Raw genomic sequence first — 144,179 nt, forward strand, 5'->3', positions numbered from 1 at the left:
ACAATCTTTAAAGCCTCAGGAAGCACTTAATTAATTCTTGGGGAAATTATTTAGCAAAGTAGCATAAACTGTCATTTTTCCAGCTCTAACACAGCACAAACAATTGGGAATATGTTCAGGGAGTTTAGCGTGGAGTATGACACAGCTTCACGGAGGTGTGAATCTCCTGCGACAGTGCCGGAGGAGCTGCTGTTCATTGTTTTGATATCAGAGCCGTTCTCCTCGGCGAGCTGGCGTTTTAAAACGGTGACGTCTGGTGGCAGAGCGCCTCGCTGGGAAAGGCTTTGCAAACATCCACGTCAATGCTTTTAGGTGTTTTTAGCGTATAGTACGTCCAAACAGCGACATGTTGACAATGCTAACTTCCCTAGCATCCTCGCTGACTGTGGAATGGATTTCCTGACTCCTTACTCCGCGTCTCATTGAGACCCGCCGCCGTTCAGGAAATCCATTCCACATTTTGCAGAGCAGTGGCAGGGAAACACTGGAGTCCTTTCAGCAGACAGTGAAGCACATGGATCTGAAATCACCGCAGGTTGGATTGGAAAAAACGTCAAAACATTAAAAAAAAAAAAAAAAAAAACCATCGGCTTCTGTTAAGCTGAAGGCAATTGACTAACATCCAAATGTTGATGACCTGCAAACAGTCATTTAAAGTAGAAAGTTTACTGCTGTCTTTGGGTTTAAAAGAATAATATAATTGAATGTCATCTGCAGTGGTGGCTGGTGATAGATTTCTTAGGTGGGGACGTGAGAGGCCTTTATTAAAACTTTTATTAACATGCTTGTAAAAAAATACTAGCAGATGATTCATTACTGTAAGTCCCTTTTTGAAAATGAATGTGTTTTGGGGCTGGTTTACTTGAAATGATAGTTAGTCTGAGTTTAGGGAAAACAAAAGTCTATCAGGTATTTTTTCAAACAACACAACAATTTATATGTCAAAGCATTTTAGAATGCTTTGAAAGAAACCACAAAAAATAACTATACTGGAGGAATTTGAACCTGACCTGCCGCTTTTCAGCCAAATTTCTTCTTTCAAACCACTAAATTAGAAGAGAAGTGACAGAGTTAATAATCAGAAACTCTCCGCTTGTTGTCTTCATCTCAACATCTTGTAGAAACACGCAAGTACAAACCAGAACTGACTTGAAGCCAATCACTGAGCCAGGGTTGATTTAAAATGTTGCCCCAAATCTCAGACATGAAATGATGCCGATTAGTTTAATTTCATGTCAATCACTCTGGTGTTAATCAGTAATTGGTCAGATGCGACTAAGCCCCACCTCCTCATCGCACCTGGCTGCTCACATGCACACAGACTACTAAAGAGTGAAATCAAGAAATCCTTTCTTTTATTGAACAGTCTTATTAAGTGCTCTCTCTCCACTAGCTATTTAAACGAACTATAATGTTTCTCACTGGGGGCCTCTCTCTCAAGTTAAAAACGGCTCGATTGTTGTAATGTGGTTAATAAGCGTACTTACTTAAATTAAATTAATATTGGCTGGAATCAACTCATAATGAAGAGCCCCACCTAACAAATGTATGCTGCCACTGTTAAAACCCCACTTGATGCCAAGCAGGGGATATTTGTGTTTCGCTCGTTGGAGCACACGTTTGCTCAAAAGTGGATCAAGCAAGTGAGGGAGATGACAGACTTTCTTCACTTCACCTCTGCAGCTAATACTCTACTGGCAGCAGACCTGCCACTGGATATAATCTGAACTAAATCTGTACATAAGGCAATTTTTCTCTTCTTTTTACTGTGCCACTCTTGCCCACCTAATTGCCGCTTCAGGATGAATAACAAGTTGTTTTTTTTAACTGATTCTGAGAGAAAACAAACAGGGTTAAACTAATATCTCCAAACTAACTGAGCAACATGATTATACTACCTTTGTCAAACAAGTTACTGTGGTTTACTGCTTTGTAGTTGTTTTCTTAAATCATAACTGACAGAAGTAGATTCACAAGTGAATAGTTCAGAAAACGTGAAGATTCCAAGAACATGCTGAGTCATGTCAATCTCAATGATCAAATTCCAGAGAAATCCATTGGAAATGAATGTTTTTTTTACTTTCTTTTTTTCCCCCTACTAAAACCGTGTTCCTCAGAAACACAAATTAACTCAGCCATAGAAACCCATAAAGCCAAGTAGACAAACAAAGTGATACACATGTATCCACTGATGATGAGTCCAAACATGTCAACAGTGATAATTACAACTGTTAAAAGGGCTGAAACCTTTTTGTTTATTTTAGCATAGTTATGAATTCTGTCATGCGGAAGGTTTTCCAGTCTTTGATCTACAAACCTGGACCACAGTGAGGTGTGAATTTAAATATTAATGTCTGATCTGATGGGAAAAAAACTCCACAAAAGGCATGACTCATAGAGTGTCTATAATGAAACATGCATAAGCACACAAATACAGTGTGCTTTTGGTTTGGGCAGCCACACATTGGGTCACTCCGGGGGTTAAAGCTCCTGCTTTAGGAGCAAGTTGCAGTTTAGTGTCTTGCTCAAGGACACTTGGGTATGTGAAATTGAACCTGCAACCTTCCAATGAAGGAACAACTGCTCTCTCAACTGAGCCACAGCCACCCCAAACATGGTACATGGTCATGATCTATTGGAAACTGTATCGCTACTGGCTTCACAGAAGAGATTCTGAAAGATTATTATCAACTGTCTATTGCAGGGTCGTGGGTTCAAATACTGTCCGGGCCTTTCTATATACATGGGTTTCCTTCAGGTTCTCCAGTTTCCCTCCTTCAGTCCAAAAACATGCATTAACCGGTGACACTATATCAGCCCTCAGTGTGAGTGTGAGTGGTTGTCTATCTCTGAGTTTGTCCTGTGATGGATTGGTGAGCTATCCAGGGTGTATCCCACTCCCGACCAGAGCCAACTGCCTTCTCAATCAACAGATATGACATTGACGACTGACAACTGACCCCCGAGATGTACTGCATTCCTCAATGTTTTAAACTGTGGGAAATGAGTCTTGGCATGGATGCAGATGCCTCAGAGAGACAACAATGCAGCTATTCTTCTGTGGATAAAATCAACTTCACCTGGTTCACCAAATAGCAAGTCATCATGTTTGCGGTTTAACGTGCTTTTGTGGACGCATGAATGCTGACAGCCTTCATAATAATGCCTGTTCTTGTTTGCAGGTGAGGAGTTTAAAACGAGGGTAGGCAAGGTAAGCAAATTGAATGTCAGTTGTATTTTGAAGCTGTTCAAGACACCGTTCGCTGTCAACTTCATTCCGCTTCCTCGCTGCTCCGCCAGTAATAGAATTTAGCCTGAGGGGACAGGTAATAGCAAAAGCAACAGTTTCAAAATGTATAAAGGAACCAAAAGCAAACTGCGGAAATAACTGGAAATGCACATCAGGTTTAACTCTCTCTGGGCTTGATCCTCCATAAGACATGGTGATTTGCACACTGATGCCAGTAGATGGTGATTTTGGGGTGATCATTAAGAATGTGACCATGTGTGACTTTTACGTAGTGTGCATTCTGCTGAGAACAATCTACTGGAAACAGTGTTGTTTCCATGTTTGCGTTTGCACCATAGGGCGATCCAATGTGCTGCGCTCTCAGGATTGAGTAGGACCCACAATGGGGCAATTCACATTCCCAGAGAAAAAGATGCAAAAGTTAACAAAATTTCATATGGATTGATCCATGTACAGATTTACATCAAACTGTATAATTAACAGAGTGGAGCACATGTGTCAAACTTAAGGCCCGTAGGCCAAACTTGGCTCTCGTGAAGAGCTTAAAAGTTTGATTATCTTAAGATAAACACAATATTGTTCCCAATAGATGCGCAGGGTGTGAGTGCAAATTTACAAAGTTTTGCTTTTTCACTTGAAAATGTTGTGTAATTCGGGTCTTATTTTCTAAATGGATTGCTAGGAAAAGTATAATCTTTATGGAGAAGCAAACCAAAAAGCAACTTCAATTCTGCACAACATAAATTAGTGATTATGGCTTGTCTGGTGATAGTGATTTGAATTTTAATCACATTTCATGGTGATCTATTCTCCACAAAATAAGTCCTTCACCTTTAATGGAAGAATTTCTTGTTGAAATATGAGATTCTATACAAATCTTGTGTTTTTATTGAGCTCATAAGTTTGACACTTGATTGCTAAATGTGACTGGGTTAATAATATGACAAGTTTATATATTTTTTTATCTCCATGAAATTCTACCAAAACTAATTCTGAAAATGTTTGTTACTTTCTTGATTAGTTTATGTATTTTTTCATTAAAAAAAAAAGTTTTTTGTTACTGTACTAAACACACTTGTAAGATATTACTCCACAGTCCATGCAATTTAGGCTGAAAATGTTTGTTCAAAGCCGTGTTGAGGGGTGAGTTTGTAAAATCATGCATGATCCGCTATAGACGTTTTATGTTCATTTCACGGTATTTTGGACCAAACGGTTTCATTAAAATTTACTTCATGTTGAGATTGTACAATTTTATCTGCTGCATGTTGCACAAGGTTTATTTTATTTTATTTTGATTTTTGATCAAAGAATAAAAGTGAAGCATTTGAATTGCCCACATTAAGTACAGACATTTTAATTGTATTTATTATTTCTCACTGATCTTTTGCATGTAGCTTACAGACTATACAATGCCCAGGTCTGCACCTCATGCTAATTCAAATTTAGTGTGAAATAAAAAGCTCACTGTCACCAGTAAAAAAAGTACAAGGCACTGAATATCCCTGCTTATGTTTTTCTGATTAGGCATGACATTGGACATAAATATTATTGTTTTATTTGCCTTAATGCTCAAACAAGCTCAAGCTTTTGGCCATTACCCAAAAGACTTTCTGCTGTTTGGCACTTAGTGTACATTGTTAGACAGTCTTTCATGCATAAATTACATCGCTTAAAATTTGATGGCCATCATCTGGAATGGTTTGTATGTATGGTTTCCATGCAGCTGACTTTATTTATTTTTTTCACTCTGCAGCTGGTTTGCATGAGGAACAGGCAGAATGACTGATTGATTCACATTACCTGCTGTTGTAAAACTGCCAAATGTGTCGTTGGCCATGTCCAGCTTATTGAAAAGAAGCAATAATTGCAGGAAACCTGTGAAATACCACCATCCTGAATGTTTTAATCTGGACCCAAAGTTTGAGAGTAGTGTGGTTTAAGACAGTGCCTATTTAACTGTTTATCTGTTGCACAAATTAGATCTGAAGGAGAAACTAAACCACTACAGAACAATGGGTTGGCAGCAATTATACACAGAATGTGTAATTTACTAATTTACAGCAAATTCTCTACTCTGTTGAGAAGGCGATCAGCTACAACCGTCCAGTTCTCCAAGAGCTGAACATCTCCAGGACATGGAGCATGCAGCCTGGATTCCCTCAGCCCTGATGGACCAGCCTGGTCCTGGTCCTTCAGAACCAAGACCTTAAGCTACCAGAACAGTTTGTTCTTCACTGCAGTCTGTCTGATGAACAGTGGCCCAACTCCCTCAAGCTGACACCGCCACCACCCATCAACTCATAACTCAGTGTGATTGTCCATCCAATCAGGAACACAGGGGACAAAAGGACAATGACACATTTGGGGGAATTTTTCTTTCCACTTTGCAGACACTGTGAGAACAGGCCAGTCGTCATCCTGTACCATTAATGCTGCTATTGAGCGAAATATAGATTTTTTTCCCCCCAGAATCTGGTTCTTGCATACAGTCTGAACTGTAACAGAAAACAAACATGCCAGATAAACAATGTGGTCATTTCTAGAGTTTGCCCTCGGTGCTAGTAGATCAAGGTTGTATGCAAGTACATGTCTGTGGTACAATGCTTCTCCGTTTTCAATTTGACGGTTTGCAAACAGCAAGAGGGAAGCCAACGATCCAACAGCAAGAGAAAGCAGCGATCTTCTTAGAGATTTGGTTCTTGATAGCCCGGCCTGGCAGCTGGCTCTCAACATTAAAACCATTGTTGAAACGTAAAGACAAATTTGAATTATATATGACACATCACAAATGTGCCCGGGGGCCATTCTAACCACACAATACCCGCTATTCTTGGATTTCCAATTTTGTGAAGGAAAAACTCCCCAAAAACCCTTTTAATGTTGAAAAAAGCAACAAAAAAAAACTCTAGGAAGAGAATGGATGGAAAGATTTCCTCCAAGGAGAGGCATGTATCAGATGATTTATTTGAGGGGTTTTACAGTGAAAGGGGGTCCTTTTCATGTGTGAGTTTGAGGGACTAACAAGCAGACCTTAGAACCAGGATAACAAAAAAAAAAAGAACCAGGATAACGAGCTTCCAAGCTGCAGAACATTTTGTTTCTTGAGGCCTCTGTTTCAGCATTTGTTGTACTGAGCTTATAAAAAATATTTTTCGTTTGAGTTTATTCTTAGACATTTAAAAGGCTACATGGGATTCCAACATTAAGTCAGCTGTGATCTAGAAGTTAGAGAAATTGAGACCAGGAGTTTGCAGGTTTGAATCCCACAGCTGACATGTCACCACCGTGTGTCGCTAAGCAAGACCCTTGACCCCCATAAGCTCCCTGGAGCGCCGTAATGTGGCCGTGCTTAAGCATCCTAAAGAAAAAGGAAGGAATTTCCCCAATGGGATTAATAAAGCATGGTTAGTTTTAGTGCAGTCAGCGTTGTTTCAGTTACAAATCAGGTTTTGTGTGTCCAAGTATGCGCGGTACTTTAATTGTTGTGTGACGAAGTGAAGATGGCCTTATCAGGGATGTTAGTTGAGATAAGACTGGATTTGGTGCCCAGTGACAGTATTTCAATTGTCTGTGAGTTCATGTTCAGCCCGCATGATGCATCAACAAACTTTTGTGCAAAATTTAGGAACGGCTTAAAAAAAACGAACACCCACTTCATTTGCCATTGTAATCAAATTCTTGAATTATTGACCAACAAAGCGGCAGTTCTTGCAAGCTGCTTTATCTAATCACCCCTGGCTCCAGAGTGCTGAGATGCCTATAATATCTTCGAATTACCTGCCAGTACCCTCTGGATCACATGTCTGGTTGTCCGGCAGACTGACGGCAGGACATCAGATATGGATCCAGTTCCAGGAAATCTTCTCCTGAGGGAATCATTTTTGCGTTGGAATCCTTGACAGTTCAACAGGCATTTGAAACAGAAAGGAAATGACTTGCAAATTAAATTTGTACTATTGTGTAAATCTTATTATTATTATTCTGTTGCAAATCAAATTTTGACGTCGTCATATGTGTTTGTTTATTTATTTATTTATGTATTCATTCATTCATTTGTTGCCTAGTCCAGTCACCCATGACTGTACTGCTTCCCATAACTCTAATCAGGTCATCAAGTATGTGGATGACACAACAGTTGTGAGACTCATCAGCGACGAGGATGTGGCTCCATACAGGATGGAGGTGGAGCGGCTGACATCTTGGTGCAGGTCTCACAACCTCGTCCTTAATGTCAGTAAGACAAGGGAGACGGTGATGGACTTCAGGAAACACAGCAGGCCAGATCACAGCCCCTTAGTTATCAACGGGGATGTGGTAGAGAGGGTGAGTTCCTCAGCATTCATCTGGCAGAGGATCTGTCCTACACCACCAGCACTTCTGCCGTCACCAAGAAAGCCCAGCAGAGACGACATGTGCTCAGGAGACTGAGGAAGGCTGGTCTCCCTACTGTCCACCTGACCACCTTCTCCAGGGGCACCGTGGAGAGCATCCTGACCTACAACCTCCTCTCCTGGTTTGGCAGCTGCATAGATTATGAGAAGCGGCAGATGAACAGGGTGGTGAAAACAGCCAGTAAGAGAATGTAGGTGCCACACTCCCAACGCTGCTGGACACTTACAAGAGATGCTGCATCAGCAATCATCAGGGACACTCACCACCCTTCTCGTGGACGGTTTTCCCTGCTTTCCTCCGGGAGAAGATACCGGAGCATCTGGTGCCGGACCACCAGTTTCCCACACAGTTTCTTCCCCCAGGCAGTGAGAGCGCTGAATGAACAATGAAAAATGACTGATAAGAACACCGTGACTGCACTTTGCTCTTTATCATGTGCCATAACTGTCAAATTTATGTCTGGCTGCCTGCACTAGTTTTCTGTCATTTATGTCCTGATTTTATACTGGTCTTAACTGATGAGTACATGTTTTACTTCTAATTTATTCTTATCTGACTGTACTCTTTCATATATTTATTCCCTGTGTAAATAAATGTGTTTTTAACCAAGGAGTACACTATTTCGTTTTCTTGTACTCAGTACAACTTAAATGACATGTATGTATGTATGTATGTATGTATGTACATATGTGTGATTTATTGATTGATTGATTGATTTATTTAAAATGACCTTTAACTGACTTCCAGTGACATCATGACCAAAGAAACAGCTTGAATCCTTAGCTCCGGGGAAACAAGCGGGTTGTTCAGTTATTATCAATCTGTGATTCATGCTGCCAGATACAGCCTCTCATCAAACATTCTTATTTAGTCCGGAAAAAAAACAATAAAACCAATGAGTAAACGGGACGGTGGGGAGAGAGAGAGAGAGAGAAAGAGAGAGAGAGAGAGAGAGAGTTTTGGAAAAGATGGGCACATTTTGTTGAATAGAAATTGAAAGCTTTATTTGTGGTTAATTGTGGTTTTGATTCTTCAAAAAAAAAATCAGTGTTCGGCACCTGATTGGTTACTGAGTTTTGATTTAGTTCAAAACTTGTTAAGTGCAATTTGTATCTGCTGTGTATAAAATGTGTCAACACACTGAGCAGACGACACATTCTATTCTTTCGTGTCTTTACTTTTTATGTTTGCTGGTGAAGTAACTAAAAGTACAGAAATAAAATAGAAAGCAGACTGAAACCTGCATTGATCAACATAAATAAGAGAACAATACATTAAAGTGCTGAAAAAATAAAGTAAAAACCACACAGAGAATGGTGAACTACTAGAGTAAGTTGCTGATTACATTTTTGACAAGTAACTAGTAATTGTAATAGATTACAGTTTTCAAGTAACCTTCCCAACCCTGTTCAATGGAAGAACAAATGAAAAGAAGTGTACAATATGGAGCAAATAACAGCAAGACTGCACATTAAAACTGATGTATTCATGGGTAAATGGTCTTTAATTCAAAGATACATTCCGGATTGTTAATTTGCTTAGGTCACTTCACTTAAAAAAAAAACAAAAATGGAAGATACATGTATATGTCTATATATAAACTGTTCTTTTCATTGTAATGCTGGCTGTCTAGTTCATGGACACAAGGAGTAATGTAAAATTGACCTATGTTCTACTTGATAGATATTACTGGATTTTTCTTTTTTGTTGTATTTGACCTGTATTGAAGATTTCTAATAAAAATAAGTACCAAAAAAAAAAAAAAAAAAGACTTTTCGCTTTCATTTCCTGCAGCCAAAGAGAAAGGTCAATCATCAAACAAATGACACTTTCTTTTGGCGTTATTAGAAAATAACAGATCAACCACTTTGAAAAGGAGGTGCAAATGCTCCAGTTATCACACCTTAAAACCAGATCATCAAACCAGATTCAACGCAGATGTTTAAGTCACTGGAGGGACAGATACTGTAGATTTGGTCTTATCGACACCTTTAACATGTAGGCTTAGCTGTTCTTTTTGTTTGATAGGCATGTGCTGAGTCAGGCCCTCCAAAGAGAGGTTGGTGACTTTTTAACGTTCTCAGTGATTTCCAAATGACGTGAATAGAAGTGTCTCTGTTATAAATCACTTGTCTTCAACTGGTGAAAGACTGACTCGTGGCAGAAACCTAAACTCTGCAGTGTCTGGTGCAAAACATCTTTTATTATCTGAAGCTGCCTCCTATAAATGTTAAAGCCAGTCCACTGAACCCATGATCAGAGAGCAGTTATACAAATGTGTCCAGCATGATGGGAATACCAGAGAGAAAGGATTATTCTCTGCTCAAATATTGACAGTGAAAATGAAAGCAAGCCTCAGGAGTTTGGGGATAATGTGCATTGAATAGACGAGTCAGAGAAATGCCAGGCTGCAGCAGCAACAGCCAACTGATGTGGAGCATAGCAAAGGTGAAGCTTCCTTTTAATTTTGTGAACAGATCAGTTTTGGCCCACGGGCTTTATGTTTGACAACCCTGGTGCTGACGTCCTACAATGTTATGTTTCAGGGCTGTTTTGTCAGGGATTGCGAAGTTCAAAAATTCAGGAAATCAAAAGCTTGAGGATAATATGAGCACATCTGTCCAGAAGATTAAGTCAATTAATAGGAGAGCTTTAAACAACTTAATAGTTCCTCAAAACTACAAGAAAACCTCCCAAGACTGGCTCAAATAGAAGAAACAGGGGTTATAAAATGACCCGTTGCAGTTGAAACTGCTCAGATTTGCAGTGTTGTGCAGAGGAATTGAAACAAGCATTTGGTGCATAAAAAATATTATGCGCCTGAAGAAATCTTCCATGTTGGAAAGTTGGACACATCTACAAGAACGTAACGCTTGTTCTCAACATTTTGGTAAAGGTATAAAGTGTTCTATAGCTTCTAGCAGAAACATGATGGAATTGTAGCTGAACTTCATCCAATTTCTGGATGCAGTATGCTGGAGAACATCTCAGTTGCCAATATGCAAAGGTACCATGACAGGTTACATCAGAGATAAATGCACATGGCCAATTATTTGCCGGCAGTTGTAAACACACTATATATTTTACATATAAATATGGTTTTTGACACGACAAGCAGGACTTCTTGGAAGATATTTCTTTCCATTTCTTCATGAATTCTAAATGTAGATCAATTGTCAGAGTCGGTCACCATACAATCACAAATCTGGTGATCCAATGCGAATCTCGTCCTGTCCTGAAGGCCCCGTAGGGGCAGCAAGGCTCTCTTGGTTTCCAATCAGAAGGCTGCAGGTTGGGTCTCCATCTCCACCTGTTCACATGCCAAAGTGTCCGTGAGTAAGACACTGAACTCCAATTTTCTCCCACTGTATTGACAGGGCCTTGCATGGCAGCAGCCTTCTTTGTTGTGTGAATGGGCTTTGGGACTGATGAAAAGCACTGTATATAAGTGAAATCCATTTACTGTTTACACAGCAGTTCTTCTGTACATGTGCAAGTAGATGTACAAGGACAACGTTTCCCCCAGGGTGTCATGACTCCCAGTACATGTTGATCTGCAATGTAGTTTTATAGTCGAGAGTCACTGGAATGATAATCCAACTTGGTTGTCTGTCCTTATGTGTGTCCGTATCCAATGTACAGTAGTTGCCATTGTTAATGTTTGCAGTGTATTGTTATCTGCGTACATGTATGTGTGTGGTTTCATCACAAAAAAAACCAACACCAACGCATGACATGAGGCCTATTACTACATAACGAGATTTTCTCTTATGGAGGTAACGTCAGAGATGAACCCTTGTTTTTCCAAATTGAAAAGCTGTTTCACTTATTAGCTGGTAAATCCCCCCAATAACTTACTCTCAATGTCTGACGTGCTCCAGGGCTTGGATTAGATCACAGTGAGTATAAAAGCTCAGCCTCCCGACTAAATCATATCTCTTGTAAAAGGACCTGTCCATTCTTTGATTATCCTGATTGTTGCACAGATTTTCAGTGGAATGATTAGAAGAGACAGTTTTTAGAGCAATCTTTTTGACATAACAAAATAAAGCCTGGTCACTCAGGCTTTGAAGGATGTTTTTGTTTTGTCATTGACTTGTTCACAGATCTGTTTCGCTCTCCGAGGGTTCTTCCTGAAATAATGAAGTTAATATTGGTCATGCCCAATATCTGCAAAAACATGTATTTATGGAATGCACCACTGCATGTGCTGTGACGGTGAGGAATAGATGTTTCAAAACAAAATACACACAGGGATTCTGAGCCTCAAAACAACTTGATGGAAAATTTGAATGAAAAGAAGAGCAGCGATAAAGTGCTGCCTAACATATTTGTGCCTTAATAAAGTAAAATTGAGTGATCAACAGTGACCTGCAGTCCGTTTATATTGTTCGATGAAGTAATATCGTATAACCTCACCAGTTTTCTGGCTTTGGCAACAGGGTTACTTTTAGCTCTGTGGATGTTTATTAATTCTTCATATTTTAAGAAAGTAACTGCTACTCTGTGGTAAAGTAAGCTGCTCCGCCCGGTTTCTCCGTGTGTGCGATTGGTCAGATGCGGCAAAATGGTAGTATTGGCCTCTGGCATGCGAACCATAGTATTCTCAGTGTTTCTGCTATTGCTGTGTAAATGGACATTGTTTTCAGAATATTGCAAAATGTCTCTGAAATTTAAACGTTATTGATAGTACAAAACCATTGAATATGGTATATAAGTCAATTGTACATGAGGTTAGAAGATACTTAACAGTAGGCGTTCTCTTTTCATTGGCTTAATTGGTTTACTGCGGTGGCAGAAAATGGTAACAGAAGATTTAAAATGTACTATTAAAGAGCTTACACTACGGATTATTATAGAGTGCTAGGGTTATACTAAAGTATACAAAGAATTAACCTACTTGAAAACCCCAAACAAGGCAAAGTTTAGGAATGGTAATGACTTACTGAATTCTCATTAGCATTCCTAAACTCTGCAGTCCTTTTCCTTTGCCAGGGCAAGCAGAGAAAAGCATTGCTAACTTCTGATGGAAGCTGGACACTGCTATTGGGTTAAAATGTTGAGTGACGGTATCATCAGCCAATCAAATTAGTTATTGACAGAACGCCTTAGGGCCAGCGGAGTTTCTTGCGCTGGTCTTGGCGTCGTCATTGAAATGAGCTTGACTGATTGGCCCATGGGCAGGTGGTGATGACGCTCTGTTATCACCTGCTACTCTGGAGTGATGGCAGCTAATTTAACAGCAAGATCGGATGACACAATAGCGGACCTGCTTCGTTTGCAGAAGAAATGGAAATTGTGAGTAGAGGAAGACAGACACCAAAAATGGATGAGCTAACTCAGACCAACAAAGGCTTTGTGCAGCATTTTACAGCAGGATGGGTTTAAGTGTTGATGAGTGCTCGCTTTTTATTAACTTTCTTTGGATTTGTTTGGCGCTGCTGTTTGCATTTGGTGCTGTTTTTGTTTGTAAAGTTGTGTTTACAGTCTACAGACTGCCAATCTTTGTGTGAAATTGCTCATTCTGACCAGAAAACAAACACTACCAATGAGTTTCACGCCATTTCCACCAATCTTTCTCTGCCCTTAGCAGTGAGCTATGTTGCAGCACGTATACCCACATGGAAAGAACCTATATAAACATTTAAGTTTTAATATAGGTTTTGATATAGGTTTTTAATATATGTGACATATATAAAATTAGCCGTTTTATGAAGGTAGATCGTTACATCTAATACCGGGAGTGGATGAGATTCGCCCAGAGTTCCTTAAGTCTCTGGATGTGCAGGGACTGTCGTGGTTGACTCGTCTCTGCAACATCGCGTGGCGGGCGGGGACAGTACCTCTGGACTGGCAGACCGGGGTGGTGGTCCCTCTCTTTAAGAAGGGGGATCGGAGGGTGTGTTCCAACTACAGAGGGATCACACTCCTCAGCCTCCCCGGGAAAGTCTATTCCAGGGTACTGGAGAGGAGGGTCCGGCCGTTAGTCGAACCTCGGATCCAAGAGGAACAATGCGGTTTTCGTCCTGGTCGTGGAACACTGGACCAGCTCTATACCCTCCACTAGGTGCTTGAGGGTTCGTGGGAGTTCGCCCAACCAGTCCACATGTGTTTTGTGGATCTGGAGAAGGCGTTCGACCGCGTCCCCCGAGATGTCCTGTGGGGGGTGCTCCGGGAGTACGGAGTCCGGGGTCCCTTGTTGAGGGCTGTTCGGTCCTTGTATTCCCGGAGCAGGAGTCTGGTTCGCATTGCCGGCAGTAAGTCGGACCTGTTCCCTGTGCACGTTGGCCTCCGGCAGGGGTGTCCTTTATCACCGGTTCTGTTCATCATATATATGGACAGAATTTCTAGGCACAGCCGGGGGCCGGAGGGGGTCCGGTTTGGGGACCACAGAATCTCATCTCTGCTATTTGCGGATGATGTGGTTCTGTTGGCCCCATCAAGCCTGGACCTTCAGCGTGCACTGACACGGTTCGCAGCCGAGTGTGAAGCAGCTGGGATGAAGATCAGCACCTCTAAATCCGAGGCCATGGTTCTCGACCGGAAAAAGGTGGCTTGCCCCCTCCAGGTCGGTGGAGTGCCCTTGTCCCAAGTGGAGGAGTTTAAGTATCTTGGGGTCTTGTTCACGAGTGGGGGAAAGATGGAGCGTGAGATCGACAGGCGGATCGGTGCAGCGTCTGCAGTTATGCGGACGTTGTACCGGTCCGTCGTGGTGAAGAAGGAGCTGAGCCAAAAAGCGAAGCTCTCGATTTACCGGTCGATCTTCGTTCCTACCCTCACCTATGGTCATGAACTATGGGTCATGACCGAAAGAACGAGATCCCGGATACAAGCGGCTGAAATGAGCTTCCTCCGTAGGGTGGCTGGGCGCACCCTTAGAGATAGGGTGAGGAGCTCAGTCACCAGGGAGGAGCTCGGAGTAGAGCCGCTGCTCCTCCACATCGAGAGGAGCCAGCTGAGGTGGCTCGGGCATCTATTTCGGATGCCCCCCGGACGCCTCCCTAGGGAGGTGTTCCGGGCATGTCCCTCCGGTAGGAGGCCTCGGGGCAGACCCAGGACACGCTGGAGAGACTATGTCTCTCGGCTGGCCTGGGAACGCCTTGGGGTGCCACCGGAGGAGCTGGAGGAAGTGTCTGGGGCGAGGGAAGTCTGGGCAACTCTGCTTGGACTGCTGCCTCCGCGACCCGGCCCCGGATAAAGCGGTAGCCAATGGATGGATGGATGGACATCAATCAATATTTCGTTTTTGACAGTGTTTTGGTATCCTTTTGGAATAAGACTGAGTATGGTGGAAGATTGAATGGTAAATGACTCAGATGGTCATCTATTGAACGACAATCCAAAATAAATAATGGTGACAAGAAGAAGCACCAGGTAGTGCAGGTTTAGGAGTTGTCATCCCAACACTCCAGCTCAGGGGTCTCCAGCCTCGGTCCTCGAAGGCCCCTGTCCTGCAGGGTTTAGCTCCCTCCCAGTTGCAACACAGCTGATTGCAATGAGGGGCTCGTTATTGGGCTTTTTCACAACCTTGGTGATGACATCATCATTAGATTCAGGTATGCTGAAGCAGGGAGAGAACTTAAACATCCAGGACAGGGGCTCTTAAGGACCATGGTTGGAGACTTCTGCTCTAGCTGGTTGATGTAGTACCGGTTAAATCAGTCAACTCACTCGCAGATGTAAACATTTCATGGGAAAAGTGAGGTCCTGAGATGTAATCTGGTTATGAGGGATTGATCCAAACTTACAAACTCACATTTGGTACACAACTTATCCATATGTGTTCCACATGTATTTACTGTATAATACTATTATGTGTATTCATTGTAGAGAAGGAAAGGCCAAGATGGCTTTTGCAATATCTGATCCACATTTTTTGCATTTTTTGTTGAATCTCTGGCCTGCAGCATTAACCCATTTAGAACTGGAGCTACGTTCCAAAGATCTTCAGGGTCTGAAACTGTTTTTCCTTGTCACTTTGCTGTTACAGGATAGTCAACTTGAGAATGTGTTGGTCATTAATCTCTTCCATTCTGTCGACAGCTCAGACCTTCTGTGGTGGTGTTGTGTCCTTTGCAGCTCCTCAAGGAGAAGCCTGCAAATGTTGCCTTGGGTCTTGATGAGTTCTTGGAGTTTAAGCAAAGTTCAGCTGCACAGTATGTTTTTGTCAAAGTATCAATGGTGAATCAAATGAAAAAGTAATGTGATAACTCACTGAGAGTCATTACATGTGTATAGGTCCTATGTTCTCCACATAATTAAATTATAATTTAATGCCACAGTGCTTGTGAATGGTACTGATGACTAATAAGGGCATTTGAAACAAATTGTTTGAGTTGGCCTCCAGCACAGGGATCATCAACCCACAGGTGTGCAGCAGCATATAGAGCTCAAACCCATCTTCAGAAGTTCAGAATCAGTCTGAAATACTTTACTAATCCCTGGGGGAAGAAAGGGGCCAAATCTTGACCCCTGACATCACCTACTTCAGGTTAGGCTGCCTGCATTCAAGACGACCTGCAGTCGCCTGTAGCAAGACACAGAGCCTGATCGACTGAAGGGCTGCATGTACACAAACAGGTATGAACTTAACATTGTGCTCAGACACACATGGAAACTCATGGAGACTCACTGAGGTTCAGGTCTGGCAGAAATAACGCAATCGATTAGCGCGACTACCTTCATGAACATGGAATATAAAGCGTGTGTCTCGGGTTGTGTGAAATAAACTGTGAGGAATTTATAATTAACATTGATGTCTAACAGGCAATATGATTTACTACATTTTAAAATGAGGAAAGCATCAATACAAAGCCCAGGGGTATTGGGTCCAATACCGCATGGAGTACTCATCGCTGATACAACCCGCTGAGTACGACGTGACATCGTGCATCATCATGGCGTGCCGAGGTGAGAGTCATGAAACCTTAGTTCACAACTTATAATAATAGAAAATATGTCTAAATAGAATGAACTCTCACAAGATGTATTAAAAAAAAAGCTTTTTACAATCCCGTTGTCTCATCTTAGTCACATTGTAAAAGTGCCTGGCAAAAAAGCATGATTTTATCAGAAAAGTGAAGGATTGTAATTCGTGGTTAGTTTAGAAGAAATATGAAATGGCTGGAAGGGACTGTTATCAATCCCATAAAGGACTAAATAAACCACTCATCAAATCAAAGACCATTACCATGTGCAAAACACAAAACTGGTATTAAGTTACGTTTGGCCATCACGGTTTGGTTTCATGGTTTGGTTTCATGGCATGCTTCCTGTCCTTCCCCTGTGTCTGTCCGCACATGTGCGTCCATCATTTGTGGCTCGATACTAATGAAAACAGTGTTTTGAGGAGTGACGCACAGTTAGGAGATATATTTTGTGCAATGACCTTTTACTGCATCCGTACATCCAGGGGAGATTCATATTCCCTTTTTTCTCCACACCAAATATATCAATGAGTCAGTGAATGAATCAGTATTGTCTGCAAGTCCACTTCCACCTCAATGCCAATATTTTGGCAAAACTAAACAGCCATCACAGAAAATTACTGCAATCTAGAAAAAAAAGCAAATTTTAATGAAAGCATCTGGGGCAAAATATAGCGAAGTGTCCAAAAAGTTGTTACTTTATAGGAGTTTTCATAAAACAGCATGGCTTTGAGGCTAAAGCAGTGCTTCTCAAATGGTGGGGCGCGCCCCCCTGGGGGGGCGTGGTGGGGTGTCAGGGGGGGCGCGAGGCGGGCGCGACTTTCAGTATTAGTGTCTTTATTCATGCTTGAAGGATTAAAAAAGGCCCTCCAGCCACTAGGTGGCAGCAGTGCTCAAACTAATCAACTGGCTGCCTGTTCAACCAGTAGAGGAGAAGAAGTACAACACCAACACCGGTGTACAGAGCTGGCGGAGGAGGAGGAGAGGTGGAGAAGTTTCTGACAGGAGTGAAAAGAAAAAAGGATGAGGCGTCAGACGAAAAGAAAACAGGTGAGAGTAAACATAAAGCTAGTAAGAGCAGGAGATATGACGATGCTACGTCGCCCTTAGGTTTACCGTGAACACGTCGGAAACCAGGAAACACCCGTTTGTGTTTTATGCCTAAAAACTCTGGCAGCGGAGCATGAAACCAAATAAATGAAGACGGCACCTGGAGACCATACACCATACACCTGGAGACCATACACCATACACCTGGAGACCATACACCATACACCTGTAGACCATACACCTGGAGACCATACACCCGTTATGTCAGTAAGCCACTGGAGTTGTTTCATGGTAAACTCCATGAGTATCGCCAACAAGCCGGTCATTTTGTCAGCGCGGCATCAGTAAACAAAAAAGCCGTTAGCCTCTTACAAAGTTGCCCACCACATCGCAAGGTGCATAAAACCTCACACCATAGAGATTTATTTTGATAATCAGGCGATTGTATGCAGAATGCTGGTGCCAGCAACTCATACAGTGGTTTATACAGATAAATAAATAAATATTATCAAGTTCTCAATGGTAGTACAATTCGGGGGGGGCGGGGGGGGGGGATTCTGTCCTCTAGGGGGGGCGTGACAGAAAACAATTGAGAACCACTGGGCTAAAGTGAAATTCCGATCTTTCATGGCAGCATCACTGATATCTCAGCTTGGGTTGCATTGTGTTTGTTGAGTTTTATTTGGAAAATAAATTCTTTGAAATTTTACAATTTGCTTGGTGGTTTAGGGGGGTTGGCACCTCTTGCAGGCCGATTTTGGCTCCTTATGTTTGACTACCCTGGTTTACAGAGTCATCTTCATCACTTGAACAGGAATCTGCAGCTTTCAGGGAATGTCCAATGAACATTTGTCATCAATCAAAATGAAATTAAGTTACATTAAAAAATAGAAATGAATGAGAATATTTTAAAAAGTACATATGGTTACACGCATTGTTGCTAATTCTTGTAGATTTCTAGATATTATTTGTCTAAAGTTCATGAATGCAACACCCAGTGGTCCATTCTGGAGTGGCCTCATCCTGACGCCCAGCATGCTGTCAAGATAGCGGCTAAGGGGAAGGTTAATGGGGTTAATGTAAATGCTGGGATTAGGCTTCCAATGGTAGCGGTAAAGTTGAGATTTAAGCAGTGCTGCCAAGAGACCCTCACAAGTGTTGTAATGAGAGGATGGGCTAGTGTTCATACATGTGTAGGCTGGTGTATAACACAACCTGGACGTAAAGTCTGGCAAAAACTTGCTTTTAAGTCAATGATGGGCTGGTGTTTTGTCTTCTTCTCTCACGTACCGTAATTCGAGGACCCCTCAAATCTCTTCCTTTGTCAAGATTAGAATCTACAGTACATCCGACAATAAAGATTAGCCCTGCAGACAGTTGTGGAAATTGAGATTTTCCTGATCAGGAAACCAAAGGGACCCTTTGATCACCTGCAGATGCCACAGGTTTAATCCCCTGTGGTATTCACTATCTGTCTACAAATTCTGCCTGTGAATTCACAGGCACTCTCTGGAAGGAGCAGCTAAGGAAACAATGTAACTCATCCAAAACCACAATGCTTAGGGTTAAATCCCACATGACAGGTTCTCAAGGTTGAAAACTAACATATTGTTGTTGTTTTTTTCAGTTGGAGCTGTGATTGGCACTGCTCCCATACAATCGACGGGTTTCTAGCAGACTCCCTTCCTATTTGCAATGGAAACCGGAAGACTTGTTGCATTTTGGGAGTCAGTTTATAAGGCAACGGGGCTTGGATCCAGCAAAAATACAACTTTTTGAAAATGGCTCCCAAGGTGGAACTCTTTGAAAATCCTTTGACTATGTGTCCGTGCGAACAGTGGAAAACACGATTTTTTGAATACGCTCCTATTTCATCTCCATTTCCATGACAGTGGAAACGTTGCTGCTGCACATGTGCACCACAGCCCGAGTAAATAGTTCTTCTGCACATGCATAAATAAATGATCAATAACAACCGTTTCTCCTCCAGTGTCATGACTCCCAGTCCGTATTTTCCTGCAACTTGGTAGTTTTATAGTTGACAGTCACCCCGAATAACAATTCAACTTGGCCGTCTGTCCATACGTGCGTCTTGTGTACTCACTATTGTTTATAGTGTCTTGTTCTCTGTGCGAATGTGTGTGTGGTTTCATTACAAAAACAAACGACAGAACCCACCAGTGGCCTAACATGAAAATGTTCATTGTTTTCAGTTTTACAGCTGTTTCTGTGGAACTGTTCAAAATGTTGCTGTGTAAACACAAAAGCGTTCTCAGTGAAGAGAAATTAAATCACGCTCCCTAATCACTTTATTGATACATACTTCACTAATTCATCTACACTTTAAATGAGTTGTAGCTTTTTTCTTATTCTTGAAAGATTTCAATCAACCTTCAGTCATACGTACAACACAATGTCACTTTTCCCAACAACAGCTTTTTGTATCGATTCGATATTTCTTATCATTTCAATGTGCACAGTGACGCTGGCCAATGTTGCGTTTTTTCATTATGTTCTAATGGAAAAGCAAAGATGCCAACATAATAATGCTCACATTGCAGGTTTCTAAAATATGTTCCATATCTGCTTTAATAGTCCCTGCTCTAAGAGCTGGACTACCTTGCCTCGCTTTGTCACCATCCTACTACATTTCTCAAGCCCGAATGACATCCCAATGTCATTGCTGTAGATCCTGGTGGTGTGGATCAGGGAGTCTATGTCCCGTTCGCTCTTGGCGTACAGCTTGATGTCATCCATGTAGAGGAGGTGACTGATCGTGGCCCCGTTCCTGAGGCGGTATCCGTAGCCTGTCTTGTTGATTATTTGGCTTAGGGGGTTCAGACCTATGCAGAACAGCAGTGGGGACAGAGCATCACCTTGGTATATGCCACATTTGATGGACACTTGTGCTAGTGGCTTACCATTGGCCTCGAGGGTGGTTTTCTACAACCTCATCGAGTTTGCAACGAACGCTCTTAGAGTCCTGTTGATGTTGTACGGCTCCAAGCATTCAGTGATCCATGTGTGTGGCATTGAGTCGTAGGATTTCTTGTAATCAATCCAGGCAGTGCACAGGTTGGTATTACGGGACCTGCAGTCTTGGGCGACTGTTCTGTCAACTAGGAGCTGGTGTTTGGCTCCTCTGGTATCTCTACCAATACCAATATATATATATATATATAATTTAATTATATGTTTTAATTAATTTTGGACAGAAAAGTAAATTTTTTTTGAGGGGGAATTATATTTGTGCAGGCAAGTAATTGGGCCATCACCAGTCTTTTTGGGCCAATATCCATAGTGCGTAAATTGACTACACATATAAATAAGGAAAAACTAGGTCAAGGCATCAAAGGAGGGTTTATTAGCTACAGTCGAGGAAACATCTTCTTTCATGTGGTTGTTTGGATTAAAAATAAATAAATGTGAGCACACTTTAAACTTTCTCTCCAAGGAAGATTGGAACAATCTCAATTGAAATTATTTTTTTCACTGATCCAGAACCAGAACTGCTTCGCTTAGCTTTCTGTCCAAAAGTCCATATTAGTGATGGCAGCCGAATGTTCAGTAATGATGTAACTTTATCAACAGCCGTGGTGATGCCATAAGTGGGCCACACACACGCACACACACACACACACCCACACACACACACACACACACACACACACACACACACACACTGAACACCATATGTGAAGTCCATGTGGTTTGGAGAAAAGCCAAAGTTGGACAACGAGGGCGTCACTGGGTCAAGGAACAGGCCAGTTTACACAGATAGAAAAAAAAATGAAGATGGCTGTCTCTCCTTGCAACTCCATTGGCACAAATCTAACAGGATTAGCAAATGCTAATCAGGATTAAGTAGTATCGACAGATGTGAGCATTCATTAAGTGAAGAGGCACCTTCAGCCACAATGTTCTGAACGTGAGGTATTAGAGAGAGGCTGTCAGGGCTTTACCTGCCCCGGGGTTTATCATGCTGTGGAAACGTGACTTCACTCTGAATCTCTGAGCTGAAAGTTGGTCTGGATGGAGAGATAGAAGTTTTCCAAATGCCTCATGTAGCCTTTTAAGAATCTTGCAGCTACATCTGGTGCTGAAACAAATATTCTCTTTTATAAAAGAGTTTAAAAGTCACAAAGGTGACTTAATTTATTCTGGACCCAAAAGTTGCTCATGACGCAGACATTGAAAACATTGAGGCTTGAAGACGCTTCACAACTTTAATGCATGATAAGAAATTATTCTCCTAATGCAACTGAGACCAACAGATCAGGGATTAAAGCGAAAGATGGTGCATGTTGGTTTCTTCTCGGTTAAGCTACTTTGTACAGCTTTGCTCAAAGGTACAAAACACTGAAGTAATCCAAAGAGGCTGGACGCTGTTATTTATTAGTTTTTATTGGTCCACAGTCCTCCTAGACAGTTCCCAAGTTGGTCACTGTCCCCCAAAAAAGTGAAAGAAATGGGACGAAAACGTGTGTTGTAAGAAATTTTGTCTCAATGTATTGAGGTAAATAAAAGTTGGATTTGGCACTACGGTACTATTTTCTATTAAATTAAAAAGTTATCTGCCATTCATGGTTTTGTGCAGTGCAACTGAACTTGGTGTCCTAATGACATACGTATGGAACTAATCTGCATTGGCAGACATGGACTGCAGCTTGGATTACACTCACTGGCGGAGATTTGCCTGGGAAAAGTGTGAGTTTCCGTGAGGTGGGGTCACAGCGACAGGTCAGGGTAGACCACTAAAACCCAGTGCCAGTTCTAATCATTTCATTACCTTATTGTGCCTAAAAAAAATTTTTTTTAAAAACCTCCTGCATTCGCTGGCTCTGTGGGGGAAAACCCACTTTGAGAGGTCTTGGCACCCAGCAGGCTCATTTAATACAACGATGGCAGCGACATGAAGCACACAAGCTCCCATAAAACTCAACGCACTTTACTTCGAGGGTAAGAATTTGTTGCTGTTAAATGGCGCTTGAAACCTGTTTGGATTAGTTTCCTCATAAAAAAAAAAACAGAAAACCACCACTTTAACTTCACTTTCTGCAATATGAAGAAGACCACAATGTACCATGAGTTGAGACGTTTTACGACGTCTGAAGCTCCACAACTCGGGGAAATACGAATGTCAGGTGGATTCATTTGAGCACATTTCTTTTTCTCTCTATTTCTATCTCGACGGTGTCAGGTCATTGACTTAACAGCATAACAACCATGTAAATTGATATTTTTTGGAAAACTTTGGAGTACTTTATAATAATAAAATAAAAATACATTCAGTTGAATTCAGTTAAATGTACAAAGTGAAATGAGATGATTTGAACATTATGTCGTGCCTTCTTATTCAAATTCCACAAAATCAAATCCTCTATTATCAGCATTTTGAAGCCTTCCTGCATGTTCTTGGATATTAACCCTCACAGTGGCTTTGATGCTGATGGTAGTCAACATCAGTCAAAGTCAAAGTCAAAGTCAGCTTTATTGTCAAGTGTGCTAACATGCATGACATACAGCACAGATGAAATTTCAGTCCTCTCGGACCCACAACGCAAAAAGGCATGTAACAATAATATTAAAAATAACAATTTAAAGATTTAAAAATATACACACCATATAATCCTATATACAGTAAAGTGACATGTACACAATGTCTCTCAACATGTGCAATAAGTTCGCTTTCTCTGTGCCACTTGTCTCTCAGCTCAGGTCTCTGTTGTGGTATGTCTATTTCAAATCATCCATTAGTCGTAGCACACCTATGACAGACCACCTGGTCATTGCTCCTTGTAGTTCAACAATTGCGATTTCAAATGATTAAAACAACTTTAGACGCAAACAAACTAAATCTTATTATTTAAAAAAAAGATTTCGCTGAAATATTATGAAAAATAACATACTAATAAATATTATGTTCCAGTGATAAACATCTGACTTGAATAGAATCAAAGTAAATGGATCATACATCAATAAACCTGATGAAGAAATAACAATGTCGAAAACATTTGATTTGTATGTTTTGTAACAATTTTGGCAGTTTTTCAAGGGGGGGTTGTGTTTTTTTTTTTTTTTTTTGTTTAGCATTTTGTTGCAAAACATACAAAAAACAAAATATAGTCCCTTATTTCAAAATAAGCAAAATACTGAAATCTAAAACTTTAAAATGTGGTCTTATGAGGAAATGGACATATAATCTTTGGGTCGATCTTCGGACAGGCACAGTGACAGCAGACAGTCATTAATTGAAATGTGTCCCTTGTGACCTACAAACATACCAACAATGTAATCATGCATTGTTGGTTCATGATTACTTTGGATCTCTGTCCTCCGACAAAAACATATTGTGCTGCTGAACTTTGTTTAATCCCTCAGGAAAGTATTTGTTGGTTCAAACCACCAACAATGTCTCAAGAAATTGATGTCAGGTCAAGCGAGAGCGGCTCAGTATTCTACGATTCAGTCCAAGAGAGCACGCCACACAAATAATACAGGTTTATTTAACTCTCACATCTACAAAGGGCAAATTACATCCACATCCAAAACCTGATGCATTAATTGAAATGTATGGGGCGGTTGGATTACACTGACTCACTCATTTTCAATTAATAGTCACATTGATCAAAGCTTTGTTTTTATGCAGCTTGCAGCTTTAATTATGTTTGGTATTGGTGCATCCCCAATAGTTTAATGCAATTTGTTTTGGGTAAAATGCAATGTTGATTTGACGTGACACGGTACCATCATGGAAGCGCCGCTGTTCCAAAGCAAATTGAGTGAAGTTCAGCTTATTACTATACTCTGCACTTTTAATGAACTTTGATTGGCATTTGCCTCTGATTTACATACATTTTCCGTTTGAAGAATGGATTCAGCCTCATTCTTAATGGTTGTAATCAAATTATTGAAACAGTTTTAATAATTGAAAAATAATGAAAGCATCAATTGAAACCAGCCACAATGGTCAAACAGCTAAAAAAGAAAATTAGCCAAACAATAACAGCTGATGTGACTAAAATATTTTTTTTTTAAAAAACAACGACACATTGTTAAACAAAGAAAATGTCTAAATATAAATGAATTGTATTTGTTGGAGAGTTGGCAGAAACGTCTCTTCGTGATGCCCATTAAACTCTTTTAACAATGTTACCCAGAATGTCATTCAGCCTCGAGTGTGAAAGGCCTATCCTGAAACATGTGGGGTCAAGATTGAGCAATAAGTACTAACAATTACAGCTTTTTTTTTTCTTTCTTTCTGAGAAGCAATAAGAGCTTAGACAAAGCCACAGATGTTGATGGTGAGAAAATGAGACCAGGGATGTCAGACATAAAGCTGGTGGTCCAAAACCGCCCTGAAAGAGGCAATCCAACCCGCCAAGCCCGCAAAGCAAATTAAGTCAAGACCATTATTTGTCACAAGCATAATTTGACAGAGAATAACATGCAGTGAAATGTGTTCAGCACCTGTTTCAGGCAGCAGCAACGCCGTCCCGATGGCAGCAGAGAGAACAGTCTGTGGCTGTGCTTGCTTGGCTCAGTTTGTAAAAGCATGCAACAGCCATTAGAGAAGTTATTTTTTTTGTTTTGTTTTTTTGATGGGGGGTGACTTTTCACTGTTTTTTGCACCAGATTGTTTTATTAATTTAGGTGTTTATGACATTATAGTCGTTTTTGGTCATAATTGTTTGGTTTTGCAAGGATATACACATTTTCATCACATTTTGAAAGTTGAAATTCTACTTTTTGTGGCCCCTGAATTAAAATGTGTTTGATGACCTCGAGAAAGGGTATGTGCACTATTGCACCCCAATATCATGGCGAGATCTCAAATTATTCACTCATAGACTCCATGCTCGTTCAACAAGTTTCAGTCGTATGAAATAATCTTGATCAATCAAATTAAAAAACAGTTTTGACTTTGAATCTGTCCATCTTCCACACTTTCATGATGTTTTAAAGTTGATAGAGATGCAATGTGCAGTCATTGATGGACTATATAATAAGTTTGGAAGTCACACAGTCACACTTGGCCAGGAAACACTTGTAAAATAGATTGTTCATCTCAATGTGGTTCTCCTGACTAAATAAAGGCTAATGACTGAAATGAATGAAAGTCACCAAAATCAGTTATTTTAGAACTTACAGTTAAATATGCAACGTGTTCTTCACTGGATTTTTCTTCAATAGTAATAAACACTCAAGCCCAACTATTAGCAACGTGAAAGGGGGGGGGGGGCATTTGTGTGATCATGACACTCAACTTGTCATAATTTTCGTAAAAATGTAAAAACCCTGCCCAAACTATCAAACAGCCATTTAATCATCTTTTCAGTGATTGTTTTTATTTTATTGAATTTACTTTGGAACAAATGTGAAGTACAGAAGAAGCTCCAAATATGGCCACTTGCACTGTGAAGCGTTAAATGAGCTTGACGCTGAGAGAGAGGCATTTCTGTGTCTGGGCTATATTTAAGTCTTTTCCTTGCACGGATGAGTTTTAAATGGCGAGTGCACAGCTGAGGTATTTTGATGCACAGCAAGTTTTCAAAAGTGTTCCTGAGCTCCTGCGGGGATTTTCATTACAGGATCATGTCTGTTTCTAATGCAGTGCAACCTTTAGGGCCTGAAGATCACAGTCATCCAATTTTGCACTTTGGAGATTTTCTCTGGACTTGCCAAAACTCTTGAGTGCTACAATTCCCATTTCATGATGAATATTTCCATTCTTAGCAGTTTTATTGAAGATAAATGCTGCCATGTTAATGATGTTAATGCTGCAACAATCTATTTTCTTCTATTTTGAAATAGCACACAATATAGATATGGTATTTGTGTTGATATGGATGTTTTTCAGGAGAATTACTCCCTCAATGTTTTTTATTCCTTGCAGTGAAAACAGACACTGATTGGTACACTTCTGTAGTTCTGTTTTTTGAAATGTTTCCAACTCAAGCATGAATGTCACTGTGTGTCGTAGCGTTTTTGATAATTGCGTAGTTGACAATACTTAATGAATCCTTGTAGGTAAATCGATCCCATACTGTGCAATCGCTGATCTTGTTAGCTTTGTGCCAATGCAGGTCCAAGGCCAGACAACTTTCGTAATTTTTTTATCTGCGCAAAGTGGCTTTCTTCTTGACCCGGCGTTGGCCTTGGTGGCAAACTTGGCTCCTGTCCCAGACACATGGCTTCCACATACGGTGCTCAGTGTGTGTGTGTGTGTGTGTGTGTGTGTGTGTGTGTGTGTGTGTGTGTGTGTGTGTGTGTGAGTGTGAGTGTGTGTATGTGTATGTAAGAGACCCAGCTTCACCTGCTCTATATGTTACACTAATGAACAGCGACTACTATTAAGTTCCACAAGTTGGTTGGTAGAAAACTCAGTCACATTTACTATGTACAATGTCAATTAATCTCCTCGAAAACATTTTTAAAATTTTTTTTTATAATTTCCTCCACAGTTTACTCAAAGATGAGTGATGATTTCGAAATATTCAAGATATGATTTCTTCTGTATAAATAGAAAATTTAGTTACATCTTCCTTTAACCAGAGAAATAAATTCAAATCGGGCTCTCAGAGGTTAGCCAACATCCTTTATGGTGCCTAAAATAATTATTTCAATGAAAGAAAAGTAAATTAAGAATCTCTCGAATGAAATTACATAAGTTGTTTTTAACTGTGATAAACATGCGGTTCGTCACTCAAGTAAACACTTGTTGCACTTTAAATATTCACAAAGCATTTTTAATTTGCACACAGTTTTACACACATATTAGCGTACGAGAAAATGCCACTTTGCACAAAAGAAGTTGCACACAGTTGTCAGTTTAAAGTAATTTATTGAAGCTTCTGTTGCTACCTGCAGGTCCGGTAGGGGTCGCTGAAGGCTCCGGCCGGTCTGTGCAGGCAACATTACAATTAACAAAAGAGCATCGTAGAAAGCAAGTATTATTTGAGAGTTGCCATTTGTTGGGGTTTTATAGGTGTTGGTGTGCATGCTGTGAATGTTTCAAGGTGCGGGTGAGAGTGTAGTGTGGTGTGGGAGTGGAACGTTTGAACGTTCATGACTGAGTCTGGCCCAAAGACACATCTAAATACAGTTCCGCGCCAAGCCACACAATACATAGGGTTTAGCAGGGTTTATCATTTAGTTTATTATTTATGTGTTTTTTTTAATGATTTATTCTTTAGTATGGGTTTCCCTTTCTTTAGCTTAGGATGATGGTTTTGTATTGGACACCTATGGCGTTTTTATGATTTTATCCAATTCACCAGAATGTATTGAAGGCACCACTGAAGATCATTATGAGTTCTGCTAATGGAGAAGCCACACTCTTGTTTTTATCCTCCGGTGCAACTTGAGAGACTTTGCACTTGCATTTCTATGCATTTCTTGACACTTTACAAACAAAATACTGAAAGAAGTGGCCCACCCAAGAAAAGCTGCATCTGTCTTCTTGTTTTGATGCTCACTATTCCAACCACCTGGTTTGTGAAAAACTGTGGCCACAGATTAAGGGTAATGGATTTCCTACTCCTGCTCTGAAATTGTCAGTAGGTGTGAGTTTATGTCTGAGACTGAGATTTCCTCAGTGATGGATTGGTAACCCAACAGTGTGTAACCTGCTGCTTGTCCAATATCAGTGGAGATCACCCCCCCCCCCCACACACACACACACACACACACAAGCATAAATCACAAACACCAAGCAACAATCACAAGTATTTAGTACGATCGGAATTTATTCAGCGATAACCCTTCAGTATCACAGTTTAGTAAGTTTTCATAAGTAGTGTGCAAAAAAGGAGTAAATTCAAACACATTGTCTTGAAAAAGGGAAAAGGCTCTTCTGTACAGCAACAGGAGACAGAGAGACACAAAACAACCAGGAAGTGTGAAAGTGATGTTGATTTCTTGATGAGGTAGTAATGATCCTACGGGTTACATTCCGAACAAAACGTAATACAATGATGAGTATGGACTGTGTTTGATTCTCGGCTGCCCGGGTGGGCGGATCGTTCACTGAACGCAGGAACCTCAGTTCAGGTTTAAAGCATGTTTGGACATTGCTGCTTCTCTTTGCTCGCTCAGGCACCATGACCTCAAGAACTATGGTGAATTAACTTCCACATGCTTAAATTAAAACAATTTGATTTCATGTGAAATAAAACAAACAAAGAAAAAAAACATTCATCCCCAAGGATGCAATGTAGGAAAAAGGTAAGAAACACCTTTACATGTACAGTTGAAGTGGTGCGTTGTGATACAAGCTCTGAGCACAGCAGCTCGACCCCGGATCAAACAAAGATACCTGCTAATATGACCCATGGTTAGAAACAGGACTCACTTGTTTCTGGTTCAGTAATCGACGAGTTTAGATTCCGTGAGAAGACATTCAGTGAGAAGACACATGAGATTTCTTGACTCAAAACATTCGATTCGCTTCATTGTTGAGAATAATAACTTCAAAATGTCACAGTTTGCAGCATATTCTACCTAGACTAGTTCATTAGTTCCTGCCGCTCTCAGCAAGAAAATAAATACTTCAAACTCTTCTTTTATTCACGACTTGTTCAATACAACCAGGTGTTTTCATTCACAAATATATATTTGCACGATTTGAATACAGAAAATAATTATTTTCAAGGACTTGGATTCTCTGGTTTTTACACTTGACTCCATCAGATGTATATCATTTCACTCCACAGCACTTGTCTTATCACAGGTCAAGTGAAGGTTTCAAGTGTATTTTTGTATCACTGCCTTTGTTGGTTATCTTGTTGGGTAATGGAATGAAGCCAGAGCAGACACACCCATGCTCGTAGTGATAATTTGTAATTTGGCCGGCGACATTTTCAGGGCCACCCAGGATCAATCCGAATCAGATGAAATCATAGACAAACTGATCGATTCCTTAGTCGATTGTAATAATAAATAGTCACTAGGGAATCCATGGATCAAGAAAATGAAGAGGCTTAAATTAAAGAGTGGCAAATTTCAGCATTATAACTCACTTCATTTAGATCATAAAAACCATTACATTTAAGAGTTGGAGCAACACTGATATTCTTTTATAACTCTACAAACCATTTGATAAAAGTGATCAACGGTTTTCAGAGTAAGAGCGCAAAAAGGAAGCCAAACGATGAGAATTGTTCCGGACCATGTTTGTTGAATGAACGTTATAAGGGAAAAGAGTCAAATGACAAAAATGTTCTTGAAAACTTCCCCTGGAAGTGCTGACTTGATGAACCATTGGAGGAAATTTTCAAAAGATGACAGATGGAAACTTGGCGTTAAGATGTTAAGAATATTGACATTAGTACAATAAACTATGGCAAATGGAGGAATTTTTTTTTCTAAAAACCTGCTGATTTGACACAAACTGACCCTTTAAACTCTTGGAGGGGGGGGACGGGGGGGGAAGCAACTCTATCATAGATCTATCAGCCCACAGTGATAAATAACATTAAACAAACAATATAAAAACATTAAGTTGCATCTACTTGTGTGAAAACTGGGTTGTGGGTGTGGATAGAGAGACGCTGATTGAACATATGTGCAGCACCAACTACTGTCTGGCGTCCCGGGGCCAGCATCAATACATCTGGAATGTACCACTTCATTACATGGGTGTCTCTTCCTGGGTGGTCCTATAAGATGGGAGGAAGGGTAGGTACTGGAAACATCTAAATCGTTTCAAAATGCCACTGCAGAAGGGAATGTCGTAGCACGACAGGTCACACATGTTTTTGCTTTCCACCTGCACCTTGTCCCGCCAGCTCTTGATGCCTCGCTCCTTTTCAGTACCTGGAGGAGGAAAGACGAGTTCAGCGAATGTTGATAACGACTTGGTGAATTTATTGTTGCTGATATGTATGTTGGCATACCCGGAATGGTGTTATCCAGGATGAACCCAAAGAAGCCACCAATGAACATGTGAGTGGTGAAGAGGACCACGATCACCTGGTCCAGTTCTTTAACACCTGCATTCAGAGAAACGACAATAAACAAAGCCACCTTGTTAGTCCTTAATAGTTTGTGAAAGTGCGGCAGCAATAAATCGGGCGCGGAGACTTCTCTCTGCTCTTGCCTTCTCCAGATGGAGGCCAGAGGTCATGTTCAAGGCACACATGGCTGGAATCCCCCCCCCCCCCCCCCCCCCACACACACACAAAAAAAATACAAGCACCCACGCAAACCGAACCCAGCAGACCTGATAGTAAATCTTGCAGGACAGGATGACAACCAATCCACACACAGTCCGGCTCCAATGCGTCTGTTGGATGGAGCTCATACCTGCAAATTTGTTTCCGAATGACGAACAACTGTGTGCGCCTGAAGCCGTCAACCCCTCATAGTCCAAATCTTAACGCCCTTCATATGTCCAGAAAAATAACATTAAAACAAAAATAACAATAAAAGGTATATTTTATGTTAAAATTAGGTGACCTACTGAACAAAAGCTCTTCTCAAAACCATGAATCACATTCGTCCATCCACATATCGCATACATTCTGACACAATTTGACGTTTCTGTACGAAGCCATCGAATATCAAAACAAAGCCCCCCCCAAAAAAAACATAATCATACATCTGATTTTCAACTCTTCATCATTTGGAAATGCCACAATTAGAAGATATGATCATCTCAAAAAAAAAAAAAAAAAAGAATGGATGGATGGATAAATTATAACTTTTATATATTTTGAGCCATAAACAAAGACGTAAAATACTGAAAAAAAAAAGAAAAAACCCTAACCATCAATTCTCAACCCTTTCAATTTCATGTTTTAAAACACTCATATCTTACATACATTACCAAATATCATGAACTGATAAATTTTTCTAGTCTGACTAAATCTTATTATTGTAAAATGTATTTATATTACTTTTTTAAATGCTCTAAATGCCACATATAAATCATGTTGCTTCAAAAGTTTTACATTAAAAAAAAATCAATTTAAAAAAACGTTAAACAAATATTAGTCTGCATTGAAGCATATCATTTCATCACAGTCACAGCTCGGAAACGAAGCACTGACATGAGAAAATGCAAAATTTTGCCTTTTAATGGGGGTCAATATAAATTTTTCACTCTCAGAAAAGTCTATGAATTAAACAATAATTCTGATTGATGAAGCTGGAGACTTTTGAAAATATCTGGTAATTCTAATTGTCAATGTGAGCAAATTAAAGGTTAGAATCAGAAAGAAAACTTCTTTATTTATACTCAGGGGGCCAAAAGGTGGGCAAAGAGCGGCACAATAAAAAAGAGTGGTAGAGGGGTGAAAGCAGCAGATTGTGTACAGTGGCAGGCCTGCTGCAGTGACAGTATGAGTAGTGTGCTGCAGAGGTTGTCAATGCAGTATTGTTCATAAAAACAGCATATTAAAAGCAACAATTTCAAAATAGCAGAATGAAGAGCATAATGTGCAGAATGGTAATATTGCACTTTGTAAAGTAAGATTGTGTCTAGCAGTGATATTAGTAAGTAAAATTACACGATATAATGGTATAGTAATAAATACATTTAAAAAACACAACTAAACTAATAAAAGAAGAAGAAGCTGAAGTAATAAATAGACGAACTAAAAAATATAAAAGATTTTTCTTCCACTTTTTAAATCTCTAGTTTTAGGCTTAACCAGTGACACAGGCTTAAAGTAGCCTTAGAAACTTATAAGCATGACATCTGTTATACAGTATATATTCATATTAAATAGGTGTTAAATATACATCCAATAAACATCTTAAGTCCACTGTCACAACTTGTGTTTTTGTTGTACCACACCGGAAACTAAACAGTTACCTTAACTATTAATAACCTTGTACTTGGATTATGTTCATTTTGTTGTTCTGACTACGTACAGTTTGAGTTCTTTATTAAATGACAGATAAATGCAGGGAAAATGTTTTTACTTTGCTGACATGCTTCGTCTGTAAAGACAAAATAGACCCGGAGTATATGAAATATATGAAATCCCATGCAAATCATTTAACAAAACATACATTGGCGAAGCGGGCAGATCCTTTAATATGAGAAAGAAAGAACATCAAATAGAATGTGAAAAAGAAACAGCAGGACGACTCACGGGGTCATTAAAAAGCACAGCAGAACAGGAGAATGCTAAATCAGCATCACGGACCACTGCAGAAGCCAAAACCACATCATGAACTGGAATGAGAGAAGGGTCATCACATCGGAGGAGAACAAGTTCAAACGGTGGATAAAGGAGGCCATGGGGGGGGGGGGGGGGGGGGGGGCTACATCCTGTCACAGACCTGGGATTCCATCCTCCAGAGACCACTGGATGGTGGGGGGCTGATAAAGACCGACACATCATCACACGTCAGATGACGCTCTGAGGAAGGTTGCAGACGCAGCCAAAACATGTCAGCAAGGTAAAAACATTTTCCCTGCATTTATCTGTCGTTTAAAAAAGAACTCAAACTATATTACTAACCTTGACCTAAATGAGGTTGCGAAAACTCACAACTCTACAAACATTGCTCTCGCAACTGTGATTGATTTACTTGGGACGGGCCGCAAACCTCAACGCGAAAAGTTTTTATTGGAACAGAATTTTTTCTTCCTTAAATTTTCAAAAGCGAAGACAAACTGCACCGCAAACTGGATCCGATCAACCTCCATTAGGCAATAATCTCAGACCCTGCCCGGTAGGAATGCCACTGGCTCAAGAGATGAATGCCAGCAATGAAAAGTGAGAGATCCATCTTCTCTCAAGGGAAAGAACCGAACATTTCACTGTAACCCTCATGTAAAATATACAGTATGTTCTGCCTGACTTCAGAAGGCTGCTACATCGGCGGTGAGGCTGGGATGCCAAAGAGAAACATGTGAGCAAAAAGTTTCTGCTTATTCTCACAGAAACACAGTCTGGCAGAGTGAAAAATTCTCCGTGACGGAGGGCAGTGTGCCAACAGAATGTCTCACAAGAGCCAAGGTGAGATTGTTTTGACATTTTTTTTAATTGATTTTTGGATTGCTTTAGAAAATAGAATTTTGTAATGGTTGAAGGATTCTGCCACCCTTCCATTGGGTTCAGTGAAACACTGCTTGGTGCTTAAATAGCATTACTGAATACACCCACTGAGCAAAAAGAGGCGCAAATCACGTCTGTGTCGTATTTACATCTTGTCTGGACATCATACGGACATCAATGAAATTGTTTTGTTTTTTTAAATGCGGACAGGTCATCAGTCTATCACACAATTTAGCATTACCAATTACAATCACATGCGCGTTTTTGAAATGTGGGAGGAAACCTATGCAAGTAAACTGGTAAAAATGGTGCTCTGAGACATTGAGAACGCAACTTTTTGAAAAAGACTTCCAAGGTGGAGCTTTTTTAAAATGATAGAAGATGGTGGAAAAATGCTGCTGCTGCTGCTTATGCGCACAACATCTGTGGTAAATAGTCCTTCTGCACATGCACGAGTAGATGTCCATTTTTCATTACAAAAAATTAAATAAAACAACCAACAGCACCCATTAATGGCCAAACATGAAAATGACATAGATTTTCTGCCATTTCTGTGTAAAGGGACGTCGTATCTAAAATGAAAAAAAAAACAAACATTGCGCCTTCACTTGAAACGTTGTCATGTAAACGGGCTTCGATCTTGTGTGTGTATTATTTAGTCTATGTGAGCTTTGTGAATGAACTGCATCCTTTGCAGCTCTTCACCGGGGATTAGCCGCAGGTCCACTGGAACCATCAACTGATTCAAAAGATTTATAAAGGAGGGACGAGGGTAGATTAATTAATATACTTGTATGGGATGTCCAGGAGCAGTGAGACAATGACACAGTGGTGATTTTTGGAACTGTCCTCATTCATTGGTCTTTGATGTTTTTACAACCTCCATCACCATTGCTCCAACACAGAGCCTCGAGGAAATGGCTCTACTAAAAAAAGTAATTCAAAATCACTGTCCAATGGAAAACTTAAAAAAAAGCAAGAACAGTGAAGAAGATTTGCACCATGTGCACAGCGGTGTTTTTACAACCTCAGTTGTGAAAGTCAAGTCAACTTTCTTAGAAAGTCAAGAACAACCATCCAGGTTTTGTAAAGTAAGTGGAGGAGAAGGGGTTTGCTTTCTAGAATTTGAGCTGGCAGGCCAAGTAGAGACGGCCCACTGAACGTATGGATCCCTGCCAAAAGGCCCCGCAGCCGTGAAAGTGCCTCATGAAGTTGCATCAAATCGAATCAAAATCTGCCAATATCACTGGTTTGACTCTGAACAATGCTCTTTTTCAATAACCCATACTATCTTGCATACGCACACGCACGCGCGCACACACACACACACACACCCTGCCAAAAGAAGCATCAGTCAAAAGTTCAGAGCACCCACTGAGTTGATTTTAAGTCCTCGCAGTCTGTACGTGTCAGGATGTCTAGATGAGCGGCAGTTTGTTTACAAAGAGCGCTGACAGACCTTCTCTTGTCTGGCGCCCTCGGCTGAGTGTTGAGGCTGAGGAACGAGTCGGGGGCAAGAGTGCTTTATCTGAGCTGGGCAGATTACAGCCAGTGACATGAGGGCTAGCCAAGAGGATTGGGAGGTAAGCAGCCTAGACCTGAGAGAACCAGACAAGCCCTCATGCCCAATATTGAACTCTGGATTAGCACTTTCCTGGGAGACACTCGCATCACATGACTCATGGGATCAAGGTCTTATGTCTGCAGAGAGGAGCTGTTTAATCTGGAGGATTGCTCTTTTGACGGCGCTTCATAGGAGATGTCGCTAAGATCCCCCCCCGCAGGCGATCGATGTGTCATCAAACGATACGAATCAATAGCATACAGTCTGCAACTGATCTTTGCTTTCCAGATCTCTGATTGATCATACCTCACTTTATCTAATTCCACTTTATTGGATTAATGCTTCATAAAGGGATTAGTGTAATTGGGATCACCCTGGTGTGTATGAATGTAGTATGTTTATGTAATACAGAGGACAATTCCCCTTCTTTAGTCATCAGGGTTTAACTTTTTAACTTTCAAGCTTTTTCTTCTTCATAAATGTTTTCTTTACCACTTTTCTCCTCTCACTACCTGACGAAGTACATGACATGACATCCATCCGCTTTTCATGTACAGGCACTGCCAGTTGTGTAAACGGACACACATTTAATCTGGATTAAACCTCACGGAATGTGTTCAAATCTTGACTTCTGTTACTTGACACTGAGGTCAAAGTTTCATACTTGACCTTTTTATATTTCAGTCTGAACTGAGAGATGTACCACATAACAAGTTGCAGTACATTTTGATTTTGATTTATTTTCACAACTAAAAGATCTAAATACATGTTTTCTCGATTTTTAAGTGTTCATGGTACAAATCTTCTGGGCAGCTGATGTTTTTTATAATGAAAACAAGCCTGTTGAAGCAGCTTGTACAGATACCGTCTCAAAGGAGCAACAACATCCAAATGATTTAATTGTAGACCTCGAGACTTGTTTTTCCCCCCAACGATAACAAGTAAAAAGTCATGTGTGAGTGTGAAAACCTTCCAGATCAAGAGTTTAAAAACGTAACCAGCACCTCCAACAGGCTGAAGTGCAACTTGCATCCAATTCATGTTGTCTTGTCAGGTAGATCGACATCAATACTCAATCCAGTCACAGAAAATGAACAAAAAGACAATTCAGGGGGGACGGTTACATCATCTTTTTTCCACAGATGATAGTCTTTGCCTAGTCAGGGACCCATGTTAAAAAAAAAAAAAAAAAAAAAAATGTTTTCGGGCTTCTAAATGATCTGAAAAAGTTTGGATGATCCACCAAAAGTGGTGCAATTTCGTGTGGACGGCCCCTCAAGGTAAAGTGTTTGCAATCTGGGCCCACAGGATTTGGGAACACCTTGGCCTTCAGGGGCTTATAGGCTGGTGAAACTGCCGCAGCAGTAATCTGTAAACAAAGCAATGGGAACACACAGGTCGCCACTCACTGTCACGGGACTCCTGTGCTGCGGTTGCACAAGTCGTTCGGCTTAAAGGTATACAGGAGGATTTTCCGGAATTTTAGGAAAGAACCGCCCTCTCCACCGTTTGAAAAAAATGCACATGCGCAACGCTGTACCTGCTCCCGAGATGGAACGCCTACCAAAACGCGTGCGAGAGACGTGCACGAGCCCAGTTCTCCTCGTGCACGCTCTGTTTACAAGTCACAAGTCGGCATCGCTCACATAAGCTCACTTTACAAGAAGATTTGCACCAGAGGGGGTGAAACTGTGTAAAAATGTCCGAGAATAATGCGTCGGGTCGGCCACCGGCATGATGAGGACCGTGTAGAGTGAGCTGCGCGCAGGGACGAGCACGTACGACGGGCTTACGTCATATATCACCAGAATGATTGACAATTGGGAGGACCAGTTATTTTGATGATCCACCCGGAAGAAGAAAATCCTCTACTATACCTTTAATTCAACACTTTTATCTTCGTTTTATGGCGGGAAAACCAGACAGCAGATGGAGCTCTGTGTGGCCTCGGGTAAACGTTCCAAAGGCGACACTGATGCTCAAGGTAATGGGGAGACTCTGTATAGCTGTCAGCTGAAAACCTCAGGATTGACAGCTTGATCACACACATGTTCTTTAGCAACAAGGTCTGAATGATAAAGACACACAATAATGTTGAGTATTTCAGTCTCAGCATGACTTGTGAACACAATATGAGATGTGAATGTCTTCCAAAGGACATTGCTCTTTCTCTTCTTGGACCATGTGAGTCCATAGAGCTTTAGAAGTGTGGTGGTTTGTTGACTTTGTTATTTTTCGTCATTTGTCTTTGATTTTCTGTAGTTTTGGCTTTTGGCTTCACCAGACATGGTGTGATGTTGAAACAAAGAAGTGATCTGTTTTCCAAAGAATCTCATGCAGTGGGACTTCACTGATTCGCCAAATATGTTGACTCACAGCATGGAAACACAATTCAGCGCAGTCTTTTCAGAAATTTATTTTTGTTATGTTGATATCGTGATGAAGATGACAACATTGTGAGACATCATGCATGGGATCTTGGTATGAGATAAAACTCAAAGCACTCAAATGATGGATCTGGGTGAAAATAAACATTGAGCTCTGGTATGAAGCGGTTTGCAATTCCTTGGAAGGGCTGAGGCTGACAACACGCCTTGCCAAGGTGTGTTGTCACATTAAGCAGTAGGTGCGGATGTTTTGGCATTGTCTAGTGGCGTGTCTGAGCGGGACAGTAATTATTAAGGCACACAGTGTTCAATTCATCTCACCCCCAAAGTGCTTTGATTCCCTTTGTGTTCATGAGCATGCGATGAAGTGCAGGACATGCAGATGTGTGTGACCGAAAAAATAATTTTCTTTTCTAACTGCGTTCTCATCTAAATATGGAATGCTTCCCTTTACTGCACAAAAGATCATGTGCACTGTGTACAGCGTGAGAGGAATGAACACGTAAAAGTATTCACGAACACATACTGTCTTACTTATATACTTTGTTTCCATTTGCTTTACCAGTGCGTGTTCAGTTTGCTATCTTTAGTCTGGCTTTACAGGTTTACAGATCAATGTCAGTGAGTAATTTAGAAGACCTTTAGTTGTGTTTTGGTTCTTTGGAATAGATTTCGCAACAGCTCATTGAACCGTATCCTGTTATAAAGTTGCATTTTGGTACGAAAAGGAATAGGGTAAGTTGGGATTCTCACTGAGTTGTGGCCTCTGATTTGTTATTTACAAATTTGTTATATATATATATAACTGTATATATATATATATATATACAGTTTTAGTTATTATTATTATTGTTTTATATTGTTTTTAGTGTTCTACATTGGGTAACAACTGTGTTGTTTTAAAGTGCTCTATAAACAAAGTTGAGTTGAGTTGAGTTGAGTTGAGTTGAGATGAGTTGACTCCCATTAATAATTCCATTAACCCACTGTGACGTTTGCGGTCTGTGAGACGTGCACAGAATCCTATAACCAGCTTTACATGGAAGCCCGCCAATATCAAAACTGGAATTAACCAGGTCTTTTTTTTTTTTTTTACATTTCAAAAGACACCAAAAGCACGTTGTCATGTCTTGACGTTAGGTGAACTGATGTCACAGACATGCACACAAAACTCTGACTATACTTACAAGGACCATGATCGGATCAAAACCCGGACTACAGCACCTCCTCCGATTCAATCAGATTGTGCAAATATGATCAGACTGAGATGTTTATAAGGTGCATATTTACTTGTATCTGCATATAATATGATGCATTTTGGTCCATGTACCCACAGCTAGTGTCTCTTGTGGCTCTTCCTTGATCTTATGGAATTTTGTTTTGTTTTGTTTTTTACTTTTGATTTTATCTTTTTGAAAATATAGTTTCTTGGTGAACAATGGTGGTGTCTGACATTTTGAAGCCAAACCTTCCATTGCGAAATACAATCAAATATCCAAAAGATGTTCGTGACTGTGGTATGATGAGCAACAGCATGGCTTTGAGGCTAATGCTGGTTTGCTTGCTTTCATGACAAAATCGCTGATGGCTCAGGTCCCAGTGTTGTTTTCGCTACTCTAATTATTTAAAATGTCATTATTTTTAATCAATGTTCTCTTATTTGGAATCTGCTTGGTTTGGCTGAATGAGTTGGCCTGCAGTTTTGGCCCACAGGCCTTTGGTTTCTCAGAATCATGATAACGCAAACGTTTCAAAATATTTTTAATTTGCATAAGGAAACACCTTGGTTTATATCGAACTTGTGATTTTGATCATGTTTGTAAAAAAGCCACCAGGGCGCCAGTTGTTCAAAACTGGGTTATCGTTTATCCAGCCTTTAAATACATTTAACTGACCGTTAATATTAACAGCACTGTTACGTTGTTATTCAAAACATTAATTTTAATGCACTTCCGGACCTCCGCTAGGTCTTTAACAGTGTGGTTAACTCTCATCATGGCGTTCACTGGCAGCGCTGCGTTCGTGATGTCAACAAAAGAAGGATAGGATGTACCGTGGACTTAACTTTTATATAAGTCAATACTGTAATGAAGAGTTACGTCTCTATGGAAGCTCTGGAGTGGCCACAGGAAAAAAAATAAAAATAAAATTATATATATATATATATATTTATAGAGTTACGTGTGGAAATTAGATGATTGATTAGTAACTTCCAATGAATAACTGGAGACGCCAAGTTACTATCTCATTCCCGTGTATTATATTTTTTCACCAATGGTGCTTCCATCCTGTCATATTTGCTGTTATGCAGCTTTGAGATCAAATTATTTGGTTTCTGCACGTGTCTGAATCAAATCTGAATCATCAGGAGGAATAGAGGTGTAGAATGATAGAACGCAGCTCTACAGCCGTTTCCAATGGTAACCTATGTAAACACACACTGATCAAAAACAACTGAAAACAACTCATTTTATGGATAAAAGCATCCAAGTTTTCAATTACAGTAGTATGTAGTTTGTTTGGTAGTTACTGATGAACCAAAAGTATTGCTTAATAATAAAGGAGTGAGTCTCATAGTGGAGCAACGCAGCCTCATGCACTCGCCCTCCGTGGCCACAATGAAAGAATCTCATGGCCACAGATTAAATTCTCACTTTATTCATTTGAGGCAACCATTTATTATCTCGTTCCCACGCGTTATTATTATTTTTCTCTACAGCCACTCCGGGGCTTTGTTCAATCCACTTTCCATATCATTCTCTCGGGTCAAAACTTAAAAAAAAGATGATGCTTCGTCCGATCATCCAGCTTAGTTTTCATGTTCCACTTTAATATCCTGGTAGCAGCATTGTTTGTCATGTTTTATGGTAGTTTTATAGACCAGATAAAAACACTGTGCCACAATGTTTAACACAAAACGTGGAAGCATGGAGACTTGAAAGTGGGCGGAGTGTTGTTAACCTCACTGTTAACTTTGACGGCGACGTTAACTAACGGTATGGCTAACCATGTTTTAAACATCGCATATTTAACGGTCGGTTAGTTAACAGCAGTTCGGACTTAACCGGTGGTTAAAATAACCCAGTTTTGAACTCCGCCCTGGTGTCTAAAGGAGATGACGGAGGCTGTTTGGGTTCTTATGTTATCACTCTGAACACTGGCTAGTCTGTCTGCAAAACATCGTTGAAAACTGCTTTCACTCAAACTGTCCGTCTTGTGGATTCCTCGGGTTTTAAAGTGTTTTTGAAGTAATGCGGCAAGGAAAGAATTTCATGAGAAACTAAATCACAAGTTGGATACTGTTGAAGTCAGAAAACCTATGCTTAGTTGAGTATGAATTAATATTTTTTATTTAAGTGTCATGCACACATGTGCCCAGCCCACATGGGCTTATATGACACGACATACATTGCTAGGAAGATGACAGTCATGGTAGCTGTTCAATATAAAATGAACATTTCATGGGAATCAAGAGTCTGGATACAAAGCTTTCAGTGTCATTGTCCAGGCTTTTTCCACATATCTTGCCAAATAATTCAATTTCAATTCTAAATACCCAACTCAGCATATCGTGTTCTGTCAACCAAAAGAGATCAGGATTATTACGCTCAAAGCAATTCTTAAATCATTATGCAGTGGACAATAAGACATGAAATGAAATTCATCCACCAAACATTAGTAACAAACAATACATAGCCTGTTCTCTTCAGAGGCTCCTTTGTAATGACCCACCTCCACCCCTTGGGGCAGCACTCCTGCTCTGAGCTGAGCACACAGAGACCTCCTGTCCGCCTTTAAATTAGAGTTAACAAAACATAAAGCTCTGTGGAAAAACACTGAACGTAACTTCTCTGTTTAGGTTTTTTTTTTACAGTTCCGGCTTTCACTGCTCTTTGTAATTATCAAATAATATCGGACTGTGGTTTGTTATCTGACACCGTAAATTCATCAAAAACAATGATTGTAAATTCATTTTTGTAAATATTAGAAGGACCTCATGAAACCAAGGGTATTTATGGGCTTTATCCCAGTTAATAACTTTAATGGTGAGTCTATCCTCAGGTAAGTGCACAAGGCTTAACATTTCAGCCCACTGCTTCACCACACAAGGTTCCCAGCTCATGTCTCCTTCTATAGCTGCCTTCGGGGTGAACTTATGGACTCTGAGGAAATTCATCGTAGCTCTGCTTTGGACAGAGTTTCTCACTGAGTTAATGATTTTGCTTCAAAAAATTAACACTGCAGCCTTTCTCTTGTTTAAGTTTTAAATATTAGCAGCAAACTAAATATCTGTTCGTTTTCTGACCCACAACATGTAATTTCCACGAAATTCGTGTAATTGACGGATTTAGATTAACTTTATGCACCATTTTAGAACTATTTTAGAACTAACCCACAAAAATACATAATGTGGGAGAAACAATGATAAATGTGATTCGCACGACACAAGCAAATTACATAATTTTCAGTGTTTCTGCCATTTCCGTGTAAAGTTTTTTTCAAACTGTGAAACGTTTCTGAGACTAAAACCCAAAACCACCATATTTTGACCCGAAATAGCCTAAGTCTGGAACACAAAGAAACTTAAAATAACATTTAAAAAACACACTGAAAGAGAATACTTCAAAAAGTAATAATAATACAGTAAATTTTATAATTATTATTAACCTAGTGAATCTAAAGAAATACACATTTTCCTAAAGTTGTACACCTTTCTCAGTATCTTTCCAGTGCGTGTTTTATTTATATTTTATTTAGCCCCAAAAGTCAATTTATTGAAGGGTAAATGTATATTCTCTGGGTGTTTGTTAGTAAATGTAAGTATTAAAATAAAATGCTTCACAAATTATCAAACTAAACAACAAGAAGTGATCAAAGACTTTTTTTTTAAATATATCTTTTTCGCAAGTAACATTTTCTGTTATTCGCCTTTTTGCCAGTATATATGACGTCTTTTGAGATTATAGTGTTTCACAATCATTATGTATAAAACAACCATTCTGAAAGGTATTATATAATTACATGCTCTGATAAGTACTTGCTACTTAGCAACCTTTAACCAAGCGTCTCCACCTCATTTATCTCAATTACCCCAAAAGGATGAAATTACTTTTAACTGGAGCACATTCCCTCAGTGCCTTTTTTCATCCCCACATCATTTTTCAATGCTTTTCTTCTGCAGCAACAGCAGCAGCAGCTCGAGTGACTCCACTATGGGGACTGTTGACATGTAAATGCAAGGTCTGAGCTGGCTTTACAAAGATGTGGACCAAATGTAAGCCGTCTCTGGGGGGCTGCCGTCACAACTTAAATGTCCAAGGGTAAAAGCCTACCCTGCCCGTTACGCCCTGCCGACAGATTTGGGTGTTGACGGTATCTTTTACCAAACTTTCTTATTGCTTTTGTATTTTTGCTCTCGCAGCTGAATGTGTGTCTTGTTGGTGAAATGTCCACTGAAAATACAGTTGATATTGCTCATAATGCCGTAGGACCAAAGAAAGCAGTGTAGAAATGGTTGTTATTCATGTTGTTTTTGTAAAAACACTCAAGCGGGAGTCTTAGGGCCCCTACATACTCCCATTTTGAAGGCATAAGAACAAGAAGAAAATTCGGCAGTGATGTCAGCCAGCTGCCGAAAAGAAAATATGCTGTTTCGGCAGCACAGCTTATTTCTTGCCTTCAGTGGTTTCAGAAATGCGTTTTGCTGAACTGCTTCAGTGATAAAAGAAAGTTGTTGTCCGAGCAGCGATGGTCCGTTTTGTCACTGCAGGAGCTGACACGCTTTTCGTGATGTGTTCAGGTGCATCACGTAAATCCGCCTCCAACATGTTAACGAGCTGCGGGGCTCACACAGTAGCAAAGTTACAAGATAAATATGATGAAAATATGACTGATAGTCATTAGCTGGAACGCACATGTGCGGCACACTGCAATCCCGAAGTTTTGGCAGTGCGACACCTACAGTACATACTTCAGGAACATACTGAGGTCATTTTGTTCAGGATTTCACTTGAGATTGTTACCATGTCAAAAGTCCTTCACAATTCAATTTGAGGGGATTTTAAAAAAAATCCTGTTTGGTGGTGTCTGATGTATTGCAACATCAAAGCCAGTGATACAGAATCATAGATCTCAAACAAAGACAGTTTGAGGAAGAAAATGGAGATGAGATCCAGCAGGAGGTCTACAATGCATTCTCTTCATCAAACCTACGCTGTGAAGTGATTGTTTGAAACATGTATGAATGAATTATCAATATTAGGTCCAGAGGTTTAAAACACAGCCAAACAGAAAAGAAATCTTTGTTTTATCTATTAATTTTATCTCTATTTGATGTACCAAATAAAGAACTACACCTATATTCAAATATTTCATTGATCAAGTCATGTCAAGGTTTAAAAAAGCTTTAAATTACAAAAAACAACAACATTGTACTTGTTACAATAATACATTCTATTGTATTGTATTCTATTTTAATCCATTGTCATTGAAATGGACAACAGAAACAGAAGAAATGTTTTCTGTTTGCCCTTAAAAACAAGAAAAAAGATGTTGTCTTCTGTATGTTTTTGTTGTAGCAATAAATATTGGCGGATTATGTGGAACGCCTGTCTTTGTTTTACAAAAGACAATTTTACAAGATGTTAATCGAAGAATATATTTGCTGTAGCAGTGAAAAAGAAATGTGTACGTGGATCTATGCATTTGTATTTTAATTGTTGTGTGTCTTCAGATACAGGAGGACCTGAAATGCTTGAACTAATCATTAAAGAATGAGAACTTTTTTGCTTGTCAGAAAAACAATGTTTTGGTTTTTATTTTGTTACACGTTTGAGTCTGAGAGGGCTGGGCTGGGCATTGTCGCCTGTGCGTGAGTGTGAGCCGGAGTTACCCGTGTCAATGATGCCGGGATTGGAGTGAAACCAGGTCGGCAGCACAAGCCCGCTGAAGGTGGAGAAGCCGAGGATGAGGAGGTTCCTGGAGGAGTTCAGATCAACGTACTGGAAGGAGAGGAGAGGAGAGGAGAGGAGAGGAGAGGAGAGGAGAGGAGAGGAGAGGAGAGGAGAGGAGATCTGATCTGTGAAACCGTTCAGAGCGGTTCAGTTCCGTGACACTGATGAATCCCATTAGGTTGTTGTCCTGTCTTCAGCTGGATGACATTTCTGTTTTGGAATTTCGCTAAAATGTGATTATGTGCGAGTCAATTGGAAAATCGAAAAAAGGACTCAAATCCTATTTTGCTATCTAATTCCCATTTTTGTTGCCACGACATAGCAGGGGTCAACCCGGCCCATAAATAGCCACCAAGAGGCTGAATACTTTTCCCCAGCGAGGTTCTTTCCTCTCATGGGGGGATCGATACTCACACTAAGTCCTGCTCCACTTTTAGTAACTGTCCCATCAGCTTCCATGTGTTTTCCCATTAAGTGTTGTGACAAAGTGAAACACAATACTGGAGGTTTCTGCCCACGTTCTGAGCACTTTGTTGCAGCACTCACTTTGTATACTCTGTACATTACACTTCACTTTTTGAAACCTTTGACTCGGACTCCTGGGAGCTGTCGTTTCTCAATGAAAACAGAATAGTTGTGAGAGAATATAGGAGTGAGTACAGTATAGCATTTCATCTTTGTACAAAGGCTGACAGAGGAAACCCTTTAGGAGGCGAGACTTTCTATACAAATGATTCATTGCTGTGCAACATTATAGGGAAGGGTTTAGTTCTTCATCGGAGCTGTTTCCTTTGGACACGTTTGCTTTTTACTCCTGATCATTAAGTGCATGCTTAGGAATTTTGGTAAATTGCAGTTTTGGGACTGTTGTGTCTGTAATGGCAGAAGGGGGGGTGTTATACATTTAATTTCGAATATCATATGCTTTTTGTCTATCTGAGGTAACTTTGGATCTCTACCTGTCTTTAGAAACATCAGAAATAAGCAAGATAATGAAGAATTGACTGTCTTTTCAATCACATTAAGTTAAATGGTAACTTTCACATTTAGCAATGATACATTGAAACTTTTCAAACTGGGCTCATTATTCCTGACACTGAGATTTGTGACTGTGACTTTGACCTTCAAGCTGGGAAATTGAAGAAACTGTGAGCTATTTACCATCAAAACTCAGTTATAGGGAAAGCTGAAAAGGCAACAAAGACCTTAATATATGAGATTAGGTCAACTCATAAAAGACTGTCGTGAAAAAAAGCACAACATATTTGAGGAGAGTGCTTGTTGCAAATTGAACACTTCATTGGATAAGCAAGCAAATGTATGACCTTGTTAATGTAATCTGTTGAGTTTTGCTTGTGCCGCCCCCTTCTTGAAGCATGACCCGACAGAAAGTCTTCATATCCGGTTCTGTTGGTGTCTTCCTTTTAAAATTTAGTTTTTCCTTTGCATTGTGTGAAAAAGTGTTTTTTTCTCTGTAAAAACTTCTTTCCCCTTTTCCATCAGGCTTCTAAATACCAAATAACATTATAACATCATACTGTGCAACATCACACTGTGCAATTATTCAATTTTAGTCCATCCCATTTCTCATCCTGCTCTTTTATTTATCATTCATATGCACCTTATTTTAACTGTTTGACTGTTTGCACTACTTTTTTTAAATATATTTAAATACATTTTTTTAATGCCTTTTTTTACCGGTTGCTAAGCAGCGACATTTCGTTGCCAGTTCCTCACTGTGTGATGTACTGCAATGACAATAAAGAAAGTCCAAAGTCCAAGTCCAAAAGTGCCTTAAAAAATCTGTGTTGACAATTATTTCTGAGATAAAAAAGCGACGGCTTCGAGCCTTCATTATCCAATGAGGCCCTTGTTGAAAAGAGTCTGGCTGCTTTAGTGGACACAGCCTGACTTGTTGAAGCCTACTTTAAACGTGTGGAGTTCATCCACGTATCGAAAATGAATTTTTGATTTGAACGGTGTCTTTATGCATTTCAACTATGATACATCTGAAAACTCTGTATTCTAATGGCTATCTTGTCAGCACAGTTTTGTGGGTGGTTTTAATGTCCAACAGTGATAAGGACCTTCCCTGGTACTCCTGCTTTTATCACATTCAGATGTCTTGTGCCAGGAAAGAAGATTACATTTGACCCAGGTTCACGTGCTCGCTTGTCGATTGGACCGGTTCCAGGCATCGCCGCCCACTTAAAGCTCATTGCATCGCTCACATTGAGCTGGTCGACGTGGGCTTCAATCAGTGGACGTTAAATGTTTTCGAGACGTGTACTCAAGATGAAATCATGGTATTTAAATATATTTTACATTACATATTCTACACATTGCACCACTTTACACAAATTCTCCTCTTGATTTCTATTAAGAGTTTTTTTACTCAGCTTAAATTGTCCGACTCAGTGTTTCCCATATTATGAAGCGACTACAAAACGGGTGCAGAAAAAGAGCTTTACTTTTTTGGATGAAATGGTTTTATGACAGTATTTCAGTGACCCGTATTTTACAGAGGAAAGATACTACTCCAATAAAGTTTTCATAAATGGCACTGTAACTGTCCATGGTTGCTTGTAAGTTGCTTGAGTACTTGTTTTTTACAGGATCAGCGACGGGGCAATGCCGCAGGAGCCGACAATATTCAGTAAGGACCCGAATAGGTGCTTTGAATGAGAAAGAAATTTCACCTAATAAAATGTGATAGATGATAGAAGTGAAATCTATTTACCTGGAGGTTGGATATCCCCACTGCTGCAATCATCCCAAACATAACAAGGAACATGCCTCCTATTACAGGGTCTGGGATGGTGATAAAAACTGCTCCGAACTTCCCAAAGATCCCCAAGACAATCATCAGAATTCCAGTCGTCTGGAGGACCAGCCGGCTCCCGACCTAGCATTAAAAGAGCACATACATTGTTCACAGCGTGGCAGCAACATATTTTACATAAGTGAAAAGACAATGAGCCAAGAAAACAAATAAAAAAGGTTTTAAGCTTGTAAAGGCCGGATAGGCTGCCTGTCGACACAAGGCATTTCATGAATTCTACTTGACATGAATTTGTTTTCTTGTTTCGCCAGAAAGTGATGATTAGATCTACCATAGCTGCCAATCTTTTTGCGAGACAAATGTATGTCTGAAATGTGACACTAAATGGTGCCTTCATGTTGGTTATTATGGCAAATAGCGAAGACTGAAACTAGCAGTTAAATGTAGGGGTTGAGATGTGACCACCTAAAACCAGGTGGTGTGCATTCCATCAGACATTTTGTGAGAACAATAAACTATAAAAAAAAATTGGGGGGGCGGGGATTCTGCAGAAAATAAGCGAGAAATGTTTATGATCATTAAACTTCACAGTTGTACAATGACATTTAAAAAAGATAGCAATGCAATGAGTTGACTTTCCTCAAAGCACGGCCTCCATATTGCCTCTAAAACAGCATGGATTTCTTGCAATGTCTCATCAGGATTATTTTTCCGACATCAAGCTTGTGTTGCGTTTTGGGTATCTGCTTACTTGACGATGTCGCTGGGAGCTGTGAAAATGTGGGAAAATGCAACTTTTTGAAAAATGCACACTACGGCTGTAGTAAATAGTTATTCTGCACTGCTAAATACAAAACACTCTTCTCTCACTGTTTTCACCTGAAGTATAGAAAAATTATACAGTCCTAAAAAATGACAGCTTAAACACAAATGCATCTTATAATTGAATCAGAGGGGGCCATTGCAGTGCCTGACTGCATTACAAATACAAATAATGTTGGACAAAAAAACACAGCACTGTATTGTCCACAGTACAAAATGCAAATATTTACACCACATCTGCATCAATTCCTTCAGCCTGGCCAGGCCACAGGAACTCATCACCTTTACAAGCTATGTCTGATCAAGCTCTGACATGCATCAACAGAAACGTCATCACATGCCAAGACCATGATTGAAATTATTTTTCGAATATATGGCTTATATATAATATATGACCTTCCACCTCCATGTAGAGCAGAATTCCTCTGTAGGAGTCAGAAATGGAGAATATGGCGGCAGAGAATCAGATCCCGCTGTGTATCTGCTCAGGTTGGGTGTCGCTCTTTGTCCTGCTTCTTTCATTGTCATTCAATGATCAGCATGTTATCACTGACAGCTTACAATGCATGGATTTCATCTGTATTGTATTTCTTTGCCTTGGTCTTTGTCTGGGTCAGGTTCTGGACCAGGTGCATGGAAAGGTCCTGGTTCTGGTCATGGTCTTGGTCATCCACGTCCTCTTCCTCCTCTGACATCCATTCTGAACAGCGAATGCAGTTTCCCAGCAGGTTTTATAGTGTGCAGTTCATTGGAAAAAGTGTTTTCACCTTTCACCCATTGTGTTTTAATTGTGACCGCTGTGTTGGAACAGTGTCCGAATTCTGTCTTTCAGTGTTCCACTTTTTGAAAAATGTGTATCATTAAGTGTACTATGAAGTGTGTTCAGATGAGCAAAGAAACGTGTTCGCTGTTTTGCAAAAAGAGTGCAAGTGTTTTGGAATCTGTATGCAAGCCATGACTAGTGTTCAATGTTTTGACACCAGAGTCCTGTTATTGAGAGGACTGTTGGTGGCTGTGTGCAGTGAATGGAATGTAGCATCTTATTAATCAAGAAAAACTTTACGTCTGAGATGGATGACCATGTTGAGTGTACTTTGCCTTATCTGTATTTTCAGCTGGGCCCAAGGATCTGCAACCCGGGCTTGATCACAGCTAGTTTAAAAGACAAAAGAGTGTCACCAACAATGTTAAAGTGACCTCTTGTGCCCCTATCATACACATAACCAAAAACCCATTCAATCACCGTGACGATTTAGAAATCAGTTCCACTGAATCTGATTTGATGAAAACGAAATCTGTGGGTCAAAAAAGACAAAGCTTTAAATCAGGTCACCTATCACCGAGGCTTTGTCATCAAACCAGTCCTGTTACTTAAAACCATCATTGTAATGATCCCTTTTGTCAAGAATTCAGACAATGAGGCATTCATCCTACAACAATGGAACAGTCAATCCATGAACTGTAAATTATAGGCTTCACATCCAGAGCACCACACACCAAGAAGCAGTCCTCAAAAGTCACGTCTGAACTTGCTTGCTATATGGCTGTAGAACATCTCCGCCCACTGAAATACTGTTCAAGGTACCTCATGTTTTCTGATTTAATAATGATTGTGGTCATGCAAACTTTCTAAACTAAAATGGCAAATGTGCAATTTCCAGCCCAATAAAAGTAAGAAAAAATATCTTAGCACACATTGGTACTTTCATTCCTGAACTATAAGGTTGTGGTTACTATTCTTGGATCAGTTTCCGATCTGTCTCCACATTAATGGGGGTCCACTGAAATAGCTTCCTGTATCTGCATCAAAAATCACAGCTACAAGTCCCAGAAGTTATAGTACTGTATGAGCATTTGACTTGGGTCCCTTGATAAACCACACTTGTCAATTAAATAAAGTCTGTAAAATGGCAATGGATTTCATGACTTACAGGGCTCTTTACATAATAAACTTATGGTAATTTCACCCCACCCGGGATATATGAGCAAGCAACGTACTCAGTAAAGGGTATGGTTTTGAATCATTGGTCAGACTGAAGTAGTTAACTAAACTGAACATGCATCCTTGGCAGCATGTGTGACTGTTTCATGGATTATATAACATGTCGTCAGATAGAATAAGCAATAAATTCATTAAACACACAGCCTTTGACACCATGGTTAGGTGATATGAAACACATAACCTTCTTCACTCCTGGTTTCAAACTTACAATTTTTACACTAAACTAAACTAAGACCAACTAACTTAGTAACGAGACGAAGTAAGCAACAAAAATACAACACAACACAATCACTAACGAGACTCCCAGTTAAACCCCCAAAAATGGCATTGAAAGCCCCTCTAACCCAAACTCCCATGGTGCATTGCAGCACAACATTTACAATATTATTGTAAGTAAGAAATAAATGCAGTTGATTAATAATATATACAAATAAATATATAATCATAAACTTACTTTCCAGTATACACTGCAATATGCAAATATCTTTTATACAAATTCAAACAGTATATAGCCATATACTTAATATATGGATGGAGAAACAAATAATAAATAAAGTAAACTTTATTAGATAAAATACTACAATACAAAATTATAAATGTATTCAAAACAAATTGTCCTTTCATTTACCACTTTGAATGACCTAGTCATTTATGACTCAGTCACCGTTTCACACAGTGCGAAAACAAATTCACCATTCCAGGAAGAGTGAAGGAATCCGGGTCAGCCAGCCCTGCTCGTAGATGGCCTTTATTTCTTTTTCAGGAAGTTGGCAACCCTAATTTGACCTCATGTTTAAATCTATCCTATGGTAGACGGATTAGGCCAAGATTTTACACTTTGGACGTAAACTCATTAACACCTGAAGCGGCCCCTAGCTGACAAAGCTCACAGCCAGACGGACATTAATTCCTGATCAGCTAACATTGTTTTTGCATTCCACATGGCATTTAGCACCTGGGTGTACACAACTGCGAGCGTCAAATGTGCAGGTAATACAAGACCAAGCAGCTCACACAACTGAACTCTCACTTGGAGTGCATGCAGCGAGTGTGGCATCGCCACGGAATAATTATTACCTATCAGGGGATATTCTTTTAATGATTTACAATTGTTTAAATTTTTTGAGCAGAACCAAGAACAGACTCTGTCCTGGATGTGAGCTGACTCTGGCATGCCTCTCAACAGGCTTATGCAGGTGTCGAGCACACAAACGATCCATTTGTGTTTTTTGTCGTGATGGAGTGGCCCTAAAGGCAGCAGCGGGGATTCTGCCACAGCAAAATACCAGGAAGTTGTAAACCTCTGCTCACTCTGATCTCAAATGGCTCAAATCGCTCAGCGATGTGGCATGAATTCAATAGCCCAAACCAAAATGTGGCCAAAATCTGAGAGCGCATGAACCAATGTTGCTCATAATAACTTGTCGGGAAAAGCTATTCTGGTGTAAGAAACCAAGCATTTAGGAGGTGAGGGAGACCAAATCGCAGCGTAAAAGAATTCTCATTTTTACTCTATAATTGATATGTGAAGAATATTCGTTGCCGCAAACCACTGAGGCACAGCCTCTGTGTCACCGCTGCGGTCCAACAAAATCTAGCTAGAGTAACATCGGGCTTACTGCTGGTTAGCCCGATGGTGGTGGTAAAGTTGCTGGTGCTGTATGAACTAACCTTCGTCTCCTATTGAGATTCCGGAAGATTAGAGTTTACGTTCTGTCTTGTGTTTGTCATTGTCATTAATAAAACTGATTACTTTGCTCAAGCTCTCTTGCGTACCTGCAGACGACATTGCTGATGCATGATGTCACGTAGTTCTCGCTGGGTTGTATTGTGGAGCTTTTTCGAGCTATGAGTACACCGTGGGGCATCAGTGCCTCCCTATAAAATATGTACCTGTAAAAGTGTTTCCAATAAACCCTTTTGTTGGGGCAGGTGATTTAATTACTTCACATGTGACAGAATAAATATTCTGTAAATCTATAAATATCATTCCACAGTGTCACACTTCATGAAATATACATTTTGTCCACATTTGATCAACAGAGCTACTCTTCTATCTATCTACTCTTCCAAGCAAGTGAATCACAGCGCATTCATATATTCCTGCGCAACAACACAATACATGTCACAGTATATTCCTTTCTTTTCAAATCAAATCTTAAGTTCATGCAGATTTTTTATTATGAATTCTCTTATGAAAGTAACACATTATGTCAGGGCCCTGGATAGACACATTTAATGAAAGGTGTCAATTCGCTCAGTTTTAAAAAGGTAATGAAGACATTAAATGATATGTGAACATATTAATTTGAGTCTCCCAAAAAAATGTAGGATATGGAATTTTGGTCAGTTCTACATTTTCAGAAGGATAATTTTTCTATAAAAATGACAAAGTAGGTTATTTTAAGATTTAGGATTTGAGAAATAACACAAATTGTAATTTGTGAATATTTGTAATAACGTCCTATAACAATTCCAAGTTAGTGCCCTCTAATGGGTTACAGATTAGGAAAGACCAAAATGTGTAATGTTTGAGTTGTGTTTTAGGGCCCGTTTACGCAACACTTTTGTTGCATTGTGGGGTTCTCTCTACACTAAAACGATGGTCAAAGCAACTGAAAACACAACTTTTCGAAACTGCTCAGGCTTGGTCCCGAATCGATGGCGCAAACAGTGCTAGTGAACATGCAGACCACGGCTGTGGTTAAATAGCACATGCACGAGTAGGACAATAACAACAACGTTTCCTCAAGAGTATCATGACGATCAGTTCATATATTCTCCTGGAACTTGGTAGCTTTATAGTTAACAGTCACCGTAATAGTAATCTGTCCATACACATATCTGTGTACTCGCCATTGTTAATGTGTATAGCGTATTGTTCTGTGCATGCATGTGTGCATGCTTTCAATCCAAAAATAACAATTCATAGTCTCACATGCGGAATACATTATTTTCTGGGTTTCTGCCATTTCTATGTAAATGGTCTTCATCTTCAAAACGCGGAGGTGAAAACACAAACTTTCAAAACATTTTTGTGTAAATGAGGCTTTTGCGGTTTGGTGGCAGGGTGCCAGTTTTGTCCCAGGCTACACCCATGATTTAAAGCATCTTCGAGTACGGGTTCGCGTTACAACAACACACAGATTAGCTCTGCACTTAAAGAGTGTATGTATATTATAAGACGCAGTGTAACATAAGTGAGGGTCCACTTTTCAGAACTCTCTTCACTTCACACTCCAGTATTTTAATGTCAGGTTTTGAAGGAGTTCATATCTCATTAAGTTGAAAATCAAACTGTTATTAAGTCATTCACTGCTTCCCTATTGTGTAAAACGGTTGGCATATTTGATTTAATCAGCTTCCCTGTATGTTTTTCATGTGGCGGTGGCGAAAGCAGCAGTTGGGTCTGCCACCTTCAGAAAGTCTTGCTGTACCTTTGTGATGCCGAGTGCAGCAATGTTTTGACTGTAGGAGGTGGTGCCATTCCCCGTCCCCCACAACGCGGCCAGGATGCAGCCGATGCCCTCCACGGCGATGCCTCGGTTGATGGCGTGGGTGGGGGGCGGAGGGGCGCCGGACAACCGAGCACAGGCGTAGTAGTCACCGATGGATTCCATGGTGGACGCCAGGACTCCCGCCACCATGCCCAGCACTGAGGAGAGACTCACCGTGGGAAGACCCCACTGACCTGTGGGCGCAGAGCAAGCATACTTTAGTTTCTTAAAGGCTTAAGACTTAAAGCTTCGTCCGGCTCCAAGTGGCACAGTAACTCAGGGCTTCCAGCTTGTTGTGACTGCAGTGCTAGCAGACGCCTACCAGTTGACCCAACAGGTCTACGGAATTTGTTTTCTACATTATAGATGTTCCCCGACGACCACCTATTGAATGATTCAAGAAGGAGTTGTTTACAAGTGTAAACAACAGCCTTTTCCTCCGTCAAACATCTGGACCGGTCCACATGTCAAGCTGAGATTTTCTTTTCTGGCATTTTGCAAGATACCAATACCTTGAACTGCAGGTGCTGGAGAGCAGACATGATGAAATGTGGTGTTTCTTCACATCGCCAACAAGTGATCCCAGATGGGAAAAAAACCCAAACGTGTCTTTTTTTTTTTTTTAATGCGTGAAATGAAGTGGCTTTCTACTTGATTTGGTTCACAACACACAGGCATTTCACCCGAGAAAGACCCTGGGTGCTCAAGGTCATCCGTCAAAGACAAATTGTCTCGTCGTGTTTGAGAGAAAGAGCAGAACGTGTGGCCGCCCCGTTGATCTTCGCCTTGTCTCTGACACTCCACACCTGAGATCTACTTGGCTGTCAGATCTTATGTTGTATCTGTTTGGGAGGTAATTTCTCTCTTTTGTCCAGGGCCCTGGATTAGTCACATGAAAGCAAAACAATTGATGAATACAAATTTTTAGAAGACTGCATGTTTTTCTTTGTTGACAGTTGAAATTTACAAAGAAATAGAGACACTGCGTCATGTTAATGATGCCTCCTGGTGCAAGATACAGTTTCACAAAACCCTGTCTTCTATTTGCACAATATTGTTGAATGTTTCTACCGATTCATCAGAGTCACGTTGGTGCAGATGATGCATCACCAGCAATAAGGGATTCAGTGATGTGCTATGTCCACTGCTTGGACGGAAGTCTCATAATCACTGCTACATAAATCAGCAACAGCAGTTAATCCCTCTGGTCGGCAGGTTTGGACACACCTCTATTTGCTAAAACAACAATCATTGTGAGCATCTATCTCAGTCCTACAGGCACTGCTGCGAACACCTAAAATACAGTCTTGAGATTTAAAGTGAAGTGATTCTTTGTCCAGGTAGGAAGCATCTCAAAGCAACTGAATCAGGGAAGGGGTGAAAGGGCTTTTTCATTTCTGAAAAGTTTTCCTCTTACACGGCAATCTTTTGAAAATGTTATCCATGGTGCTCATTTTGTAATGAAACCACACACACATGCAAAAAACAATACACTGAGCATTAACGATGGTGAGTAAATGGGCATTCGCATGGACAGACAATAAAGTTGGATTGTGTGCGAAAGTCAAAATGGGCATTCTTATGTTATTTCTCAGTTTGAAATTGTCCCTCACTCTACAGCAGTGGTGTCAAACACAGTTCAGTTCACCTCTCAATTGCATCTGGAGTGGGCCAGACCAGTAAAATACTGCCACAATATCCTTGAAACACAAACTATGAAGCTTTGCTTTGTTCTGACACAGAGTATACTTGATGAAAATGTCTATATTTTTGCCAAAACCAAACAATTACTACAGAAATGTACTCCAATTTTATTGCTATCTTGTGATGCAAAAAAAAAAAAAAAAAAAAACCCAGTAAAACGTCGACACCACTGCTTTCTGATATCTGTATGAGTGTTTTGTTGTGTTGTGTCCTCTATATGAAAATATTTGTTGAAAAATCAGTGCATTCTTTGAAATTTCTACAATTTCTTTGGTGGTTTGGCTGGATTGGAGCATCTTGTGGGCCGGTTTGACACCCCTGCTCGACTGTGTAATTCTGACATTATTTCCACTGATTCTCCACAAGGCAGTGCTGTTTTTCTGCCACTGGGTTTTTCTTTCTTTCTAATCTCTTGATGATTAGTCTACATTTCTTTGTTTGCTCAGCGTTTAGCAATAAAGACAAAGTTTGATAAAGGACTAACACTAAACCAGCTTTAAGTAATCATAAATAGCCCTGGCTAAAGTCCACTGTGAGGGACCGGCGGGAGCTCCAAGTCTTTGCAAAGGCTTGATTTAAACGAATAATAATATTTCTTGTGCAGAACCATTCATCAGTCTCCTTCGCCAGAGTTTCAGCATTTACTGTTTTGCACAACATGCCTGCAAGAAGCTTGGGTTCATTTAAGAGTCACACATCTCCTTCATCGTACAAACAGCTTGTTGTGTGCGAATATCCCAAAATGCATGAGGCAGATTTAGCCATTCGTTTTCTAAATGGGAACACTCATTAAACTGACCTTGCATGAAAGCCCTCTGAACTCCAAACCGCCACAGCTTGCTGACAGACGTGTGTTCTATACTTTGCACAAAGTGAAAATGGATTCACAGTCCACTGACGCAGGCATGAGCCTGTCACTGCTCCAAGGTGGAGACCACAGTTGTTTTTTTAAAACAAAAGTTTCAAAGATCAGTATTTTATATAGACCAGCTGTTTGTCCTGTACACCGTGTAGCCAATGAAGAAACCACTACTGATACACTGTTTTTTGCCCATCCGGAACACATCCATCATTTGGTTGTTGACGGAAGAAACTCTGCTGATAAGGTGGGAGTAAAGTGGCAGCTGGTAGTTATTCACAGCAGAACATTTTGACAAATTACCAAAAGAGAACTTGTGCAAACCTCGACTGAACGACAGAATGGCCTGTCTGTTTTCTTGTTGGATGGCTGTCAAAGAGGAAAGTGGACGACAAGCTGCATACATTGTAGTGACTAGAGTATTAAGGACTGAAGGAAAATGCTCTTATGCAACAATAGTGGATGGATTGAACGCTGAGCTTATGACGGTGCCATTGCCGCACCTGCGCATGTTGTAAAATGTGGCCTGTACACTCAAGTGTGCATAAACAGCAAACATGACGCGATAATGAGGGGCCGTTGTGCCAAAAATGACAGCGCCTCACTTTCAAACTACATGAAGTGGAAAGAACAAGCAACATTAGCACAGTTACAATAATAAACGCTCTCAAAAGGACCACCATGTTGATTGATTTTTAAAACAGTTTGTTCCCCCATCCATTATCCACATCATAAATAAAACTAGCAGCATTTGCACAAATAATAAAATCTTAATAGTCCAGCTCCACAGTGGTGTGGTGCATATGCCTGCAACCTTGATCACGAATAGCTGTTTTTGACACCTTCTATAATGTGAAACGAGGGGAAGTGCAACTGTCTGAACACGCTCTGCCTCTACATACTCAAGTCTGTAAATGTGAGTTTTGAAGAGCTTTCTGAAGAAAGGTACAGATTCTACCGGCTATAGTTGAGAGGTCATCCAGAGTGGCATGACTCCCAGTCCGTATTCTCAGAGAGGATTTTCTTTCACAGGGTACAATATAGAGAAGTAAAAAAAAAAAATGAATGTGCACTCAGCTGCTTTATGTCGACGCATGTGGCTCTCATTTGTGCTTTTGGCAGGGACACATCATCATTCTACACAGAAAACATGCAAATCGTTGACCTTATTCATGGCCACCAATTAAACACGCATGAGTTCTGAGTGTGCACTTAGTTGAACGAAAGCAAACCAGGAAAAAGTTTCATGGAAAGTTCTAACTCACAAATGTCTTGTTTAAAGCCAGCTGCAGATTGAAGGCATGGTGCCGGTGCACTTACCCGGGTACGGCACGTGGAACCAGGGGGCGTTTCTCACGGCATCCAGGCTGATGTCGGTCCTGGCCGAGAAGCCGTACGCATCGGATTTGGAGGGCAGGACGTCAAAGATGGTCAGCAAGAAGCAGATCAGCCAGCCACCGCACATCCCGAATAACGCCTGGAGTAGGGCATCAACATCAGATAGACATCTAAATCAAAGACTCTTCATACGCCAACATTGCCTGACAGCCACCAGCTTTGATTAAGATGAGATTATCTCGTTTACAAAAAAAAATAAATAAAAAAAAACAGTTCTGTCCACCTTAATCTGAAATCAAAGCTTATCATTAGCCTAATATTGAAGAAGGAAAGACGCTGCCTCACCAAAGCCAGGCATCTGGGTGGCAGCACTTTAACGTTTCAGTTGCACAGCTCATTTGTCACTTCAAACGTTTTCAGAAATACATTTCGCTGAACTGTTTCAGTAATGAAAGAAAACATTTGTGTGATGTTGGTCTGGAGTATGAATCGGCCTTAAAACGCACTGTAACAAAAGTCACATTTGCTGAAGGATTTCTGGACCTTCACATACCAAATCTGCATAAATACGCTTGAAGAGACTTTACATTGACCAGCAGCCACATCACCAGACAGACCTGTCAATACTCTGTGTTGCTCATACGTCACGCCAATTTAGCCTGAAGCCTGGGCTTGAGCCTGAGCGTGTCATTAACATGTCAGCAGCACACAACCTATGCTGGATCGTTTTCTTTGTCTCTGTCTTCATACAGGGGATTTACTTAAAATCTCAAGATCATTGTCATTGTCAGATGTTGACTCCACTGGTCGTCTTTCTTTAGTGTTCCACCATCAAGCCCCCTTCACTGAAGGAAGCTCCCATTCTCTTCCATCCAATTATGCATGCAGTTCGATACACCGCAGGCACGAGGGCGTGAATCTGGATTTGAATGTTTCTGCACAGGAATGTGTGTGTTGAACGCAGAAGAACAGTCATAGTGTACCTTGAGGGCACAAACCCTGTCAGCACTGTGTGATGAGTGTAATTCCTCAACTTGTGCTTTGATGTGACCCTGACAGCTTGTCCAGCAGGAGCCGCTGAAGACAAATGATTCGAGATCCACCAAAAAGTCATGTCCAGACAGTAGAAGATACAAATTTATGTGTCATGAAGCAAATTAGAATTAATTTTTGACTGGGGGCTGAACACACATATGTATTGGTTGATGGAGACTAACCTCTGACAGTGTGTGATTAAAAGTAGAAATCACATCAATGACAAAAAACACCAGGGCCTGGTTGTTCAAAACTGGGTTAACTTTAACCATGTGGTTAAATAGAATTCCCCCCCCCACAAAAAAAAAAAAATATATATATATGTATATATATACATATATGCGTGGAGAAAAAAAAACACATACACACACACACAAAATTCTAATGCTTCTTCTTCACCACGTGATATATGCGTGGAAATTAGATGATTAGTAACCTCAAATGAACTCCAGACATCTCGTTCGCTCATATTATCCCGTCATATTTGCTGTTATGGAGCTTTGAGATCAAATGATTTGGTCCACGTGAGATATTGGTGTTTTCTATCTAAAGCATGTGAAATACAGACGTGTTAAACTCTCCTTGGAAGAGAGGATCTAATTCCCAGCAGCTATGAATCATGTCTCTCCTCTTTACCATAAATAAATGAGGCTGGGGCCTATTTTTCAACATTTGGGCATTACATAGTGAATTTCTGTTCCTTTCACTTTATTTCTGGACGTGTCTGAATCAAATGCTTCAACATCAGGAGGACTGGAGGTGTAGAATGATAGAACTCAGCTCTACAGCCATTTCCATGGCAACCTACGTTTTTAATTACAGTAGTATGTAGTTTGATGAACCAAAAGTATTGCTTCATTATAAAGAAGTACGTCTCATAGTGGAGCATCGCAGCCTCATGCACTGTCCCTCCGTGGCCACAATTAGAAAATCCCGTGGCCACAGATTAAATTATCTGGCTTTGTTAATTTTAGGCAACGACATATTATCTCGTTCCCACCCATTATTATTATTTTTCCTCTTGGGCCACTCTGGGGCTTCGTACAGTCCACTTTCTATATCGTTCCCTCAGGTCAAAATTAAAACAAAATGAGTCAACATGATGCTTTGTCGGATCATCATCCAGCTCACTTTTCATGTTCAACTTTAATATCCTGGTAGCAGCACTGTTTGTCATGTTTTATGGTAGTTTTATAACTCAACTCAACTCAACTCAGCTATGGCTGCTTAAAGCGCTTTATAAATAAAGTTGAGACAAAGTGCTATACATTGAAATAAAAATATAAGAGGCAACATAAAAACATTAAAACAATAAAATCAATAAAAAAAAAGTTAAGGCAATAAAAACAATCAGATGGTAAAACAATATTATAGACCAGATTAAAAACACTGCGCCACAATGTTTAACACAAAACATGGACGCATGGAGACTTGAAAGTGGGCGGAGTGTTGTTCACCCACAGAAAGTTCTTCAGCCACAGTGCCCATTTCGAGCCGATATAATTTGAGATTCACATTGCCAACACAGAGAAGCATTTTGACTGCTAATTTTCATTGCCAAGTTTTTCTTTACTCATTTACCATCATTAATCATGTCTTCAACAGGAATCAGATCCTCTGCTGTCTGAGACAACAATCTGTTCCCTTCAGTCACTGTGATGCTAAATAAAATTATCATCAAGACATATTTTCTTTCATGAAATTCAGCAGTTAAAACTCCCTGGCAGGTAGTGCAGATTCAATGTGTGGCATCAACCTACTCACCAGCTGGATGCGTACTGTACCGTACACCGAGGAGCGGAGCTGACTGTGTGCTGCACATCTCATGAGCTCCAGCTCGCTGTTCGTGAGTCTATCAGTCATACTTGGATCATGTTTAGCATGCGTGTGTCCCGATACTCTTTAGCATGTAGCACAGAATAAAATCCTCCTGAATCCACTGAGCAGTTAAACTCTGCTGGTCCAAATGTCTCTGCTGCTGCTGTTTTCTGACCTAACTCTCTCCTCCTCTTCATATTTTGGCAGAACATTTTTTTTTTTTTTTTTGCCCTTGTCCTGTTGGGCAGCTTGGGCAAACAATGTATGATTGAGAGCCTTCTGATGTCAGAACAGCTTTTGCTCTTGCAACAGGAAGAGACGAAGAGTCATGTTGCTGCCTTTTTTAGAAGTTGGCATGGCGGCCGTACACGGCCAGGGGGTAACGCTCAAACAGAGAGAGGAGAGAGAAGATGGAGGGGAGAGAGAGAAAGAAAGAGAGTGGGGGGGTAGAGGATGGGTGGGGGTCAACATACAATACCCTTGTTAGTGCTACATATATTATTTACAGTCACCACACTGATAAAAATATTTTCCAACTGTTGTGAGATTAAACCAGCCTGACCAGCTCTATCTAGGCAGTAATGTGATTTTCAAGATTAAGCCAACCTGAGCAGCTCTATCTAGACAGTAACATGACTTTCAAGCAGGAATATAAATGAACAAGGAAGCAAAACAAAACAACGTGATTTTGATCATTGAATGAATAATGACAGAAAACAAGAAACTTCAGCAGCAAATCTCATTGATGAGGAGTGGAAAAGTGTGTGTGTGTGTGTGTGTGTGTCTGGTTTGTCTACTGGGTGTGGTTGGAACTGTTGTGGGGGGGCTCGTAGCGCCACCTCGGGGCCCGAGGCCATCGGGCCCGGACACTGCCACCCCGGCACCTGCCGGCCCCCCAAACGCGGGAAGTCCCCGGCGAACCACCCCGGAGAGCCACGCCCCAACACGGAAGGCACCAGACAGAGAATGCAGAGAAGACCCCCCCAGGCAAGACGGGCCCACAAGAGAAGGATAAAGGGCGCAGAGCCCAGGCCCCGACCTAAGCCGCCAAGCCGAGCCAGCAGGGCCCCCAGGCCCTCCCCATCCCACCCAATGCCCAAAGAGCAGAGTCGAAGACCCGCATGGCCTAGTATGAGCCTGGCTGGAAGCCGGCAGTTAGGGAACACCAGCCGCCCCCCCACACACACTCACACAAGACAACAGACACACATACTTATATATAGAACACACTGATCCATCTCATGTGGACTGTGTTTAGTGGGAAATGACCTGTTTGCGTCACACAATGTATGGTATGCATTCATTATACTCAATTATACATACTACTGGTAACGGAGGTCTTGTAGATGGCACTGTTGCTAAAGTTCTTAATATCTGAAAGTGTTGTTGTGGTCATTTCACCACACACACACACACACACACACACACACACACACACACACACACACACACACACACACACACACACACACACACACACACACACACACACACACACACACACACACACACACACACACACACACAGTATAGAGAGCCAGGGAAAGAGAGAAAGAGGACAAATGTATATTTTACCTGCAAGTCCTTCCTCCAGGTTTACCAGTTAGTTGGCTCCTGGTCAGCCAACATGACAATGTACCGCTTTGCTGCAGGATTACTACTGTGGTCGTAAAATTCGGCTTCAAAAATAAAGCTCATGAATTTCACTTTCTCAATCGGCCGTCCGGTCACTTTCAAAGTGAAACTTTCTGCCTTAATATTATTCCACTCATATTATGCTGCTCTGTCATCACGGTGCTGCGCCCAGAGATGCTGGACATGAGGCTTCTCCAGTAAGGAAGTTAAAAAAACAAACAAACAAAAAAAAAACCCAAAGTAAACAAAACTAAGTTAACGCATTCAATCTATAAGTAAATTGTAAATTTAAATTCCCTTTGGTGAAAGTAGAACATATTGCCTCCTTTTTACGTCACCCAGTATGGTTTTAGGCAAAAATTGGTTATCTAATAACCAATCCATTGTGCACATATTTTAAAGGCTTTGAGCAACACTCCACTTTTTTTTTTGGCTGTCTTTTCCTAAAATAGCCTGTCCGAATAGCGGCTGGACGGCTCGCTACCTAAAACCCCGTCACCCAGTTTCCACTGATGAAAACGTGGACTCACTCAGTCTGTCATCTCACTGGAATTTACTTAATTTCCTGTGATCATTAACACAGAAATTCAATGTTCACTTTTTTATTTTGCTGTCGGGGAGTTTGAAGCTTTAAAAAAAAAAAAATTATATATCCTTGCCCCTAGGTAAATGCAAATGATCCACCATTGTTTTGATTATTAGTGTTTGAGTGTTTGCGACAATAAGCTCATAAAATATGAAGAATTGCTTCATTCTATTAAACGTGTTGTGTTGACTCCTCCATTCTCCCTGTAGGGCGACTTTATCGCCAGGCTTCTTCATCGTAAACTGGATGAGTTCAAATTCAAAATAGTCCTTGTTGTGGATTTCTTACAATATCTACTTAATGCCCCTTGAAACACAACATTTATCTCCTGCTGAATGCTGTCACATGTTTCCAGTGATTTTCACATGATTCAACAGGAATGCTCGTGGAGTTCCCGACCTGAGCTTATCACGTACACAGATCCTCAAGTATTATTTCCTCTTTCAAGCTGACATGCACACATAAAGAACACAGGTAGGAACACCTTCATTTTAACCCCAAACTGTTTCTTTCTCCACTAAAATGAGTCGTTCGGTTCATGCAGGTTGTGCCACTTCAAAGTAGCCTATGCGTGAGTCTTTTGATGCAATATAGGATGAAAGTTAGAATGAGATAAGAACATTGTTAAAAAAAAAACCCAGATGTGTATGATTTGCATTTCAAAGCCTTTAAATTGTTAATTGAAGTCAAAGGGGGCTGAAAGAATATTGCTTGATTCCAGATGTGGTTTTCAAAGAGCATGTTCCATTATGGATGTGAGTTTTGACAGAAGACAACATGGTCATAAAGTGTTTTTACGGGGGGACCATTGCATCATTTCTTCTTTATCCTCCTTTGGACGCTAAAGAAAAAGCAGGATGAAGCAATACGTAGGATACCTGTGTGGTTTGATTGACTCACAGAGAAGAGTTTGAAGAGTGGATACTGGAAGACCTTCCACTTCTTGTCCTTGTACGCGATCATTGGGACGTCGACTTTGCTGAGATACTGCGAGAACAGGAGGATGAGGCAGACGGTGCTGTGGAAACACATCGGACACGACGGGATCAATCAGTCACTCTCCTTCCCCTCCAGGCTCAGACTTTACTTACACACACTTTCATACATCACAGTCAGAACGAGTGAAAACATGTCATTGTACACAGCATGCATGCCTGCAACACATGATACTTAAAATGTTGCTTGTAAGTGGGAGTTGTACGCAACTCCGTTGGGCCTCTGCCTTTGACTGCTGTTTCATGTTGTGAGTGAAAACAATGCAGGGCTGCAGTTAGCGACTCTGTCGTCATTTGTTATTACTTGGATGGGAACGTCTGCATGTTGGTGAAGCCTCTTTTGCAAAGTGAAGGGGCATTTCTTTATTATCTTATTCCTTGCTTATTTTATTTGAATATATCCTGCCTTCTCACAGCTACAATTTTGATCTGGATACGAGCAAGTCGCTCAACTCCAAATCAAATATTTTGACTGTAGCGAGAAGTGCCCATCCCTCTCGACATACCACAGCAGCAGCAAAGTCAATCTAAACACTTAATAAGGTTTTCCATAGGTCAGAGAGGAGAAGAAGAAAGAAAAAAAAGACCCAGGAGATGGTGATGTGATACTGGGAGGAAGAGCATGTGATGTGATGGATGAGGTTGTCTATTTTAGTTATATTAAAGTAACATCTCCAGCAGAAAGGTTGGGATCGTGTATCGTTATGTACATAATAACATTAAATTATGCTACAAACTATTTGAAACATGTATGTACAATTTGAAACCTGTGTTTATCTGAGAAACACTGAAAAGTACAAATTATGAAAAAGGACAACACAAAAAAAAAAGTAAAGGCGGAAGCCAATCAAGTTGATGATCATGACTGGTTTTTTTACATGGAATAAAATTTGAGGAAATATGTCTGGGAAAACCCATGTTGAATGGCCGTACACTCCTTATGCTAAAACAGGGCAGTAGAGTCATGAAAACATTTTAAATCCATCATCGGTCATTGTTGCAAAACAGCAAAGCAAGCCTGCTGGTCAATATTATGCAGAGTCACACATACAAAACCACCCGAGTAACCAGAGGAGGAAAGGAATGAGCGGCGGAATGCAGATGCTAATCAAACCCATTCGTTTATTCATGCTGCTGCATCAGTTTTCATTTTAAAACCATTTGCCAGTTTTTCATCACAAAATATGCATTCAGCTCTAATTTCCTCCAATGCCTCAATCAAGTCAAAATTCTTTGTAGCTCAATTCAAACACACTTTCTCTTTTGGTTGGATTCTACTTTCTTTTTTGCCTGATGTGCCACCATTTGTTCTCCCCCGTGAGCGTATCTTTGCGTATATTACATACAATTGCATTGTATTGTATTAGATAGTACCTTGCATTAGATATGTGTATATTTAAAAAAAAAAAATTATAAACTTATAATGCAAACGTTTAAATCTAGTAGTTTTGTGACATGGATAAAAGAAATGCTGACTCAGCGTTTTTTTGGAGAAAATAGATGAACATTTCAAAAATGCTATACCCCTTCACATCACACACACACACACACACACACACACACACACACACACACACACACACACACACACACACACACACACACACACACACACACACACACACACACACACACACACACACACACACACACACACACACACACACACACACAGTTTCATCAGTCCTCATTTCTCTCATGACTAAGCATGCCTCGTGACAAAGCTGGCCTGACTCACACAGACTCACAATAAGACGTATGTGACTGTACTCTGATATGTGGTGGGATGTCTTTTGCTGTAAGGTGGGGCGGGAGGGCGAATGGGCCACTGAGGCTAAGTCGGCTATGACTGATTACCGTCCATATATGGCACCAGGGGGTGGATGCTCAGGACCTTTTAAAACCCACAAGAACTACTGGATGTAATGGCTTTAGTCTGCATTATGTGGAGATGGCAGCAGTAAATGAAGACAGATTTCCTGGTGTTGGGCAGGAGCGCAAAAAAAATAGGAGAGAACATTTTCTGGAAGAATGACTTAAAGTCAGAGCAGATGACAAGTTTTATTGGATTTGTAGCAGATGTCACTGTTTTGACAGGAAAATAATTTGGGTGCAAAGAGGCACATGAATACTAAATGCATTGGCTGCGCAGATACATGGCAAATACATTTTGTTGGCTTGAGTGGAGAGGACTTATTGTGTGAATTCACAATAGTGAAGAGGGAGTATCATTTGTCCCTTTGTTTGTATCTTACTATGCTGCACTATATAATGTGATACAGCACTGTGAACACACTCTAGGAAACAAGTAATATTCTGTTTGGACAAGTAGATTTTTATCTGTCACGGTTATTTTCAGTCATTGATTTTTAATTACGACATGTTTCCTTCACTCTTGATCTCATTGTGTCACTACAATAGCTCAGTATCAAAGAAAACAACAATGGCCTTAGACTAGGGATGGGTAAAGTTGGTTATGGGTAAAGATCATTTGGAAAAGGGCAAAAACCTGATCCTGACTGCCATGACATTAAACGTCTTCTACCAGTTAGCCGTATGGGAGTGATAAGGAAGCCTAATGAAGAACATTTATTGTATGCCTCTAATCTTATTCAACAGAAATGCATATGATATTACCTTGAAATAAACACATTTTAAATGAAACCAGGTTCAAACTTGGCTTCTCCTTTAGTAAGACTGATCTTGTGTGACAAGCCAAGAAGTTTTTCCCCGGTAGGCGTCATGCCTCATATAACAAATCATCTTTGAAACTCTGGGTTGTCGACGCAATCCCCATCTCCCCCTACCCCAGTGTGGATGTGTCCTGGACTGATCCTGTGACTGAAGTGATGAAAGTGCAGTAAACGTAAGTAAAGCCCATCTGCTATATCACCAAAATGAAACTCTGCGAGGTCACAATGGGCTTGGTCTTTGACCTTGACCACCAACATCAAATCAGCCGATTCTGGTTCAAGACTGAACATGTGTGACGAGACGCACAGCATTCCTGCAAGGCTCTGAGGGGATGTTGAAGAACGAGACAAAACAGCTGGACAAAGTGAGAACATAATGTCTCCGTGCTATGGAGGCAATAAAGTTCATCACTGAAATGTCTGGTCTGGTTAACCTATATTTTCACCCTAAAGCTAACGGCTCATTTACTAACACAGTGAACTTGAAAGCTGATTGGTCTTTCATTTGTTGTTTATTAAGGATCTGTTTACACAACAACCCTTGCAAGTGAAAACAGAAAACTTAAAACTGGTTTTATTTCAGGTTTTCGTTTACACATCTGAAGACGCAACTTTTTGAAAACAGCTCCCGAGTGGACATTTTTGAAAATGTTCTGACTTGAGCAACCCTGGAAAGGGTCTAAAGGTCACGCCTCCTCATTGATTTGTGTGTCTAAGACACTCTGTGACGGTCTTCACTCGTCGGTGTGCAGTGGGAAGCTGGATCCGGGTGGAGGCTGCGGGGGAGGCTCGTCTGTGTGTGTTCGCCCGCTGGTGTGGTAAGATGGTGTTTCCAGCCTTGTCTGCACTCCCCACCGGCTCCTGTCTCATTGTTTGATTTCATTATGTCCTGCAGTGTGAACAAGCGGTGCTGATTTTGGGTTCATGCCCTCCGGGGGACGCCGTGCTCTTTCTTTAGACATTGAGATCATTGAGGCTTAAATTTGTGACGTCAATTGGAACACCTTGGAAACCGAATTCTTCCTCCTATCATGGTGGCATATTGGTGCAGGGTATGCTTCCATTTTCGGTTTCTGAATACAAACTGAGAGCCTTAATGGCTATGGTTTATCTTGTTTTCACTATCTTAAGACCAGCGTGATAACCAGGGTGTGATGTTTTAGAGTAGAATGGGGCCAGACAAAATACATGGTTCAGATATGTTGACTGAAGTTGACTGAACAAAAGAAGGGGGGAAAAAGTACCCTCAATATAGCCACTAAGAACAACAGCTTGAGGCTATACAGCCCACTCGCTCACTACAACCTAAGGATGAATGAAGCTGAAAAGAGTGAGAAGAGGGTTTTGACACTTTTGTCGGTCTTGAGAGACCCGTTCCAATTTCCTGACAACAGACAAAAGACAAAAGAAATCCAACTCACAGAGCAGCAATTCCCCAGTGACCACCGGACTTCTTTCCAGCTTCAATGAACAGCGACAGGCCAATGAGGTTGATGGTCGGAGCGATAGCCAGGGGGCCAATGAATTTGAGGACGAGGCCCACCAAGCCGGAGAAACCGAGGACGATCTGCAGCAGAGATGACACCAGGATGGCTCCCTGGATCTGGGCAAGTGAAGAAAAACAGAGAAATCCAGCACATATGCCACTGCACCACTTCAGATGAGAGAAAATCCACCCCCCCCACCCCCCAAAAAAAGGAAAAAGATTATCTTGTCTTTAGGCTTGTTTTGCATTTATCTTTTTTTTTTTTATTGCTGACTTATTTCTGTGCACCCTCTATCGATTTCCCAAGATTTCAATTTAAGGCCGATTATTGTTTACCCTCTCTTTTCTTACCGTTTCAAATACATCCAGACCTACACTTGGAAAACTGTACCCAGAAAACCTATTACAAACTCTTTCAGGTAAATTTCTTTCAGGTCATCACCATCTCATTCATTGACAGATGTATGAAACCATTTGGGGTCGAACTCCTTCCTATGTAGAATAGAACTAGTATAAAGGAAATTGGCCTATATTGTTTGAGTGCTCAGGCATTCCTTTTACTACGACTAAAATCAAGTTTATTTTAACTTCAGACATGTTGGACTTGCTCTCTACCTCGTCTTTGTTCCCAAACTGGAAAAAGCTGATGGTTGGAGACATGGGTCGAATTAAAACTTTGATTCTGAACTCTTGTCACATTTTGTCTTCATTATGACTTTAACTAAACTTTACAAATCGGTTTCCTTTTCTTCATCGAACTTCAGACATTTTTTTGTTTTAATTAGTGTTTCAAATTTATTGGCATATTAGTCAAGGAACACTCCTGGACATATCCTGGTGTTAAAGGGACAAAAACCAAGTGTGTAATCATTGTTAGTTTTGCAGTGATCAGATATAGTTACTTGCCCAATAAAGGATCAATAGATTTACTAAATAGATGAGACACCAGCTGTCATGTGGAGAAATGTCAACATATTAATACTTATATCAGAGAAGTATGACAATGCAGGCTATTTTGCGGATGTTCCTGGAGACACGGACGGACCAGGAAAGTCAGCCAGGGTGAAGAGGAGCGATCAATCACCGTGTTGGGCAAGTCCAAACACAGGAAGAATGAAAACAGTGCTGCACATGTGGAGAAAATCTTCGTTCAACACACCCAAATAGCTTTTAATTTCTCTGTCAGAGATCCGTTTGTGATTGACCACCTGAGGCTTCGTCTTCAAACACAAAACCAAATCCCATCAACCTTCTCATCATGACTGTAAAGTCATGAATCAAGTGAAATTATTTTCTGCATGGTAATGCATGTATGCAGAGCTTCATCAATCTCCATAGGAAGGCGGCACCTGCTATGACTGTAAATGTCACTCGATAACATCTGTGACTGTGTGAGTGGAGAGAAAAGGCATGTGTGCTGGCAAGCAACAGGTGTCATCAATAAAGGCAGGCGACACTGAAATGTTTCACACGCCGAGTCACAGATGGGGATTATGGTCTTTAGGAACAGCTTTAGGAGGCAAAGATCAATTACAAAGAGAAGAAAAAAATGAATTGAGGGTGTTAACACGTCACCAATGGTGTTGTGTTTTGGGTTTAATGCGTTTGAGAATCAGAATGAAGACATAAAGATGTGTTGATCTGTGGATAGCCTTATGGAGCATACTGCCATGTAAGCTGCGTCAATACATCTTTTGAATATGAGCGGGAATTTTCAAAACCAGAGAAATATATTTGTGTATGGATTTTTATTTTAGTTCGCATCCTACCGGTGTGTGTTTTTTCACCGTGACAGTGGATCCCTTCCATACCTCACGGATCCGCGACATCCAGACCTCGTCAGAGTTTTCCGACTGCAGTGTGCTGGTGCCGTTCTGCATCTGTACGGACATCATCACGGGGCCGGTCGGCGCCGGGCACTGCCACTTTGGCAGAGCGAGGATGGCCAGGGTGGGTGTGATGAAGCTGAAGGTTCCTCCCTGAAGGATCGGCAGCCTGCAAGTCGTAAGCCGGAAACAACACAACTTCAACTCTGAAGGCACAAATTATACAAAGTGCATTTGTTGTGTTTGGAACTGAGCTCTGTGCTGCATTGTACGGTTGCAGGATTTTTAACATTTAAAAACTATGCCAGGTACTCAGAGATAAGATGAAGATGAAGGCAGGTGACAGACCCCCTCTCTGCCCTCCTGGACTGCCACATCCCACTACCCCCCTCACTCTCGACTCACCACATGCTAAAGTACTGCTTGTAGCCCTAACCATCGCCAAGAAAACCATACTCACAAACTGGAAATCAAAAAATAATATCAGTATACATCAATAGAAAAATCTGCTGTCTGACTATATTATTACGGAATCTCAGTCAACACTCCCTGAATTGATGACAATAGAACCCCAATTCCAAAACAAACTCATTCAATTTCTACAAAATGGATAATTTCCCTGTTTCTCTTTTGCTCCTTTCTATGTTACTATACAAACTATTTCCTTTCTCCTCTGTTTCCTCCATAAACATAACCAAGTCACACTTAGTATTTCATATACAAGCATGCACATGCTCACACACACACACACACACACACACACGCACGTACACATTATGTAAATAGTATTTGAGGAAGCACTTGTTTGTATTACTTTTGTATATAGAATGTATTGTTCATTTTCACACATCTTTGGAATTGTTTACTGTTTTGTATTGTTTATCTGCACTACCTTAAATAAAATAAAAAGAGAGAGATAAGATGAAAAAGAAAATGTTTCTTCTTTTATTATTTTTCATCAAAGCCCCACTGGTCCAAATATCTCTGGTGATTAAGTTGCTGGTCTTGAACAAACTATCTTTTACCTCCTCTTGTAAGTAAGGCTGTCTTACTATTGTCATTCACAATTATATATCTAAAAAAAATAAAAATTTGAAAGCAAACCGCAGACATCTCTCTGCTCTTTTGTATACCTGCGGGTGATGTTACTGAACACTTGCCAGGTTGTCACGAGGAACTTTTACAACGATGACGGGTGTGATTACTCTGCGCAGTATCAACTGGCATCAGTGCACAATTAACCAATATGGATACTCTAAAGTTCAAATATATAGACGTGTGCATTGCGACGTGCATAAATGCTGTTTGTTTGTTCGTTTTTCTTTTTTCCATTAGAAATATTTCTCACATAAATGAAATAAATCGGGAACAGTAGTGTTTTCATTTATCCCCACAAGCAACCAGTGGACGAATCACTTTCCAGGAGGAGTTTCAGTTTGCACTGTTGTGATCGCCTGTAAACCAGCAAACGTGTTTGCTACTAGAAATTGATCCCATTTCATATTCAAGCACAACTACAATACCTCACCGTATAAAACTGTGTGTTAAGTTTATTCTCAGTGAAGAGATTGTTTTGTGTTTTTTCTCAAGATTGCTGGTTTAATCTAAAAAAAACAAAACCAAACAACTCAAACCTTAATTTAATGCTTTCATTTTCTGTGTTTATAGTTTGACTGATGAACCCTGAAACCGTTTATGATGAATAAAGATGTAAACATTGCTTCCATGTTGTTTAAAGTCAATGTTTGTACGGAGTGCTGTCGTCTCTGCACGTCTTGATGCGTACACACATCATTCTGTCTCCATGTCTTTGTGTGGGCTTGTGCATCGTGTGAAGAGTGCAATAAAAATAAAGATTATGTTTCTTATTATTCAAAGTCGGAGAGCTTGCTGGGCTCCTTCTTGGTCCCTTTGAGCTTTTTGCCAAACTGTGTAGGTTGAGAACATTACTGCAGGGTATTGCAGTGAACTGCACAGCTGCACCAATTCCTACGTAAATATGAATTTTGGAAAAGTACTGCACCGAGGGTAAGACATGAACTTCAGAAGGGATTATGGGAATCAATGTCTCAGTCCTAACACTAGCCCTACGGGGCACTCACAAGGCTCTTGTAAATCTTACAACTCATTCAGCTGGAATGACAGAGAATTCTGACTCACACATTAACTCTACGTGAACCACTCGGCACTGTTTGAAGTTCAGTGAACCTCAGGTTTGTCATGGCACAAATATTGTAGAGTGACAAGCACTTCTAAGTGAATTTCAACTGTAAACGGTGACAGTGCAGTCGAGGACTGTGCACCTACCACTTAACCGGCTGTAAGCCCTGACTCACAAGCCAACTTCAACCAAGAACACACACACACACACACACACACACACACACACACACACACACACACACACACACACACACACACACACACACACACACACGTATTTATGCATGTAGTTGATACTTTTATTTGTTTTGCTTTCACTCATTTCCTGCAGATTGAGCTCAACCACTGGTTCTACTTGACTTCCTCTGAGCACGACCACAGTCTGCACCCAAAGTCCATGCAAGGATGGCAATTCCCTGCAATGAGTCAAAACCTTGACGTATGTCCACACACAGGCGTTTTCATTGATGAATTGCAGACAATTTTCAAACTCGACAATGCCAAGGCCCACTTAAACATCATAAGCTTTTCTGAGGCCCGTCCCAGACAAAAATCTAAAACCTGATTGAAACACCAGACTAAGATCATTTATTCTGCAACATGAACATGGTTTGATGGAAATGTAGTGCTTTTCTAATCATGCATCCAGATGAACAAAAACTGATTTGCATGTCTTTCAATGGAATCATTGTTCTGTACAGTCCATCACAGCTGGTCTGTTTGAGTCACTTTTTTTTTTCTTTTCTTTTCTTTTTTACAGAATCAGAATGAAGTCCATAATCATCCACAGGATCTCACCCACATCTAAGTAACATTTATTTAAGAAACACATGGAACCAATCAGGTGCAAACGCTGATTAAAAATCAGTCATCACGCATCTGCATTTTCACAGTATTCAGCCCAGACATCCAGGAAATAACTGGGTAAAATATCTGAACGCTCTGTGTTTCTCTCCTTCAATCGGAGGTCACAATATCCCATCCAATCCAATGTAGTGTTGACATCTCCCTGTTTTTAAAAGTAACTACGTTAGGTTACAAGTAACTTTTTAGTTACTTCCAGCAGCTGCTGACAACAACCCCCCCACTGCCTCAACATGGAAATGACAACAGGTTTTGCCAAAAACTGCTTATCCCTGCCTCCTGCACCATGTTTTTACATATTTAACCTTTGACCTTCATTCTTTGTTGTATTTATATCTGACTCACACTTTTATTATCACATTTTTACTATTACTGGTATTTATTTACCCAGTGATGTAGTTGTGGTCTGTTGTTGCACTATTTTCCTATATATTCATGTATTTATTTGCGCTGCTGCTCGTTGCAAACCTTTAATTGACCAACACTGGACCTCACACAAGCCCATCTATAGTGGTGGCCTGGTTAGAGGTCAGAGTGGCACAATTGGGATCAGAAGTTTGTCGGTTTGATTCCCACGGCAGACTGGTCACCACTGTGTGGGTCCCTGAGCATGACCTTCCCTCACACACCATAATGTGGCCCCACATCTGGACGGACCTGTCAAGTGTACTGTGCCCTATTTTTTTTAATCCCCACTAAGAACACAGAGATTTGTAGTTCAGCCACTTAACCATGACAACAAAACCTACTTTACCCTGACGCCCACCTATGGAACTTTGCGATCTGTTTTTCGATTAGTGAAAAGAGTAAACTACAGACACAAGCAATTAGCAATTGTTTTTTTCTCTATTTTTCATAGCTGACACTTATATCCAATAATACGTTTCTTTGTCGTGTGGGTGGGACGTAATCCGTAATCTGTCCAATCAAAAGTAATCTCAGTGCATTTCAGGTGCTATAAAAACATATTTGATTCAAACCCGGAAGATTGTAACGTCAGTTAATCCTCTCATTTAGACTTTTACATGCCACTTGTATTGGTAATGAACTGACATATCACATATGTGATATGTACACTCTGCTTTTTAATTTAAAAGAAGAGAGTTGATTTATTGCTCAGTACACTCCTGAAGGCATCATTTTTTTGTGTCACTGTCTGATGGCAAATATTGTTTATACGACAACATTTCAAGTTAAAACACATTTTTTTTGCATTTTCGTTTCAGAAAAGCTGTCCGTATACATGGCAACTTTTTGAAAACGATGTTCATTTACACTGAAAACAATGTAATTATCATGCCAGGTCACAAGTTGGTGGTGTTGTGATTTTTTTTTTTTTTTTGGAATGAAACCACACACACACGCCAGCAGAGAACAATATGTGATCAACTTTAACAATGGTGCGTACACAGACATTCGTAAAGACAGACAACGAAGTTGGATTGTTATTACAACTGACTCTTAACTATAAAACCCAAAACACTAAGAAAGTTTTGTATTTTCACTTGAAAACAATGTTTTAAAGACTGGAAATCAGCAGGTCAATTCTAACAGTCTTTGACGAGATCCACCACAAATTCAGTTGACTAAAATTGTCACGGCGGGGAGCCGGCGTGTGGAGTGTCCTGAACCCAGAAGCAGACCTCAAGCAGGAAGTTGTTTGCAAACTGTAAATGTTTATTGAGGGAACAGGGAAAGGGGAGCTGGAACGGTGACGGGACCCGGGGGAACTCTGGGGGGCCTCTTGGAACCGGGACTGGACCCGTGAGAATCTTCAGGGGGGGGCCTCTCGGGGATCTCGGGCATTGGGGGCCTGGGGAACTCGCGGGCTTCTTGGAAACGGGGACGGGGCCCGGTGAACTCGCGGGCTTCTTGGAAACGGGGACGGGGCCCGGGGGAATCTCAGGGGGGGCCTCTTGGAACCGGGACGGGACCCGGACGGGGAACTTCTGGGGACGGAACCGGGATGGGACCGGGACGGGGAACTTCTGGGGACGGGACCCGGACGGGGAACTTCTTGGAACCGGGACGGGACCCGGACGGGGAACTTCTTGGAACAGAACCGGGACGGGACCCGGACGGGGAACTTCTTGGAACAGAACCGGGACGGGACCCGGACGGGGAACTTCTTGGAACAGAACCGGGACGGGACCCGGACGGGGAACTTCTTGGAACCGGGACGGGACCCGGACGGGGAACTTCTTGGAACCGGGACGGGACCCGGACGGGGAACTTCTTGGAACCGGGACGGGACCCGGACGGGGAACTTCTTGGAACCGGGACGGGACCCGGACGGGGAACTTCTTGGAACCGGGATGGGACCCGGACGGGGAACTTCTTGGAACTGGGATGGGACCCGGACGGGGAACTTCTTGGAGCCGGTGTCGGAACAGGAACGGGAACCACCCCGGGGAGGACACTCACCCCCCCGGGGAGGACAACACCGACGCACCTCCACACGGAGTGAAGACTAGCAATCCTCTGGCACCGGACCCTCCTCCCTGCAGGGCTTAAGACTGCTTGACAATCAATTATCTGATTGCCTGCAGGAGTGCCAGAGAGGATCCGGTGCTGGAGCGAGGTGTATGACTCCTGACAAAAATGTCTTGAAAACATGAATTATTACAATTCAGATGACTAAATTAGAGACAAAACTAAAACAAAACTACCACTGCCCGATTAACTCGTTGTATCAATGCATTGCCGTCTCACCGTGTTCCAACAGCTGTTTGCAGCAGCGTGCACATCCCAGACACAAAGAATATGGTGGAGATGAGTTGGCTTTTGGCGACGTTGTTGTCCTTGATGCAGAGCGGCTCGGCCAGGATCAGCGGGACGGCGATGATGCCGCCAAACGCCAGGATGTAATGCTGCAGAAAATAAAAAGCGCGTCAACATCCCTGCGGTATTGTAACTGGAGGAAAGGAACTGGCCTTACGAAGGAAGGAAATCAGAGTTAATTGATGGCTTTGGAAAAAAATCCTTGGGAGGATCAGTTGGATTCTGTGGCTGAAATAAAAGAGATAAACATAGAATTGACCTTCAACACAATCATCAGCACAGATGTTCTAATTGGAAATGTGAGATTCATTCCAAACCGTGTTTTCCGCCGCAGGGGAGCAGGACACGTTTCTAAAAATGTGAAATGTGTTGGTAATTTTCAGATGTCATTGTTTATTTGATTCATAGAGCATATCCTTTACCAGAGGCAGCAAAGCTCCCAGAGCATGATGGTACCTGCACCATGCTTTACAGTAGACCTGCTGTAATACATTACAGTACAGGTGTAATTTGGTTTGGTGAAGTGTGTGATTGTTTCCTTTATGTGCCTTTATTTCAGTAGTTATATCTTTACTGGACTTGGAAACTCAGTCTAAATATATTTCCATGTTCAACATGAGGTTTTTGACTTTCTGACATTGTGTGTTTTTTATTCCTCAAGTGTGTTGAAATCACACTTTAAAAATTTTTTTTTTTTTATATCAAGTTACAATATCCGGCCAGATGCTACTCAGGAGACTTTGAGAAACTGCTGCCCCTGCTTTGTCCACAGGGTATGCACTCTTTCTTCAAGAGTACCGGTAATGAATATATTATTGTGAGTGAAGTAGCACTGCAGCACACTGTGAGGTGAGGTTGTAACAACATGCACACTGACAGCTGAAGAAATAATGTGTTTTGAGAAGCGACAGGCTTTTGCCAACATTAACATTAATAATATCAATAGTTTAGAGAGGATTTTCAACATTTCTGCAAATTTGAACAGTGGAATTATTTGTTGAACTTAATGGTAAGCTATATAGAATAGGCAGTAGTGTAGTCCAGAATATATGTGGGCAAACAGTGTATGTCCACTTGTTTTTCAGTCAGCAATGTATACACACAATTACTAATCCCCCAAAATGCACTACTCAGCAATACCTGTGAGCCAGATTTCCTTTTTATTTTTTACTAGGGTGATGAAGCCACGATCAGTCTGTTTATGAAGGCTGACGAGTCAATCAGTGGCACAGTATGGCGGTGTGAGTATTACTCACCGATGTATAAAATTTTGTGTTTTACAAATTTCTGTTTCTAAGAAATGGCATTCCTGGAGTGCTTTAAAAGTATGAAAAAATCCAGAGTATACCCACTTCTCCGGCGACCAATACACCACTGATGATGAGGAGACAATACTGGCTGTAAATGTAGGAAATATTGTTTTTTGTTTGTTGATGTTTTAAAAAAAAATTCTATTTCACTCTATTCAACTGTATTTGTCATTGAAACTTTTTTTAAGTTTTCGCAATAAGAAATAAAAAAAAAAGGCTTAATGTATTCATAATGAAAGTCCAGTGCAGCCAAAATGAAATTGGGCCATTTGTAAGTCCAGGTCCAGTAACGTTTGACACTTGCGTATTGTATTAACAGACGATGAAGCGTTTGCTTTTCAGGGTAACTATCAACTATGTAACTACCAAGTCCATAGAGAACATGGATTGAGAGTCATGACACTCTGGAGGCAAACATTGTTGCGTCGACTCGTGCATGTTCTGGAAAACCTTTTACCACGTCATGGTGTGCATGTGCAGTAGTAGCATTTCAACAAGGAGACTTTGTGAGCCCAAGCACTTTCACAAAGTTCCAACTTGGGAGCTGTTTACAAAAAGTCGCTTTTTCAGTAGCGATGAGTCCCGTTGCCGTGTAAATGAACACCCAAAACACAACGAAAGTTTACGTTTTCACTTGAAATCTTTGCTGTGTCACGATGTTCATCTTTGACACGGAGCTTTGTTGGTGCCACCAACGGGGCTTTCATGTTTATTGTTGACTACTGACAGTCTTTGGATTTGCGTTTGTTGAAAGCACCATTTCTGATGCTCTGTAACACTGATTCACTCACTGGAAGGATGTCACTATCTCCTGAGGGCTTTTAGGTGCAGATTACTTTTTAACATCACAAGTATAGAGCCAACCAATGGAATTCTGATGGTGTGGTGCCTCATAATGAAAGCAATGAGTGGTATGTTAGTTTCATGTGTTTATGGACACAATACTGGAAAATGAAGGTAATATGTCATTTGGGCTGACAGAGGCGTGAGGTCAAGCATAATATCCTTCCTCCTAAAATGCTTCAACTCAAAGCTTTGACCATCTTGACAAGGGAAAGCGGGAATGTGTGTTTGCTGACAGGCTTGACGGGGGTGGTGGCAGTGGAGGTTGGACTTGCTTTTGATTTGAAAGAAGGGGGGGGGCACACGAAAAAAACCCTGAATTAAAGACAGATGTTGATAGGTCTCACAAGATTTATGAGTGTTTTTTTTCTTTCCAACTTACAACTCCCATATGTCAACAGATGTCCGAGGTCAGTTTAATGTCGCACGGTAGTGAGGAGGATTCCTTGTGAAAGATGGCTTAATTTTCAGCCAAAGTTTACATCAAACACTGACAGAACCGTTCCACTTTTCAGCTGTGTAAACCTCCGGGTGTTTATAGGGTGCACAAGCAAAGTTGGATGGGTTTGAAAATGTAATCTGTTACAATCAGCCTGTTGTTGACCACCATAAAATGTAATTATCGAGTTAGTATGTATAGTCTCTTTTTTAATGACATGTAAATGCACTTCAAAAAGAGTCTAGAAATATGTGTTTCGAACGCCAAAATGAATACAATTCAAATATCAAATTTGTTTTCATTACTTTGGATTACTTTAATACAAATCATATAAAGACAATTTGTTGCTTGTTGAGTGTATTATTTTCGAGAAACATTTAACATGAAGTGAGACACTGAAAACCCAAAGAATTCCTAAATCGAGTGGTCCTATGTTGAATTAAAAAAATGGAAAATTAAACCAATGAGCTTTTTGAATGAAGGATGCTCGACCAAGGAGAAGGACTGAACATCAATAATAAAACCTTCAAATCCCAGTCTGTTGGCAACACTGTTGGACAATTAGGTTTTCCCTGTTTGATGAGACGATGCCTGACCTCTGGGCAAATCAGTATTCAGCTGTTTTCATGAATTTAATTGAAATACTGTGACAATATTAATGATCTTTATATCAGAAAATCTATGTAAACTGGCTCGAAAAAATCTGTCAAAACTGTCAAGAATTTCTGAGGTGAATTTTAACACCAATGACTAACAAATCTAATTTGCTAATGTTGTGAATTTAGATCTAAAATTGCGATTCCCAAAATGTAAAATGCATGAAAACCCCATAAAGCAGAGCGCTGCATAAAGTCTAAAGTCTAATGAATGAGTGTAGATTGTGATTGTTTTGTCGCCTTTGAAAGGTTCACTGAGTAAACGTTACAGTTCCTAGTGTTAAGACAACAGTTAAATAAGATTGCTTATTTGTCAGCAGGTAAACATGTCAGTTTATGGTTTAAATTAATATATTAATTAATTGCTATGATATTCCAGCAGTGAGGCCAAAATAAAAACACGAGTAGGGTTGATGACATGCCCATTAGCAAACGCTAGCTTTAGTATTTCTGCATGTAATAGCTGTAGAAGTTTCTTGAAGTGGAGTCCTGGGATGTTGGCAGCAGAGGGCTTGAACTGTGAAGTTGAACCTTTCGCAGATGTGAAGTCAAAGCGATGTTGGTTAATTATCCGGGGGTGAACACGTTGTTAACACTGATCGAGGCTCCGGAGGCGTTTCTGTCGCTGTCCCATTGTTTTGGTTTTGAGCCGTCAAACATTGCACTGCGTGTGCACTGTGATGCTTCTGCTGTTGATCATTTCAGATTTTAAAATATGTTCTTGCTAAGAAACGCTTGTTTAAAAAAAAAAAAAAAAAAGAAAAACACAAGTAATTGGATTATACTTTTGTTTTTTCCTCTGCTGTGATGGATTCCATATTTTTTTTTTGGGGGGGGGTATCCTAATTACGTAATGCAATCCATCAGCCCCCATTACTGAAAGAATAGTGACACAAATACATGTTTGTAAAATATCAGCATGTTCTACTTATTCTCACCATGTTTTCAAACCCAAGTCATGATGGGAAAAGTAAGCATTCAAATCCCTGAAAAGTTCTTTAAAGGCGATGGAAATGTCTCCAGCCTTCATCTTGTGAAACACATCACCTCCAAAGAGCCAGGGATGGCCTTGTTTGGCACAGCAGACCCGTGGTAAATAAACATGTTAATTTCTTGCATCTTGTTGTGTCCAGCAACTAAGAGCCATGAGCCAGAGGTGTTACGTTTTCACGTCTCCCATCAGTCGGTGGACGTCAGTGATCCCATACCTCTCCGATTCCCTGGAGCATTGCCTTCAAACCTCACAAACATGCTCATCTTAACATGGAGGAGGGGGAGCTTACACATAAGACACATTTATGTCACGAGTTTGTTTTGTTTTCTGGTTGGCAGATGTGTCCAACCAATAATTTCATTGGTGAAAAAGTGTGAAAAACCTAAATCTCTCTCACAAGATAATGGCGTAACACCTGTTCACAGCATGTTGTCTTTGTAGCAGGAACACATAATATACACAGAAATCCCTGGAAAATGGTGCCATGTGACTTCAATGAGTGACTCATCCCTGATATAAAATTAGGAGCTATTGCACGTCGACCATTTGGCATCTTTCTGTCTTTCTTCAGCTTTTGGCTTAGTGACAATACCTAATCAATCAAAGCGAAAAGGGTGGCTGTGTTTAACATATATAGTCTCAGCAATCCAAGTCGGCCATGAAAAATGCCTTCACACATTCGACTTAAAACTCGTGCACAACACTGGGTGTCTGATCAAACCAGCAGCCTTGGATAGAAGGAAGACTCTGATCCACAAACCGAGGTCCTGTTTACGCGATGATTGAAGTGAAAAGGCATTATTTTCCTTTCAGAAAAGTTTGGCGTTTACACGCCAACATTTTGAAAGCGATGTCCATTTACCCGAAATCCATTTACTCATTTTGTTACGAAACCTCACACTCATGCACGTCGAGAACTTTACACTATAAACATTAACAGTGGATTGCTATCGGAGAATATGGACTGGCAGTCATGACACTCTGGAGGCGACCATCATCATTATTGTCCAGCTACTATTTATTACCACCGTAATGCGTGTGCATAGTAGCAGTTCTTCAGAAAAGTGGCATTTCGCCCATTTCCATGGAAACAGATTTTCAATTTTCAAAAACTTCAAAAACTAAATTTTGTTTGTTTGTGTTTTAAATGACTACCTTTCTAATAAGGAATCTGCAAACACAAATTGATGGCAATTAAGGGAGCGCTTGTTTCTCTGCAAAACTAGATCATGGCATCTCAGCCATAAGTATACACTGTACAAACATAATAAACAATTCTGAAATTCAATGCCTTTATGAACCACAGCTTAGATTAACTGTGCTCCTGAAAAAGTGAACATTTTGGTTGATGACTACAGAGAGATATAATTGAAGTCAGGAGATCAGACACATAAAGATTAAGCAATAATTCAACTTGAGACTGTTTTTGTTATTCACAAGAAGGGTCTGCTCATGTGAATCACAAAACAAGAGAGACTGATTGGCTCCCATCAAGAGATTTGGATTAAGATATTTTAGAGCTTTTGAGGTATTTGCTCGTCCAGTCCCGAAAGCTTTAAACTGACTCGTCTCATATTGAGACTGTTAATAATTGTTTCCCTCAGCCAAACCTTAAGACCTTTCGTATGGCAAAGTTTAAGAAAGACTGAGGGAAGAATGATCAAGACTGAGAAGAAGTTAACTGTTGGTTGTAAACCGGTCAGATGACATCAATTACTTCTTCGTTGTCTGGGAGAATTGTGGTTTGGCTTGGATTAAATAAAATGAGGGTGTGCGTCAGCCTGATATCCCTGATGCCCTCAAGCACTCAGATAGAGTGGCTGGGGAACCGTGAGATGAGGAGACAAATGTGTTCAATAACAGCTTCCACATCTGTCCACTGTTACGACTCTGAGATAAATCAGTTGAGGTAAACCAGCATGAAAATATATTTACTTTGTTTCATTCTTCCTCTGAAGTGTTTTTCCACTGACTGTTGTTCACAGGAGAGGTAATAGGACCCAAAAGTTGCACCTCCCCTCTGTTTTTATGAGCTAACCTTTCTTAAACTTGGGTTTGTGGTAATCTATAGTTTTTTTTGTTTTGCTTTTTTTTAATGTTGTGAACCATATATGCAGCAATCATTGTGACAGTGAAATGAAATACAAGTATGTCCTGTCCATGGGAATCTGGCATAATTCCAGAGTTCTTTGGAAAACTCAGTCTGTCATTAATCTTCTCAGACAAAACAACAAAGCTACCTTCAAGATTCATCACTAATTACCCACTGTCTCTCCAAAAAACTTCCGAGTAGTCATCAATCTATTGTGACCTTTCAACACTTTCGTCAATCTCTCTCTATACATACACTTTTTTATGAGGCATTGTTGAATTTTTTTTGCAAGATTAACACCAGCCTTTAACTTATTTTCATATGTAAAGTCTTTTCTATCTTTAATGCATTTCAGTGAAGTTTCTTGTTACCCTCAAGTGATTAAAAAAATAACAGCAGATGTTTCAGTCTTTATTTTCATTAACATGAGTTCCTCATTTGAATGCTAAAAAGCAATGTCTCTTTGAAAAAGTGAGTCCGAATATGGAGTTATCATTCTCAATTGGTTTAAATCTTGTAGGCAAACAGGATGGTTCTCTAATCAAGCTAAATTACGCATCTGCTGTGGTCTTTCTGATATATGGGTTCCCCAAAGTACCACCCTCGGCCCACTTTTGTACACGTATCATTGTTTCCACTTTTCAAAAAAATATAAAGGTCACTTGAATTTTCCATATTTGAGATTTATGGTAGCTGTAAACTATAGTGCTATTCTATATAACTATAATGGTTGCCTCTCAGTATTCAGTGTGTCTTTAAAATGGGAAATTAGACGTTTACAATAGTGTTACAGTTGAAACACAAAGAGAATAACAAAACAATCTTGAACCTGTCAAGTTTGTACATACTACCTAAAAGAAGAAAATTCATGATCTCACTGGAAATGGGATTTTTTGAGCAGTAAATGTCATTATTAAGGCTCAAGAATAAAAAGAAAACAATTTAAAGTCGGCAGTAAGTTTCTTTCCTCCTGTATTGTTGTAGCCCAATTAAAAATAATGTTGTGTTTTGAGGACTGATCTGTGTTTGAATCTTTTTTTAATTTTAGGTATGTGCATTTTGAAGAAAATGTAGATGTTGGCTTTTTTTAATAAATGACAAGACTATTTTTTCAACTGATATTTCTGTTAAAAATCTATAAAAGTTTGACCTTGGCTTCAGCAAGTGGGGTTTGAAGAAAGGTAGAGTTAAAGATTTTAAGTTTTAGGTTAAGCTTCCAAGCCTTTTCTTTCAATTGGCTCGGATTTGAGAGAATCATGTTCTTGGCTGGACTGTTATACATTGAGACTTCCTGCAGAGCTTATTTATTTCTTCTCACCTCTTTTTTTTAACTCCATCAGCAGCCAGACTTTAACAGACACCATCACATCACAGCTTCTATACACCAACCTCCTGTCCATTCTTTGTGGAAATTGCGAGGGGTGAGTCGAGACGAGTCTTTATTTCTCCACGCACAGAATGGCAGCTGTCATGTCAAAAATCCCTGGGGTGTGCTCCATTTCAGTGCACCACACCTCTTTACTCCTCCCTACGTCATTTAACCACAAAAAATAAAATAAACAAAAAATAATTAGCCCTGCTAAGCAAGTCTGACCATTCAACCATAATGACTGCATCACACAACCGGAGGAGTAGGTGCAGGCACTGCTATTGTGGCACCTGTCCATTTGGCGTAACCCACATGGGGGACTGCACCACCTCCACTGGTTCCTGGTTGTTTATTCCCCACGTCCACCACAGAGTTCCGTATCTTCGCCTCCAGGACTCAAAATGGGCCATCATATGGAGACCGAGTTGGCTAATGGTGGGCATTGTGCCAAATGATGACTTATCTCGCCACCATCGGATAGGATCAGGGAAGGCATTGATGAGCCAGAACTGGGGAAAAAATGTGGGCTGCTTCTTAAAAGCAGCTGCTCAGCAGCAACTATCCAGCCATTTGGCTCTGGCAGGAACTCTTTGGGGACCTGCAGTACATGACGAAACACAAGCTCAGCAGAAAATGACTGCAGATCCTTCTTTGGGGCCAAACGCAGGCCCAGCATGACCAGTCAATCCAGTTACTGCGTGAGGGAGGCTCGGGGAGCAGCTTTCATGGTGTGATGGAAGTGCTCACCCTGTCCATTTACTTGTGGGTTTCGTGCTGTGGTTTGGTGAAGTTTAACTCCCAGGACCAAAGTCAGCCCTGTCCACAGCTCAGAAGTGGACTTTTGCTGCTGTAATGGGCCACCCATGTGGATATGAAGGCACGTGCCACCTCAGCTGGTGTTGTTGATGAGAGAGGAATGATCGCTAGCCATCTCGTGGTCCTGTCCACCATAGTGAGGAGGTGAGTAAAGCCTTGGGAAGGGGGAAGCAGACACACCAAGTCCAGATGAACATAGTCCAACCTTCTCTAAGGCATCAAACATGGCAGCTTGGTACTCCACACACACACACACGCACGCACGCACGCACGCACGCACGCACACACGCACGCACACACACACACACACACACACACACACACACACACACACACACACACACACGCACACACACACACACACACACACGTTTCTCTGATGCTCTCACCCCTTGATGCAATATAGAGTGTGAATGGAAATGAAGATCTGATGTCATGATCCTGCAGGTACCATGGGGCAGGGCTATCCGGTAGAGACATCACAGAGGAGCGTCCTCCAACTGTAAACTTGTAGTCTGGATTTCTGAATCAGCTTGCTGGTCATTAGTCATAGCAGCGTAGTCCACAACCAGCTGCACAGAGTTTACTTGTGCCCTCAGCCACTGCATTGTTTTTTTTCCAACCACATGCCAAATGTCCAACGTAAACAGCTGTTTGGTGAAGAATGAGAGAGGCTGCCAGGCTCCCGCCACCCACAGTTCACATACCGCTGTCACTGTGTAATCCCAGTAATTGGTGATGAGCACCACCGACACCGCTGAGGAAAGATGCGTGAACATAAGGTGCAACCTTGGTCTTCTCAAATACCAGCATCAGAGCCTCGTACAGGGGGGCACATCGGAGGCGCAATGAAATGGTTCTAAAAATGTACTATGTCGAGTACTTCCTGCAGAGGCTTGATGGTTTGAGAGACAGAAAAGTGGCGATCGCTTCCACCTTAACCGGTATGGGTACCACTCCACATGAGGAGACATAGTGGCCGTGAAACTCAACTTATGACAGACATTTAGCCAGATTCACAATGAGCATGGGCTGATCATTAAGTCTCAAAGAGCTGATGTAGTTTCTCCACCAGGTGGACAGAGATGGTAAATGGTACTTCACCTATATAATACTATCTAGGAGTCCCATAACGTTTACCCATCCACAGGCTGCGACGGTGGTCAGGTGGAGATGAGAATCAAACCTGCAAGATTCCTACCAACCAAGCCATGCCGCCCATAAGAATTCCCACAGGGCCTCCATCAGGTTTAGGGACCATGTGATAAGTGAGGCCTATATGTTCTGTCAGAGGACTCTAGAATCCCATCCCAACCTGAACCCAGAAGGGACGGGAACCAGGAGAGAATCCCAGAGAGCCAGAGAGCATGCTCCAGAGGATGGCATGGCCTTGGGAGCAGCAGGACAACATTTGTCTCGGACAGAGCAGGGTTCTGCCTCAAACTTGCAGAAACTGATGCTAATGTGTGGTGTGTAATGGTGTTTGTATTCAATGAAATTGTGAAACTCGAAGCCACGTCTGTGCCTCTATACACACCTGCAGTGGAGAAACCCAGAGGGCAAGGATGTCTTGCTACAGGGGCCTTTATGTCACAATACTTCACATATGTAGGACAACCAGAAATGACTATGACTGAGGATTATTTGGACAGCAATAACACACTAGCACATGTTTTTATTTGTTGAAGTTAAAAAATGAATGACTGATTAGAAAAATATTACAACAATAATAAAAAACACAATCGGAAAGTATTTAATCAACCATGAATGTTGTATGAAATGTTCCAGTGACATAACTAATACCTTCACACTGATGATCAACCACAAACAGCAGAGCATACTTTGAAATATCACATCATGATCAGATTTGAACTCTGAAATGCAATAAACTTAAATAAAGGCATCTTTCCCCCAACTTTCTCACTGAGTCAAACAGGCGAATGAATATAATAAAAGACAACACACTTCATGTTATAAATTGCTGACTCGCGACCAACAAGCACTTACGTCTTCATCCATGTGTTGGCACTTCTTTGTAACTCACTCAACAGCTTGATTCAAATGTCAAGGCTTCGCTCCAAAATCAACTCATGACTTTCTGATATTCTGATTTCTTTATTTCTTTTCAGTGCGGGGAGTTTATCTACAAACCCACTGAAGAAGGGATTTCTCTCTTCCAGCATGAGCTTTTTGCAGTTTTGGTCTTGGATTTACATTAGACCAATGTGAATTTGTTAATAATTCAAATTAAAGTGCTGTAACTTGTTGGGATATTTGTATAGGAAGTCTTGGATTCCAAGTGAATACTCACAATGATTCACACTTTATTTATTTTTTTCCCCTCATTTTTTATTTTTTATTTTTTTTTATTAAAAGAAAGGCATTTTTAAATACATTACAGTCATTCGAATTTACTTTTATAGAGAAAATAGAAAAGCCCAACATATCCACATGAGCAAGCAGGTGTGTTTGCGACTGTGGAAAGGAAAAACTCCCTCAACAAGGAGAAACCTTTGCAGAAACCAGACTCAGAGGTGACGGCATTCTGCGGACCGGTTGGGGTGAAATGATAGAGGAGAGGAGAGGAAAGACAGAGACAGACTTAGTGGGGAGATACATACATTACCCTTGTTAGTGCTACGTACATTTTTTTGTTCTTGCCCCCCACTCCCCAGGCCCCAGCCAGGCCCCACCAGGCCACTACGGGATCTCGTCCTCCACCAATCCAACTGTGAATAGGGAGGGAGAACCACTACCACTACTCACCCCGGAACACGGTGGGACCACAGCGGGAGGTGCTGGGGGGAGCCCCCACCCCCCCCTCCACCCTGTGGGGTGTTGGGTGCATGTGGATGTGTGTATTTGTGTTTTGAAGAGGTGGTGCAATGTGTGTGTCTCGTGTGCGGTTGAAAATTGAGGGGTAGCGGGGGCCCGGGTGTTCTACCGCTGCCCAGCGGCAGAACCCCGAAAGCCAGCTGATCCCCTCAAGACCCTGCGTGACTAAGTGTAGTTAAAATTGTGGGTGGCGCAAAGTCGGAGGAGGGGCAGACCACAGTTAAGTGGCCTGGACCCCCCACCCTAGGCCCCGTCCACTGGCCCCTATTGTTGAATGAGGTAAGGTGAGGTAAGGTAGGAGGGGCTGAGAGGGAGAAGGTCCCCCTGTCGCTAGGACTTGGCCCAGCTGGACCCCCCGCCCCACCCCACCCCGAAGTGGCCGGCTTTGAACACGGTGACCAACATCCACTCCGACAAGGCACCACAGGAGGACCCGGACAGGAAGCCCCCCCCCCCCCCCCCCCCCACCCCACCCAACGGCCGAAGAGCAGAGTCTAAGACCCGCATGGCCCAGCACGAGCCCGGCTGGAGGCCAGCGGCTAGGGAGCGTAGACCCCCCCCCCCATAAATTAGATGCCACAAGTTACAGGTGGCTTGCAGCTTTGTCCAACTATAATTTTAAGTTGCAGTATAGAGCAGGCAAGCAAAACCTAGATGCAGACGGTTTATCTAGACCAGTGGTTCCCAACCTTTTTTGACCAGTGTACACCTTGAGCTGGTTTCCATGTGAAAAGTACCCCCTCTCTCGTGTGTGATTATTCGCCTTAATGTGTACTTATATTTAACCCTTTGTCTTTCTATCTATCCAACTGCTCATTTAAATAAAACAATTATTGTGAGTGTAAAAACATACCTTTTAATGAGACACTTGCGCTTGCTTGTCTTTCATAAGTCTTTCATAATTCCTTTTTTCACTGGGCTCCCCTGTGCCTGCGTCCGAGGCGACGGTAGCAGTAGCGGTAGCTGGACGTTTACTCCTGCCTAGCCATGCATCCATGTTTACAGTCGGTATGCAGCTAGAGTTAGCTAGCTTCGCGAATCGTGCGCGCCCGCAGCAAGAACGTGAACCTTTTTTTTTTTTTTTTAAAGCGCGCCACTTTATAGTCTTTTCATATTATGTGCATTGTAGTGTTACAATCACTGTGGACGAACTGCTACTCATGGAAAATAAACGTATGGCCTTACTAAAATTCATGATATAATACAATATAATATAGTATAATTTTTTTTTTTTTTTGTGTGGATACTGTAGGCTAATTTATAATCTTTCTGCGTACCCCCTGCAATACCCTCGCGTACCCCTAGGGGTCCGTGTACCCCCGGTTGGGAATCACTGATCTAGACGTCCACATGGTGAACTTGTAAATGATGTCCAGTCTAGGAAAGAGCAGGAGCGTGTAAGCCAGTTTGTAGAGCGTCACCTATTTAACACTGACAACACAGAGCTTGTAGATAGTGATGTTGTCCAAGCAATCTGTCAAAACCATCTTGTTAAAATCTGAGATGACAGTCAGGATAGTGGCGTTACGCTTGTAGAATCACTTACCATCTCAGCTGACGCAATACCAGACCTCTATCTTTCCGAAGAACATGGCATACCTACCATTCCTGCTTTGTCCCAAGTGGAACTGAGAAACAAACAAAGAGCAGACTCGACAATCAGACAAGTTCTTGAACAAATCGAACATGGTCAAACACCTCCACCAACTGCAAGAAAAGAACTCCCTGACCTTCCTCTCTTGCTCAGGGAACTCAATCGATTGGAAATTCATGATGAGGTGTTGTACAGAAAGAGACAAGAAGGAGACAAAGTGACGCACCAGCTCGTTCTTCCTGAGGAGCTTAGAGCTCCTGTGCTCCAAAGTTTGCACGATGATATGGGCCACTTAGGAATTGACAGAACCCTTGATCTGACCAGAACAAGATTCTATTGGCCACGCATGGCAACAGATGTCGAACAAAAAGTAAAAAAATGTGAACGCTGCATACGAAGAAAGACTCCTCCTGAAAAAGCAGCTAGCCTGGTCAACATAACAACTACTCGACCTTTAGAGCTAGTTTGCATGGACTTTCTCAGTTTAGAACCTGACAGTAGCAATACTAGTAACATCCTCGTAATGACCGACCATTATACTAAATTTGCTTTTGCATTGCCTACCCCTAATCAAAAGTCCAAAACGGTTGCCAGGTGCCTGTGGGATCAGTTCATCGTCCACTATGGCATACCTGAGCGCCTACACAGCGATCAGGGTCCTGATTTTGAGGCAAAACTAATAAAAGAACTTTGTGAGATATCTGGCATAAAAAAAATAAGAACCACCCCTTACCACCCTAGGGGTAACCCTACTGAAAGATTCAACAGGACTTTACTTAGTATGTTAGGAACGCTTGAGTCCAAACAAAAGTCCCATTGGAAAGACTATGTCATGCCGTTTGTACATGCATATAACTGCACACGTAGTGACGTAACAGGGTTTACTCCCTACGAGTTAATGTTTGGCAGAAAACCCCGATTAGCAGTTGATCTCGCGTTTGGACTTCCTCTCAACAAAGACCAAAAAGTGACCCACCTACAATATGTAGAAAGTCTCAAGAAACGGCTTGAGGAAAGCTATAAATTAGCTTCACAAAATGCACAAAAAGTGGCAGACAAGAACAAGGCCAGGTTTGACCGCAAAATCACCGTTTCTGAACTTCAACCTGGGGATAGGGTTTTAGTAAGGAATGTGCGGCTGCGTGGTAAGAATAAGCTTGCTGATAAATGGGAGAAAGACATTCATGTAGTAATCAAACGTGCAGGTAACTTACCCGTTTATACTGTTAAACCCGAGTCAAAACAAGGTCCCTCACGAACTTTACACAGAGACCTTTTGCTTCCCTGCAGTTTCCTCCCTGTTGCCACAGCAGATACGCCTGAGCCAGAGCCTATTCGCCGTCCTAAGACACGTCAAACCGCTGCCATGGAATGCAGTGATGAAGAGTTTAACGAACTTGACAATGAACAGTACGAACTGATTCAATGGGTTGTTGATTCCCCATCTGAAGAGGTAACGAAATGTACTACTGTAAATGAGTATTCGAAACCTTTGAAGACACCGGACATGACAAACCCACCTGAATGTGACTTACCAAAGTCCACTGCTGATGTAGAACCTGAATTGACAAAACCACCTGAATGTGACTTACCTGAACCCACTGCTGATGCAGAACCCATCATGGAGACAAATGCAAATGAGGATGAATTTACCAAGCCCTTACCTGTGGATACTATTTAGGAGGGAGATGATACCGAAATGAACTTTATGGAACATGAAAACATGACAATGCCGGATGAACTTCCTGAAAATTCAGTTGAGGAATCAGGAAACAAATCAAGCGACTCAACTGATGAAATGGACAATAATGAACCCATTACAACTCAACCAACAAGACGATCAGAAAGAATCAGACAACCTCCGAGAAGACTTGAGTATCCTAATTTAGGAAACCCTCTTGTGACTGTTGTGAAGTCACTGTTCCAGGGGTTGAGTACAGCCTTTACAGAGTCTCCTAATAGTACAGAGACAACACTGGATGCACATGCAACGAGACGTGCATGATATTTAGCAGGGGAGGGTGTAACCCAGTAGAGAAAATGGGTCGTTTTCTCTTCTTTTTGTTGTATTTTTACATTTGTGTACTTCTATTTTGAAAATGATTTATTTTGAAAAGAGGAAGTGTGATCCCCTCGCTCACACTTTATTTTCCTGTTTTGACGGTCACATTGGGTGATCGTGACCTTTTGATTTGTTAGAAATAATATTAGACCCGCCTCCCGAGCTGCGGACTAAATCACGCACTGGTTTATCGGTTTTTTTGCACTCTCGGAATGAGAGAGACAAGCTGTAGACGGTCCGAGCAAAACATTTTGGGTCGTCTGTGGAAGGAGCACAAGCTGGAGAAGCTGCCGTGGCGTTCCTTGCTTGTTCCTCTGATACCTCATCTTGGCTAGTTTTTCATGATTAAGAAAACCCTGGATGGAACCACCTTGGATGTTCTCCGGACGGAGATGGCGAGCCTGTGCCCAGAAGTGAACTTTGAAGAGCAACCTTCCTTCATGCATTGCAGAGTGGTAACACCCTAAGCTGCCACTTAAAGGACAGGAAATCGAACACTAAAGACAATTGACTTGACGAAACGACTAAAGAAGACTAAACTGAAATACACTGAGCTCAGTAAGACTTGGGGGTTTATGTTCCTTTTTGTTGCATATGCCGGCTATGCCTACTGTTGTACATTTAAAATGTTTATTGTTGTGTTTTAAATAAGATTTCTTTGTCACACTCACTTGTTGCCCCCAGCCATTTCATCACATTCACTTAGTTCCTATTGTAATCCTTTCGAGCCTAGCAACTGGTCTATACTTTAGATTATTCCGTACCTACATAACGTGAGTCAGGGGTTACACACTCATGTACTGCTGTATTATATCTGGTGATTCCCAGTGTCTGGTGTTTGCTGCTTTACTAACTGTCCATTTGTGGATTGAGGGCTATGTTGAGGTCTCCTCCAACTATAAGTGTTTTGTCAGAGTGTGTTGAGAGGCTGGTGAAGAAGTTGTGATAGAAGGAGGGGTCGTCAACATTTGGGACATAGAGGTTTGCGATACACATCTCTATGTTCTGAAGAGAGATATGAATAATTATAAATCTTCTCTCTGGGTCTATGGTTGTATCTTTATGAGAGAATTGCTTTTTATTGCTGATTAATATAGCTACGCCTCTCTGCTTGGAGTTATAACCAGCTGAGTATGTGTGAGGGAATTGTGGTGAGATCAATTTGTGATGTCCTGTGGAAGGTGTGTGTGTCTCTTGCAATAAGACAATGTCTGCCTGTAGTTTATCCAGGTGTTCAAACACCTTTTGTCTTTTTTGTTTGTGTGCCCATTCCACGTACATTCCAGGTGACAAATCTGAACATGTTCCTAGCTACACTCATCTTCTAGGTGTGTGTGTGTGTGTGTGTGTGTGTGTGTGTGTGTGTGTGTGTGTGTGCGTGCGTATTTGTGTGCGTGCGTGTGTGTAGCTGTGTGTGTGCGTGTGCCTGTGTGTACGTGCGTGTGTGTGAGCATCTGTGTGTGCCTGTGTGTCTGTGTGTACGTGCATGCGCATGTTTTTAAGGTGCCTAATTCTGACTGGTTATTTGTCGACATAGGAGTGTGTGACCTCATGACAGTTGGATTGTGGTGTCGTGGTCTTAGTGTGGCTAAAACAGTGGAAAAGTGTTACTATTAAGACAAGGGAGGGGGTGTAGAAATAGAAAGTAGGAAACCAAAACCCAAAGAAAGACAATCCCAAACTCATAGGTGACGTTCGTGGTGATGTGAGGAGTGCCTGCTTTTTTTTTGAAAGTCATGTAAATATATATTCCAATATATATACATACATATACCCACATATATACACATACAAATATCCCAGCTTTTATAGTGCGAGTTCAAGATGATTAATCCTATAACATTGGACCTCAGTAAACCTGTGATGTGTGCGGCTGTGTGTGTGTGTGTGTTAGAGGGGATGTTACTCATTTATGAGGACCATCAGTAGAGCCAGGGGGTGACAGCGGGGTCCCGGTACAGCCGGCCGTTGACGTAGAGCCTGTCCACTGTGATGACGGCTCGGGATCCTTCGGCGATGAGCTTCTTCCTCACAGGAAACAACAAGCGGCGACGGTCTAAGATCTCCTTCGGGAACTGGTCGTTAACGCTGAAGTGCGTCCCTCGTAGTTCCCTGCCGCGGCTCTTCACCAGTTCTTTCTGTTTGAAATGTTCAAACTTGGCGACGATAGGCCGCGGGCGCTGGTTGTCCTGTCGTCTCCCTCCCAGGCGGTGGACTCGGGCGAAGGTGATCTTGTTCACGGTGTCCTCGGGAAGCTTCAGGTGCTCCTGGATGAATCCTCGCAGCGATGTTTCCGCGTTTTCCTCCTTGCGTTCTGGAAGTCCCGCGAAGACGAGGTTCATGACCTTATTCTCCCGAGTCAAACCGCTCAGTCCCTGGTTCAGCAGGTCCATCTCACTTCTTAGCCCGATGTTCTCTGCTGTGAGATCCGCTACCTGCTGTTGGCTGAATTCCAGCGACTCACGAAGAGCTTGGAATTCACGGTGGAGCACCTCCACCAGGGCGAGACGGGCGTCGAAGCTGGACAGTGTTAAAATTGTTTTGATTTTGATTTCATGCTGAATAACAGCTCTTCAGGAAAGTTGGAGCTTCCCCCATTTTCATGGAGACAGACTCCGGACATTTTCCAAAAGTTCCACCTTGGGATCCACTTTTTAAATGGCTCCAAGCCAAAAATGCAACAAAAGTTTTGCATCACCTTAAAGTAAACAAAACTCCGACAAAACTCCGACAAAACCCTGACAAGACGATCTGTCATGCTGAAATAGGATTTTTATAATGTGAAAGACAATTCTTGCCACTTCAGCTGCAAATCTGATCAAACATTAAAGAAAAGTTCCACAGCATTGGCAATATAAATACACACATTAGGAGCCTGATTAGGAACCAATTGAGATACAATCACATAATTTTATGATGTCGTACACAGTGACTTCACACAGGACTTTATTTGGGACGCTTGACTTCACCAGATTTAAACTTGACAATCGCCAACCAATTAATCCTGAGCACATGTTTTTAACTGCAACTGGACACAAACCACAGATTTGTTCAGCCACAAGTACCACCAATGTACCACCTGTCAGGGATTCCAGGTGGACCCAAACACAGACTCCCCAGCTGATACAGAAATATAATTTATTTAAGAAATTAAAGTCCAGGGAAATCAAAATCCCAAAACCAGAAAATCCAAAAACCAAAGGGTTAGGGTTAAGTCCATATTTCCCTTTATTGAAACGAAGACGCAAACTTCACTTGAAACGTTATGTATTAGTGGCGTAATTGTACCCATTTTTTTTACACTGGGGAGCTGGAACCGGGACGTGGACGAGCAGGCCCGCCCCTCCCTACACGCAGAACACGCGCTGTGCGTAGGGCCCCGCGATCCATGGGGGGCCCCATTTTGCGCAAGTGAATTTAATTTCCCTCGGGATCAATAAAGTATCATCATTCTCTGCAAATGCGCAAAGGATGCGCGTGCATTTTGCCGAGAGGCGTGCGTAGAGCACCGCCACCAAGTCAGCCCGAGGCAGGAGAGAGAGAGAGAGAGAGAGAGAGAGAGAGAGAGAGAGAGAGAGAAAAAAGAGACGAAAGCGCGAAGCATCACCATCTGACCAATCAGCGGTCAGATGGGCCGGCAGGCAGTTGTTTACAGGTAGAGAGTAGAGAGAGAGAGAGAGATGGCTTCCAAGCGTCAATACAATAATAATAATAATTATTATTATTATTTTGTTATTGGAAGGGGGCCCCCAAAATAAAATCCTGCTTAGGGCCCCCACTTGGCCAGGGGCGGCCCTGTGGACGAGACAGATTGATGAAATGACAACCGGAGGCTTAAATACACTAGGAAGGGGTGGACACAGGTGGAACTCAATGACGGGAGCAGACAGAGGGAGAAGATCATTGGTTGATTGGAAACATGAGGTGAGACACACAGGGGCAGACAGAGACTTGACTTTTCTTTCAGCCGTAGTGAGGCCAGGTGAGTATCTGAAAAAACTGATATTTCTCTGTGTTTGGGCTGCGCATTTACACACAAACGCTGCTATGACTCACCATAAATTATGATTCCTGAAAACTCAGAGATCTGGATAAAATCCATGTCTCTGTTTACATCTAAGGGCGGGTAGGCGGATATTTCTGTCACAATTCGTGACATCCTGTTTTTTTTCCAGGATTCTGATTGGCTATCATGGCTGCATGCTTCTTGCTTGCCCTGCTCCCTACAGGTTTGGCTGCTCAGAGCAGATCTGAACTAGCTGTATCAGTGCAAATGATGATTTTTTTTTTTTTAATATAGAGAGGGATATATCCATCTTTAAAAAAATATATAAAAAATAGGTACGTATAAACGTGGCTTCTGTTTCAACACTCTGAAAAATCAATTGGGTTGCATCTTTGTCATTTTCATTGAAGAATATGTTCCACAGAATGCCCTGTATATTGAAATTGCTCAATTTCAGTGTGTGCACTGTTTCTAGTGGCTTGCGTTCCTACATCTTGTGCGTCTTCCTACACAAATTGTGTGTGTGTGTGTGTGTGTGTGTGTGTGTGTGTGTGTGTGTGTGTGTGTGTGTGTGTGCGCGCGCGTGCATATGCATGATCTTTATTGTTTTAAACTGTTTCAGACTTAAAGTTATGTTTTGGTGTCATATATTCAACATTTATTATTGTTTAGGCGAAAAAGTATTTATTTTCTAAATATAGTGTGAGATATCTGGAAGCTTTTTATTGGACGATTGATACCAGACTAAAATAAACTAAAGTTTCTAGCACAGAATTGAACCCTAGTGACCGTTTGTCACTCCACACAAAACTCGTCCCATCTCAAAGACCAACACAAACACACCGTAGATTCGATGAGACGCATCAGTTTATTTACCAGCCATAAATACTGCTTTTCTCACTGGCTTCCACATATTTTCACTCAGACAGAAACATGTCCTAGTAATAGTAACGCACAGCAACTTGGAGAAGTAACTTTAATCTTATTACTGGTTTGGAAATAGTAATGCATTAGATTAGTCGTTACTGAAAAAAGTGGTGATATGAGAGTAGCACGTTGCTAATTAACACGTTACCGGAATCACTGTGGATAATCAATAAGTATATTACACTAACATATATATATATATATATGTGTGTGTGTGTGTTATTGTATATGTGTATAAACAAGCTGTTTTTGTCCTGTCACCCACATGAGGTGGTGTTTTAGAAGCGTGAAAACTGTTTTTTTTTTTTTTACATGGGTCTCAGAGTGGGGAAATTATAAAACCCCGGCTCATGCTGTTCAACACCCCGGGATGTGAAAGGCAAAGATGATCATCTGTGGAAAAAAGATGATGTAATCGCCCCCACGGTCCGCAATGTCATCTAATAACCACAACAATCAGGGACTAAAAGCAGAAGCTGCAGACGCTTGCAGCAGGAAGAGCGCGGCATGTGTACTACGTGCCCTGAAGCCTTGTGTTGAGCCACGTTCATACTGACGTTTGGACGTCACAATGAGAACCTCGGGGAGGTTGGTGTGGAAGTAGCCTAAGACACCTGTGATTTAAGGAGTAAAAATGGTTAAAAAGGTGAATTTGTGAATTGTGCTTTTGCTTGAAGTGGCAATCAATTTTTTTCCCATTTTTTAGTATTTGTACAGTGGTCCCTCACTATAATGTGGTTCACCTTTCATGGCCTCGCTGTTTCATTGATTTTTTTTTTTATGTGCAATTTTGCATGCTTTTTGGCATACGAACAATGTTCTGCATGCTGATTGGCTAAGGGAGAACCTGCACATTGTATTCTGTGTCCTGATTGGCTAAGGGACTGTAGACCCTTGTCAATCAATCTCCGTTCAGTGTTTCGTGTAAGCGAATGCATTCGACTTGCACATACATATAATGTATAATCCATCAATGTCTGATCGACAGCAGTGTGACAGAAGTGCTGTATGTTCGCAAGTTTTGTTCCTGACAAACCCCACAATGTCGACAAAACATTTTCCCCTTAAAAAGGCACCTGAGGTATGTTTATGTTTTAAAATCTACAAAGATTTCAACTTTGGAAGTTTAAACAAGAGAGAAATGTGAGAAAATGTTCATTCCTGTATGCAAAAAGTGTATAAAGTGTGTGGTGAGGGGTTTTGCAGCCTTAAAACATATATAATACATTAAAAAAAAGTTAACTACTTCGTGAATTTCGCTTATTGTGGGTTATTTTTAGAACGTAACCCCGCGATAAATGAGGGACCACTGTATAGGATATGTCTAACAATTATTGTCCACCTTCATTGAATAAATTATTAAGCATACTTACCAAACCAGTAGCAAAAGTGATGGCGAATTTAGCATCGAGCCACCTCATAATGAGTCAAAACCTCAAATATTAGATGTACATGCCAGACCTTAATGAATCATTTGGCCTTGTATCGCTGTGGGTGTATGTCTTTCACCTCTATTCAACACAGATTCAACATTCAAAGACGAAAAATAACAATTGAATCCAGTCCAGAGTGAATAACAGCCTTACTCAGTCATGACGCGAAAGAGTCCTGGGTTTAATTTACCTGAAAGCCGAGCAGAATGCAGAGGTACCAGGGTGGCCTGTCATTAAGGGAGTACACCAGATCAACACCTTTGTCCCCTGCCTCCTCCAGACACTCCTCCATGTGTGGCTCCCCGATGTTGACTGTCAGCTGTGGCTGTTCATCACCATCCTTGCCCTTGGGAAGAAGAGCAAAGAAAAACAAATAACACATTAATCCTACTGTGTTGTCTGTGAGCCATTATGCTTTTAAAGAAATTCTTCTTTAATTATTTCCAGACTATATGGATATTAATTCCCACTTCTAAATGACTTTAGAGGACCAGATAAATTATAAACTCAAGCGCGCCAAAGACTCTTAACCAGCAGTTTCTTCTACATCCACTGATGTGGATGTTTATTTTTCACAATTGAGACATAAATACAGAACAATAATTGCAATAAAAAGGATGCATTCAGCTCAGTCTTTCAGAAAGCACACTGCCTTTGATTTCAGTATTGAAAGTGCTTATTGGATTTGAAGCCAAAGCCGTGTCACAATAAAGGAGAATAGTATGTCTGCAGACCACGTAAGCACTGAGCGCAGCTCCTGTTCGCTCACCTGTTGTACCGAGAGCAGTCGCAAGTGGTTACGGAGTGATCAAAGACAATATTGCTTAATTTGATTTATGACGTGGTTTGTTGGGTATGAGAGTGTGTGTACGTGTGTGTACGTGTGTGTGCGCCCATGCGTGCGTGCCTGCGTGTATGTGTTCAGAGAGCGATGGGCAGTAATCCAAGAGAATTAAGTTCACTATGTTTTGAGCAGGCATGAAAAGAAACCATTATTATTTGCATTAATTCTAATCATGCAATGCTTGCCACAGGATTAGTTGCAGACAGGAATGTCAGAGACATGCAAGAGAAACATTGCAAATATTAAAATAACAATTTGGTTTCAGTGATCTTAAAGGACTGAAACATTTACATTGATTGGCTTAAGGTAAGTTTGGTGAATTGATTTTAATGCGTCTTGGCAGAGAGGCAGTGTGTGTTTTACTGGCAGGGATGCACCGATATTGATATCTGTATGATCCTTCTGACATTTTGGGTTTGAGGCAGGAGGTGTCAGAAAAGCATTCATTCACATATGGAGTATAGGCTTAATGACATTTAATAACAACTCATATCAGTATAAGCAAGTAGCCAAAGGTTAATAATCTAACCTTTAAAAAAAAAGTGGTATTGTTTCATCCAACAGATTATTCTTCTACTTAAAGTTAATAAAGTAAAATCACCTGCAAACCAAGCAACGCAAGAATTAAATGTATGGGGGATATGTGATGTATACCACACCAAAAATCAAGTAAACAAGTTTGTTTGCGTCCAAGAATCTTATATGAAACACATTTTTGTGTTCAATAGTGGTCAACATATAAAGTTCTAACAACCATCTGAGGTACAGTACACTCATGTGAGTTAAATACTTATTAAACACGTGATGTCTTATTCTTTTCTTTTACTCCTGCTTTGTTCCTCCCAAAATATGTGAGGTATGCTGAGAAAAGGCTGGGCTTCCTATCCGTCGTGTCAATAACAGGTAACTTGGCCCAGCTATATTTCACGGATGTCTCAGTAGGCTGCAGTCAATGTTATGTATAGACATGGGAGAGTAATGCAGAGAGGCCTTTCTACACCCAGTAGACTTGTCTGCATAAGGTTTCAACACAAAGATGAGATCTGATGACATACATTAAGTTGAGGGTTTTGGAAAAGTTACTGGGATATTAGTTGTCATGATAACAGTGAAATTCACCCTGTGAACAACAAGTAATGTCCTCTTTTATTTTCTATTATGACTCTGTTATATGATGTTTCTGATATCACAGAAACATTATATTTATGGATACACTCCTATCTGAGTTCTTTGAGGAATGTCTCATTGTAAAGACTATCCAATTCTTTTGTCATGGTTCCTTGCAGACTGAGAAGTGATGAAAAGCAGCTGGAAGCGTGATGCCGTTTGGTTCATGAAGCATTTCTCTGATACTGGCAGAATGTTCTTGCTGGAACAGAAGAGCGACGGCAGGTACGGAATACTCGGGGAAATTGAGGTGATGACCCTTTTTGCACCATTGAGACAACTGGTTGCCATTTTTCGAGTCCAATCTATCCTCCAAAAGCTTGGCAATGCAGTCAAAACAATACTGTTGTGCACTGCAATGCACTGTGGTTTTTTCTATTGCATAAGGATCTGGATGTCATTTACTGCGGCAGTTACATGTAAGGAGATAGTCGAATTGTGGCTCATAAATAACACACTACCAACATTGAGACACTTAAGACAATCGACTGTTTCCGAGTCCTTGAGCAGCATCTACCAGTGACATGAAAAGTAAACGTTTATCAAAGGGAATGACCCGTCTGACCCCTCTCTTTAACTCAAGCCCAGTTGTTGTCATGTTCCCAGCACATGAAGCGTCTCTTCCTTCTGGCATGACGTGGATGTATATTAATAGAAGGCATATACCTTCAACAGGTGTGTCAGTCTTCTGTGAGAAAGAACTAAGACCAAAAAAGGCATTTTACTATTCCTTGTCCATTTAATCGTTTTTGGTAAATCAACAACATATCCTACAAGTCTGAAAGCTTTGACAAAAATCTTTGGGCAATTTAGGTTGTAGTCAGGTGGTTGAGCAGATTGTCCATCTTTGCTGAGGATGGAGGTTCAATTCCCATCTCCTGTTGTCAATGCGCCCAATTATTTTTGACATTGAACACCAAGTTGCATCAATCTTGAAGACAGAATCGTGCATTAGAGATTCAGCTACAGCTCTCAATATAATCTTGCTTGAGGTTGGATATGCTTGATAATCTCAATAAGAACATCATTAACTTTGAAAAGGCAACTTTTATGATAGAGATGGATCACATATGATTGTAAGGAGTGTCTGACCGCCTTTCTATTTTACATTGCAGAGTGGTTCTATGTACCGCTTGCAAAGCTATTTGTTGATCTCGTGGCAGATTCTTAAAAGGAGAGAGTAGGAGCCATTTATTCTTACTGTCAGCAGGTGAATTTAAACAACTCCCAAGGTTGATCTTTTCAGTAACGGTCCGGCTCAGGGTCTGTGTAGATGGGCAAAAAGGGCATCTTCTGAGATTGTAATAACAATCCAACTTGGTCGTCTCTCCATATAAATGTCCGTGTACTCGCCATAGAGGCAATGCATTTTCATGTGGTTTCATTAAAAAACAAACAACAGCACCAACACGTAGCCTCGCATGGTAATATATATCCTTGTAACTGTTTCTGCCATTATGTGTCAACGACATCATCTTCAAAGCGTTTCTGAAACATTGATTAAACGACTGCACCATCCTCAAAACACTCCAGGCTGCTGCACAACACGATGTGGACCATCTCGGCCTTCAAATCCGTGGTCTTGTGTTAGACAGTGAAAAAGGTTGACAGGTGTTCTTTGTCACGTTTGTGCAGCCACAGATAGACCAACTAACAACAGCCCCATTTTGCACCTCCAGACGAAGCGTTCTCTCTGTACATGAACATCTTCTTCATTCTTGTTTTACTGAAAGCCCCGGTGGCGTACACGGATGAAAAGATGACATTGTTATTCTTACCTACTCTCCTTCTCTTAGTGATTGTTACTGTCAATTGAGTAGAAAGCAAAATTGTGCTGTCAAACTTACTGTGCTTCTCGCTGTTTTTAATAAAATCCATGTCACACAGCAGAGCCCATAATAAACTTAGGAGATCTCTAACTGTGATGTCTCCAGGTGGTTCAAAAGCACCCATCTGGTGAAAGCAAAACACATTTTTGTAGTTTATTTCGGCCCCAGTGATTAGAGAATGTGACTGCGTCAAAATCTGTGTCTGTTATGGGAGAGTGACTTCCCTGCGCTGCGGTAATTATTTTTATGGGAATTCTTTGAGGATTCAAGCGGTACCTAATAATGCAGGATGGGAACCAAATTTATATCAAGCCACCTTTGAGGAGACATCCAACGTGTGACCCCAAGGGCAACCTTCAAATACAAAGAGGTCGACTACCTCTTAACACTGGCCACATGGGACAGGTCTGGTTCCTGTGTGCTTGTACAAACATGTTGACGAGTGTGTGTGCATGCGTGTGTGTGTGTGTGTGCATGCCTGCGTGCGTGTGTGTGGTGAAATGACCACAACAACACATTCAGATATTAAGAACTTTAGCAACATTACCATCCACAGGACCTCCGTTACCAGTAGTATGTATAATTGAGTATAATGAATGCATAACCTACATTGTGTGATGCAAACAGGTCATTTCCCACTTAACACAGTCCACATGGGATAGATCAGTTTCCAAAAGGGTTTGCACCAGCCCCCTGGAGGATGAGTCTGTTTGAAGTGCCAGTGTGTCAGAAAGTGACACCGGCATTTCAAATGCAACCGAGGTGATCATGGGACCGCCTTCAAGGTGGGAGAGGTGAGGACAAATGACAAGTCATCAGGATGACAAAGTGTAGAAAATTTGGCAGTTAACTTGTTGGGAGAAAAACAATTAAAAGAGAAAAAAAAAAATCAACTGAACAGAAAAAATACCAGTTCCTCGTCAAAAGTAGGGCAACTAAGAAAAGACATCAAACCATCATTTTTATAGGTTGACTGCAGACTGCAGTGTACAAAGGAAAATGGGACAATGTTTAAACCTCCATGTCTAATGTGGCCCAGCTTTCTCCCAATTCTCGACATGGTCTGGATGAAACTGTAATAAAAGAGAGCGTGACTAAGGCAAAAGTAATTCTTTGACTCTAAACCCTATAGTAAGAAATGTGTACGTCAAGTTAGAGTTTGACATTTATAAGGTGCGTGAAATAGCTGGTGCCGTTGCAACACAGCGAGGGTTTAAACCCTGCCTGTGGATTGTGCATGTTCTCCCTGCATGAGTCCTCGGTGGGAACCCTGATCGGCTTCTCTCAGTCGAAAACACATGCAGGCTGGGTTAACTGCAAATTCATCAAAAGAATGGGTCTTTTTTTATGTTAGCCCTGACAGAACCTGCCACCAAAACGTCACAAGTCATTGTGTTTTTTGGTTTATTACTTTCGCTAATGAAAGTTAGGCTGAAGGTTGTTTTTTAGGTTTTTTTTGTTATTTTTGTCTGTGTTTTTTTTAGTTATTAGTTTGTATGTATGTACATATGTAACCAACTTTTTGCAAAAACTATTGACCTGAGTTGCATGAAATTTACAGAGATGATTTGTCTTTGTCTTTGAACACTTTGTCTTTGAACACTCTTTGATTAAAGAGATTGGGTCAAAAGTCACGCAAAGGTCAAAAATGTATTTTGATCATATTGCGGTCAGTTTTAATCCGATTGACGTCAAACCGACGCCAAAATGTCCAGTCTTCAATTCCATATTATCTGATATGCCACATGATACATTGGCGTGACGCTGGTTAGTGGTTGGGGGTCAAACATCAGGGAGAGTCACACGGAGATTGTACAATGTGTGCACATCTGTGTCAAACAGTGATAACATGAAGCAACTCAAATGACCCCGACCAACGATGGAAGGAGTGGAGTGGTGGATCAAATAACTTTGGAATCCATTGGTTTTAATGGTGACAAATGTGGCGTTGGTGATGGTGTGCGCTCTACCGAGTGCCCGTTCTAGTTTGAACTGAAATAGGAAGACGTGTCCTTTCAGACATTGTAGAATTCATCCATATCATAATGTATGATACAATTTTATTAGATTTCCCAAGGGATTAAATCATGACTATTTGCCATTTATACAGAAACTTGTTTGTCACTGGATAGAATGTGTTGGTAAATTGTGTTGTCCATGCAGTTGGATTAAATATTAAGTAAAAACAGTATATACAGTAGTACTCAGAAAGTTATGACCAAGAAATAAGCAAAACACACATCAATGATCACCTCATAGTTTCACTATTACTAGTCAATACAACCCACATTCCTGCAGAATCTCTGACAGTAGAATTTGATGTTGGTGTTCTGAGCCTCCAGGCTGTAGAGAGAGGACTTATGTGTGTTTGTCTGTTTCTCTGTGTCCTATCCTCAACTCCTTCGATCCCCAAACACCAACCATCACAACCAGCACCAAACTCATGTGGATTTGTTGAATTATTCTCTGTAAAAGTGCCTCGAAATGACTGTGTTGTATTTGGTGCTGAAGAGATAAACTTGAACTGTGATGGATTAATGATGTTAAGGGCTTCTCAGCATTTAACTCACCTGGGCCATGGTTAAACTTAACTACGCAAGCAAGGGTAGGGTCCAGTGAGCAGCAGGGCCAATGGCCTCACTCACTCCCACCGTTAACCTGCCAGTGAAGGTAAGTTATTTATCACCCTGTCAATCATCTATGTCGCTCTTTAAATGGCACGAACTTCAGAGCTGCTGTGGAGATTAAGTGTGATAGATGCATTTATTGGACCAATGCCCAGGTTGTTCTCAATGTAAAAGCATTGAATGTGGACTGATGGGACCTTTTTAGCCATCAGAGGAGATATTTTTGTTTTGTATGACGCCTTATCGCAGCTTGTAAAGCAAGCCCTATTGACACCTCACACAAGGATTACTGTGATTGTAACCAAAGCTTCGTCCAAGAAGCATTGATGTGAAGACGACTAACATTTAAACAATTACCGTACTGATGCATATTGTATATCTAAAATAATTCACAATGAGCTTTCGGCATTCTTGGCTGGGTTGTGTTCAAGAAATGAATTGGGAATAAATTGTTCGACATCGTACTTTTGATGAATCGGCAGCCCTAAATAAATGACGGTTTATCTTTGCCAGAGCTGCTATATTTCTGACGTATCGCCGCTTTATCTGGTTGAACGTCTTCAGCATGTGTTGTTAGAAATACAAAATACTTCATGGAAGATAAACTGCTGGTGGCCTCACTGACATGCCGTCAGTACAACACCCCTGACGGCATGTTTTCAATGGTACATTCGGTGTCCAGCCACTTTACAAGAGATCCAACACTGAAGAGCTGGGGTGTCAAACATAAAAACTGTGGGCCAAAAACCAATGTGTTATACTGACATTTCTCTTTGCAGAATCAATCATTACACCAGCCTCTTTGTAAGAACTGCAACACTCTTGGTTGATGATTGTGTGACAAGAATTCAATATATTTAACAAGTCTTAAAGGAATAAAATATGAAACAGTTCATGAACGCACAAACCTCCAAAGTGGGGGTGGTCCACAGGAGGTTTCCAATCCCCCCGCCAAAACCAGCAAGCAAATTGTTTTTTTTTGTAATTTTCCGTTGTTTTTTTTATTACAAATTCCTTAACTGCAGTGAGCACAACACAACGCTGAGACTCTAGCTGAGATATTGGCATGAAAGCTTTGTTGCTATCAATTTGCCTCAAAGCCATGCTGACAGGGTGTCTGTAAAAACAATGCAACAGACGTTTTAGGGAAATTTTGCTGTATTTTGTTACTTTCATTGAAATTGGTATCATTTTGAGATTGGAGTCATTTTCTGCAGTAGTTGGTTGCAAAAGTGTGAAAATGTTTATTGCGTATACTCTGCGCCACAACAAAGAAAAAGTTCAATGTTTACATTTAAAACTGATTATGGCACTATTTTACTGCTCCAGTACAGTCGAGATGAAATTGGTGTTTGTAATTCCTGAACTAAAATGTGTTTGACAGCCCTGCTGTAGGGAGACGACGGTATTTCAGTTGAAAGGGAACTACCGTGCTAGAGAACTAAAAAGCGGTACAACACCTCAGTAAGTTGACAAGCAAGCAAATACTCATCAGTCCCCAAGCAGGAAAACATAAAGGAAGTCACAACGGCAAGGCTTTCCCACAAAGTTGATTTATGTCTGGGTACTTAAGCACTGTTGTGCGAGCATAGTTCAAATATGTATTGACAGAAAAGCTAGTTCTTCCTCCACAGCTGTTTCAAATGCCTGAGCATGTGCACCCCCACCGTGGTCAAGAGTTCTTCTGCTCATGTGGGAGAGACAGATATGGCGGCCTCCAGACTCCCAGACCATATTCTAGTTTTCTAGTATATATTGGCAGATAGCATCGATCACCCATAATAGCATCCCAGTTGTCGCCTGTACACGCGGATGTTACATCTTGTCCATTGTTATTGTTGATAACGTATTGTTCTCTCTCGTCATCTCGCATGTGGTTTTATTAAGAAAATAGCCAACTAGTTGCCAGACATGCTAACTGCATTATTTTCAGTGTTTCTGCCGCTGCCGTCTCAACTGACATCATTTTCAGAATGTCGCTGTGTCAACGCGTCACTTTTCTGAAACGAAAACGCAAAAAGATGCATTTTCACTGCGTTGAACGGGGCCCATCTCATTAGATAGCCTAACAATATTAACAACAATGTATTTAGGGCACTGGTTACTTTACTGATGGTTGCGTTATGTTTTTTTCATATCAAAGAAGTTTAATAATACACTGAAACACCTTTGGGTTAGGTCAGTGTATTTGTACAGATCAGTGGTTCAAGTTTACACACACCAAAAAACCTCTGATGAGCATGTGCAGGAGAGGAGAGGATAAGTGAGAGGACAGCAACCGTTTGAGGACGAGGTGTGGACGTTCATTTCTATGGGGCCATTATTGTAGCAAAACTATTTGTCAATGCATAAGGAGCCTCGGCTTTACAACTTCGAAATCAATCAAGGCAGAACTGTAGCAGAAGTCACATGTAAAAAAAAAAACAACCCAAAAAAACTAACTTGTAATTGCTGAGTTGTCTATATTTTCAGGATTTGAATCTCACAAGTTTTTTAATTACAATTGACATCTTTTTTACATATTGACAAATCGTATTACATGTACAAATTCTAATACAGATGAGCAGATTTTTTTTTTTACACATTTAAATACCTGCTTAACAGACAGACAAATTACAAGACGACTTTTGCAGATTCAGGTTCACATCGACAAATTCTTTTAAACACCGAAAACTCTGACTTTGGACAGACGGATTAATACAGACCTCTCTATACGCATTGACAAATAGTTTTGCATAATGAAACCATTCGTTTCAATTTGCTTCAGAGACGAACAATAACGTACAAGTGATTGACGGTGACTTAATAGTTTTTGGTCTTTGGAGTTAAACCCCTGTGGTTAAAGAAAACAGGCAAAGGGAAAACATAAAACCCTTCATATAAGCACCTTTTGCCTAATCACTACAACGCCATGCTGCCCAATGTTGATGTTGGAAACTGCAATGAATCATCACAAGACGATAAAGATCCCGTTGTTATAATTTTCTGTATAATTAGATGGTTTGCAAAGTTTTGCAAGATCAAAAGAAACTTGTAGCAAAAGATACTTCAGTTCAAAGGGAACTGTGGAAGGTGAAGCGACGAACTTAAAAACTAAAATAGGCATCAGTCATCTCAGCCTCACAAACCGTAAACATGAACAGTGGTGCCTGTGGACTTGTTGTGAAGCCTTCCACTGCACTGGACAAGTGATCCACATTGCAAAGTCTTGATACGCTTGTTAGAAAACACAATGTGTTTTCACTTGAAACGTTGTCATGCAAAACAAGGCCTAATAAGAACATACACACTTACTTTAAGCTCTCTAATAAAGTAATGCCATACAGGGGTCATAACATGAAAGAGAGATTGTCACGCATTAGTTGTAGATACTCCAGTCTGCACTATATTACAATCCCATTAAGAACTCTCGGAAGATTGTAAAATGCTCTATTTTACCCTTTTAATGCTTCCTTTATTCAAACAGACAGATTTAGTTCATTGAACTTATTAGGTTGATAGACTGCACTGGCAAAGATGTTTGAAGAGCCTGATCAATGCAGCCACATGAAATCACCGAAGGCTTTAAAAGTCAGTCCAGACAGAGGGTGAAAATTGTCTTTATCGGTTTAGCACATCTTCTGTTTGCACTTTCCTCTTAATTAAAGGGTGAGAAACTCTTGTGTCACTTTGTTGAGTGATGGCTGTTATTTAGCTGCAAAGTGACAGGAGCCCTCCTTTTAAATCCACAAGTTTCAAATTCAAACCATCAATCTCTGTCTCCCTCAGCCCCTCACTGTATTGCGTCACTAATAATTAACAGGGCCTGGAGTCCTTCACCAACATTCTCTCCGGATGCCTCACGTATTTCACGCCAGTGCCGAGCAAGCAGACTAAAGTACATTTATTCTGCACTAAAACTCTATGACCAGAGGCCAAGGCTGAGGGCCTCTCTCTGCACCGCTTGGTCTCTCTGTCTTTGATTCAACCTCTGGTTTAAAGGCCTGAGCAGGTAGCGGAGGAGGACTGGTCATTACTGACTGTCTGCTGCCATCTAGTGGTCACTTCCCTGCACACAGAGCTGAATATGTAGAAAGTGTCCCAAATCTCCCAAAAATAATCTCACCAAAGCAGGAGCACCCATGACATCTTTAACGTCCATTTTACCTTTAAAATAATCCTCTTTTCACATGTATGGTATTCAGGTGGCTGAATTAGTCTCACAGATAAAAAGCTGACCCATGACCAGAGGAGCTCAACTTAATGTTGTGCAAATACCTGAAAATTAGTATTTGATTGCATTTACTGGTTTATTTTCACTTTAAACCTTGTCATGTGAATGGAGCCTAAGATATTACCACTATCTTCATTCAAATCTCAAGTATATAGAAAAGTGTATCTATAGGATTTGACTTAATATATCAAGACAAAATGGGAAACCGAAGGAAGGATCAATATATTAGATAAAGTATGTGGTCATATCAATGGAAACGGAGCAGTTCAAAGAACTGGTAAGGATTTAGTCGGAAAATTTTATGACACGTTTCGAGAAACGTCATTGTGATGGAAAGCCCCCGGCCTGCTGGAGAGACTGGGGGAATATTAAAGCATGTTTGTGAGTCTGTCAGGCTATTAAATTCTACTGGGAGGAAAAACATAGTGACGGACAAGATGTGCTCAGATCTCACCGGCCTCTGGAAACTAAAACATAAAATAAAAGGACAAATATGTGTTAAATATTTGATGGATGGATGGATGGATGGATGGATGGATGGATGAATAGATGAATGGATGTCAACTTCAAGAAAATCAAAAGGAAACTAAAGAAAAGTGCTACAGAATATGTCAAACAACACTGACTTGAGTTTTAAATAAGTTCACATGAAAATCAAGATTCTTTTTTAAAGCTTTGAGATGTTTTTCTTGGCGGATTTGTTCAACAAGTGGGAGACAGACAGATGAAATGAATGTAAAACACGAGAGTGTCACTACCTCAAACTGCTGGGCGGAAACAGATTAAGTGTGGCTAATCGTCACTGAAGCTCCCCAGCGTGATTACCGAGCGCTCAGCATCATGTGCTGAGAGCGGTGTCTTCTACATCACAAGTGTGACGGGCCGGGCGGATGAGTGGGAACGACTGCTTCACTGTCCCAGTGCAAGACTTCTTCTTTTATTCACTTGTTTTAAATACATTCTAGGGCTGCAGTAACTTTCAGTGACTTCCTCCTGATCCACTGCTGCTTCCTCTGCCGGTCCAAACGTCCCTGGTGCTTAAGTTACTGCTGAACTGTCTTTCTCCTCCTCTTAATGTTTTGGCAGAACATCATTTACAACCTGTCTCCCGTTTTGACATACCAAGAAAATGATTTTTAAATCTCCTAAAAGCAGAGGTGGAAGCATTCTCGTATTAAAACATTTATTTAAATCTTCAGGATTTAATCAAATTTGAATTTCACAATGATATTCATTTATTTTCTCTTTTAATTGAAATGAGAAATTCTAATATGCACTGTTCACTTTTGATAAATATTATATAATATCATCGATGACTCAGGAATTGCATGAACTTGCTCGTTGTGAAGATGAGTGATTCAGAGGTTTTCTTATATTTATTAGTCTTTTATCTTACTCCCATGCACCCCCATCAACTCACCACCCAGGAGGTTTCTCTTCCTTCTGCCTCACAAATCACTCCCTGCTTATCTTTATTACCCGGGTCAAAGATGACTGCGGTGGTTTAAAGAATTGTTGTTGGTGCATGTTTGACATTTAATCCACACCTGGAAAATACAGCTCGCTCCCGACCTGGGAAAAATTAAACTGATAATCAATTTAAACTATAATGAACAAAACACAATACTTCAATCAGAAATGTGTATTTGTAAGGTGAAATGATTGTATGGACCAAGTTTCTGGTATATTTTACCCCAGAAGGTTTCATTAAAATTCAATTTATGTTGATATTAGTCATTTTCAGTATTCAGCGTTTGGTTTTGTGGCAAAATGTTGACCTCATTTTTTAAATCAAATTGACATTTTTTTTTAATCAAAAGAGTAGCAACACTGAGAGCTGATCTGCGATATCGGTGATGCCGCCACGGCGCCGTTAGGGTGTAAAAACATGCATATTGCAAACAGCTACGGGAGGAGGATTGATTTTTCTTTTTCTTACATTTCACTGTATTTGACACCAGAGGGTTTCATTCAAATTGGCTTCATGTTGAGACTGTAGTCATTTTCAGTAGTAATTGTTTGGTTTTGTGAAGATGTAGACATTTTTATCACATATATTCGGAAGCCCCAATAACAACAAAAAAAACTTTCAAGTTTAAATTTAAAGGTTATCATTTTACCAGTCTGAACCTGCAGTCTGGATGAAATTGAGCTGAATGTGGCCCCTGAAGTAAAAAGTGTTTGACAGCCCTAATCTAAAGTGAACTTTCAGTCGTCGGATTTGCCTTCGCTCGGATAAACTCCACTTCCCGAAAGCCTAACTAGGATTGTAGATATATGAATATCTTCATGTATTGAAAAGTCCCTGTGTGCCAGAGAGTGGTGAGTACGTTCACCGATGAAGCAGGTGGAAATGCTGAACGAATTGATCGGTAAAGTCTGATGTTAATCTTATGTTTAGCTTGTGATTTCAACAGGTTCCTGAGAAAATGAATCACCGAAGCTCATCCACAACCGTCACCAAATGCAAGAAGAGACATAGTTCATGAGCCAGGGAGTGCAGTGTGCCTCCTCTCAACAAGGTCATTGAACCTTAGCATTTGACCCCGACTCCCTTGTTGCCCTACCGTGATAGTAAAAGCAGTATTTCTCTCATAACCTTCCTGGAATGTCCAATTACTGAGATTAGGCTCCATCTGCTGTAAAAACACAATCAAAGCCATTTTGACCTTAGTGTGGTTCATTTCATTTGGAGTTACTGTGGCTTCACACTGTGTCGTGTTTGATGTGTTCCTTCTGAGAATTAAATAGATTTTCAGAGCAGGTACAACCACATCACAGGATTTAAATTCCTTTTTTGTGTGTTATGAAACTGAATTTCTATTAATAGCTATAGGTGCATCTCATGCAAAGAGCCAGAGTTGAATGGTTTAACTGTGGTTTTCATCGTGGTGTGTGGCATGTCAAGAGAATTCCATACACGGCACAGCAAGATAAACATTCAACTAGAACAAGCTGAGCTATGTTCAATGTTATCTGCAGTGAGAAGAGGCTGAATAATCCCAACAATGATTACTGAACCTTTGGCTCAGGATTGTTTGAATGAGCAACCGACACAGAAAGACCTTCACTGTACTGGGACAATGAACTTCTCATTGCAGAAGCAGGCAAAACCAACAACATTGGGGCTTACCTGCAAGTATTTATCAGCCACATGACTTATTTCTAGCTGAACCGAATCTCTCATCGTTAGTGAAACTATTTTCATTCCTTACAGAACTAGAACCACATTGCGGTTGTGTATTAATAGCACTGATACAACGTTGCCTAACTTCAGATGAACTTAATAATTTGACTGGACATTAGTACACAAGAAATTACATTTAAGCCTTGGTTTTTTTGAAAGGGGAATTGAAAGTTTTGGTATTCAACCACTCTCGCACTCTACTACTATAACGAGGTTCAATTTCTTGTTTTTTGCCATCTCTGGATTAAGAAAAACAAATCAAAAAGGACTTAACTTAGGCCCGTGTCCACGACAATGTTATATGGTGAAAATGCAAAAATGTCATTTCTGTTCAGGTGTCCCTCTGTTCAGGTGTCCCTCTGTTCAGGTGCCCCTCTGTTCAGGTGCCCCTCTGTTCAGGTGTCCCTCTGTTCAGGTGTCAGGTGCCCCTCTGTTCAGGTGCCCCTCTGTTCAGGTGTCAGGTGTCCCTCTGTTCAGGTGCCCCTCTGTTCAGGTGTCCCTCTGTTCAGGTGCCCCTCTGTTCAGGTGTCAGGTGTCCCTCTGTTCAGGTGCCCCTCTGTTCAGGTGTCCCTCTGTTCAGGTGCCCCTCTGTTCAGGTGTCCCTCTGTTCAGGTCTCCCTCTGTTCAGGTGCCCCTCTGTTCAGGTGTCCCTCTGCTCAGGTGCCCCTCTGTTCAGGTGCCCCTCTGTTCAGGTGTCAGGTGTCCCTCTGTTCAGGTGCCCCTCTGTTCAGGTCTCCCTCTGTTCAGGTGTCCCTCTGTTCAGGTGTCCCTCTGTTCAGGTCTCCCTCTGTTCAGGTGTCCCTCTGTTCAGGTCTCCCTCTGTTCAGGTCTCCCTCTGTTCAGGTGCCCCTCTGTTCAGGTGCCCCTCTGTTCAGGTGTCCCTCTGCTCAGGTGCCCCTCTGTTCAGGTGCCCCTCTGCTCAGGTGCCCCTCTGCTCAGGTGCCCCTCTGTTCAGGTGCCCATCTGCTCAGGTGCCCCTCTGTTCAGGTGTCAGGTGTCCCTCTGTTCAGGTGCCCCTCTGTTCAGGTGTCAGGTGTCCCTCTGTTCAGGTGCCCCTCTGTTCAGGTGCCCCTCTGTTCAGGTGTCAGGTGTCCCTCTGTTCAGGTGCCCCTCTGTTCAGGTGTCAGGTGTCCCTCTGTTCAGGTGTCCCTCTGTTCAGGTGTCAGGTGTCCCTCTGTTCAGGTGTCAGGTGTCCCTCTGTTCAGGTGTCAGGTGCCCCTCTGTTCAGGTGTCCCTCTGTTCAGGTGTCAGGTGTCCCTCTGTTCAGGTGTCAGGTGCCCCTCTGTTCAGGTGTCCCTCTGTTCAGGTGCCCCTCTGTTCAGGTGCCACTATTCAATTGACACTGTTATGACCAAATTTACCCACGAGGGAATAATATAGCCTTATCTTGTCTTGCCTTGTCTTATCTTTAGCCTAGTAATTAATTCTTACTGCGCTCCAGTCATCATTTACTTTTCAATGTGGTGTGTATGTTTGAAGAATTTCTCCCTGGAATTAATAAAGAGAGAATACCATCTGATACCTTGAGAGCCAGGAGCACTTGCTGCTGATATAAGGGCCTATTTACCAAGCAATAGAAGAGTTACCGCGACTAACTGAAGACGACAAACTGTTCCGTGTGTCACATTCACTTCTACCACGTCTGCTCTTCACCAAGTTTTGATGACAGCCTTTTATGTAGCAAGCAGAGAATACACCCACTGCGATGCAGTGCCGTTAAAATGATGAGGATGAACTGCATTATTCACCCAAATCATGGTTTTTAGGTGATCAATATCAACTGTTTTGTACTAAATGAAGGCTCCACCCCTCAGCTTGACCACCACTGTTTGGAATAATGAGTGACAAAAAGACACTGAGACTTCCTGCCACTGCTTTTAGCAGTAACATGCTAGGAACTGATTACTATTAGGAAATGTGTAACTTTGGCATAAAGGAAAAAAAAACAAAAAAAAAACACCTGCAGAGCTGCTTTTTAAAATGGAACATCTCCTGAACAGACTCAAACATGAGAGATCTACTATAGTTAGCAACAATAATGTATAATTATAATATAATTATTTTTCAGGTCATTTGGAATCACCCCCTCGGACTAGTTCTCTCCAGAAAAATCTATTTGGTCCAAAATTGGCAAAAATACAATATATACTGTATTTCTAAATGATGTACTACCTCTTGAGTTTTCGGTATATGTGAGACTTTTTTGTGTGTCTTGGCGTGTTACATGTGTGAGCCGACTTTCTTATTAATAATAATAATAATAATAATAATATTTCACTTTGGTGAACCTTGGTTGTTGTTTTAAATGTGCTATACAAATAAACCCCAACATTTCCTATGAGGATTATGTGGGTCACAGACTAGTTGATTATTTATTTTCAGTTTTACAGTTTCCATTACTCAGATGTAAGTTCTTTAAGTATTTTTTTCACACGTGACAGCTGGGTGATAATCCAAAGGAAGGGTTTCGACACACGTGTTTATTCAGGCCTCTCAGCTCTGTTTTGACTGAATAAAGGAATGTTGTTTCAGGTGAAAAAAAAAAAAACTGCTCCAAAGGGTCGGACATCTATTATTCTTCCATTTTTGAGAGAAAGCATCATACTCAGGAGAAACACTCAGTTTATCTAACTTTTTAACAGGATTTGAGACAGTAAATATTAAAGTTAGTGAAGCTTGAGACCTGTTTGAAAGAGCGACTGAGCTGTGTCTTTGAGATGCTTGAAGATCAGCAGCTGACTGACTTCATGCTTAATGATTTCCACACGGTCAGATTAACACGCATGCACAAATATACAAGTAGTATGTGAGTTGTATTGCAACTTTGGCATTTATATATAAATAAATAAATATATATATATATATATATTATCGAATAACAGTATTGTGTGTGTTGCTTGTTTTAAGGACTTTTAAACCACTATTTGACGTGGAATCAGGACCATGTGATTGGTTTTTACTTAAGATTGTTTATGTTGTAGTTTATTATCGTTTACATTTTCATGAAACTAAATTTCACTTTTAAGTATAGGATTCGTGTTTTGAATTTTTAATTTCTTGTCACAATCCAGGTGAAGTTATTGTACCGGTTTAAGTGGATCCGAGATTCCAAATTAATATGTTCTCTTCTTTAAAAGGAAGCAACCGGTGAAGTTGACATAGAAGAATTCTCATTCAATAAGTGAGTTATATATACGCATTTTCACTTAAAACATTGTCGTATAAACGGGGCCTTCCAAACCTAAATACAGAACGGGGATAAAACTGGTGGACATCAATTTTAAAAGCAATGGCAGGAAGGAACTGGATGTTCAGAGTGAAGGTCCCATGAAAATGCTACGTTTTAAGAAGAATTTGGGATATTTTCCTCAGGTTATCCTGTCATCAGAAACCCTAAAGGGACCGGCCAAACCTGGCTCTTTACTAAAAAAAAAAAAAGAAAAGAAAAGAAAACAGAAGCTCTCTTGTGTCGACTGAAGGAGCGCTGGTTATGCAGTTATATATCAGGTATCCCATAATTTCTTTCCTCCATTAGCAACGTTGAAAAACAGGCCAGAGAGAAGCTAAATATTCACTTGTTTAATCTCACTGTACAGCTTGTCATCGAGAATCCTTGAGAGAAAAGTGATTGAATCAGAAATTCCATGAAGACACGTGTCACAGTTGAAGACGTGTCCTCATTTGCTTCCATTTTTATTACGGTTGGAATCAGATTTATCGTGAGACGTCTGATGCACTTTACCCTATTTATCTGTCATAGCTCTCATTTGGTCAATGTAGCTTCGATCTTTAATTTCCCTATATTGATGAAAAAATAGAAAATATTGTAAAGGATCAGTGTTTCATGTAGAGGTTTTAATATCTTTTAGGTATTGTTTGTCGGCAGGTACTGATGTTGTGACAGTATTATCCTGAATCCCTATTCATTTTACATTTCGGATACTTATTGAGTTACATTTAACAAATTTAAAGTTAAGTAACAAAGATCGGTATAAAGATTAAGCCAATTAAATCAATATAACTAAACGAAAAGAAATTACAAGGACTTGAAAATATAAAAAATTATAAAGATTAAATTAAATACTTAAGGAAAAGACAACATACCACAAGCAAACTGGAAAAAAAAGGTGAGAATCATTTGAATCAAACAAGAAGTCATTTCTATTAAACATTACAATTTAGCAACTATCCTGAATACTGTCCACGTGATATTAAAAAAAGTCACTTGGATTCCAATTTCAAAGTGTTAAAAAAATACAGTCATGATCTGCACTTGAAAATTATTCAACATCTTTCAAGCTAATCTTGATTGGAGGTTGTTGTTGTTGACCTTGTACAGTGTATACAAATGTCAGGATTGATATCATCCTTTTTCTTGATACATTTTGTTCGTCCATCTGTGGAGGGGCTTGTTTTGTGCTCCACAGTGTTTCATTTCCTTGGCGTGGGGACAAAAACGGGACAAACAATAACCCCAGCTGAGTACACTTGTACACCCAGTGCTGCCTGATGCTTTTTTCCAACAACAAACGCAACACTTCAAAATCTAACCTGTCCTCAGACAGATTCCTTTTGTTTCAACGACGAATCTTTCTACACTTTGAAGTCGCCAAATCGGTTCGGCTGAAATTTCCCGTTTGTTGTGAAACACATGCAGCCTGTGGTCATTTCACATTCCACAGTGGCTTATACAGTTTACTCCTGATACTTCTCTTCGTTGGGCTGTGTTTGCTTGTTAAAGTGTGTTTGCTTGTTAAAGTGTGTTTGCTTGACACTTTATCGACGCCGCAACTCGGAAAAGAGTGAAAAGAAACTGCGACTCACCCCAAAGGCAGGATTGACTGTCCCCTGCTCCCTGAGTTCCAGCTCGGTCCTCTGCTCGGTGGTCAGATGCATTGTCAACTGAAGCCAAGGTGCTCCGTGGTTGATCTTGGGGGATTCCCACAAATACACACAGCGGGAGTAAATCTCCAACTGGCCGCAGATGCGACAGCGTGAACAACGGGCTCACGTCACCCAGGAAACTCAAGTATGGCCGTGGCAAAGAGAGCGGCTCAAGTTTATTTTGGAATCTCCTCTGTGAGCTCTGAAAGGTTTGTGCTCTGCCGCTTGGCGAGTGCGGGCTTTACTCACTCGCTCTTACTGTCATGTGCCTGCTGTTGTGTGACGACGGGTCCGACGAGGAGAGGCGAACACGTTTGTCACATGAATCTTTGATTTGTCACACTCATCCACACAAATCGAAGGTTTCGAGGTGAGACATTGGGAGAAATGTGTGAAGAGGTCTCCTGGTGTTCACCACGACAATGAACACCTTGTTTCCACCGCACACTTTAGATACTTTTGCATTGATAACCTTTGTTATGCTCTGTTCACATCCACTCAGTTTATTGACGGATTTGGTTGAGGGCTTCTTGAAAAAGACATTTTAACACAACTTTCTGAAGTTGTTCTCATTTTGTTGTTGTTGTTTGAAGACATCAAATTGAGGAATTCAAAGATATTCACCAGTCAGAGCTGGAAAACTCCTGGTTCTGTGCATTTGTGTGGAGTTTGCATGCTCTCCCTGTACGGATTGACATTGAATGATCCTGAGAATCTAAAGCTGACACATGATCTCTAAAAAGGATGGGAATGAAAAGCACAGTATGATTTAAGATATTTGATATTATCTGTTAAATCCGGGACTGGTTAGAGGCAGGAGAGAGATTTGTGCTTTTTTTTCTTTTTAGAGACAAAGCAGAATTGTAGAGGTTCTGTTATGAGAGAATTATAGTGTGAAACTTATTTTTAGGTCAGGTTGAGTAAGGCTTCTGTTTAATTCTTGATTTTTTTTTTCATGACTGAATGAAGCAGGACTAATGTTTCCTCATGGTTGAACCCTCCAGATTTACATTTGTAGCCCAGACTCTTTCTCTAAGGCTTATTTATTTATTTAGCCTTTATTTAGTCAGGAGAACCAAATTGAGATTAATAATCTCTTTTGTAACTGTGTCCTGAGGAGCTGAGGGGCCGAGGGTCTTGTTCAGGGACCCCTGGTGGTACGTTCTTTGGACGGGAGAAACAAAAGTACCCAGAGGAAACACACACACACACGCACACACACACGGGGAGAACATGCAGACTCCACACAGGAAGGCCCTGTATTTGAACCGTCGAACCTCTTGCTGTGAGGCGAGAGCTGTTGACATCCCATCATTTTTTTTGTTCCACAGGAAGTGTGTACCTTGTACGTTGAGTTTATGCTACAGCCACGGGGCGATATGAAACATCTCATTTCACGAGTCGTTGTGTCAGTTTATAGGTTGTTTATTCTTGTCGTTTTGTTATCGATGTGCTCTTCTCCAGAGAACCAACAGCCATTATTCCCTACACTCCGATGACGTTCGTCATCTACATGTTCCTCGTGTTCGGACTGAGCTGCGAAAGCGAGCTTTTAGTTTCTCCTCCCCTCGGCCTGGAACGACTGTCAAACAGGAACTGAAATGTCTGAGCAGGTATCTCCAAATCATTTCCGTTCTTTATTACTCTTCAAACTCTTCAAAGAATGAGAATCGACAAATCAGTGTTTGTGTTTGTAATGTTTCTGCTTCTATGTGTATTATTGCCATTTTAATATTGTTTTCATTGTTTTGTTGTTTCACACTTCATGTTTGTTGGTTTTTTATATGTAAAGCACTTTGTTTGTGGTTGTTTTTGAAGTGCTATACAAATAAATTTGAGTTGCGTAAAGAAACACGTCCATAAAATGTGTTTTGGTAGACTATGATGGGTGCTTACATGTCTCCATTAAAACAAACCAAAAAAAAGTCTTTTGGTTTCAATGACACAGCACCAGAGTGGCATCTTATAAATCTGTAAAAATGTCTTCGACAATCCAATCCAATCCAATCCACTTTATTTATATAGCACATTTTAAAAACGAAGCGTTTACAAAGTGCTTCACATACTGCACATAAAACTAAAAAGTCCAACACTAAATAAGTATAAAACCATAAAATAAAAATAAAAATAGATCAAAAACTACAAACACATCAAGAAACTACAAATAAGAATAAAACAATTCAAAAGAATAAATAGAAATATAAAGACGCTTAAAAAGCAATAAAATAAATGAGAACAATAAATAAAACAAGAAATAAAAGACAAGTGTTAAATGCGGATATGATCTGGTGACCATGAAAGTAAGAGCATATGATTTGCATCATTTCAGTCTCATCAAGCTAGTCAAAGACCCGTCATGCTATGTGGATGATGGCATGGCCATCTTGAAAAAAGACCCCTGCCATCAGGGTAGAAATGTTCCTCCTAACATGACAGTGGTCCCTCAACAGCTATTTAATGACTTGCAGTCATCTTTCCATCACAGGGATCAACTAACCCCAGACAATGTTGGCATAATGCCACAGAGTCCCCTCATGACAGGGCCAAATCATCAAGGTTTTCCCTTTCATTGGTCACCCATCTGTATTTATAAGGAGCAATGCTGTGCTTGATTATCAATTTCACAAGTGGCTTGATGTGAAAAATAGAAATTCAGTCTTTATAAATGTGGGAAATGTCCCTACAATGGAAACCTCAGCTAACCCTTATGTGCCTACGCTACCCGCGTGTGTTACCATGTATTGTCAAGATTAGGAAATGCTGGATACGTGGACACAAACACCAACACTATGAGTAACAAAACCATGCCAAATGGGAACGCCTTTGACTGGCTATGAGAACGTGAAATGGATTCACTGTGGTGTTGATTTGGAAGTCCTGTGATGAGAGTGGTATCCATTGCGAAAAGGTTCCCCCAGGGTGAGGGACGTGTTGGACCATCTTCATACTGTAATCCATCCATCTTCTATACGCATACCAAAGTGTCTCCAGTCCTTCACAGTGAAAGCCGCCGACCAAAAAAAATAGTTAACACATGTTTTCCATCCATCTTCACTTTGGGCAATTGGGATTGGATAATTTGCACGTGTATATTAGGTGCCTGTGAAAACTCACCAAGGTGCAGGTGCCTGTGAATTTCCCATAGGTGTAAAAGAGTGTGTGTCTATATTGGGATGGCTGTGGCTTAGTTGGTAGGTAGTCAAGAGGAGAATCAGATATTGCAGACTTGTTGGAGTCTACAATTTCACTGTTTTATATCACTGCTGGGTTTTAGTCAGATAAGAGTTGAGGTCACATTTGGAAAAGTCCAAACAGTGTCGTTCTTGGTCGACCTTTCCCGAGCTTGTATGTGTGTTTCTGCGTGACTCATGGTCCATTGCCTATTTGTTGTGTACCTGACCCCGAGCAATTCTATTTTTTATTAATGCTCTCCTTTAGTTATTGTTCCATTGCAGTAGTTGAACCATCCGAAGCGACGAGACTGGGGAAACTTTTTTTCTACAGTGCAAAAGGACCCCTGAATTTTACTCAAACAAATCTTACAGTTCTTACAGTACCCTGCCTGTTCACCATCCAGACTCAAGCTTATTTGATGATAAATCACATACATTACAGCAGCTCATGCATCTTCTGTAATCAGACCAACCAAGAGAAACACCTCTGTTACTGAGTGAAACAAAGATGCAATAAACTAACAGAACCACCACAGATTCAAGAAAGACAAAGTTATTTGACATCAGAGGTTGCTGATCCTGTGTCTGGTTATGCACATGCATGTTTCATGTAGCTGGCTGTGCTCCCTGACATCTAGTCTATGGTTTCCCTTATGTCCTCTTCTACGATGTTCTTTTTTTTTTTTTTGGTTGCTCAGATTCAGATCAAGAAGACTGCTGACTTCACAATTGCCTAGAAAATTTCAAGATTTACGAAGACCTACTTTTCAGTGAGCTGGATCAAAGAAGATTAGTCGAAAGTGGAATAGAAGGGACTTAATGTGCCCAGAAAAGGTGCTTAAACAGCATTGATGCTCTCAGCCTCCAATTGATCAAATAAAGCTCATTCACAAGGACTTCATGGTGTTTCACAAGAATCACTAAGAATTGTGTCTATGTACAACACCATGGAGAGCAAAGGAGATATATTAACTGTTAGTTCAGAAAGGTTGAATGGTGTGAGAATCATTCCTTGATCCAACCCTGACCATCAGAGGCTTTCATTGTTTAACAGAGTGAATGGCCAATCATTAATCTTACGTTTTATCACTGTGTTCAAGCAACTACACCGTCGGCACAAAGAGCCTCTTGGGGCATGGTCTTCATTTTCCCCGTCTTTGAAAGTACAAACTTCCGAGTTTTCCACGGTTTGATTCATTTGAACGTCTGAAGACGCCTGAGGTCAGAGGAATGAGTTACACACATTTCCGGATACTGACTACTTCAATGTCACCACTCACATGCATTTTGATTCTGACTTCAGATCTTTTCGCAAATCTGCTGCTGAGAATCGCCACTGCAGGTGTCTGAATGGATTCGACATGGTACCGCTTGCTCTGAATAGAGCCTTTGTACCTTCAGCCTCTCAGCTCTCCGTTCTCAGCAGTGTTGTACTGAATGTCTCCAGTGATGTCATGAAGGGCAGCTGGTCCATTTGGCTTATATGAAAACTTTGCTGATTCAGATACTGTACACATAAATGAAGAATGTCATACTGTAAAACAGTTGAATAGGTGAAAGATTAGCAACAATGAGGTTGATCTTGTAAACAGTGACTAATGAGAAATGTGAATATAATGGATCTGATCGTCATTTCAAGGCCTTGATGAACCATGGACCCATGTGATGATCCAAACAAAAAGCCCTGGCCCATGTGCAAACAAATGATCAGCATGTGCTACTGTCACAGCTCGTGTTAACCTGTGCGCACGTATCCAGAAACAATACAGGCTTTATTGTGAGAGAGATGACAGCTCTGACACAGAGTAAAGGGGTGAATCTATACATGTCTCATTCTGTCTGTTAACATAAGGAAGATTTCTTTCCCTTTCCTTTACCAAATATGTTTGCAACCATGACCATATTCCAAAACCAAGTATTTAATGTTGACTTGTAGAATATTGGGGCCTTAAGAGAAACTGACTTAAAAGATGACTGAACCTACAACAATGGTCAGAACACAAGACTGAAGCAAAGACCCAATAAATCGCCTTGCTCCTTTCAGACTGTGCCAGTTGTCTTTTTACCATCCATCAACATCTCTCTTTCAATGGATTTGTGGTTATCTGGGCCTCAGTGTGTGTTCATTCTAATTATGTGTGTTCAGACTATCAAAGAGTTACACTGTCTCTGCACTGGATGGTTGCATTCATATGCAACTGCTTTTTTGAGGCCATGTTGTGATTGTTGCTGACAGGCAATAGAAGTACCTAGGCAGTGCCTCTGCATGCTTGAATATAATATTTCTTTTCATTCAAATATGCTATTTATTATTAGCCAACATTAGTCTCTGCAATGACCTTTCAAGGTTTACTGTAATGCCTATTATATAAACCCAATGTCAATGTGGATATAAGCACTTTTGTGACTTTTGTGTATCAGTAGGTCTGAACATTTTTCTTGAGGTATCCAATTTTTATCATTGTAAACCTCGGTATTGCCTCACCACACACTGTGTAATTACAAAAGAAAAAGTTGAAGGAAATTCACAAGATACTATATGTAAAATCCAGTTTCTTTCTTACCTTCGCCAACGAAAGTTGGGCAAAAGCTATGTTTTTGGCCACGTGTATTTATTTAGTTATTTGTTGGTTTGTGTGTTTGTCTTTTACCAACTTGTTGCAAAAATGAAGGGATGATTTGTCTTTATCTAAGGACCAATTGATTAGATTTTGGGTTCCATCAGGTCAAAGGTCAAAGGGTCACATAAGCCCCTTTCCACCGCACAAAAGTGCGGGGACGGTACGGAGCGGTACAGCAAAGCAAAACCGGAGCTCGGCTCCAGTACCCGTTTCCACCACAGAGAGGAGATTAAAAAGTGGGCGGGGCTTAAGAGCTCCGCAGATATGCGACGTTACAACCATCGTCTCAGCTTGGCTGCAGATCTAGATCTTATGAATCCTCTGTTGTTGTTTACATCCTCCAATTTGCACTTGTTGTTTAGTTAATTGTTATTTTTTGCAGCCGCAGAGCTGCAGCTACAATTCCGCGGTTGTTCTGAGAGAGCGAACGCTCCGGCGACTTGTCCGTGCGCACCCCGGCTGGCTGCGGCACAGACACGGGAGCCTTGAGCTTTCTGTTCAAATGCAGGAGCAGCCACTCCACTCCGGCGCTGATCACGCTTCAGCAGCTCCGCACTGGAACACGGAGGCTCCGAGTTCCGAGCTTCTCTGCGTCGCATCCGCGGTCCGTCCCCGCGATGTCGTGTCACTGACCGCGGTTTAACAGAACGCTGACCGTCTCTGCCTCGCGTTTGAACAGAAACCACAGACCCGCGGTGCTTCAACGGCCGGCACGCGTGCGGCGCTCCTGCCGTGGAAGCGCCGTGCGCACGGCGGCTGTGGAAGCGCCGCGGGTCTGTGGTTTCTACAGAAAGTTCAAGGCTCCCGTGTCTGTGCCGCAGCCAGCCGGAGCGCGCTCGGACAAGTCGCCCGAGCGTTCGCTCTCTCAGAACGAACACGGAAGTTGTGGCTGCAGCTCAGTGGCTGCGAAAAATAATAACTAACTAAACAACAAGTGCAAATTGGAGGATGTAAACAACAACAGAGGATTCATAAGATCTAGATCTGCAGCCAAGCTGAGATGACTGTTGCAACGTCACATATCTGCGGAGCTCTTAAGCCCCGCCCACTTTTAAAGCTCCTCTCTGCGAGCTCTGGCCGTGGAACCGCGTGCCGGACCGCCGCGGTGGTCACCGTGGTTTCTGTTCAAGCGTGAGGCAGAGGCGGTCAGCGTTCTATTCAACCGCAGTCCAAGAGAAGCTCGGAGCTCGGAGCCTCTGTGTTCCGGCGCTGAGCTGCAGGAGCGCCATCAGCGCCGGAGTAAAGTGGCTGCTCCTGCTTTTGAGCAGAAAGCTAAAGGCTCCCGTGTGCGCAACGCTCCCACGGCTGCAAACAGAAAGCTCCAACGCGATGCAAAGTCCCAAGCCCCACGACCAACATTAAAGTTGAGCAGCAAAGAAAAGAAAAGGGAAAAAAACCCCAAAAAAAACAACCAGTGCAAAGCTGACCACACTGACAGCAGAGGATTCATCCAGCTGACACATTAAAATATTGAGGACGTGTAGTAAATCACTGACCAATCAGCAGACAGCTCCTCAAACTCAGACCTGTTCCATGGTGCCGGGTACCCCGGCGGAAGGGTAGCGGAAAAGCGACCGCCTTTGGAGCAGTTGTTTCCACATTCCTGCGGTGGAAACGCGAACTGTAACGGACTATACCAGTCTATCCCCGCACTTTTTGTGCAGTGGAAATGGGGCTAAACTGTGACCCATCAACTGCAGCAGACACTTGAAATACAAATTTATTGGAGGCAACACATTACCAGACACAGCAGCTCCTGGAGAGGTAAGATGTTTCCTCCATTGTGGATACACTGGAGGTCCACGGCGAGCTGTATTCAGCAAGGAAGCTGCCATTAGCCATCAGCTAGCACACTGCTAACTCCACTCTGGACCTCGCAGCTCGGTTCGGCAAGTATCCAGAAACACCAGCGCTCTGACACGGGTAGTGGTTTATCTCTGTGCCCCCACTCAGTGTTACACGCACTGATGTTGCTATATGACAGGCGAGTGAGCATCAATATGAGCTAACGGCTAACATGCTAGCCATGGTTTCGCAAAAACTTGTGGAGTTGGTGGAGGGAATGCACTCTCCCAAGTTCCTGTTCTAGTTATATCCTGTAGTTCTCCGAGGATAAAGTCTGTGGGTTTGTGGTCTGGAGCTGCTTCCGCTTGCAGCTTCAAACTTTCATTTCTTCTACTGCTTCTATGAAGCCATATTCTATGTAACTCTCTCGGTACACTCTCTTTTTGACCGATTCATCTTTTTGTTTAACCTGACACGCCGCAATTTTAGGAATAAAATAATTTTTACATCAATTAAATAAGTGACGGCTCATTTTTCTGACATAAAAAAATAGTGTGTTATGCCCCTTAAAACCAAGAAGGCTTTGTGATCCCTCTATGAATCTTAGACAACCCCCTGTGGAGGACCGGCTCTCATGGTTGGGAATCAATGCTGAAGATCAGTACAGTCACAAAACGTGGGAATTTGTCATAAGCTTGTTTGTGCGATCACGGTCCAGTTGACCGAGTTGTAAAAGTCATAAGACACAGTAGTGATTTTGGGAAAAGCATTCTTCAGTCCTGTACTGTGAAGAAAATAGTTATATTGCTGTACCAAGAAAAAAGGCGAGAACACAGTAACAGAATTTATTGTTGAACTGTCCAGGGTGCACTCTGCCTTCATGCATAGTCAGCCGGGATCAGATCCGGAACCTCACAACCCTAAATTGGATCTAACTGATGAATGGATGGACTTGTGATATTGGTGCTGAGAACTTGAATGTAACACATAATGCTGAACTTTCACAGTTTCCACTGCATTATGTGTCACAGGACTGTCCAACTGACTGAAAGCATCTGCCCGAGATGTTACGCTGAAGTCACCATCTCTTAGCTCTGTCTCCTCTCTGGCCTTCGTGTCTTTGCTTTAAAGAAAATACCATTGCTCGCTCTGCCTATTAGTCCTCCATGTGTGGAAAGTGTCTCAGTATGTCTTGTTTGCAATGCATGGTCAAAATAGGATTCTCAGACATACCAAGAGGAAATACAACAACGATATATATTATGAATAAAACATGTATTATTGTTAGTTTTGGAAACAGTTTAAATCAAACTCAAATGAATAATAACCTCATAGGTATTGTCCGATCGTGTCTCTGTATCCCAACGCACACGGAGGAGAGGACAAATCTCCAGGGAAGGAAGGAGAGGTGAACAGTGAGTCATAATTCTACAAACCTTGAGAATGGATTAACACAGGAGTTTATTATAAAAGACAGAAATACTGGCCTTCCAGAGAATTGTGGAATGCTAAAGTCGACGAAGCAGCCGAGAATACCACACGGGACCGAGCATACAGGAGGAAAAAACAGAGAGAGGGAGACTCCGGCCGTAGGCAGGAGTTCAAAACAGCGCTTCGCTCAATCCCCTCTTTCCATTGGCCACCGCTAGAAGGGGCGTCAGCAACGTAATCTCCTATTGGCGTGCCTTCACACAGACTGAACAAACTACACTACCCATAATGCATTTCAGTATTCTTCCACAACCTGCAGCTCAATAACAAGCAGGCTGCCGCCATTTTGACAGTTTAAGTAAGTCTATGCAGGAAACGTCGCAGTTCGGAGGTCATGTAAACATCATAATTCTAGCAGTATATAGTATCGACAGATTTATCTCCTGACGACTTTAATGTTACTGTTATGAAACAAAAGATATTTAAAGTGCCTTTGAGACTCGAGCAAATATGACTTGACTGTTTTCTGATTTAATTGGATTTAACTTAAAACAACATGATCAACGTTATTTATTTGTTCCCCCACTTTCAGATAATCTTTGCTTTATCAACTTTGTCCATGATTACAAGAAGCTTGGCTTTTTGATGAAAAGTTGTGAATGGAAATTAATTCTGAAGCCAAATGAGTTCAAATCAAAGGTGTGGCTCATTCAATACAAGGCTCAAAAAGAGAAAGTGGCTCCCATACTAGGCACAGTGGATTGAATCTGAGTTGAGTTGCAATAAAACTTTAAATAAACTTGGATTGCAACCTCAACATTGAAAAAAAAAATTACAATTGAACACATACTAGTTCTCTCTAAGTGACACGTAAACATGCAATCCCTTCATAGCTTGCAGATTCGATGTTGTTCACTGCAGTTACTTCAGCTGCACAAGAGTTAAAGACCAAAACAAGAGCAGTTAACGTCTGTTTCTAAGTCTTCTTATTAATTACAGCAGTGGTTCCCAGTCTTTTTCTTAAGGGTCCCACATTTTTTTCATGGTGAACTGACGCTCCCCCCAATGGGGAATTGTAAAGTCCTCTTGATTTTAAGTAGTACAACATTTCTTTTATATTTTAAAATGAGGTGAGTCAGCATTATTTTTTTTTATGTCACAAATCTAACTACTCAATTTGAACATTTATATTGGAAGTGTATCACTTTTACATTTGTCAAATGCACTATTTCAAAGAAATATACAGATATGTAAGCTTGCAAAGTGATCAGGCAGAAGTAACAGCAGCATGGCACCTACAGAAAACAATGAATTGGTTAAAAATTCAAGAAAGAGTGTTGGTGTGAGTCTGATCGACTCGTGTCCTCTCTGACCTCCAACCTCATTTGGATAAAGCCGTGAAGAAAGTGGATGTTTTTTTCATAAACTGAAATCATTGTTTTAAATGTGTAAAAAAAAAAAAAAAAAGTTCCACATGACACTTGTTTCTCAGCTGTGGTTTCTATGGTTCACAATGAAATATATTGTTTTCATTGAACTTATAGGTGAAACAGCAAATTAAACAAATTGACTAAAGTGTACTCAGGATGAAAAACATCATGCCCCTGTTGTTGGTGGTTTATAATGACACAAGTTCTGCCCACGTGAGCCTCGTGGCAAATAACACAGGATTTGATTGAAAGTCAAGTTTTGTGTGGAAGGGAAGTGGGGGTTGTGAGTTGAAAACCAAACATCAACTTGAGAGAGACAGAGAGAGAGAGAGAGAGAGAGAGAGAGAAAGAGAGCGAGAGAGAGAGACATAAATACAACATTTGGGCTCCGGCTATACATTGCATTTGACAATTATTATTGGATAATTGTACTACTACTGTATTATTATTGTTGTTATTCTTATAATTCTTATATTATCATATTATTTTTTTATTTTATAGTTACTGGTATTCTCATTGTACTATTATTATTGCTATATTATTATATTATATTATGTTATTATAATTATCTAACATTGTTTATTATTATTATAGTTTTTATTATTGTATTAAAATGACTGTATTCTTAGATTATTATTGATATTATTATTATTATTATGACCATTACTAAGGCTCAGTATAGCCAGTAATCTATTTGCCCACAATAACAGTATTATCACAATACAGCGATTCTGCTAGGTATATCGCTGGAAATTTCATCCACAATACATTAAGGTATATGTCTCACTGAAGAAATTCAGAATTTATTGACTGCACCCAATTCACAGGAAATACAAAACATTGTCAATCAATTTCACATGAATGACAGCCCAGTAAAACAAAGTGTGTACTGCACATTAACACACACTAAACAAAGTGTGTACTGTATATTAATACACACAGACCACTACTAGTCATATTTCCCTGTGTTGTGTTTAAGTCTTTAAGGGAAGACTGATACAAAATAATGCTTCACCAAAATATTGTTAATGATGTTTACGCAAATTCACTTTAAATCATTAAAAACTAAATGAATGCAGAATATACTAATTTCAGTGCTCATTTTGTCAACTTCTCTGTAAACATGGACACTTATCATTGCTGTTTAACAAACAGAATTAACTTGTTTTATTAAAACTGGAACATTTCACTGCATATGAGAAATAAACACTTCAGCCAGTGCATTACAATATAAATAACTGGCTGGTCTATGAAAACATGTGCACACGTTTTAACTTATACGTACCACCATGTGCAAAATTTAACTTAAACCTGCACTGCAGACTGCAAATTCATTTCAGTGATAATATCAATATACATTTGTTCTTTGTAAACTTGAAAACCTGAGAACATTTAACTTGTGCTTTGTACTTAACTTGTGTAAAAAAAAAAAAAAAATGTTATTAAAAAAAAAATCGATATTCCATAACGTACCGCAAGACGAAATATTACGATATAGCATATTGATATTTTGGCACGCTCCTAACCATTGCTATTATGACTGTAACTATTAATATTATATACCTACAGTATTTATATAATCATATTTTTCATTATTGCAGCCAAACAACTGAAACATTCAAGGAACAAGAACATAATAAATCTTCAGAAAACTATTTACAACAATATTTACAAGCCTTTCATTGAACTAATACCCATGGAAAAGAACTGTTTTGCACAATTTCTTCCTTGCGTTGCAACTGTGGAATTTGAGTGTGGTGAGCTTTGCAATGTGGCGCAGCCTCATTTTGACAACACCAGTTTCACTACGTTTGAATGGTGGTTGTCGATGCCAAATTGTGTGTCTCCATTATGCTCCCCAAGCAAAAACACATCATCGGTTCCAATCTCCTCACGGACCACATGCAGGACCACTGACACATCGGGGACTTTCCCTGAGTAGCCCTGGCGAATCACCCGCTCAGCTGCTCTCACCACCTTGACTGTGACCCACCGTTATTTTTCGGCACAACTAGGTAGCTGGTAGCTCTCATCATGTGAGGAGGTTATGGCGTCCCTCACCAGGCTGGCACGGCACACGTCACAAGAGAGGCTTCTTAGAAGCTGAACTCACTTTAATTACAACAAAGATTTTTTCTGATTGTGTTTTTTTAAAGTCTGTAAAATATTACCTGATGTTCTCATCGAGTTAAAGAGACTGAACCGGTAGGTACAGACATACCGCTGGACTTGGAGCAACTCAGGAATCATCTGCATTAGAGCATCAACGTCGACCACAAACCCGATGGTACCTTAAAAATTATATGTTTTATTGCCACAAATATATTAAAGCAATACACCTTGAAGAAGCACCGAGGAATTTTGTTCATTGAAAGAGGCAAGTTGATTTTGCTGTTATATCTATCAGATGTTAAACAACAAAAGGTGACAGGGATGTAGTGGTGTGTGATACTCCAAGATTTGGTATCGATCCAGTATCGATCCGATACCGATACTTTTTAACATTCAAGGTTAAGGCATCATCAAACTGATAAATCTGGATACAGTTTACTTTTTTTTAAGACACTTCCTTTTCATTTTTTAAGACACTTCCTTTTGTTTATTGATTTTAGTTTATAGGTAAACAGAAAATACTTTATCATAATAAAAATGTTTGTTTGAACAACAGTAAGAAATCAATTTTCTCCCATATACTGGAATGTCTGGAATTTTTTATTGAATGAAGAAAGTAGAGTAAAAAAGCAGGTCTTTCACAATAAGTTCTGCCACGCTTCTTGTTATTGTCTCTGCTCTTGGAGACTCTACAAAGGAAAACAATAAAATAAACATCAGAATAAGTATTTAGTAAATTGACTTGTAGTTTAAAATAGTAGTTCTACAGAATACATTTACAGTTAACACAACAGGATAATATAGTCAATAAAACGGAACGTGTGCATGCATAGAGAACCTGACACCAAGTATCGATCTCATTCCATTGGTATCGTTCGATCTCAATACCAACGTGGGAATCGATATTGTCGATATTTGGATCGATCCGCCCTCCACGACAGAGATGGCCACAGTCATAGATCTTTTGCTTATGTGGCATCCCTTGTGTTTTAACTGTACTGCTAATTTACTGGAAACAAAATGACTGTGTGCTTCTTACAGGTTTTCAAACCTTATTTTCTTTAATGATTCTGAACCTACGTTTAGGATGCTGCGCCAACTGTAAAAACATCATTCAACTTGAACAGGAACAGATTGAAACAAGAACATGACACATGCATTATGTTGACACGGTATCATACATACCAATGGCACCTGTAGGACCTGACAAACACTAAACATTTAAAAAGGGGGAAAAAATGCAATTATAACAAAATTGAGACAAGGCATACTGTATCACACACAGATATATCATACAACCTCCTCACAACTTTTATGGCATGACTGTGTATTGAGGAATACACAGAGATGTTAAAACCCGAATCAGAACAAGAGAACAGGGCATCATATGAACTTGATGCAGACCATGGGAACTGAGTATTGAATGAACTTATGTCATGCAAACAGTATCGTCACCATTTTGAAAGACCTCTTTGATCGGTGAAGGGGTGTCCCATCTTTCACTGGCAAACTGATCAAATACTCCCTGGCTCTCAACAAGCACGCCTCTCTCTCCGCACAATTCAAAGCAACAAGGGGAGCTTTGAATCCTTTGGCACAAGGATTGTGGCTGTTCATGATGTCAAAGAGCAGTCAGTCATCTAAAAACAAATATCTGCATGTAAAATCATCTCCATAAACGTATTTCAGCATGTATTATATGAAATTAATTTATCTATTCAAAATTCAAAAACTGTTCAATTCAGTATGTTAAACGTGGCTGTGTTTGGAGCTTCTCTCCACTCCTTCTAAGGCCCTTTGCACATCTGTTAGCGTATTGCCTCAATGAATGTGGCTGCTGCGTCACAGTCTTATAACTGTGAGTAGCCCAGGTAGCTCAATGTTCGGAGAGCCACTGCCACTGAGCGACTCTATGCCTTGCCCAGCCAGGGACACCTTCATCTTCTGGTTGTCAAAGTGGACATGCCTGTTCGTGATCTTGTTTGCAGAACGCAGTCCGTGCTTTGTCTGAACATCATTGAGATGAACGACGAACTTCCAGTTGATGGAGCCAGTGGTGCTCATTATTGGGCCGTATGCCTTCAAAATCAGAATCAGAATCCTTATTACAAGTATCCTCACACAAGTACAGACATGACTTGCAGAACTGGACAAAGCCTAGAACAACATTAGCATTTACCTGTAACATGTTGCGTGCAAGCTTCAGCATGTGGCAGGCATCCATCATGATAAACACTCTCTCATCACTGGATATGAAAAAACGGTCTTTAGAGGTTTGCAAGGATTTCCCTTCGGATCACAGCCGAGTTGGTTGCACATGCTGATGTTAGATGTATGTCCATCCATTGTCATGCACTTCGGTCTCAGACCACGAGAATGAAGTTCCTTTAATGCATGAACAACCAAGACCTTCAGTGTTTCTGGTGAGAGAGCTCAGGCGAGGTCAGCGTCAATTACTGCAGTAAGTCTAGTAACGCGAGATTCATAAAATCGAGGGTTCTGTCTGTCCTATCGATGTTTATTTCAGAATCAGAATCATCTTTAATGGCCATGTACTGTATGTTTACCACTCAAGGAATTTGCCTGAGCTCGACTGTGCTCTCTTCGTGCAATAGAAACACAAAAATAATAACAATCACCTAAAAAATATATAAAGAGCAACTAAAGACTAATATGTACAAGACTAAATAAGACAATATAACAAGATCAGCAGCGCAGGATTAATATTGCAACACATCCTCAGTTGGGTAAAAACTAACCTGCAGTGGTGAGTAGTGCAAAAGGATGATGATGTAAAAATGAGGTGATTGTCTTTTCCAGTATTTAACTTAACAAGTGTGTGTAGGTTAACATTTAAATTAAATATTATACATGTATGTGCATTCACAGCGACAATTTAGTTCCAGTTTAGTTCAGTTCACTATAGCAACAACCTGCTAAGGATATCTTCTCCCTTACATTACATCTTACTTGTGAAAAGTGATCCCACGAGATCTGGTTTCTAAACAGCGCTCATTAGAGCAGAATTCCGGCATCTTTCTTGTTTGCTGAACGCTGTTAAACGAGGAGTCAGAGGAACAGAATATAGAGTTTAAGTATTCAGTGTTAAAACCTGCATTTTAAGTATATCCAAGCACCTTGTGTCATGTCATAGACATTTTTTAAAAACATCAAACAGTTTGAAAATTGGTTCGAAATTCAACTTCTAATTCCACTGAGCGATTGAAGAGTACCTCTTTCCGTCGTCGATGTTCATTCACCCCTGCCTCCACCACCATTACCGGTCCAAGATGGCGGTGCTGTTGACGCGTCCCTCCCCAGTTGATGAGGCGTCTACGTTTGTAATGTCTAAATCTAAATCCCTTTGACTGTTTGATGAAACAGAAGCTAAGGAGTCAGGCTGCTAGTGCCACATCTAAGGCATGACTCTTCTTTACACACTGGGAATGTCCCATTTATTCAGAACTACTGGTTAAAGTTTTGTGAATGCCTTGAAAAGAAATTCCTTGATTAGTTTGGAGTTCTGCCTGAAGTCAAAAATGTCACAAACGACACTTTCACTGAGACCAACATTATGGTGTTAAAACAAATCATAATGAGAAACTGGAGTCAATTCCTCTGTCTAGTGTAGAGCGGCGCTGGCAACACCAGTGTCATCGAAATCTATTTAATTGTTAGTACAGGAGGACTGACATTGGAAGAATATTTACAAAATACAACTAATACACATTTTAATGCAATCGGACTGAATAAAAGTAATAAATGTTAAGCTAAAAATAAGCTATAGCTTTAGATAATAAGTATAATATTATGATATTAATATTCTAAGTGTAATATAATATGGATTATTATTAATACAATATTATGATATTGTACTTTTGTATCATACATATTATCTGATTTAATTACAAGCACAATAACAATCTTTATTGCAGACAAAGATCTACATAAAAGAAGAATATTCAAGCAAATAGAGAAAGTAGAAAAGTAGTAAAGTAATAATTGATACAACCTACTAAACTGTGCATCTTGTACATTTTTAAAATTAAAATATGTTTAAATTACTTTAACTATAAACATCCTATAAACTGTACAATGTGTGATGGCATATTTATCATCACTGTTAGTAGTGAAAAAGTAACTGAACAGGAACTGAAATTAATATATTTATGAGCAGCAGGTCAGGGAGCCATAAAGTTGACTCAAAAACAGTGTTGTTCCATGTTTCCCCACACGGTGGCAGTGCAGGCGAACAAAAGAATAAAACATTCTCTGAACTCCTCAATACGCAGACAGACAGCGTGCATTAATAGGAAATAGTATCACGTCTGAATCAGTTAGGTCTCTATTGTGTGCAGCTATAAGCGCGGTGCAGTAACACTGGTGGTTCTAAGCACTGTAAATAGTAAGCAAGTAAGTAAGTAAAATGTATTTATAAAGCGCTTTTCACAGATAAAATCAAAAATAAAGTGCTGTACAGGAGAGTAAAAACAACAATATAAAATGTATATACATGTGTAAAATTAAAGTGACACTAGTGAAATACTATTAGTTGGAAATGAGACAAGTTTTATGAGGCCCAACATGATCATGAAAAGGCTGGGAAGAATCAAAAACTTTTTTTTTTTTCACTCTAGTAGAAAATGCAGTAATATCAACAGACCCAGTGAAGACCAAGACCAGAGCATCCCAATACGACACAAGTGCTGTAGTTTTTAAGACCGGTCCTCCAGCACTACTCCAACAGCACGAGCAACAATAGGTTTTTTCCTGAGTTTTCACATTTGGTGGATTGGATATGATAGGAAAAAGCATAAGCATGTTGGTGACGTTCAGAAAATGTCAAATTTTCATCCAATTTGCATCGAGGAAATTCGAGGAAACATTCTGAAGTGGTCAATAATTATTGATATGGACAACGAAAGATCACAAAACACACAAAAAAGATATTGTTCAGTCATGAATGATTGGCCGGTGGAGAATGTAAAGGGTAGTCAGAGTGGAGCTACTGTAGCAAAAACATTCAACTACATAAAAAGGATCAGTTTATTATATCCCAATGTGCTTTGGGTTGTGAAGCTGAAGCAAGAAGAAATGTATTGAATTTATATTCTACGGTGGCCTGGAAGTGCAAAACACGACAAAATAGAGAAAACACTACTGGCACAAAAGACTCTCGTCTGTGTCACAATACGCCTGTGCAGTACTGTGTATACTTGCAACTGAGGTGCACTTGAACGCACCATGAAGCTGTGGGCTGTTTACAGATAATTCAGTAAATTTCCTTGTGGTTTTAGCTGTACGAGCAATTTGTTTTTCCTTATTTTCCACCTTTTCTCTTTTCCTTTGCATATTTTCTCTTTCTTTACCTAAGAAAATAAACTGTACTTGCAATTTTAAGAAATTGAGTTTCACAATTTTTACCTGACCACATGTCATGTTCAGGGCTTTCAGTTCACATTCAACATTCCTTCACCAACTTTCTTTGTCTTTTGGCCTGTTGTGTCAATCTAAAGGCTGTTTTAGTGAAGATTGCATCCGTGCCTCCTAAAAACATGTCCCAAACAATTGAGATGCTTTTATTTGATTTGTTCAACTATGCAGGTGGAATCATAATATAGTTTGCAAAATATATTTTGAAAATCTGTCGGAAGCAGTTGTGATGGTAATTGAATAGACAGTGACCTCATATCGGATTCTGGAACTCTCCAACATTCACTTCCATCCATTAATACTGATTAAATTCTATTGTTTTGATTTCCAGACAGGTCTTAGTTTATGAAAGGCTGTTCCTGCTTTAGCCACTCTTGTTTTTGATGTCTTTCTCAGTTGGATCTTCTGTACTGACGACTGCTCCTAAGTAGATACAATTGTCAACCTGCTGTTTTTTTATTACCATGAATATGCAGTTTGGCCTGAGCTGCTGTGTTAAATCTCATTTCTTCTGTTTTCTTGGTGATGAGCTGCAGTCTGATTTGGCGAGTGGCTGAGTCTGTGAGTTTTTTTTCTTGCATGTGTAGGTGCTGAGATGATGACAAGGCAGTATCGCCCATGAAATCCAAGTCCTCTAAAGTGGCATGGACTATGTCATCACTCTTTTCTTGTTATTGTGGTCTTTCTCACGACCCAGTCTGTGGCAACCAGGATCAGGATGTGAGCGATGGTACAAAAATAAAGAGATTTATTAATCCTGGTAATAAATAATAATATTTATTATAATAATACTGGTAATAATGAGCTGGGAAGAAGCCCTGGAGGAGGAGGCTACCTCCACCTGTGGGACAAGCTCCCAGGGGGAGGAAACCGTTACCTGCGGTGAAGGGTCATGCGGAGAAATAAAAAAAAAAGTTCAGCTCACCCTAAAAACACCCTCATAAAAAAAGCAGAGATGGAGCCAGTGTACTGAAATAAATGTCACCAACCCACAAGGAGCAACTCCAACCAGCAACTTCTCCGCAGGCCAAGACGACGTGTACATTTGGAGAGAACTTCCGGACTCTCGCAGGCATACTGGCTTTTACGTTCTCACGGCTGATCCACATGTTGATGGATGAGAATACGAGGAAAAGGTGGTTGGCCCAGGTGATGGTCACTCGGCTGACAGTAGCAACGCTCACTTGAAACATGTCAGTAATAAGCTGTTCCTTCACAGCCACCTTGAACGAGCACATTAAAAACTCATCAGTCAGATGCATTCTGCAGGCAGGGCTGGGTTCAGCAATGGCTTCATCTCCAATTTTCTGTGCTCTGATCCAGTATATGAGGCGGGATGCAGATGGTGCAATGGAGCCCCAGAAGATCCGGAACACAGTCTCAGATGGGAATTTGGTGTAGAACCGGATCTGCTCATCAGAAACACATAAGAAAAAGCGTGGCAGACAAATCCACTTTTGCCAGTCTGGCTTCCAAGTCCTTGATGTATTCAAGAGCTTCATCGAGTGCACCTGTGAAACCAAAAAATAAAATTAGATCATACAATAAAATACATTAAATAAGGTCTAACTATAAAATAATTAACTCAAACAGACATTATTATAAACGGCCATGTCAGCAGTATTAATTCTTATCAAATATTTTCATTATTTTTCAAATGTAAAATTTAATTAAAACATTAGTCTTGTTGATTTTAATTTTCACTGGTTAGCAAGATTGTTTTAATTATTGAACGACTGTGACATTATTTCCTTGTGGATCAATGCAATGTGTGAGTCGAGATGCAAGTATGTATGTAGCCGTATAGTTATATTTGATCTTATATGACACATTTATACAATTTAAGTTGTTGAGCGCCACATCTGTTTTACAACGCGGAAGTGTGAAAAAAGCCTTTGTGCTTTGGGTTGTGAAGCTGAAGACTGGTTCCGATGACCAATGCTAAACCACACGATGAGTAAAAACACTAGAATGGAATAATTCATTTAATGAAATGGGCTCTGGTTTGCATCGACATCGCTGTAAGGCCTCATTAATTAATCTATGGGTTTGACATGTGTGGGATGTTTTATAAATCACGGTCTGCATCACAGAATCAGGAGGAGGTAAGAATGACTATTGAATCGCATGCTCAACATTGAAAGTAAACAACATCCTTCGGGCAATGGCTCAGCAGACAATGGTGTTATTGAAATTGGACTAAAAATCTTCCAAAAGCAACTATTGATGTGATAGAAATGGAGCCGAGCAAGGCTATTTTAATCTCGTTCATTTTAAGCGACCTCTTAATGAAATGTGCCATTCAGGGGACATTATTTAAAGCTCTGTTATGTTGTCAAAAGCAGGCCTGGCCGTGATACATGGATATTCTGTGTGGCGTGTGTTGTTGGGTTACAAAACTGCACGGCCCATAATAGACAATATTCAAGGATTCAATCAGGAAAGGTCTGAATGTTGAATTGTGTCAGGAGATGAATTCAGCAACATTGACCATTTACATGACATGAAAACTTGTAGTTTTTAAGTTCAGAGACGTTACATGTGCATGGGCCAACATTTTGAAAACAATGTCTGTTTACATGGAAATTGTGGAAACGCTGAAAAAAAGTGTCTTCATGTTGGACCACAAGTTGCCACATTTATTTGGTCTTGTAATGAAATATCACAGACATGTGCACAGAGAATATGCTTATAAACATTATCAATGGGAGTACACAAGAATTCGACCGAGTTCGATTGTTATTACTGTGAGTCTCAAGTAAAACAACAAAGTCGCAGGAGAATATGGACTGGGAGTCATGACACTCTGGAGGCAAACATTGCTATTGTCTGTCAACTCAAGCATTTGCAGAAGAACTATTTACTACGGCCATCGTGTGCAGTAGCATTTCTGCTGTCAACAAGGAGACAGCCAACAGTATACAGAGCAATGTGCAGCGTCTATCTAGAGCACATATGTCTGATGGTCTTAAAATAAATACCGTATATTTCCCAATAGACACGCAGTGCATGCCTTAGTGTGAGCGTCTATTAGAAATAATACGGTAATTACATGTGCCTTTATTGACACAGAAGTAGTTCTGCCCTTGTCCATATCTACATTAAGATGTTCCCCGTGCCAACCTGTGTTCCAACCAATGACCGTGAGAAATTACATGCGGCGGCAAGCAGCAAACCCATTTTGATTAGTCAAGCGGTTTCGTTTTTATTAGCCGTCAAAGTTCAAGACGCCAAATCCCACCTCCTCTCTCCTCCTCTCTCGTCCTCCCTCCTCTTATTCAAATACATGGGAAAAACAAAATGTCTCCTCAAAAACAGCTGTGACAGAACCCTGAACAAGTGGCGACTGTGGCTAAACCGTGATTCTGATCAACAAAATGAGCAGATCAGAAGCGGATGATGTAGAATCAGATCAGAACAGGATGATGTAACATATGTGGGGAAATTTCCATAAAACGTGACTTTTTTTGACGAGAGAGAGCAATGCTGTGATTTCTTTTATTCTCGCAATTTGAAGCCACATTTATCATTGAGTGAGTAGGAGCAAAATCATGCGTCTGTGTCAAACTGCACCTCTTGTGTCTAAAGTTTACACCTGACTGCTTCCAAACTCACACAAACTGAAAGACAACATATTTTCCTCTGAAGAAATGCAAATTTTTGAATATATTTGCCCAAAAACTGTTGATTCTGATTATTGTTTCCAAAATTGTGGAACACTGTTGCATCATTCACACCCAGGATTACGCAATACCATGAAAGTCCTTATTTATGAGCTGACCTGCTATCATGCTACTATGCTAATGTAGTTCATGTGTTCATATTTGTGATTATTAAGCTAAACCGTTCTTACAGGTAACAGGTTGCCGGCACGGTGTCATTATGGCAACTGGGCACTGCAGGCAGGGATACCCTCCATCGCCCCGCAGGAAGTACCCAGCTGGTGGGTACAGACCATTCTGGTACATGGGGGATCTGCGCAGGACAAGGGAATCATGCACAGATCCCGGGTTACCAATATACACATTGGTGATTGTCCTTTTAGCTTCACAAATGCTCTGCAGGATGATGGAGGGCAAAAGTTTTATGTTGTAATAATTTCTCTTTTGTGGCTCTGCAGGAGGAACAACCTGGATGTGGCATCCATCAACGGCCCCAACAGCATGGCAGAATGCCTGATGGCCAGCCAGGCGGGCAAAACCAGCGCCAATGTCCTTCATCTCCTCCTGTCTAGAAAGGTAATAACTTTATGGATGATTTCCATAAGTTTGTTCACAACACTGTGCACTGCCAGACTGTTGTCTGCGGCACAGAAAAGATGTCTGCCGTGACCCGCCAGGAGACGCCACAGGCCAGCCAGTAAATGGTCAATGAAACCCTGAAGGCTGGTGTCACATCTCCTCCAGAAAAACAAATGGTCAGGATAGGCACAGTGTTATTAGGCTGTGTGTAACACTGCAGGGACATCTTTTCCTCATAAATAAAAGAAAGAACTTTTGAAAAATTTAACACGTCATTTTTTAAGTTCATATTTCTCACTTTCAAACTTGTGTTAGCTTACTTCCAAGCAGATGAATGGTAAAAGAAAGGCTATATAGGGGGGCAGGGGGCCAGAAGTAATAGTGGGGCTGTACTACACACAGGCTATGTGACAGAAAAGGTACAAAAGATGTATCACATTGTTCTCATCTTATAATGTCTTGAACAAATCAGCCAAGTTTTTAGGCCCACCCACCAAAACATAGAGGTGTGCTATCAGGGTCCTCCTCCTTCTCCTCTGCACCCTGACGAATCTCTCCTGGTTCTACCTCCGCAATTGTGCCACTTCTTCCTTGGCTTCAAGGTACATCTGAAAGATTGGCAATGAAGTGTGTTTTCAAATATTTGTTGAACAGACAGGGCCATATAGTGGCTACAGAAAATAAAGGCAGTGGTTCATGAAACTTTATTGAAGCTTCATTTGGTAGTCTCTACTAATCACCACCCCCACCGTCTCTGGAAACCAGAAAAACTAGGCTTAGGGTTGGGGTTAGGTGGTGGCCTATATGCCACTAGCTACATTAGAGTTTATTGGCTTTCAAAATAAAAAGCCCCATATTTTTCTAAAATTAATAAAATTAATAAAACTTTCAAAATGTATATTTGATCAATATTTTCAGAGGCCAGAGGCCAAAGTGTGAGGTCCCATGCAAGGCTGCTTGCAGCTTTAATGTCAGATTGTGTTTTTATTTTATGTAACCACATATTTAAAACCTGGTCGTTACACTTTTTGATTTTTTTAAGCTCAATACTGACGCAAGCAAACGCACAGACCATTGGGAACAATCAATTTCCCCACACAGACACATACAAACACTTCCTGGGTTGACCCCTAATACAGTGTTTTCCTGTGTGTGTTCGTGCATGTGCGTGTGCGTGTGTGTGTGTGTGTGTGTGTGTGTGTGTGTGTGTGTGTGTGTGTGTGTGTGTGTGTGTGTGTGTGTGTGTGTGTGTGTGTGTGTGTGTGTGTGTGTGTGTGTGTGTGTGTGTGACTGAGGCCGTTGTCAACAACAATGACCTGAGGGTCCTGTGAGTTCGACTGACCCACTTCATGGTCATGTTTTAAGCATTTAGCAGACATTAACTTCTACTGAGTGACCCGGCGAATGAGGCAAATTAGTGTAAACTCCAATTTCTCCACCATCAACAACTGGAGTGGAGGGGTGGGGGGTGCGGCGGGGGGGGGGGGGGGGGGGGGGGGGGGGCAATGCAACCCCAGAAGATATTTATAAGCAATAGACAGAAAGCAACCCACTAATGAACCGGTGAACTTGAAGGCCCTTTAAAAAGCACTTTGAAGGCCATTTGGAGCACGTCCACCCACTGGAACATCACAATCGATTTGCACTCACTCCCAAAACACCGGCCCACGTGCAGAAGAAGTGAGTAGACAATGAGGTTTGATCATTGCTGTTTTCCTCATTCAGATTATTATTAGAATTTACAGATCCCGAGAAAGAACCTGGTAAGAGAGATCAGGTCAATCGTTTGTATTAAAAACTGTTTTCCAAAATGCATGCAAGCCATCACAGACATACATTTCTGAGGACTTAGGATAAAAGGAATTTCATAAGATCTCCAAATGTTTTCACATCCACCAAGTCCTGAAAGGTGCAAAAGGATGAAAGCTGAAACTTTTGCAAAACCTGATTTTTTATCTGGTCATTCAGCCAGTGGTATATTATGAACACACCCGTTATGCAAAGTTTTCTGCCTTCAGAAACTATTCCACAAAATTTCCCCCAACATTTACTGTTTTTTTATTTGCAGGACTGACAGTATGGTTGGCATTATTGGGCTTTTTTCCATATAATGATAATAATACATCAAAATGATTTAGCACATGGCAAAAAACAAAATAAAAAAAAAATAACAATCAAAATAAGATAAGAGTTAGGGAAAAGCACGTTTGAATAGGTGGGGAGGTGGGTTGAGGAGTGTTTTAAAGTTCAGTAATGTTCCTCATGGGTTGAGGGAGTGAGTTCCAGAGGGTGGGGGCATTGCTTGCATTGTAAATAAAAAAAACAGACGTTGCCTGAAGAGCGTATTGCACCTCTTGTAGCAATGAATAGGAACAATCAGGAAGTGTTTGACACACTTGCTGAAGGTAATGCCACAGCCATTCTCGGTACTCTCGCTCTCCAATGAGACCCATGTTTGCTTCACTGTCTTACTTGTTCATGAGTTTCTTCAGGTACTCAATCTTTCTCCACAACACATAAAACAGTATGCAAATACTCATATGTTGGGACAATGGGTGAGACTCTTTCATCGTATATGTTGCCCATTGACTTGATGGTGACAAATCAAAAGATGATAAAAAATGGACCTACTTCTATCTATTTGATAGCAAACTATGATATATGTATGTTTTTAACCTGTAGGGCCTTCTCGGTGTCTCCCTGGCATTGTCTCTGTCCACATAAGTACACCCTGCTGATTTTCTTCATGGGATTGATTTCAGGATACCTTTTTTTTTTAACTATTTTCAAAGACTTCTTCCTCAAAGAAAAATGCCTTTCACTGAATCCCGATCAGCGTTTCAGTCCTCCGTCCACTCTCACAGCATCAAGTCAATGCAGAGCATCACGTCATGATTTGGATTCCAGCATTTCCCACAACTGCGACACAGCTGGATTGACCCGGAAAAAGATCACGAGCATCATTGGATAGAAGATTAATGCAGTCATTTCTTTCTTGTTGTCTACTTCACATAATTCTCTCCCTCCCTTTCTATGTGCTGCCTTCACAATACCGCATCTTCCTCTCAGCTTCTATGCGAAAGCTAGTCGCTGCAGTGACCCGTCTTTACCTCCCTCTCTTTCGCTCACTCCTGAATGAGCGCTCGTCCAATGACGGCATGCTTTCCCCCTCCCATTCAGACTTCTCCCACCCATCCCCCCACCTCTTTCATCCAGCTGCCGTTTTCCTGAATGAGCTCCGAAACCATCATCATAACCCCCTCCGCTGTTGCTATGATAGAAGGCAGCCAGAGCGAGCCGGTCCTCTGCAGACTGACGGTGCATGTGCGCACGCATCCGCTGCTGCGGTCCAGGATTACAGCATATAATCTGCGTGGTAACAGCAGACAACAGATTCTGCTGTAACCCTGATCTGATGGGTTAGTGAGGAAGAGAGAGGAGGAAAGGAAAGGACCGACGGGGAGAGGTTTCAGGCAGATTATGATGAAGAATGGCTGCGTATTCATTCATAAAACCTTTGCCTCCTTCCATTGAGAGCGCCTGTCAGCTCAGCGCACAGCTGCGGTCACCCCGTTATGTAAGGCGCAGAGATGGGATGAGGAGGGACGGGAAGGGAAGGGGAGAGATGACATGAGGTGAAGCGAGGTGAGGTGAACACTGTAAAGATATGAGGCTTCTTCAAATGATATAGATGTCGATTTACTTAAAAAAAACCACTTGAAATATAACATATGAATCTGCTCGGCCAATTTAAGCCAGATACATTGTACAGTATGTAAAATTTTATGCGACATTTGTGTTTTCTTTAGCAAGAATCCAACTGCTGGACGTCTGAGAAACAAAGCTTCTGGTCTTAATATTCATCTCAACTTAATTCTCTTCATATTCTCTCTTCATGTGGAGTGACAGCTCCTTGCATGGCTGCAACCTCCAATGGTGTGTGAATGGGTGAATGTAGTGAATCATGTAAAGCGCTCTGGGGATGCTCACACAGCTGAAAAGCACTTTATAAGTGAAATCCAGTCACCATGGTAGTAGAGAGTCACTGCGGCTTTACAATAATTCATACACCATTAAAAGAAACTATATAAAAACTGAAATAATGTCAATATTTATTTTATATATTTATTTACAGAACGTGACAATTTACATCATTCAGTTTTGTGGAAGTCCGTTAGGGAGGGACAAGATATCCCATGTATTCAAGGGCCAGGCCAACGTGCGACAGATGTGAATCATCAGCCATATGGGGTTATACTAAGTATAACGTAGCAATACATTTTGCTTTAAAAGCTTTTTAAATGTGTTAAGTGAATGTGTTTCTTGTATCGTACTATCAATCTGATTCCAGATCTCCAGGCCTCTACATGCTACACTAAAGCTGGTATACTTTAGATGACAATTTTTCCCTTAATAAAGGTTTCTTTCTAGTGTTATGTTTATGAGAAAGAGCGGCCACTAGAATGCCAATGAAAATACTATGGAACATAGCTTGTCACTACTGGATCCACGGAGCAGTTAAACTAATGAGTGACATCGGACTAAGTGCTGGTTCAAATGCCTCTGGTGATTTAGTTGCTGATGTGTAAGGACTATCTTTTGCTCCTCGTCTTAATATTATAGCAGAAGATCATTTACAGTGTGTCTCACATCTGTCGTCCTCATTAGTATCAAATACTCTCTGAACCACAGACATTGCGCGTACTCTCTTGGAGACGTTGCTGACGCATGATGTCGCAAAGTACTTGCAAGGTTGTATCAGGGAGCTTTTTCTGAGTATCAGACCCAACACTGTTATCAGTATTGGTGCATCCCTTGTATGGAGTTCTGGTTTTAAAGCATCTTCTTTCCAACCAGTTCTCTCTTTATCTTCACATCACAGGAATCAGTTCATTTCTGGGCTGTTTGCATGATCAACCTGCGCATGCTCAGTTGACTGGAGAACATGAATTGCCCAAATACATATGTAGGTCTGATGAAATGTGACCAGTACAGGGTGGACCCAATGACAACTTTAATAGGTTCCTACCAGACCCTAAACTGGTACAGACGATATAATTGGTATTAGGATGGAGTGAAAAGAAGGTGAATTTCACAAAACCCTGATAACTTAAAATCTATATATCCTTTCTAACTTTGTAATCCAAGTTTTCACATTATTTTAGATAAGCCAGCTGCATCATCGGCTAAAAGCAAAAAGAGACAAGTGAGTAAAATATGGCCTGATGCTAATTCCCCTTTTTACTGCTCGGTCATCCTGACAATCGCCACCAGAATCTGATCTATTCACAGATAGTTTGATGATGATGGTTTCTGAGTTGCTGAGGAAAGGCGTGCGTGGAGCACGGTTACAGTTCACTGCATCTGTCCTGATGGAAACTAAAAAAAAAAAAAAAAAAGACCAACTGTTTACACCGACCATTCATTTTAATGTGAAGGACAGTTTTCAGAAAGAACATTACCTTGCACAGGGATAAATCCATTGCTGCAGCAGCAGCTGGGCTGGACAAAGCCTTGCAGAGGCACTTAATGTTCTCTCAATAAGTGGAGACAGAACAAGGGGAGCGTTTGGTCATGTGCATTGGCACGAGGTGCAATACAGTACGAGCAAAGGCGTGGGAGGTGCAAAGAGAGACTGTGAGTGTGTGTAAACAATGTTCAGCGTCGGAGAAACCCAAGCAGCTCACGACTTACACTCCATTGTTGTAGGCTGTGAAGGTCGTGTTGAATAGGAGGGAAACTAAATGCTGAAGTAGGGGAAGGTGTTGGGGATGCTGGGACAAACAAATCAGAAAAAAACTTTGGCAATATTAAGTAATAACTCAATCCTATTGTGAATCTTTTATCCACTAACATTTATTGTAGTTTCAGACCCACAACGTTTCAAATTGTATTTTCAAAAACAATGTATTTTCACATTGTTTTTGCATTTCCACTTTAGAAAAGTTACCCGTTCACATGGCAACACAAAGAAAATGATGTCCATCTACACAGAAATGGCAGAGACAATGAAAACAATGTAGTTAAACATTCTAGGCCACGATTTGCTGCTGTTGGTTGTTTTGGAAATGAAACCACACACATTGCGCTATAAACATTAAAAAATTACGTGGACATTCTTATGGGCAGATGACGAAGTGGGATTTACCAAGTCCCAGGAGAATATGAAAGTGGAGTCGTGATACTGTGCAGGCTGCCATTTTTGTTATTGTCCATTTACTTTCTCGTATGCTGGAGAAATGTTTAAATCAGACATGGTGGATATGCACAGTAGCAGCGTTTCTGCTGTCTCCAAGGAGATGGTCCTCAAATGTTTCCAGAAACGTTAATTTTTGACTGCTTACATTTGCGGTTGGAAGGTTGCAGGTTTGATTCCCATCTCTGCTTGCCCACATGCCGAG

The 144,179-nt window shown here is 40.9% G+C and overlaps 1 protein-coding gene across 1 annotated transcript; it reads right to left on the reverse strand.

Annotated features, from left to right (window-relative positions):
- Positions 1-30,253: 30,253 nt before the first annotated feature.
- Positions 30,254-115,564, reverse strand: LOC308136977 (solute carrier family 23 member 2; the record flags this gene model as incomplete). Its single annotated transcript, XM_080505533.1, has 12 exons — positions 30,254-30,438; positions 30,519-30,614; positions 44,479-44,587; positions 47,280-47,444; positions 53,583-53,836; positions 57,526-57,682; positions 63,518-63,635; positions 67,727-67,908; positions 69,603-69,786; positions 75,357-75,514; positions 96,992-97,147; positions 115,493-115,564. 12 exons carry the CDS (start codon positions 115,562-115,564, stop codon positions 30,254-30,256), a joined length of 1,836 nt encoding a protein of 611 aa, XP_080361659.1.
- Positions 115,565-144,179: the final 28,615 nt, after the last annotated feature.

This window comes from Blennius ocellaris (assembly GCF_963422515.1).
Source record: "Blennius ocellaris genome assembly, chromosome: 11".
NCBI classification, from domain to species: domain Eukaryota; kingdom Metazoa; phylum Chordata; class Actinopteri; order Blenniiformes; family Blenniidae; genus Blennius; species Blennius ocellaris.